Source organism: Toxorhynchites rutilus, chromosome 2 (genome assembly GCF_029784135.1).
Source record: "Toxorhynchites rutilus septentrionalis strain SRP chromosome 2, ASM2978413v1, whole genome shotgun sequence".
NCBI lineage: Eukaryota > Metazoa > Arthropoda > Insecta > Diptera > Culicidae > Toxorhynchites > Toxorhynchites rutilus.
Window position 1 is genome coordinate 202,412,308 of NC_073745.1, and position 126,944 is coordinate 202,539,251.

General features: G+C 37.7%; 1 protein-coding gene across 3 annotated transcripts; it reads left to right on the forward strand.

The window, feature by feature from the left end:
- Positions 1 to 5,174: 5,174 nt before the first annotated feature.
- On the forward strand, positions 5,175 to 121,601 carry LOC129769813 (tetraspanin-9). Of its 3 annotated transcripts, none has more exons than XM_055772291.1 (8): positions 5,175 to 5,382; positions 6,123 to 6,322; positions 34,063 to 34,084; positions 96,266 to 96,409; positions 96,558 to 96,656; positions 119,922 to 120,050; positions 120,486 to 120,848; positions 120,928 to 121,601. In XM_055772291.1, the coding sequence occupies exons 4-8, from the start codon at positions 96,344 to 96,346 to the stop codon at positions 121,078 to 121,080; spliced, it is 810 nt and encodes a 269-aa protein (XP_055628266.1). In that variant the 5' UTR covers positions 5,175 to 5,382; positions 6,123 to 6,322; positions 34,063 to 34,084; positions 96,266 to 96,343; the 3' UTR covers positions 121,081 to 121,601. The 3 variants fall into 3 exon arrangements, with proteins under 3 accessions (XP_055628266.1, XP_055628264.1, XP_055628265.1); XM_055772289.1 differs by having other exon boundaries at positions 6,149 to 6,322; XM_055772290.1 differs by having other exon boundaries at positions 6,220 to 6,322.
- The last annotated feature ends 5,343 nt before the right edge of the window (positions 121,602 to 126,944 follow it).

The window sequence follows — 126,944 nt, forward strand, 5'->3', positions numbered from 1 at the left end:
ATGGAAACGAACCCGCTATACAAAGCATATTGTTTATAGCGAACATTCGAGAAGGAACCCGACCAAAGAATCAATAGCAATTCAAATGACTATGGGACCAATCAGATAAAAAGAGCACGAAATGTTCAAAACAGAGTCAGTCGCAATAAAACCTTCGATCAGTATAGATCAAGCGTCTTGTCTATATTTCGATATTTTCTTCATTTCGCCACATCGGGTAGCCAGTCTACTCATCATCTACTTCGGAATTCTGCTCAGATACCTCTCTGGGCGGAGACAGTGATTTTTTTCACAATTATTAGAGTGTTTTTTGCGGTACAAAAAAAAATTATATACATTTTCCGGCATTTTTAAATTTTGAAAAAAAAATTACTTTGAGATCCAATTTTACCCTAATTTGTGTAAAAATTAGGGTAAAATCGGACAACACAACACACAATTTTTCCAGAATTTTTAAGAGGATTGCGCGAAAAAAATTTTTTTTTTGGCCTTTGGGCGTTTTTAATTTATTTTGAATTTAGAGACCCAGTACTGCTCTGATACTTATTTAATTTTTTTTGTTTTTTATATGTCTAAATTTAGTCGGTATATTTAGATTTTTTTTTCTCGGATCTTAAAATATATGAGATTATCTTTTGTGGTTTTCATCGATGTTGTATTGCATCAGAATGTTTACCTGAGCATCCTGAAGGAAAATATGAAGCGAAAATGATGGAATCGAGGATACAAGCTTTGCCAAGACAATGACTCAGAGCTGAAGACATATAAAGTTCACACATGGTTGCATTACAATTACTCAAAAGTTATTGATATTCCTCCACAATCTTTCGACATCAATCCCAGTAAAAAACAAAAGAAGTTATCTGTGTAGGAAATTTAGAAACCATTAAATTGCTAAAAATAACGATTTTAAAAACCACTTGACGAAAAAAATTATAAATATTCCTTCCGAATACACCAAAAAAATTCGTAGATAAGGCCAGAAACAGCTAAAGATAGTTGCAATGAACAAGGGATACCATACTAATGATGGAATTCGGAAATTGGCCAACGCCTTCGTTTGAGCCAGTGTATGTTGAAAAAATTGTTAGGTGGTCTTTGGTGAGATTAAAATTAATGTGAAAACCAAATCTAAAAAAAGTTTTTTTAAGATCGAAAAAATCGATTATCTCGATTTTCGCGAGTACAAAAGATCGATCCAAAAAAATCGGAACCGGAATAGAGCATCTAATGTTTTTTGTGCTCCCGTGGCCGAGTGGTAAGCGGGTTCGATTCCCGTTCTGGCCAGGGGATTTTTCGTCAAAGAAATTACTTCCGACTTGCACTGTGATTACGCGTATTCTAGAGCTTCCCACTCTAGAATACATTCAAGGCGTGTTATCCGGCATAGAAATCTCCACTAGGTACTACTAACAAAAATGACGCCCGTAGTACCTACGTTGAGAAGGCAAAAAGTTTCCACTGGGAACGTTGGTGCCATCCAAGAAGAAGTAGATCTACTGTTTTTAAAAATGTAAATGATTGAATTGCGAATATCAGCTTCCAGAAAGATACTAGTTTCTAGGTGTTTCGGTGGTTTACGGCCACAATCTTGGTGTTGGTGGCGAATTCCTTGATGTCGACCTATTAAGTCTGTTGGGCGGACGGCGTAGTTGCTGAAAAAAGGCCGAATTCGCACGACACATGTAATTTTTTGTACGATCCTTTTACTTGATCGCATGGTGCACGTCATTTCCATCCAGTGCATATACTAGTCCGTAACATGCAGAACTTCGACCGTAAGCTTGTGTATCTCTCTCTTGTTTATAACTAGATCTCCTAGAAGTCTCTCGGCTCTGGGTGAACAGTACCAGAGCCAAGGGGAACTTCTACAAAATCAGGTCTGTTGTTGTTCTGTTCAGATGGCGTTGTGGAATGCTGGACTTTTTACTTACAGTAAGTCTCGTCCCGTGGTCCCCATGGTCTAGTGACAAGTGTTGCCACTTGCCAAGAAGGGTACTTCGGGTTCCTGTTTGAGTCAGAAATTCTATCGTCATAGATCGTTTTTCTGGCTTCCACTGGTTCAGGGGAACTGGTGGGATGTGGGTGTGGTGGGATGAGCAATGGACAGTACAAATTCCTCCATCAATACATCTGGAGGTCACCAAATCAAACAGAATCTCAGAGAGACCATGTTCTGATAGACGGCCGGCATTTTTCGGACATAACTGACGCTAACATTGATTCGGACCACTAACTAGTGATGGTTAAGATGCACCCAAAACTCTCCGTTGTGAACAACATTCGGTACTGTGTAACATCTATTACCGAGGAATCACCCAACGCGCACTGAGAAGTCGAATCGTTGCTGTTGGTGTGTCGAAAGGGGCGATGCTTGTTGCTGTACGACTGGATGTGGGTAACTTGCATGTGTACGTGCATCAAGTATATGCATACAAGGTGGGATATTAAAGGGTGTGTCACATCAAATTGCATCACGGAAAAAACGCTGTAGAAATTTAACTTTTAGGAATTATATCTTCAGCTTTCGCTTATAATCAGATAAGAGTGTATATATCACGTTGGCCATGCTTCACTGTCAATTTTTCGTAAATTTGGAAAAATGTCGTCTAACGAAAAAGAGCGTCGTGAATTAATCTTGTGCACTCATTTCGAGAATCCGGAGTTGTCACATCGGGACATCGGTAAGATGCTGGGAATCGTCCAATCCACGGTCAGCAGAGTACTAAAACGATACTTCGAGAACCTAACCATCGACCGGAAGGTGAAGAACGGCAAAAATGGATGCTCCGTCAGTGAAAAAGATCACAAGCGCGTAGTTAAGCAGTTTAGACGTGATCCGAGAAGTTCGGTCCGGGATGTCGCCAATAAACTGAATTTGTCAAGTTCATTCGTCCAGCGGACCAAGCAGCGGGAGGGCCTGCGTACATACAAGGTTCAGAAGGCTCCTAACCGCGACGAAAGGCAAAACATGGTGGGCAAATTCAGCGTTCCGGAGGAGATTCGCAAGCAGAAACTATCCAAGTTTGCCAAAAAGTACATGGTGTTGCAAGCGATCTGCTCTTGCGGAAAGCGGAGCGCCCCCTTCGTGATGACCGGCACGGTAAACGGGCAGGTTTACCTTAAGGAGTGCCTACAGAAGCGCTTACTACCACTATTGAAGCAGCACGAGGGCCCGACCATCTTCTGGCCGGATCTCGCTTCGTGCCACTATTCAAAGGACGTGTTGGAGTGGTACGAAGCCAATGGGGTCACCTTCGTGCCAAAGGAAATAAACCCGCCCAACGCGCCGGAGCTTCGCCCAATAGAGAAATATTGGGCGATTATGAAGCAGGCCCTCCGGAAGAACCCAAAAGTTGTCAAATCGGAGGCGGACTTCAAGAGAAAATGGATTTCTGTTCAAAAAAATTTACAACCTGACGTTGTACAGAACCTTATGGACGGGGTAAAGAGGAAGGTGCGAGCATACGGGCTTGGGCTCGAAGTATGAATAAAAAGAAAATGTCAAAAGTTGTTTAATAGTTTTTATTTTACTGTCTATAATTTTCAAAAGGATCGGTCTACTGGGCGAATTTCTACATCGTTTTTTCCTTGATGCAATTTGATGTGACACACCCTTTACTATGAGGCATAACAGGCGATATTGGCAAGGTTATTATTATAGCTTACGGTGCCACACAGGTACAGATGCCCGCGACAGTACAATCTCACGCGACTGAAACAAGGTGATGTCGCCGAAGGTGGTGGAGCACTTCGATTAATACCAGAATGGCGTACTGACAGACGACCAAGATAACGATGGAAGCAATGTATCACCCCCAACGATAGGTGAAGTTAAGAATGCCATCAAACAGCATAAGAACAACAAATCAACTGGAAAAGATGGCATCGGAGCAGAACTTATCAAGATTAAAATTGGCTAATTGCCTGCATTGACTGATTTTTGTTTTCCAAAATATATATTTTTGTTAAGGCTCAAATGGTGTTAGCCTGACAGGACCGAGAGTTCAATATTTTGACAATATTTCTCATTAGCTATGTTAGTAATATGTAACCGATTAATCGCGGTTGACTCGAGGTTAGTATTACAATTTATTGTCATATGAGACGAGCGGCGTTTAACTTGAGTGGTACGATTTTCAATAGATCCAGTCAATTCATCTGCTTCGCTGACGACGTAGACATTATCGGCAGGACATTTGAGACGGTAGTTAAACATAACTCCAGACTTAAACAAGAAGCAGAGAGAGTTGGACTGAAAATCAATGCGTCCAAAACCAAATACATGCTGGCTTTCGGTTCCGAGCACGACAGGACCCGATTGGGTAGTAGTGTAGTGATCGATGGCGATGAGTTCGAGGTAGTGGGCCCATTTTTTCACTTCGGCTCAATTGTAACGTCTGACAATGATACCAGCTGCGAGATCCGGAGTCATATTATCAATGGGAGTCGTATCTACTATGGTCTCCACAAACACTTGAGGTCAAACAGACTTAGCAATCGTGCGAAATGTTCCCTGTACAAAACCCTCATAACACCGGTTGTCCTCTACGGGCACGAAACATGGACAATATTCGAAGAGGACCTGCAAGCACTGGGAGTCTTTGAACGACGTGTGTTAAGAACCACTTCGGCGGTGTGCAGGAGGACGGCGTATGGAGGCGAAGAATGAACTACGAGCTTACGCAATTCACCGGCGAACCCAGTATACAGAAAGTGATCAAAGCTGGAAGGATACGTTGGGCAGGACATGTTGCAAGAACGAGTAAACGTTACTCGAATTAATTGCCCTGATGAATGATTATGTCGATTGTAAAATGTATGAAGAGTGCAGTGAGTTTCTCGAACTAAAGCGAGGTTTTCGGACAAAATCTGCACAATGTGAAGGTATTGTTTGGGTCAGTCTAGTCGTGATTAAATGGTAAATCAAACTAAACAACAAACTAGCTACAGCTGTCAGAATGACACATATATAAAAAAAGTGTTGCCAACTCAAAGTTTTAAACATTTATACAAAAAAATTATTAGTATGAGCAGACGATCACATTTTGTGGATAACAATTTCGATTTTCGACTCCCCTAATAACTATGCTATCGTACTCCCAATGAATCGCAATGCATTCGCCGCTTCGGCACAGAGTTTATGCTCGCCCCACAGTCAGTCATTTGCGTGAGATCATCGGGTGAAGTTGTGTATAGTAAGTGGGATACGACCGGCTCTCTCGTTGTTTTCTGTTCACAGAACCGCGCGCGCGTTTTTGCCGTTCAGTTGGATCTTATTTCAGTAGCTTACACGTTGACCGGAGTTCCTCTCGACGCGCTAGAAGCTCCCATCCGGTGGTGTTATGTTTTAGTAGAAAAGTGTGTTTCATCAAGAAACAGGTTTGTGACTTTTCTCCTTTCGCTGGCAGTTTTTTTTTTGTTGGTTTTGTTTGTGGAATATATTTTTGTTTCACCTTTCTGCGAGTTGTGGCTGTTTTCGTAAAACTGCCGATGAAAGTGAGCAACTTATATGCTATAAGCTGCCGAAGGTTCTGATGTGGCCCATAGAAGAAACATGCGGCGAAATTCGCGGCGATCCGATGTGGTGTGTTGTATGTGTAGTTTCGTTGGGCTCGTTAACTCAATCAATTCCAGCCGATGAAACGAATGCAATAATTGGAGTGTACGATTGTGAATTTCCTTTCACGCAAAATAGAAGGAAATTAAATGAACGAAGTTAAGTAAACAATAAGGAATTAAAACAGCAGCAGTGTGAGCCTGATATACAACGAACACGGTGATGATGAGAGATTCAAATGGCAGTGTGAATCGAACGTGTGTTTAGGGGAAACGAATACAAAGTGATCATTATTGAATCATAGAATCGCTTGTGTTTTGCATGATTTCATTCATTTCATCGAACGTGTAAGCGATCGTGACGAGGTCGTGTAAAGGCCAGATGTAGCTAAAATGTGTTGATTGATTAACAGTTTTTGTATAAATCAATGACTCTCAGTTTAGAGTATATTATAATTTGAACCATTTTCTTTTCATTTCATTGAATACAAATTGTGTCACGTATTTATCATCGGAGGTGTTCTCCTTCCTCCTAATAAATATCTTATTATTGTTCTACACAGAAGGGAACATATTGTAAATTTTTCAGGAGTATAGAACGTGGATTACATTAGAAGTATTTTGATTCGTCATTTGTTGTTGACAACATTCTCTTCATAGCCAACAGCGGAAGCAACGAGTTATCGCCATCAATCCTGATTAGAGAAACGTAACGTGAATTCGTGTACTGCTTGCTGCTCTGATCTAACAATAATCGAATTCGGTGAGTTATTTACTCATTTTTAATATAATAAATTGTTGCATCATATCTTCTTTCAACATTGTTTTCAATTATTTTTGTAATGAATTCATTAACAAATGGCTGGACAAAGCTTAGTATCTAAGAGTTGGGCTCCGAAAAAATGAGGCATCTGTGAATTGAGCAATACTTATGTTATTTGTTTAGAAAATCCTAAAATCAATACGAATAATGATTGTTGAATCTTTGGTTGCATCGTCACTCATGGTTGATGATTGAATATTCTGCAACGATTCCTGTTTCGTAATTTTCCATATAGAAGATCGTTTTCTAGGAACTTAGGTACTACCGGGAGATTAACGTACATCTGGTTATACTGAAGAGTATGGGGTTCTCCGACTAAACGAAGCCATTCCATATTAATTTACTTTCTGATGATGTTGTGTAGATATACCTGTTGGTCATGAACATGTTCCAACCAGAAAATCTCGAATCTTGGTTCAGCAGACGGGATTGAACTGGTAGAAAGAAGCCGTGGAGAAGTAGTTTACAGTTACGTTTGGAATATAAAGAGAGATTCGAGAAGTTCAGATGAGAAAAACCCTGTACTTTTTCGTAGTCAGTAGTTGAAGATAGTTAAAGCTGTATAGTAATCATAAAGCTGAAGGGTAGCCATAGAGTAATTTGGAATGATAAACCAAATAATATAGAGAGGTTGTTATGAAAACAATAAAAACAGATTTCGAACGAAGATGTATGGATTTAAGAAATCGATGAATCAACGAAATGGCATCGGAATGACGAGTAGCCAGAAAGAGTAGATATATTGGGTGGGACGATTCCGTAGCAGGAATGGAACCAAGACCCGCTGGGCTGTAGGTCTGTTCCACACGACGGAACCATCCAAATAATTGTTATACTAATGCACGAGAATATTACACATGATTATAAAATGAAGTTGGATCTTAAAAGTATACACTGCGTTTTACATCTGTAGAACAACATACGTAAGAAGTCGGTTGAAATGGAGTATATAGTGTAGGATATAATAACTATCTTCATCTAAAAGACTGGCCATTTGAACTTTATTGCTGTGTGAAACAATAAAAAAATTAAAATTCCAGTGTTTCAAAACTATAGAACCAGATGGAAAAACTCTCACTCCTTTACAAAATTAACGTCAATCTCACATGAATCACAATAATTTTCTAATTCGTAGGCCATCTTAAGTTCTCAATCAGATCAAATAACCCATTCGGGGTGGTTTTGACTGAGCTGCGCCATGTTGTAGTGTGTATCACGTTCCATACAGAGGATACTGTTTGTTTAAGCTCTTCAAATCACGCATACTGCTTGTAAGCTGCGTCTACTATTCGTACGATCACTCCTCAAAAGTTCTTGATAGGGTTTTGATCTGGAAAACAAGCTGACCAGTCCAGAATCTTATACTCTTATTTATCAAACCATGCCTTGTCTTTCCGGATGTTATGTTTGAGTTGTTTTGATGGAAAGCTGTTTGAACCAGGCAGTTTTGACAATATTTTCCTCAAACCATCAAACTGCAAAACGCAGTGTACACGGAAAATGATTTCTGAGGGTAAAACGGAGAGCGTAAACAACGTAAATCTTTAAGGGAGAACCCTATCTGGAAGGTAAAAAATTAATGAATTTTCGTAATTTTTTGTTGTTAGAAACAAAGTGAAGTGTTCGGGTATTTTGGTTATTGCCTAAGGTATATTTGAATATGTATTTTCCATTTTTTGAGTGCACAAATAATGATTATTACGCTGTTGACATCTGGATAAGTAGATGCTGCCTGAAAATCGGTACCTTGCTGGTGGTATCGGTTCTGAAACAAAGGGTGTCGAACGAATTCCAATCATTATTTAGAAACTTTAGGACAATACCTAAAGCGTAACATAGGGGTTTTTGAAGATTCGATTCGGCTATTTTTGATAGTTATTTTTCACGTAAAATCGCTGTTTAGTAGCTCAAAAAATCGTGAAAATTAAACATAAAAAAGGCTACGTAACGCTTTAGATAATTCAATTTTACATGCTGGTTAAAAATTTCGATCAAATCGATCGAGTAGATCCTGAGATATCTATACCATCAGTTGAAAAAGCATGGTTTCGGGAAAAAAACACGTTAAAAATTCGTACAGCAATACAATAATACTATATACTCATACTTTTTACTGTAACTTTCCAACGAAATCAAATAACGAAAAATCCTTTTAGGACAACATTTCTGAGGGCATAAGCTTCTCAAAAATGCAAAAAGATAAAATTCGATTGTTTCGATCTTCCAGACCGGAGTCCCCCCTTAAACACTTCACGACGGGTGCCGTGTATATACGTCAATCACTTGGTGCATCATAGCGGATGATGCCGTCTAAGGCTTATCGTTTGCATTTTTTTTTGTCTTTATTAGAGAGATTTTCATCCTTAGGCTGGATCATCTCGTTTGCATTAAAAAAATGGACTTTTTTCGGATGGTGATAAAAAAAAACTAAGACAGATAATTGAGTTTGATGAATTTCCCAAGAAAGGTAATTATATTAACATACTAATTCTACGCAGTTAACCGGAACATTCTCCATGGCGGACGAATACATGCATGTAGGCATGTTTTTGAATTCTTTCTTGGTTTTATTTATCAATTGCTTTTCAGCTTTCGCGACAAAATTGTTGCAGTAGATCTTACGCTTCATGTTTGCCCAGAAATTCTCGATGGAACGCATTTGAGGTACGTTGGGCGGGTTCGCCGACTTGGGTACCACATCGATATTCGGCCGCTCCATCTCCTCTAACGATCGCTTCAAGTAGTGGGCCGACGCCAGATCCGGCCAGAACACCGCGTCTTCGCCCTTATGGTATTTCTTGATGAACGACGCAACTTCCGGCAGGTACTTCGTACTATAACAGCAGCACCTTTTGGGGGAGCTTGGTGTGTGAAGTAAACTTCACTTAGCAGCTCACTTCCTTCGTGAGGAAAGTAAAATATGAAGTGCCCTGCCAGTCGTTGCAATCCAGGGTGAGATAGGTCTCGTCGTCCATCATTACCGCCACGTCGCGATTCGCCAGGAAAATCGACTTGACCATCTTATTCAGCCGCTGCCTCATTGCCTGCAGCTCCGATACCAGTGGACGGGACTTCCGCTTCCTGACAAGTATGTCCATGTTCGCCAGGAACTTTTTCACTATTTGGCCGGTCACACCGACCTCCCGGCCAAGTACACGCAGCGATGTAGCCACTTTTCCCTCGATCTTCCTCTTCAACATCCTTTGGAGATTATTGTCGCTCAGGGTCGTCGGCCGTCCGGAACCGGGCTTTCTTTCGATGCTCTGATTGTTGTCCAATAGTGCCAAGATGTTGTAGATGCCGGAACGGGCGTATCCGGCGTCCACAAAGTGCCGCACGATGTCCGTTTTCGACGCTGCGGGGTTCATTGAACGCGCACACTTCTGAACGGAGTAGCTTCACTGTTTTCGCCATCACGGTTAGAGTTCGACTGATATAGCTGTCATTTTTTTTCTGCTGACTCATGGGTTACTATGATTGATGCTGCATGGGTAGTTTCGTTAGTGTGTGTGAAGGTAAACCCATGAAAAATCGGTAATTTTTGTCCATTTTTTTAAATGCAAACGTTACTAGATTTACACCGTTGAAGAAACGCTTGCATTTAAAAATGAACAATTTTCGGATGGCGATAAAAAAAACTACAAAAGATAATTCTCATAAACTGCGTGAGGCAAATTTCTAATAAAACATTATTTTATTGACCATGTTTCAAACATATTTCGACGTCCTGTCGTGTGACTTTCCAGCGGTTGGCCGAAACTTTCGCCATCGCTGTCGAAAACATATTTGTTGGCATGTTTTCTTTAGCTTTATTTATTAGTTCCTCCTCCGTTTTTGCCACGCCATTGTTGGAGTAGACCCTCCGCTTCTAGTTTGCTCACATAGTCTCGATGGGACGCAACTGGGAGACGTCCGGATGGTTGGCGGACATCGTAACATTATTTATCTTCAAGCGGTTCATCTCCACTAGCGACTTCTTCGCATAATGGGCGAAGGCCAGGTCCGGCTAAAATACCACATCCTCGCCCGGATGATATTTCTGGATGAAGTAGGCAACTTCCGGCAGGCTTTTTTGCTATAAATCTCTCCAATCTCTCCATATTTGACATCCCATTTTCGTTGATGATTAGTCACGGAAGCACTTTCTTTGGAAACCTGACGTGGGAGATGTACTCCACATTGGAATTTACCTTTTTGGTGGGAGACGTAAAGTACCTGGTTCCCTGTCAGTCGTTGCCATCCTGCGTTAGACACGTTTCGTCCTCCATAACAACCTCGACGTTCCGCTTCGCCGTAAAAATCATTCTCCATCACTTTCAGTCCAGCCCAACGCCCGGAGCGATGTAGCCACGTTTCCCTCCGTCTTTTGCTTTAGCTTTAGCTGCAGTTTACGATCGCATAGTAACGTCGGACGACCGAAACCAGGCTTCCGTTCAATGCCCCAATTCTTTTCCAGAAGTGTAAGGATATTATAGATAACGGAACGGGCATGTCCGGCGGATTCAAAGTACTAGACGATTCCCACTTTCTTCGCAACGGAATGGAACTCGCAGTACGCACAAACCATGGAGCGCAATTGCTTTACTGTTTCCTTCATAACTTCCACAGTTCAACTAATAGCACTGTCAAACTTTGTTTGAAAACTCATGGGTTACTATGATTGACGATGCACAAGTGGTCTCATGACCAGGTGTTAAGGTGAACGCATGAAAAATTTTAAAAAATGACCTTTTTTATGTTATTTGAGGGATGGTCTGACGATATTCCGTCACCGCAACATATCTAGTGTACAAATCTGAAGGGGTACTATGAGAAACACTTTTATGTTATTAATGCCTTAAGTTGAACAGAAATTCATTTAATTTAGGGGAAAAATCATAAACACAAATGTTTTGAAAAAGAGCTTTAATAAAAAAAATGAAATCAGTCGCTTCTTCGGATGCCTTTCGCTGCAAATTTCAAAGGACGCTATCCAGAACTGTACAGGTGAACATCTCAAGATTCCTGACAGCTGGTTAAACGACGAAGATCCTTTTTTTTCTAGAAATTTTTGAATGCTTTTGCAGTGATTTGTTGTCTCAATAAAATTGTTGAATAATTTCAACGAACGTTTCTTAGTTTATATCAGATAGGGTTTTCCAGTCGTTAAAAATGGTACTACCAAACGCTAGAGTTAGGTTGTTCCATGAATGAAATCAAGTTGATCTGCACGAAGTCCAGATATCATTAGATGGTGTTTACGGTAGGTAACGCAAAAGCTATCTACGTTTGGAAGTTTGGGAGAAGTCTGGTCAAAAACTCACAACAGAATGCCTTATAAAATCTCTCTTAAAAGTCCATCGTTGAAATGACGCCAAAAACCTCTTCATCAACTTTAATGAAGCTTTTGAAATGGTGCTACAAAGAAATATTATAGAGTTCGCGGATTCCCGATTTCAGTCCTTGGACGCATTCGATTTCTTCTTTTCATGTCTCCAGCAGGATTTTTTATTTCTAAAATCCCATGTTTTCATCACAAACAAGACTATAGACTGCATCCTTGGTGTTTGCCATAGATTGGCAACTCTTCTGGTCACGAATATCATACTAACACTCTTTCAACTTCTCTGATGGTTACAAGTATGTGTACGGCATCATTATTGACTGTTTAAAGTTTTCATCACCAAAACAATTAAAAATTCTTGTTCAGTACCTTCCTTGTGAAAATTCGCAGGTCCAGGTTAATCCCAGAAACCGACCACGAACTGTACAGTCTACAAAAGTTCAGGCTTATTCGAGGTCAGTATTGAAAAATCATCCTCGTCAAGCTCAAATTCATAGATTTTCGGGATAGGTTGCAACGAAAACCAATATTTTCCAAACGAAAATTAAAATGATAGACACAGACAACCAGTGAATATGAGCAAATTAACTTTTGTTGTTCAATATGTTTTGAAGTTTGTGTTTCCACCCAGTGTCATTTTCATCTTGATTATTCAAGATGATAGAAATGAATTTCATTTTAGCCAAATGAATATCTGCTGTTGTTTACCTTTAACCTGAGGCAGCAGTTGGTTTTCATTTATGCCGTTGTTACCTCGTTGTCTCGCCAAACAAAATCCTGCGCGATTTCTTGCAAAGTTCGTTTCATCGAACTCTGGCGATTTTGTTCTCTAAATGGTCCAGCCTGACTAGTTTTTGAATTTTTGAATTTTGACTCAAAATCAATGCCAGAACGAATATCGTTTCGAATGTGATGTATATCAAATTGTTGCTTTTGATATTCAAAGTATGAAGTTATGAATCCCACTCAATGCCACATTAATTTATTACAGCAAATATGTTCATGCATCAGCGATATGAACAAAATGAACTCGTTTGTTATTGTCATCAACATAATGAGGGCAGTGTGTTTCAAGCTGAAAAACAGTCATTTATACTGAAATAAAATCATATTCGTTACTCGTGAAAGTTTGTTGATATTCTAAGACACTGATTGAGGATAATTTGGAAAGCAAATATTGATTGAAACATAAACACTGTCATGAGGAATTTTCTCAAGCTGTTGCTCTTGTTATTTGTGTTAAAATTTCATTAATCATCAAAAATAAGAAAAAAATGGAGTAATATTAAAAAATACTGGACTCTTTGTTTTTCAAAAGCTTAAGTAAAGAAGAAATAATCAATTTCTATAATCACCACATGCATTGGTCCATATAGTCATAACAGTCCAATCAGAGTGTCACAATCCGAAATGAACATTTCGTAACATCTATTAATCTATCGTCACCATACATACATGCGGATTGCCCCGAAGTGCGCCCCAACTCAACCTCAGACTCGTTCGATCTCGCGTGTAGCTCATGTACACCACCAGTGGAAAGACCACTTAACCGACAAATTAAACTAATCGGCTAAAAACACTTGCCACTCACTTTCGCAGCTTGCAAAGCGGAAACCAACGCAGCGTTAAATTGGGCAACAATTACAGTTGGCTTAACTTCGCGTTTGTTGGCGGGTTTGTTGTTCGACCGCGTTCTCATGTTTCCACGTCACAATACGCAATCAAGCTTTCTCCACCGAAAGAACCCGCAACAAAGGTATGTTTTTGTTTTCGTGGAAGAGTTATACGTCTTTTGTGGCTCTGTCTCTCAGTATTTAACAACGACAATTTTCTGCGTGGCTCAGCGCAAGGAAAAAACAACTTCTAACATAATAACATAATCAAACAAACAACAACATATGCAGTGCTTATAATAATGCAATTTGGGTGCAAATTCGTCTCAAGATAAAAAAGAGCCACCATAAGTTTCGTTGTTTTTTATACAGGAAGTAATTTAATTGTCGATCTATCAATCAAACTGCTTAAGATGTTGAAGAACTAGTGAAATTACATCATCTTCAAAAGCTTTTTTCACACTGTCTTTGCGGAATCATGTCAGTTCAAAGTGAACATGAATAATAATTTGTGGATTTATAGGACAAATTACGTCGAATGAATTACTCAAGATATGAGATAGCGCCCGCATTGAATGTGGAAGCAAAAGCAGCAACAAACTATTAAAAATCATAACAAAAAAGAAACACCAAACGAAAATGAAATTGTTTTTGGATCGTTCGGAATTCGAGCACTTAACTTATACTTTTTTTTTTATTAATTTGTTTCCTTTTGCTGTCATTATAACAATTTTTTCAAACTAATTTTTATTCGATTGATTGCAATATATTTGAGTACAATTATTGTAAAATATATTTAGATGTGTTTTTCGAAACTAGATTGGGCTTGTGTTAAGTACCCGATCAAAATATTGGTTGCTCCTTTCAATTTTCGTTGTTATGAGTTTTGCACCTTTTTGTCACGTTAGTGCCCCGCTTCAAAAAGAATTCAAAGGCCATAGTAATGTTTTCATGACAAAATGGATTTAGGCTTTTTTTTTCTATACCATTAATTGAAATCATGAATGTATTAGAAACTAATGTGCTTTGTTCAATTTTTGATTTATATTGGGAGTAGTTTTTTTTTCGTGTCGGTCATAGTGATGGGACGAACTGACAGCACATTTATAGAACAATGCCACGCCAAATCAGCCGGCCCGACTAACCCGACTCTTCCCGTTTTTTTCAACTTTGAACTGATTATGGAAACTACCCTGAATCACAATTTTCATTGTCATATGATCAATTTAAATTAGAGCTGCTTTTCGAAAAGGGCGTATTCAAAATCATTGATTTTCTTTCAAAAAAATCGCAACTCTCAGGCCAGCTGTCTGATTTGAATATAATGTTTGACAAAGTTTTTGGAAAATCAATAAACTATTTAGGAAAAATAACATTTTAAATGCACTGCCAAAAAATCTTTCCCTAAGATTTAATTCAACATTAAAAACTTTTGTATCTCAAAACACCATCCTTTAATGTATTTTTGTATTGACGTAGGATTACGTTTGCCTGGAACATATTGTGAGGTACAAATTGATAAACGAAAATCGATCGCATCGTGAAAAATGTTCTATTTCAAACGCTTATTGCTCAGTCATTTCATGATGGATTGGTGAGATTTTTGCATCAAACGATTCCATGTAACTAACTATCAAACATTTGAAAAATCTCAAACCCTATCCGAAGGGAAACACCCAGTTCTGATTGATCGAATTTGATTACACAAGTGAGGGCTCATGTAATTACAATTATTGCTCAGTCATTTCTTGATGGATTTATGAGATTTTCGCCTTAAGGTACTCCATAACAGTTCATTACAGTGAATAAAATCATATATTATATGAAAATGAGATAAATAATTTTGGTTTGCCTTTTTCATGATTTACAGTAGTTTTACAGGATTTTTTCACGGATTCAAATGTTTTAAAGGTTTACAAAGTCCACCTCCTATTGGTGTCAATGCGCCCCTTATTTGAGCTTTTTGGTACGTATTCAGATTTTTTTCTGGATTATAACACTTTCAAATATTGTAAACATCATGCCTGCACACTCTTTGTATCAGATTTATATATCTAAATCATGTAATTAATGAATCTCGATTACCCCAATTGTGATGATGGTTTGTTCGTTGCGCTGATATTGGTTTGTCCACATGATTAGTATAGCAACCGCTTGGCGCGCTGCAGTTTGTTTATGTTGCCCTTCGCGCGGAGCAGAAATAAAATTTCTCTGTGTTGAGTGTTCACCTTTAGAATGCCTGAGAAATGGCAATATTTTGAAGAAAGTCCAAATAATGAATGGATCTATATGATGACAGTAAACTCAAGCAATAGGGAATGCAATATCTACTTGAAAAAATGAATTTCTTCATTCAAAAATAGTGATTTCTAAAACCGGACAAATCATGATGATTTTTTGGAAAATTTGTCTTTGAAGAAAATCGTTAATAAACATAAAAAATAAAAAAAATTGAACGCCTTATGGTGTTATTAGCAACTAGACTTGGGGCTTTTCAAAAAACCCAAACTCGTCTTGATTGCATGTGATTTTCATGAAGAAAAATCGATTTGCATTTGCTGGTTGCGTGAAAATACCCAAAACAGGACAAACGAACATCATTTACCTTATGAGTTCAATGTATGATTTTCTGTTGATGTGCGTCGCATATGGCACGCGTTTCTGAAAACCGAGAATTCACGCTTAACTTTTCAATATGACCTATCTGTTTTGATCCATTCTCTTTACTGACTTTCTCTTTCAATCACCACGGCCTGGCATACAGATTTTGCGCCAGTTTTACCACATACCACAGTTTGATAAACGAGGATCCCTTCTACACTCCTGATCATCGAACAGATTAGGGACTGCTTTTCCCGCTGAGTTATTAGCGATAGAGAATGTCGATGAAGAGAATCGATCAAAACAGATAGGTCCTATTAAAAAGTTAAGCGTGAATTCAGATTCAGTTGTGGTCACCCCTTTCGACCGCTCCGGAATAACGAGAGCGTGTCTGACTGACTAACTTGTTGAATTATAGAGGAGAGCATTTGTGGCACATTCTCTGTCCTTCGTTCACCGACAAGCCAAATATGTGCCTCACGAGCGAGTGGGAGGCGCTTTTTTCGCACATACTAACTGATATAAAAGGAAAAGTAGCATTCGAGGATTTTTCACCAGGGGCGAACGAACTGAAAAGTTTAAACCCTCTTAAAGCCAAAGAAGAAGAAGAAGAAGAAGAGGATTTCTCATTTCTCGTTTGGTGGTCATCAGAGCAACATCGTTGTCGGCGAGTGTCAAGCGGGAATGGATTGTCTTTCTTAAGACAGGTAGTTTTCGTCCCACAACGACCCTTCTCGGGGCTAGAGACCAATGAACTGCAAAAGTTTAAAGTCTCTAAAAACCAAACACGGATGGGAGGTCTCATTTACGAAGAGACCAGAGGAGTGCTGAAGGTATTCCTGGATAACGTTATCCGTGACGCTGTCAACTACAGTAGATATTATACCTAACCTAACACCTAACGTAACCGGCACGGCAAGTTTCATGTAAGACAAATAGTGTGTGTGTTTTAAATGTGTATGCGTATATATTTGCTCGAATGTAACCACTGAGCGTCTCGAATGGAATGTTTGCCTGCCAATGGGTAGTTGTCTAAATTCTGGTGGATCAACAGCAACCGTAGCAAAAAAACATCACATCACGTAGCAGAGTCCGCACAACACGAGAAATTAAGTCCAGTCCTTTTCAGGACTATCAACATTGTTTTGAAACGGAAGAGTTTAATTTATTTGTTTCCCTTTATTATAAAAATTATATAAAACTATGATCAAAAATACTGTTTACTTTTACATTTTCTTTGACCAGGTGCTACTAACAGAGAACCGTCGTATCACGGCTATTTCTATAATTTTCGTTAATTATGGATAAATCGTTGGAGCATTTTACAATAATCGATTTATTCGAGTAATCGATTTATTCGATCATTCACCTCTAGATGACGTATGCAAATATTGTGCTATCAAAATTATGTATGTTATTGTGAATACATAGTGTGGTCATCAACAGATTCTATGTCACATATATTTAGGGTAAATGATCTTGGTTTGTCCAATTTGGGATGTTTTTACGGAACAAGTAAATGCAAAACGATTTTTCTTCATGAAAATCACATATAATCGATACGAGTTTGGGTTTGTCTCTAGTTGCTAATACTACCATAAGGCTTTGAAATTATTCAAATTTTTATGTTTTTTAACGATTTTCCTCAAAGAGTAATTATGATCATGGTTTGACCACCTTTGATCATGGTTTGTCCGGCTTTAGAAATCACCATTTTTGAATGAAAACAATCGAATTCTCAAGTAGGTGTTGCATTTAGCATTCCTTGTGTTTACTGTCTTCATATTGATCCATTTATAATTTAGACTTTCTTCAGAATATTACATTTTCTTGGGCATTTTTAAAAGTGTTCACTTCAAGACACTCAACATAGAGAAACTTTATTTCTGCTATACCGTTCTGAATCATATTTCGGACGCTTAAGGCATATGATGCAGAAAAGAGATCTCAACTTTATGCACAGGTATTATTAGGTTGATATTTTTAATAAATTAGTTCAATATGCTTTTATACTTTCTACTTTGGTACCCATTTGATTGAAAACATAAAAAAATCATCGAATAAAATGCTTTTCAAATCAAGCGAATAAGAATTAAACTTCGGACACCATTTATAAAAAAAATCAAATTTCGGACAGATTGGATTCAAATTTCGGACACTTTATTGTGTAATTATTTGAACGAAAATTGATTATATCACAGTAACCTGATAACGATGATGAGAACTGTTTCATCAGTCACGAGACTAATTTAAATATTGATGAAGGGGTAAATTCTACATGCTCACGCTAAGCAAACGTCAAACACAAACGATAATGAGTGAATTTTGGGTTTTGGATGGATTTTTTCCTACTATGTAATAATTCAAATGTAATTCTCAAATGAAGTGATAATGAAACCAAGGGATTACTCTAAAGAAGTAATTGTGACATTAATTTTATAGTTATATCATCAGTGCATCAAGTATTTCAAGATATTAGAAGCGTCCGAAATATGATGTTGTCCGAAATATGATTCAGAACGGTACGCGAGGGACACAATAAACAAACTGCAGCGCTCCAAGCGGTTGCCATAGAAATCATTTGGACAAAACAACATCATTGAATTGGACAACTCATGATCAGAATTGAGTTCATTAAAATGTGTTAATTTAATGGTTTAGCTATGTAAACCTGATACAAATGGTCTGCAAGAATGATGTTTACAATATTTGTAAGTGTTATAATCCAGAAATGGTCTGAATACGTGCCAAATAATCATCTGTTGGTTGATTAAAAGTTAGCTCAAGTGAGGGGCGCATTGACACCAATAGAATGTGGATCTTATAATCCTTTAAAACATGTGAATCTGTAAAAATATACTACATAACTACTGTAAATCATGAAGAAGACAATATTATTTATATGTTTTGAAATATTTGAATACCTAATTTGACACAGGTGCGCTGAATTAGAGCATTCAAAACAATGGACAAACCATGATCACATTTTCGACTGGACAAACCAAAATCATTTACCTTATTTTTCGAGCACATTACAGTACCTTAAACTGAGGCTTATTCAACGAGATCAGTGAACGGCGCGGAGAAGTTTCGCGATTCGGAATATCAGTTTTTATATTTTACAATTACTCAATAGTAAAATGAAACACTTTTTATAACGTTTTATCCTAATATAATCAATTTAATATAATTAAAATCATGTTCGTGAAATATTTGAATATGTACACTGCTGCTGAACAGTACGACTGTGGATCCGACATTTTACTAGCATCATTCTCATTATAAGGAATTGAAATCAATTTTATATTTATCCCATCTGTTTATTTTATTAGACTCATTTAGCAATTTAGCTGCAACAGAGCCAAATTTATTCGTGTACATTTTTATGTTAAGATAACTTTTGTTGTATATTACACTGTAACCATTTTTTGGCGTAAGAGTAATCCTATCCACCGATAAACATTTGTTTTATCTATTACACAGTAGCCATTTTTGGCGTAAGAACATTCCTATTCTATCGATACACATATGTCGTCTTTTTCGGTGTAAGAATATTCCTATTGTTCGAACGTTCACAGTTGGACTATTCACAGCGGAACTGTTGATATCAGGCTTCCTTTATTCCTAATTGAAATCAAATGAAAAATGTTATTTTGTATAGCTTTCATCATTAGTAGGGTAACACGGGATGATTTGGCCATATGGGGTGATTTGGACCACTCCTTTATCTCAAAAATTACGGCTCAACTTGGATTTTTTATAATTTCATTTCCTTCTATTGTTGAACCGTATGTACCTAAAGTAGAAAAACTTTGGTAAAACTGCACAAGTAGAGGGAAACGGTAGCATAAACACAGCAAGTTTTCCGATAGTGGTTTTAAGGTTTTTCCGCTAATTAAACAAACTTTTCGTGTATTGTGCAGTAAAGTTCTGTTCGTCTACAGAAGAGGAACAATTTGATGTAGCGAAACTGTAAGTTTGATAACAATAAATGAAATTAATTGCATTTCAATTTTTGCGTGTTGTGTGGGGTGACATGGACACGTTTCTGTGGGGTGAATTTGTCCTACAGGTTAGAGACTTTTCTTTGGTCTAATTGATTCCAGATGCCGCTGAATTACAAAAAGAGGATGGACAGACAACGTTGGAAGAAGGAGAAGCTTGAAAGAGCAACGCAGGCCATCGAGAACGGATGTTCTTTGACCAAGCATCAAAAGTGTTTGAAAATGCTCGACCAACAGTGAAAAGATTCATGCAGAATTCGAGATGGTGTCAATCTAACTTTTCTGGTCTGGAATCTGGCGAAGACGCCTGGTATCGATCCCAAAACTTTGTTACTGATTGTAACATGATCCCAAAAATACTTTACATAAACATAAGTATGTTTTTTTCGATGAAACACACACTGGACCAAATCACCCCACAGGCGGTCCAAATCACCCCGCATCAAATTTTAATGTCCAAAAGTCATCTCTTTTATTCATAGATCGAAATCCTCGCTCGGATGCACGATAAATATTCAGTCAATCAATCTAGTTTTCGATGAACCGTGTATTATTGATATTTTCGTCTCTTCCATTTCACCGAAAATTCTTTTTCAGAGAGAAAGTTGTGATGTGGAAAATCTCTATTTCGGAAGTTCATCGAGAATGCTTTTTCGTCTCTCATTTGGTACTGAAAATATGGAGCGAAAAATCATAGCTAACTTTACCAACGTTAGTATGTTAGGACAGCGTCCAAACGATCTACATTTGGACAGCGTATGAATTGTACAAATATTAATCCATCTCATGTTCACTTCACGACGAAACCCAATATTGCCGCATATTTTCATGCAGGGAGCCGATCTGGCGTAGTGGTAACATCCATACCTCTCACGCAGAGATCACGAGTTCAATTCTCACTCCCGACATTCTTCCAAAAATGGAAGTAAAAGTGACGAACCAGCCGAAATGTGTTGAAAGTCACTACAATAGAGAAAAAAAAATATTCATATAATGATTAAACATTATTTATTGAGGGAAAACAAGTGTAGCTCAGTATACAATGCGACATTTTTGATTTAGACCGTTTAGGTTTGGAAATATTAGGCAATTTGCTGAGGTGGTCCCAATTCCCCCCTTTTCCCCTACCAAGTTTCAAACAAATCGGAGAGGGTCGGGTCCGTTTTTTGGTCAATTTGGCGTGGAATTGCTCTAGAGCTATCTCGAGTACACCAGAAATAGCTCAAACTAATAGTTGAAGAGGTCCAGGGCACCTACGGAAGAACTGGTAAAACATGCTCTAAATAAATGAAACATTGTGATAAATTCATCAAAATCGCTCCAATGTTTCATAATACAACACTACACAACATCGTGTATGAGACAATCAATTTCAGACCCCAAACTTTCTGAAAAGGCAAACCAGTTCCTTGCTGTAACTCGATACCATCCTGTGTCGACCTGCCAATGCACAGCCTGGGGAATATATATCGAATGCACGGACTGTTGAGAGAATTTTATGCAACGTTGCAAAACTGGATTGAGCAGTGTTACGAACAAAAATGTCCACCAAATATCGGTCAACTCGGCGGGACATCAATTACGGTTTAAATGTTTCTTTGTGTGTAAATTCGGTGCCACTGAGTTTGAACAAGTACGTTTCACAACACTGCTTGCATACATGCAACAACTGTAGGGGGTCATTTGATATGTCCGAAGTCAATTTCCGCACTCTGAATGATGCTGGCGTGTGTTGTTTAGACATTTAGCTTGATTGAGGATGACCTTCTCTGGGAACAAAAAAACACTCGCGGGTGGAAATTATTTCTTAATGGCGATATGAGGTGCTGGATCCAAAAATGTCTCGGTATCTAACTTCCCTAGTAAGTGCAGGTGTTTCATCAATGCCGTGCATAGGGATAAAACGTGATCGTGCTCCGACTTGCATCGGAAGGCGCGCTGCAGTTTCGATAGGTTTCAATTTGCACAATCATCTTTCACAGTCAAGTGGAACTAAACTGTACACAACGAGGGACACCGGTTTGCCACGGTTCGGTCAAAACAACTTTGTGTCCCCTCTGTCTGTGTTTTCTCTCGATTCGAGCAAATTCGCAAATAGCTCACTCATCGAAACGAAATGGTCTGCGCGAGAATGGATTCATCGCTTATAACTAAGTTTGCTACAAGTCGACAAGTTGAAACGGTTCATAAGTTAGAATGATGATGCTTTTTTAATTCACTATCAATTTTACTCTCCATTAGGCATCATATACATAAGCTCAGGGGTCATGTTATTCCCAGTTAAGGTGAAGTTGTATATTAATGGAATAGATATAGTTCAATAGACTCAAACTCGAACGATGTTTCGCAATACCAATATTGGTCATTACGCCATGAAATGTTGCACAGTGTTCGCTACACCAACGACGGATAAATCTCAAATCAGAATTCAATCAAATAATTTTCAACACTCACTCTTTGCGTTATGTGAAGGAAAGTGGATGACGAGATTTCGGCAAGTAGCACGTATGGTCCGAAAGGTTTCTGACAAAACCTGTTCAACGAGACTCGATGAGGTAATCAAAATGGGGAAAAAAGCATCCAAACTTGAATGTTAACCGATATGTTTTTCGCACAAAAAAAGACTTGGAGCTCTGAAGAAACTAAAAGGGGGCAGTAAGTTGATTGGACAGTTCGAAAAGACATACATACGTATAGTCTCAATGATGTAGCATATTTTGTCGATGCTGAAAAAAGGTTGCAGTTGCGAAAGTAGCATAACTGTTTCATCATAACATTGCATAGTGACCATAGCGTTGTAAGGATGGAGCAAAGTCCACATTTTGACGCGTTTTGAAACAGGATTACATTCTCTGCAATGTTACTCAATTGTGGCAATGTATCATAATCAACAGGAATTGACCTGACTGACCTGCGTGGGTTATTTTGAAGCGAAAAATGAATGTTGATGCTGTGCGGCGAATCTGTCTTCGATAAGGTTACACATTGTGCAGGAATAATTTTATAAAACTCCTGCTCGTATGAATAACTTTAATGTGAAAGAATGAACCTCCCATTCAATTCCATTCTATTCGATAGTTCACAGAAAGAAGTCCTCTTGGTTCCAATATACGTTGTACCATATCTGAAGCACGTGCTTCAAACGCGATGTGATACACAATCGGACGAAAAACGTGTTAGAATGCAAAACAGACACTTACGATACTTCGTGAGTTAGTTTTTGCATTCTTAGGTTAATAATTAGATAGTTCCGTACATTGAATGCAGATAATAAAACGGGCTCCTTCCGGATAAAAACAATAATTAAGTAAGCCAAAACCGATTTCGCTGAACATTGTGTGTTTTAGTTGTGAAGTTGTGAAATATACTGAGTTGTTTTTGCCTGAGTGTTATTGCCTCACAATTTTGGATAACTTTCAAGCTAATGGAAGACCCATTTGTTTATTTTATTTCAGCTCATTAGCATTTTAGCTGTAACAGAGCCGTATTTTTATCGTGTTCATGTTACATGTTCTATCGTAGGGGAAGTGGGGGCATAGTGGTCACCCTAAGGAATATGCCTATTTTCACTGTCCACATACCGCTTCAATTCCCGTTTTTCGAAGAATATTATTGTTCAACTTATTGTTGTTCAAGATAACAAACGGCTTTTGCTATAAAAATTCAGAATAGTACATTTTTCATCATTGGGAAAAAAAAGTTGAAAATCGAACTTTTTTTTTGCTTGGTGGTAACGTGGTCACTCGCCCATATCAAGCTAAATGGGATAGATTAGTGCGTTTTTTCGTTCAAATGTGTTCAAACCATATACATGTATGTCTTTTCTCATACATCATCAAATCATCAAAGTAATTTCTATGCTAATTTATCGCTGAGATTTAAAAAAAGTATTTGTTCACCTCTTCTAGAATGTGTGAACAGTCGTCAAAACTTATGATTTGTCCAACATTTCAGATTGAATAAACTAAATTTCACAAGAAATTCCTTAGATACCATGCGCACAGAACTACGGCCGAATGGCTATCGAGAGAGCAGTTTCTGTTTTTTTTTTTAATATTTTGACATACTTCAGCTCTACTGAAGTACAGGGTGACTCAAAAGTCATTAAATTATTCAAGCATAAAGTGACTATCAATACGACATCTATAGTCAATAGTTTCACTAGCAAACAAGCATGGGGTAGCAAACGAGCAGGTGACCACTTTGCCCCCATTACCACTATCTATAAATTGTACATTACACAGTAGCCATTTCCAGGCGAAAGAGTATTCTTTTTATACCATTGCATATTGCATATATATTGTTCAGTTGGACTACCGGCCAGTGGAAACAGTTGATATGAACATTCTTGTGTTATTTAACCCTTTCCCGTACAACATCGAATCTCACTCGTGGAGTACTTGCATAACATAGGGCGCTCAGCAGAGTAGTGAAATAATTTGATGTGTGACGTATTTAACACTTTGACGGCCATGAGTGTCGTACTGCACTCAAAATTTATTCCGCTGGGGCCATGAGTAAGGCGAAATCTTCCAAAGTTTCAATCATGTGCGCTACAGCACACGTTTTACGTTAAAACTAATGTATTTTTCGTTTTCTTCTGACCTCAATACATAGTAGGACACTTCGACCTCATAGTTTGGCATCACTGCTTTTATTATTCCACCAATTACAATTGATCACTGCCCGAAATGCTTCGAAAAGTTTTATGTCTGGATTGTTTTAATAGAAGACAATTTACAAGTTTGAAATAATGTTATAAAAAATGTTATTTCGAAAAAATAAATTGTTTCATAATGATTTTTATCGATATTTTACTCGTTTACCTTATGTTGGGGCCGTGTGTGCAGTACTACACACGGGTAGTTAGGGGAAGTGGGAGCATAGTGGTCACCCTAAGGTAAAGTGACCAGATGGTCAAAGGTCTAACGCGGGACACTAACCACAAGGAAACCGCTCAGTTATTGAAGGGGTTCAATTTGGACGTCACCTACGAGAATCCAACATATTTTTCGGCTTCGCGTACTTAACATATAAGTGAAACGTTGTTGGAGATATCTGTAATGAATTTTTCGCACTTGACCTGGAAATTAAACTTTATCTGTAATATTTCTTTCGACTTATCAACACTTATTTGTGATTGTATACATTGTATGCTAAGTATATAATTGTACCGAATGGGATATGATTATTTTGGAAGTGCCTCAAAATTTCGTTCCTCTGGGTTATTTATTTATTTATTTATTTTATTTTGGATTTTATGATGATCCCAATTTCTTAAAAATAGTAAAATTAAACAATTCAATTTTTATTGCTGGATCATGCGATAGATAAGATATTAGACCAAGATATGTTCATATCAAATTTGAAATAAATCAGTTCAGCAGAATTTGAGATATTGTAAACGCCTGCTTATAAAAAAAATGTTTCGAGAAAAAGATGTTGAAAGTTTCGAATCAAAGTCCTTTTAGATTGCCACGAATATGGCTACAACTCAATAAATAAATGGAATTCTTCCATTTATGACATACTTCCAAGGGCACATTCTTGAATGTCTAAACTTTAGAAAACATGAAGAAAACACATTTTGACATTTTTTCAAAATCTCTTGACTAAAATACTCCCTTAAGATAATCATCATGATCAAATTATGCAACTCGAACTTCAAAATAATCAATACATTGCTGATAAAATTTACTTACAGTGGCCTTGAATCCATTTCACCAACCATTTTCTCAACAACTCGCAAAAAGCAGGACGTCAGACTATACAAAGTACTTAAAAAATTACATCGAAAGATGTAGTATTTTGGCTAGTTGAGTCTTGGCAGAAAATTTTATAAACCACAATCCGGAAATCTTCCTGACATTTATCCACCTTGTTCTGTGAATAAACAACGAAGTTGTTGGCAAAAAGTTATTACTTGCTCTTTAACGAAACTTAAACAAGTGATCTTCAATTTCAGATACTTCATGATGTTTATGATCAATTTAGCAGGAACATTCGTTGCAATCAGTACCGTTTTTATAAGATCACAAAAAACATGACTCAGAGAAAGAACGAACTACAGCTAGCAATTAAGTTTATTTATCAGAAGGTTTTACAAACGTGGGACATTTCGTGGGACAGTTTGCTAAAACGCAGCACTGTTCCGCGGAAAGCGGGACGTCTGGTCAGTTTACCCTAAGGTAAAGTGACCAGATGGCCAGAGGTCCAACGCGTGACACAAACAAATGTTATGTATATACGTTATGCGAACAGAAGCCGCAGTTTAGCGAGCCTCATTTATTCGTGAAATTCTTAACATGTGTCGTTACAATTAACCCTTTGCGGTCGTATTAAATTTGAGCATGGGTGTCGTACTGGTCGGGATTATTTTTCCTTGAAAAAGCAGTGATATATGCAATATTATGAAAAATAAACATTTTTTTGTGAACTATATATATGTATTAACTTAACAATGTGTTTTAATGCGATGTTTTTATATAAAAAAATATATTTTATAATACGCCTTCGTGTGGAATCTTTCGAAACAATCTCCGAGAGTAAATCATATAAAGTATAATCAATACATAATTTTATTTTTATTATCCGTTGAATATGAGACACTTTTGCTGTTGATGCAATAAATGTGTAATTAATGCCAGCAATGTTTATCCGAAAATATCAGCACTTTTCACTTTTAACAAACAAAGATTTTTTACATGAGATTATTCAGATGACATAAGACACTTATCCAAACAATTATCCTGCTCTTTAAAAACAACTACTTCAAAAAAATTTGAACCAGTAGATACTCAAATAATGATTTCTGCGTACCCGAAATGATAAGAACTTTTCACTTTAGGTAAACAAAGATTTTGTCGCTTGGGACACTCATGCGATAATTCAAATAACATGAGACATTTATGCAAACATTAGTTTCGATACTTATGAACAATCTTTTCCATCACACCAAAGTGTTACAATGACTAAGTTCTGCTGTTATGACTGTTGTCCCACATTTCTATTCATTCAACGCACTGCGCGTTGTCTTGTGTGGGTAACTAATTTGTTATCTATTACTCATAGGACACCGTATTGATTCGTGAACAGGTTCACTGATACTTGGTTGAGTAAAATATAATATAAGATTAGAATAGTTTCGTGCTGTGGTGGCTGACAGCAGACAAACGACCAGAACGGTAAAAAAGGTATGGTGGCTGAGAGCAGACAAACGACCACAAAGAGTTAAACCTGATCTGTATTATTTATTTCAACGCATCGATATTTAGCTGGGATTTTTCGGTGGTCCAGATTTTATTTATGCCTGAAAAAACTCGCTCAGTCAGAGCATTTAAGCCTGGTAAGAACGATTCGAGTTCTGCCATTTTCTTTAAATTACCGAATGGAATGCTTGAAAATCCCAATCCATTTTTCTACGATTTTAGTGTTATCGTATACATTAAAGAAATCGACTACTATCGGATGGCGATGGAAAAAAGCTACAAAATATAATTCAATGGAACAAATTTTCCTTAAATCGTACGTTTATTAGACCTTAAAAAAATGATTCAACGCTGTTGATTAGCAGAAGCAGAACCGTCAAGCAAATTGATTATTTTTCTCATACTGCCAGCTCCACCTCACAGCAAGGGAGTCGGACATCCTGAGACACTTCGTGTCCATCGGATATAGCCGATCTAGTATTTACTGTCCTTGCATCCTGTCCCGTCCCTCCTTCAGCCGGGAGATCGAAGCAACCGTTCAAACGGTGAAGAAGAATCCGGCCAAAATGAACATTTTTATGCGAAAGCTTCAGACAAGATCGGCCGTGTCTAAACAGCAGGCAATCACCCAGAAGGATTAACTGGAGGTACTGGTGAAAAACTTCTTTCCGGTGAAGTGCTATGTTGTGCTAATAATGAAAGACGAGACGTACTTGATGATAGAAATCAACGAATGACAGAGGACCGGGTGCTTTAGGTTCCCCAGCAAGGAGGTAAGCAACGACGTCAAACATATATTCCACACCAAATTCTCGAAGAAGGTCAATCTCTGGCGGACGAGAATGAAATGTCCAATTCGCTCTTCTTTCGATTCTTACAGTGAACGGAGAGGTATACAGTACTAAGTGGCTGCCAGAAGTAGCCGCCTTCATCAAGAACCATCACGTAAAGTTGATGTGGTCTTTAGAACAAATTTGGCAGAAGATCACTGCAGGATGAATTGGCTGGAGATAAAGCTTGCAACGTAGACCGCCAACCTTCCCAACATTTCTCAGCTGCGACCAATAAGAAAAATTGGGCGAACCTCAAACGGAAAATTTCCTCCAATAATTTCATGGCCAAAACAGAGACACAGCTGACCGCCAAAGCCAAGGAAAGATTAAAGAACATGCCGACATCAATCTATTCATCGGCCATGGATTACGCCGTAAGATCGTCTGACACTTCATTTATGATATTTCATCAAACAACCCTGCTTCTTCCTGTATACTAGTTCTTCCGGCTTATTTAACACGTAGAGCCCCGACCGAGCTGGGGGACCGAAAATGAACTTTTCGTCTGACGCACGTCCGTCCCTGTGGATCAATAGGAGACTTTTCACACTCTTTAAACAAAAAGTCCAGCTCAACTTGTTAATCTTCGGATGCATCGGAAGTGCTCTTGAACAGTCTGTCAATAAAAAGTATTTTTGAGGTTCATCGATTTAAGAAAATCATCAAATTGTAATAATGAAATATATTGATATCGCGGGACATTTTCGCTTCTTTTGCCAAATGCGGGACGTTTCGCCGGACGTAATCTAGCGCGGGACACTTTGTTGAAATGCGGACGTCTGGTCAGTTTACCCTAAGGAATATGCCCATTTCCAGCGTCGTTCAACTCATTGTTGTTCAAGATAGCATTCGGCTTTTACTATAAAAATTCAAAATAGTACATTTTTCATCATTAGAAAAAAAGGTGAAAAATCGAACTTTTTTTTTGCCTGGCGGTAAAGTGGTCACTCGCACATATCACACAATGGGATAGATTTATGCGTTTTTTTCGTCCAAATTTGTTCAAATCATATTTGATATAGTAGGTAAATGTATGAAATAAGCTTGGCCTAGAGTCTCAATTTAATTTTTCTCATGCATACAAAAATGTAGTAATAAACACATAACGTTCCGCATAATGAGGCTTGATTTAGTTGGAGTGGCATATTTATCCAGGGTCAAAGGATCTTCTTCAAGAGCAGAATGTGATGAGGCATGTCAGCTTGAGTGAACAGAACATTGTAAGTTGTTATTCAACTTTGCCCCCAAACATGAACATAATGTCTATGCTAATTAATCGCTGAGATTGAACAAAATATCTTTTCACCTCTCCTATAATATGTGAACAGTCGTCCAAACTGATGATTTTTCCAACATATCAAATTGAATATACTAAATTTCACGAGAAAATCCTTAGATACTGTAGAGTACAGAGATGAAATAATAGTAAAAATAATAATAATAATAGAGAAGCATGAGAAACATGCCACGAAAACTATAGACCAATCAGATGAAAGGAAAATATTAGCCAGTGTATAAAAACGCGAGCCATTCCGCGCAGCCGGCATTCTGACAACGGTCGTGATACGAGCAACATCTGGAAGGAATATCAGCAGCAGTAGCAGCAGCGAACAACGGAGCTAACCCGAGCACCCGATAATCCAGCTAGGTGTCGCATCGGTCTGCTTCAATAGCAGCAGCGGTAGCAGCGGACATCGAAGTTCATCCGGACAACCAACAATCGAGCTTTGCCTCGCATCGGTCTACTTCGGTAGCAGCAGCAGTAACATCGCGAGCTGAACATTGTCGGCACTCTCCCTCCGCTGATAGCGTGAGGACGCGCTTCCATCGAGCCGGGAGAGTGTCGCAGTGTGGAAGAGAATCAACGCCGCATTACGTTATTGGTACCCACGCATTAGCTAGCTACAGAAAGGGTTTTAAATAGTTTTCCTCGCTGTTTTCCTCGCAAAGAAACTTCTGGACTGAGACTTCATATTCTACGGCCGAAAGGTTATCGAGAGACTAATTTCTGTTTTTATTTGTATTTTGACCAAGATCGGTTACCATAGGTTATCACCTCCAGAATTCTACAGTTCTTTCGTCTACTATTCACAAATTTCCAAAAAGATTTCGGATTTTCCTTTTTTTAATTATCTAATTTCTCCAAACTCCTCACAAATTCGAACCGCTATTTCTGGATGATGCCAGTAAAACAAAAATTCACGTAATACAACAAAACCGATTGTTTATTTCAGGAAAATAGACTTATATCTAAAACAAGGAAAGCTTACTTCGATGTTAATTACGTTGTCTGTAAAATTCACGAACTTTCTTGGGAACATTTGCCATTAGGTTCCGTACAGTGTCTTCAGATATGCTGGCGGCGGCGCTTTTCCATCTCCTCTTGAAATCATTAATGCCATTCGCTTTCTTCTTAGTTTCGAATAGTTTTCGCTTAAGCCCAGTACTTTTCCATTTGACCTCATGTGCATTATACCATTCCAGGATGAATTTCGCACAGTGACAAGAGGTCAAATCTGGCCAAAACAACACTGGAGAGTCGTGGCTTCTTATGAATGGTAGCAACCGCTTCTGGAGACATTCCTTCTCGTAGGCACCTTTGTTGATAGTGCCGGTAGATTCGAAAGATTTGGATTTTCGGCCACAACTGCATATGGCCTACCAAACCAAGTACTTTTTGGGGGATTTAGACTTCTTCTTGGTTGCAAAAACTGGGTGTAGCATCTCAGCATGGCGTTTTGCAGTGAAATTTTACTTATCATCACGATTGGGCACCTTTTTCACTTTGTACGCCTTCAGTCCATGCCTCAGCTTCACTTTTTGTACATATGATTTTGATTTTCCAACCCTTCGAGCCAAATTTCTAACTGAAAGGTTGGGATGTTTCTCAATAATGGTAACCACCTTTCGGTCAATCTGTCGGGAGCTTACTTTTCGATTTGTTCCGCTTCCAACCTTCCGATCCACAGTTAAGCGCTGGTCAAACGATTTGTACACGCTAAACACGGTACTCTTCGGCAGTTTTAGCTTTTTGGCGAAATCGCGTACCGACAGTGTTGGATTTTGCTGCCGTTTGCTCAATATGCGTTTGCATACTTTCACTTGATTCGACGCCATTCTTTCAAACTGAGAAAGAATGTAGACATGTTGGACATCGAAATATAGAGGAGCGTTTCAGCTGTCATATAAGTGAAATATTTCATTGATTAGTGAAATATTTCATAAACTACACTGAAAGAAAAGTGTCCTAAATTGAACGTGGACAGGCTTCATTTCATATACTTAAACGTAATTAAAGCTATATATACGATTGAATCAGTATTATTTAAAAAAAACAAAAACATATAATAGATGGAAGCTACATGCAGCACTCTCTGAAACAAAGTTCAATAAGTGACGCGTTTTTATTCGCCTGGTTGAATTTGTGTCAGTCGCAGACCTTGGTTTTGCAAATTGTAAATTGCTTGCCACTATAAAGACATCCATTCATAAAAATGTGTAGCACATAATGCCATGTATTCAGAGCGCATCTTCGATTGTCGTAGTTTATAAAAGTCGAACAAGCGATGGACAAACTTCGAGCACAAAAACCGTGTGAAGTCATAAAGAAATAAATCATAAAAAATCAAATGGCACCGTTTGTCGTTTCCAAAATCGGGTGAGCGCTCCAAGGCTGCCTAATTCACATGAACAGGAAAACGAAAAATTATTAGATTGAACGGAAATAATATAAACTGCGATGGTTCACCGAAGTGCTTTATTTATAAAACGGAAACAATTAGACGTTCACGAAGTTTTCGAAGCACCCACGTATCGAGAACAATTTTATATTGGAGTATCTCAATCTCATCATACTGATTGTTTGAAAGAATCACTTAAACGCCATAACACCAATGATTCTGATCACACCCTGGATATGGGCACTCACATTTCGGCTAATGTTAGAGCAATCCGAGTAATATGTTTCATTATTTTATGCCTGTGCTGCCGGACTGTTTGTAAACAAAATAGACTTCGAAATAAACGCTACATGCCGCCGACAACTGAAAAGCGTCTGCTCCAAGTACAATATCACACATTACTTGGTTTTCGTTTCTCAAATACCTCTGTGGCACCCTATGTTTACATTGTAGAAATGTTTACAAAGTCGATTACGCCTGGCATTAGGAGGAAAATCGAATAAGAAAATACAATAGAATGCATTCTTTTCAAAAGGGACAAAACGCTTTCGAAAGAAATACAACTTCACTGCAGGAACGAAAGCATAACTACGAAAGAACAACTGTTGCTACCATTTATATTTATGCATTAGCTTCATGCATTATTCACCCCTTTTTCCCCCTTCGGGATACGAGTAAATTTGGAGTATCGATTTCAAACCCAGAGGAGAGTTTCGCCTAGCAAAACAAATGCTGCAGCCAACAAGTGAAAGCTATTATGTTGTGCGGTGTGCGATTGTAATTTTATGTAGAACCCCACTCTATGGACGCACAGAACAACATAGAGGTAGCCTAATGATACTCATATCCGCTGCATAATTCAAAGACTAAAATATCATGCAATCTTCCCCTGCGGAGCAGCAGGTGAATGAAAATAAACATAAAAAAAAGGGGGAGAACAGGAAAACTGGCGGCTTAAAATCTTAGGTATTCCCTTCATGTGAGAATGGTTTGATAAAACAGCCACGATTACACCTTGGGGGAAAGTAAAGTGTATTTAACTGGTGCTATTATGCGAGACCTCAATGACCCCTCCGAGAACTGAAAACGAAACGATTGGATACGGGAGCTTGTTGCTATTTTATATAGGGTGCTTCAACAGAAGGGGTAAGATTTATTTTCTAATAAAATAATTAATTTTTCAGATGTCTTCCTTTTTTTATTTTGATGTAGAGCAAACACATGACGATTATGTATAAAACCCATGATTCTCAGAATGGCCTCCTGAAATTTTCAATCACTTTTACGCGCAAATGGGACCCAATTTCGGCGATGACTGCTTGAGTGATCGCTGTTGAAAATATTTGGGAATATGTGACGTAGGCGTTACGCCTGGACCCCACTCCTCTTGTTGAAACATCCTGTATTTCTAGCGAAAGAAATGTGAGGGAGTACAAACTTTTCGAATTCATATGACTTTCTACTCTGAAAGTGTGTTGTTTCGCTCCCTTAACAATCAATATATGATATGAGTTTGAATGGAGGAATTTTTTGTCAACAATTCATGGTCAACATGTACGTGAAAGTAGAGAGCGAACGACTGCGATTCCTATAACACAATCAACTGAAGCGGCGTGGAGAAGGATACATTCAATGTCTGTGTTGTTAATATTTGCTAATGAATGTCGGTAATTATCAGTATTTGTTTGGTGATATATTAGATATTCACCTGTGCTTCTGATCGTATCTTCAGGAAAACGCTTCATACATTTTCCATCTGCCATGCAAGGCGATAAAAGTTTCAGCTCACCGCATGGTCCATCAACAATGTTTGTGGCAACAATATCAAAAAGTCAGCCATATTCCGATTGGTTTGAAACTCGATTGGATTTCACTATTCGATCGTAGTCAACATTTGTATTCTGGTATCCGTTCGACTCAAATTCAATCGATCTATGTACATGTGGCCTCGCTTTTGCCATTGAACGGAATTCATTCAGCAACGTGTTGGACCGCTTACGTGTTGTAATGAAGTTCACGAAAGATTAAATACACGTGCTGCAATGTCACAACAATTGCGTTCTGTTCTGGCAATAACAAAGGCTGCGTCGGCGTTACTCATAATAGCGTCTCGCAAGTGAATGCGTCATTGTTCACGCCGTTTAAGTTGATTGTGTCGTAGGAATCGCAGTCGTTCGCTCTCTACTTACGTGTTGGTCATGAATTGTTGATACACAATCCCTCCCTTCAAACTCATATTATACATTAATTCTTAAGAGAGCGAAACAACTTACTTTCAGAGCTTACTATTTATGTTGAATTCTACAGTTCGGTGAGGTGCTGGTAAATACATTTGCAAGTCCATTATTTATTTCTTATGAATCTACTTTCATAACCATTGAATGCTTTAATGAATTTCGTTATTTTTATTCTTTCCAGGATGGTCGTAAGCGTATGATTGGTAAGTTTTTTATTGCTTTTTCATTCTTTGTCAAATTATGCTGTTATCAATGACTGTGATGCTTTTCATTTAATAACATATAGTTTGAATTGTTTTACGTGATGTTTAGTTTAACTTAGTTTACAAATAAATACAAAATGAGAACGAGAAGCCTAAGACAATATTAGTCAAAGGAATAATTGTTTCATTAAACATCATTTGAAATTATAAAATAGCAGCCTTTTGGTGTTTCCAAAATCTTATCTATCGCCAGAAGAGCTGATTTGTAGATTTTTATACAATACAGCATTTGAAAGGAATTGGTGTTCAAACTTGAATTTAAAATTGATGATTTTGATGTAAAAATCGAACTAACGATGTTGTTTTAAGCAGAAATCAAAGAACATTGTAGTCGAACGTCCAAGTCACAAAATAATTGTAAATCTACTCGATGACAACATAATGGTATGCGTACCCCACATGCTGTGTTTACCAAACTTTATTTTTGTGACTTCATAAAATTTTCGTAAAGTTCGAAGATACATATATAAAAATGACAACGTTCAATGTTCTCTAATGACTATCCTCAAAGTATTCGACGTGGGTCCTAAAGCATCCGGTGTTATTCAAGTGATTTTGAAATGTCCGCACTCGAATGCCAGATGTTGTTGAGAAGGTTAAACAGCTGATAAACGGAAATCATTGCGTCTTGAGGATGCATACATTACTTGCTGGACAATTTTATTTATTTATTTTTTTCGATGAGCCAAACATTCTTAGAGAAACTCCGCCGTCTTAACGCAGTATTAACGGAAGGCAACTAAAATTTTAACATTTTTTTAAGCCCCTATGCTCAACAACAAACGAGCTCAGAGAGAAATGAAAATGTGTATGTGTTAGCTCTCTCTCTACCCTCTTTCTACTTGTATTTTTGTTTTGTTTATGCTTGATCAGTTGTGGTCAAAATTAGAGATGGGCAAAACAGTTCACTTTGATGAACGGTTCATTCACTAACCGTTCATCTAAGTGAATCAGTTCTTTTGAGCCGTTCTTTCACTCTTTCGTTCAGTGGGATTAAGAACAACATAGAATGTTAGCTGGAACTCAACATCAATAGACAGCTATTCATTAATATCGTTGGATTGGATAGTGTACGTATGGGATTTGTATTTTTGAAATTTAGTGGGGAAAGATAAGGTGCTTCTTTTTTAAGAGTCGCAAAAGTTAAAAGTGAAAATATGTTTATCGGCCGACGAAAGTATATGTAATAATTTGATGCGAACAAAATATGTGCAATTCTTCATATTTTCTGTTTGGACAACACACAGGTTCCATGTAAGATCATATTTCATCCAGAGAAAAAGTTCAGCAGAGATTTTGACTAACACTCAATCATACAAACAATCACCATAACACGTACACGCAATGGGCCAAACAATGGATTGAAAGGAACGAAAAAACTTTTTTCTCAACTTGCCCTCACTATGAGATTTTATGTTTACTTAATTCACCCTGTTTACCCAGCTTCCCCCAGATTGTTTTCTGAGAATTAGCAAGTATATGAATATCATGCGGAATTGAAAGAATACATGAAATTGAAAATATATAGTTTTGCCTTTAAAGCTACGAAAATCTAATTTAATGTTTAACACAAAATTGAGTATGCATTAACAAAATAAACCCTGCGTTACATGCATTTTGGTCATAAATGACAATATTGTTTTCTTTTTCTTACAAGCGTTCTCGTTATATAAATCCATTCCGTCCAGCACAAATCAGTTCAGCTGCACTTGTCCGTTCGCAAATATTTCGCCCGCGAACACTTCGTTCTCAAACAGTTCGTTCCCCAACAGTTCACTCTCAATCAGTTCTTTCCCATACAGTTCACTCGCAAACAGTTCGTTCGGAACTAGTTCATTCACAAACAGTTCACTCTCAATTAGTTCGCTCTCAAACAGTTCACTCGCAAACCTTCCTTTCGGAATCAGTTCGTGGTGAGAACTACCGTTCTTTAAAAAAAAAACGACCGTTCGTTCACTCTTTTCGGCGAACTAGTTCTTTCGTACCGTTTGTGAACGGTTTGCCCATCTCTAGTCAAATCCTCCTAAACAAGATGCATTTCGCGAGCGCGTTGTACAGTTCTACGAACTGCACAGAAATCATTTTGAAAGTGAAAATGTTGCGACTTCGACTGTTTGTCATATCTGAAGATTCCCAACAACTACTTGAAAGCAAGGAAGAGGAAGACACTAATCTAAATTATGTACGCAAAGGGACTTCGTTCTCTCTTTCGTGCCTTCAATAACAAGCATTCTTTGACCCAAAGGGATGCCGCAAAAAAGTACAATTGTATTCACCAGTACATCTTCAAAACATAGAAAAGAGTCAGAATAATTTGCCGAAAGAAGACAAGAGTCCCGGAATACAACGAGAAACATATTTTGATGCTGGAACCCTAATACCAGTCTGCTGTCTACTCGAAAAACAAATTTTTGACAAAAATCGATTCTTTGGCACGTTCTCGTTTTTTCGCAATACGAGGTAAAACCAGAGATCGAAATGCTCACCGGTTTGAGACAAAAACACCCGTTTTCATCCATAGGGAAAAATATTTGAGAATATAGGAGGCGAGAAAATGTTATACGTTCACTTCGATTCTCGAGAGAACCGTAATGCCGATTTTTATTTTTCGGCGAGTTATGATTGCCGAAAAATGGTTTCGTTTTCAGTGATTTCTTGATGCCAATAATGGTTTTTCACTTCATCAATCCAGCTGAAAATATTGGATGGAAACGTACTGTAACATTGGGTTTTATGGTGAAGTGAACATGCGATGGGTTAATATTTATACATTTCAGACACCGTCCAAATGCAGGTCGATTAGACACTGTCTAAACAGGCTAACATTGGTAAAGTTATTTTTGATTTTTGCTCCATCTTTTCAAGCATTCTCGTTGAATTTCAAAGAGAGAGATTTTCTCACATCTCTTTCCCTCTGAAAAAGAATTTTCCGTGAAAGGAAAAGATGAAAAGTCGAAAACTAGATTGATTGACTGAATACTTATCTCGCTGCTGAGCAAGAATTTCGATCTCTGAGTAAAATGTACGGTTTAGGGTGTCAATGAAAATGATCATCTCGATTTTTCATACGCGACGTGCTGCGAAATGTTGATTTGCCCAAAATTGGAGTATTGAAAAAAATTTTTGATTCCAAATGTTTTCTGATTTCATGAAAAGTCAATTCAATTGTCAATTTTTGACAACAAATTTTCGGGTCTTTTTTGACTCAAACTTGGAGCTCAAACCATTGGTAATTTTCAATTAATCCACAACAAGATAGCTCTCACAGGAAACCGTCAAATCAATATCAACTATCCTAAATTGCTTAGATTATGCTCAAAAATTGGACTTATGAATTCAATACAGATATCGATACAGATTTTCTGGAAAAAAGACTAGGAAGAAAGATTTTTCCCGACGGAAAACACAGATTTTATTATGGCAACTCTGGTTCCGACATCAAGCTCGCCGAACAGATGTTCACTCATTATGACGTGGGAGTACGTCTACCAAGAATATATGGGGGGTAAAATAAAAATTTAAACACAGAACATGTGGGAAAAAAGGACAGCCATCTCATGCCAAACGTATATACCCGTATATTCCCGAAAAATCCTTTTTTTCGCATTTTTGCCAAAAATGATTTTTTTCAAAAATTTATAACTTTCGAACCACTGAACCTTTAGATTGTTCGACATATTAAATCAAAGCCAATTAGCTTTTTTGGAAAAATACTACAGTTGCAGAAAATTTGAATTATGTTTTCGTTATTATTGACTGTATTTGTTTTTTTATAGTTTCCATGGTCTCGGGACCGCTATATTTTTTTCTGGAAAGCTGAGAATTTTTCACATAACATATCTCGAAACCAGGGAGTTTTATTTTTATTTTTGAGTTATGATTTTTCAAAGTTTTCCACAACAAAAAATCATAACTTGTGATCTACTTGACCGATTCAGGTGATCGACATATCGAATCAAAGCCAATAAGCTAGTTTTGTTACACTGTTACACAGTCTTATTAATGCCCTAGACTAATGAAGGAGAGGTGTGATAACTGCTAACTGCTACTTGCCTAATTATTTTCTAGCTTTTAGTACATTATTATGTTTAATCACACTTAAACCGTTTAACTTAAAAAGTTTTTTTTTACTTATTTTATTTTCTAGTGTTTAGTACATTATCTGTTTCATTAGAATATTTCTCCACAATAAAACCATTGTACTGTATTGTATCAGTCAAAAAATTTCATTTGATACCGATATTGAGTGGATTGCAGAAAATACATAGTGTGTTCTCCAAGTCAAGTTCGTTCGTTTGATACACATATCTCAATCAACCTTTTTTGAGATGATATGGAATCAGCTATAGCGGCGGCCAAATTTGATTTTTCAAGATAAGCAGTTTTAAAATGACAGAAGAGATAAAGGTATTTTATAAATTCGTTCAGTTCCTTTTGGTCAAATTTGATTGCCATATTAATGAAGTTTTGAGAAAATATGTAGTCCGCCATTTTGTTTTTTTTTTTGAGATTTTGAGATCTTGGTGCAGCCATCTTGGATTTGCATTTTTCTTAAATAACCGTATTCTACTAGTCAAGCCCTTCCATTTGATTCCCATATTGATGGGGTTTTGGAAAACCCATATTGATGAGGTTTTGAGAAAATATGTGATCCGCCATTTTGTAGCGGCCGCCATCTTGGATTTTCAAAATCATGAAATATGCAGTTTTATAATGACTACAGAGATAAAGGTGTGTTCCAAATTTCAGATCAATCGGTCAACAGGAAGGGGGCTAAATTTCTATTAATGAGGGTCAGCGCTACAGACAAACATGTTACAAACATACAAACAGATTACAGGGCAAGCTAAATAAAACCGTTTAAAAATATAGCGTCCTTGGTCCCGAGTACACGCTTTTCAATCTGTTTCGCAATTTCCTGAGCTGATAGTCCCCGGCCCAGCTCCGCCTTCTTCACGATAGCTCTGACAATTCGACCAGTTGTCTTTGAAGGACGCCCCTATCGCCTATCTGGTGAGGTATATCCACGCTTTTTGTGCATCTGCACAATCTTAGTGACCGTATGTTTGTGAAACTGGACAATATCGGCAATATCACGGTAGCTTTTTCCAGTTTTGTAATGTTAAATAATCCACTTTCGGATGCTGGTCGAAATTTGTGCTGTTTTGCGCATTTTGCCACAAATAAATTCCAATTTTGAACACGAAACAGAAATTTTGAGCACAAAAACTTCAAAAGTACTAAATGAAAGATAGACACAATGTTTACGTTCGAGAAAGTTGCAGAATACACACTAAAACTCTGTAAAACACATTTAAATCGTAGTATCCGTCATTTTTAACACCGTATTTCCAATGGAAATGTGATAAATAAACGTAAATTGATCAATCATGGACGAACACTAGGGTGTCAATGAATGTATGGGAAAAAATAGACCCTAAAATTTCAGAAAGTTATCCCATACAAAATGTTCACCACCTCGAGAAAAAACACCTATGCCAAGTTTCAGCTCAATTGGATTTAAGGAAGAGTGGCGCAAAGCGGTCAAAGTTTGAGTTTATTTGAAAATCGAAAAATCACCCAAGGGGGAAATGAAGGGAAGGGGTTTTCAAAAATTAATTTTTTTATGTCAAATGTCTTAAAATCTCATGAAACGTCGAGATCTACTGTCAGCTCGAAAAATTTGTTTTTGTCAAAAATCGACACTCTGGGACTTTTTCCGAAATACGAGGCAAAACATATGGTTTTTGGTGCCAATAAAAATAGTTATCTCGATTTTTCATTCGGAAATTGCTACTCGATAATAGCATATGTTGTTTGCTCGATAATATACCTAATGCAAAGTATTAGCTCAACCGAATTTCATTTACTAGTGTCGCAAATGTTAAAATTTGAGTTTTTGAAACCAAAAAATCACCGGAAATCGGGGTTTTCAAATTGTTTTTGGTGCCAAATGTCTTAAAATTGCATGACACGTCGAGATTTACAGTTATCTGAAAAAATTTTTTTGACTTTTTTTTTAGATAACAGTAAATATCGACGTTTCGTGCAATTACAAGATATTTGACATCAAAAAGAAATTTTTGAAAACCCTGATTTCCGGTGATTTTTTGGTACCACTCTCCCTTAAGTCCGATTGAGCTGATATTCTGCATAGTGTGTTTTTTCAAGGTGATGAACATTTTTTATGGGGTAACTTTTTGAAATTCGAAATGACCATTTTCATTGGCACCCTAAGGAACACCCACTAAAATAACATGAAAAAGGAACGACAGTAATTTTGCTTCTCCCAAATTGAGGAAAGACATTCCAACATTTCTGTTTCTGCCGAATTTCTCAGCAACCGTTGAACGACTTTTTTTTTAGAATGGAATTTGAACAAAACAAAACAAACTAAGCGAGCTTTATATTTATATTTATATAAATATAAATTACAGCCAGGAATACTTAGAATGACACAAAATGTGAAACAAAAGTATAATGTTAAAAAGTATGATCAAAAACAGGATGGGGCAAATTAAAAATGCTGCGGTACTTACGTATTAACTCCACCGGAGTGTAATTTTCATTATGAATTGATTTTTTCGCAATAAAATTTATTCTGAGGCCAATGTGACGGGGGCAAAGTCTTCAACTAATGAGAAAGAGGAACCGAGGCGGTCCCAAGCCGCCGAGGTGACGCAATCCGAGTCGGACGCTGACCTGCCATCGGAAGTGGCGGCTTCTCGGAAGCAAACCTGTTTCCAACTATGTTGTTATCTTTGGGAGCGGGGACCGACACTAATATTGTGCAAATGCTCTTGATGCGGGCTGAATAGAAAACGAAGCAAGATCAATTCGGGGCTCTACGTGTTAACACTAAACCTACCGATGTTTCATGTGTACCTATTCCTACCACAGCGGGTCAAGTGACCCTTTATAAATAGTTAGTGAATAAATGGCTCGATTTATATAGTTTTGTTGAGAAACGTGGAACATCATATTTCTCCTGTATATTTTGACATTTTGGGATAACAATTATTAGCAAAATATTGAAATTACAATTTTTGACACGCAGAATAGCACTGCAGCTTGGAATGGTTACTGTTAGCTCGCTTGGATAATCAACAATACAATTAATTCTGATCATTTGCTTTCTATTATTATTAAAATAAGCAAAAGATTTAAAATAAATCTGATGAGGTTAGATTTGATGGCTGGCGATGGAATTATTCGCAATCAAGGTCATAAAAACACATAAAAATACTCCAGAGCTGAATAGGAAATGTATCTCCAACTGCAGTCCCAGTCAAACAATCAATTCGCAGTCCATTTTTCATCACCGGCTTAAACTACATGATTGGAAAATGGGCAATAATGATGATGCCGATGACGGCTCTGAATTAATGTGTGCTTATTATGAGCGTATTCTGTCTCTGGCGACTCTTTATTGGCTTCAGTGCGGCATCAGCCTCTCCAGTTCCAACGTGTCACTTGCGCAACAGGTTTTCTGTTCTCATGACACAGATTTTCTTCTCTCGCCCCGCCGTGAATCGAAGCCCATCAAATATAACAACGCGACGAACGAGTTGAATGAGATGTTCAGCATCAATGACAACTCTTCATCACATCGGTTGGCGTGGTTTCTGTTGCATTGCGGTATGTACCAACTGCTGATCGAAAGCAACAACTGTTTTGCCCCTAGCCTATATTCAGAGACTATTCATTTCGAGATGCGTGCAAATTTATTGATTGATTGTTTGGTGTAGGCCCGGGTATTACATAATTGAAACTCTGCAGGTACTACGAGTTGATTATCATCGTTTATACCCGATGACTCATGAGACGCAATAAAATAACTACAATCGTGATAGGCGGGAAAATTGAAGACGAAAAACTCTCCGGATAAACGTGGGAAACTTTACTGAATCGTATACCAGCAGCTACCAATATAATGTAAGCTGTATAAATTGTGTTTTGTTCGCACAAACTAACGATTTCATGTGAACAATTAACCGTGACCATATAATATGGCACGTGAATGTAAGAGGCTACCCTGGTTCGAGCCATCTTTGAGACTATACACAATCAGTTCCGAGTGGATGTGGGTTAAGCGAATCTCAAAGATGATGCTCAAAGTTTCAAATTAATAATGCAAAAATGAGCCCAAGCCGGAGCTGTTACATCATACCAATTAAACCACCTTGAATGGTGCATATGGAACCCACGTGCGCAATGTGTTTTCACTGTTATACACATGTTTCTTCCAGTAGCCTCCCCCCTCACTGTGTGAAGCTATTTGTTGCATTTCAGCGGTAATTCATTTTCGTACTTCTTCTCTGCCGCGTCTGTCCGTTTATGCAAATATTGTAATGGAAACAATTGTTCTGCCAATACCACTTTCACATATATGTGTATAGATAGATGGTGTGATATATGAAAACATCACCAACCGACCTTCGCCAGTGAGAATTCCTGGCCAAACCATACGCGGAGATAAATCGCCAAGTGGATAAACAAGTTCTCCGGCAAAGCGATGATCAGGTTTGCGTTGCGAAATTTAACGGCGACGTTTGAGAAAGGCCTTAAGACGGTAGCGTTCCGATAGATGGCTTGCAAATATGCTTGTGCATCATTTTTATGGGTGGTCTGGATCTATACATGCATCAATATCCATCAATCCATTTTAGTAACCTCGTTCACGCGTGTGGCAATGATTGACACCATTCTGGTTCAATTCCACGAAGTATGGCCCGATGGAGCTTGGTGTGCTCATTTTTGAAACGCTTGCCGAGAATGTAAACTTGTGTAGCTCATGTCTGTCGGCTTATGTCGATACCATACATGATACCAAATATTTATTTAAATTGAAACATTGTTCATAACTTATTTAGACATTCACGGTATTACTTTATTTTTCATGTTTGGTATAAACATTTTTTATTGTTTTTATCAGTTCATTAAACTCGCTTACTCGCATACATAGGCAGCCTTTAAAAAGGGCAATTTGAGAATTTTAAAATGATCGCTTAACCTGTAGAACTCACAAAACGATTTGTTTGCGACTGGTTCTATACGTTTTCTACGAAAATCATGAACGTAAATTATGTCAGAAAATGAATTCATGTACCAATAAGGGGCTGTCCACATACTACGTGGACGGAAAAACCACGATTTTAGACATCCCCCTTCGCGTCCGTGTACAACCGTGAACATTCCTTATACCCCTCACCCTGTTGTCCACGTGGATATTCCTGAAGTTTGTGAAAAAAAATCAAGAATTTTTTTTTTCGCTAAAATTTCATTTCAAATTTGTTTCTATTTTATATTCCATGTTTTTATTGATAAAAACGATAGCCTTATATATAGTGAAGATTTTTTTCGACATTGTCCGGGAGCTCATTATTTTCTTCCGAACTCCATTTACAATATTTCCATATCCATATCAAAATATCACTTGTGAATCTATTCTCGAGTATTTTTATTAAAACTGGCTGGGTGTTTGAGTTTTCAAAAAATCAAACAATGAAATGAAGCGCTTTGTTAGAAAGCAGTTATTGACATTTATTGAGGAAAAGTGAATATGTATACTATGTTGATACCATGGCGCTGTTCAAATTGTGAAAATATTGTAATTTACACCCGTACCTCGCTATACGGCCGCTCGTTATACGGCATTTCGCCGAACAAAGTTGGAACCGATCCGATAGAATTTGTATGCATTTGTATGAGAATAATTGATTCGTTATACGGCTTTTTTCTTAGCGACCAAGGAACGTATCTAGGCCGTAAAGCGAGGTATGAGTATATTGCTAGTTTTGGATCGTTCAGCACACCCTAATTACCGATAAAACGCATATACGTTAGACATTGTCCAATTTCGGATGCCGTTCATTCAACTGATCCGCAGACTCATAATAACATTAGTTTACTATATAGTAATTCTAAATTAAATCGACAAATGACAAAACATGAATATTTTTGATTCGAATGAAAGTGTGTATTCCGTTTGGGTTAGAGGAAATATGGGTTTTCCACAGCAATTGCGAATGTTTTGACTCAAGCGTAACTTTTGAAAAGGGCGTTTGAGTAAGAGAAATCTTTGATAATTTATATCTCAAAAACTATGAGTCGTACCGAAATAGTGTATTAGAAAGAGTTATAGAGTATTGATGGTTGAATATGAAAAAAATGCACATGACAAATATCATTCGAATTTATATGGATACAATCTGCATGCGTCTATCTATTGCATGAACCAATAAAAAAATATAATTTTCTCATTTCATTATTTTAAAAAAATCGGGAAACGTAGAAAACACGTTTAAAACCGCATTGTTCTCTTCAAACGGCTGCAATTTTTTCAATGTTTTTGACTTGTCCGAGGTTCATGCGATAGCGGCATCTTTACTGCTTCAAAATCCATTCGACTTTTCACGTAGAACTACGTCTTACACTAAGGGTGCCAAATCAGAAAACAGGTCACGTTTTTATGAAATAAAGTTAACGTTGATAACTATTTTTGATGCGAACAGATTTTAACGATTTACATACCAATCGAATTGGAAATTTGCTAAGATTTGTTTGATATGTGATACATTAGAATCCCATAGTCTGTATATGGTTTAAATTGATGAAAATTGGAAGCATTCCCATTTCCCCATACATTTGTTCTGTCCATTTGTGTGCTTTCCCGAACAGAGCTGTCAATAACGGGCATCTTATACAGACGCTAGAATAAAAATAGAGAAGGGAGAAAGCGAAAAGAGAATATTTGCGAAGTAAACTCTACCCTTAAGTAAGCTATCGCTAGCGTATTAGTATTGCATCTCATCTGAGAAAAAATCTCAGAATCTTTCTGTATCCGAAACAACAAAGGTCGCTTATTCTGCTCGTTTTGTGTTTCCCCTCGAGCTGTGAACGCTAGCGAATATTTTACTAGAAGTGCATCTGGCATTGCAATAAACACAACCATCTAGCCATGGCAAAGCAGGTGAAACAAGAGAAGAGTGCAAATGATTTTAGGTTTGCTTCTAGCCATCAATGTTTGGCTTTGTGTGTGTTGCTTGTTTCCGTTGCACGAAACTTAGTACTTGTTCATTCCTTGTATATGTGAAGAGCACACCTTCGATACTTTTAGTTGCCATTCGTATTTGATCTCGTGCGCATCGACTCTGTTCCTAGCTCCTAGCTTTGTTGCCGGTTCTGACCGAGAGCCGAGAAACGATTTTTCATGAACGGTCATTTTCGCGATGTTTCATTTTATCGCTGCAACTGTGTGCATCTGTTAGTAGCATCTGTTAGAAAAATTGTTACTTCTCGAAATGATTCTACAGAACCACGCAAGCTATTAAACCTTTTCAGGAGCTCCGGGACTTTTTACTAAAGAGCTATTTATTAAATTTCGACGTATTCGCAAATAATTGTTTCGATTTTTTGTTTCAGATAACCATCGTGTACCCCATGACACAACTTTTTTTAACCTCTCCCTTTATCAGCTTGTAGCTATTCTAATTATGAATTATTTTCTTCGTTTTTTTTTTGTTTTATTGTTATATATTGTTATATATTGTTATAGACAAACAAATAATGATATAATGAATAGAAAAACTTTTTTTATTATTTTTCGGAGCTCAAAAAAAAGTCCGAAATTCGTGCCTCTACACTAGAATACCCCCTTAAGGGATATTCCATTGCATCCATTCGATTATAGATGTACCGTTTTGTTACACAATATTCCAGCATCCTTCACGCAACTTTCCATCCTCTCAAAACTTTTGTTTTCTCGTTAAAAGAAAACTGGACAAGGCACTTTTTATGTTATACAGTGAGTTGATGATCTTACATGAATCTTAGCAGTTTATAATCTGAAGATGCAATATCTGGTGGTGTTTTAGAAGCGCCGTAGAAGCGTTCTGGATCGTTGGTTTTAATTTCTCAGCTGCGAGCAGTACTTGTTGGAATTCATCGATACTAGTTGCTTGGTAGAAGCTTAAGATACAGATTTTCTTCCAGGCCCAAAAGATCCGGACCATGACTTCCTTCAGGCAAAAACCTGCTTCGAGATTCTATTCAATTGCCAAGATTTTTTTTAACCCAACATTATTGTGAATGATGTGCCTCTCACAATTCGCTGTATGTATTTTCGTTGTGTTTATGAAACGAATCGCATATTGAGATACGTTCCTTCGAATTTTTGACGTAGAACTACGTCTTTCATTAAGGGTGTCAAATCAGGAAACAGGTCACGTTTTTATGAAATAAAGTTAACGTTAATAACTATTTTTGCCGCGTACGGATTTTGGCGATTTATATACTAAACGAATCGGAAATTCCGTAAGATTTGTTTAATATGCCATACAATAGAATCCCCTGGTTAGTAAATGGTTAAAATTCATGAAAACTTTAAGTGTTTCTATTTTCCCATACATTTGTTCTGTCCATTTGAGTGCTTTCCCGAACAGAGATATCAATAACGAGCAACTTATCGACGACCAACGGAGGTAAAATCGTAGGATTTAAAGTCTCCGTGAACAAAGGAAAAGAAGAAGAATGAAGGGGAATACTTGCCTAGAGTATAAACAGTGGATATCGCTGAGGCAAACTTTCATTCGGCATCGGACTGTTGAGTAATCCAGTTCACTTTGCTTTCGCTGCGCTTCGATCTAAGATTGGACCCCACCAGTGGTAATCCAACATGGAAATCGTCGTTTGATTTTTCTGTTCGTTTTTCGCGTTATTCGTATCGTGTGTTCTTCTTTCCGCGTCATAAATTGGACGCTTCGCGTAGTGTGCGGTGAGCAAGAAGAAGAGGAAGGCAGGCTCGAGCCCTGCAAAAAACGAACGCATTGCCAGGGGCAATAAAATTTCGAGGTAAGCGTCATCTAATGATGCACGCGGTGTTGGTGCAGTGAAAAGCGCTCGCACTGAACCGAACAACAGTGAAGTAGGCGATTTAGGCGCGTCGGTCGAAAATGTAAACGCCCAGGCAGCAACCAAAATCAAGCTCCCCCCGCTGGTGGTGAAGGCGGTCGCTCTTGACAAACTCATCAGCGAATTCCCATCGATGGGTGTTACAGCAGAGTACAAGCTGTGTGGCATAATTCAGTCTTTTTCCAAGCAGTTAACATTGTTTATTTTCCGTCTTCATAAGGGCTTCGTTGGTGCCTTTGAGAATGCATCAATGCATTAAACTGACGTTATGGCGAAGCAGACGTTAAGGTTGTGCACCTAAAAATTATTTGGGAATACCAAGCATCTTGAATGTCTTACTGGAATGTTATAATTTATTTGGGTTCGCGTGCCAGTCGCAAAACTGCCTTCAACTAGGATTGCATTTGCGCTAATATTGATCATAATGAAGCATTGCTACTGTTTTCGAGGTTGTTATTAACAAAAAGAGTTTATTTCTCTTGTTTAGTTATCAAGAAAGTAAATGTTCTGGAATTTTGTATGTGATTAGGTTTTGCTTGCCAGTAGCAAAACTTCCTCCACTAAGGGTGACAGCTGCGCTTCTCTCGAGCATGAGAAAGTAATGCAACTCTTTTCGAGGCCAGTAATATTAACAGAAGCCTTTCTTTTGAGAATAGCACAAAATGATGAGAAATGTTTATATTGCTAGTAGTTTCAAGCCACCAATGTATGGCTCTGTATGCATGCTATGGTGAACGCTTGTTTGGCGCTTGGTTTACGCTTAGTTTGTACGAACGATATCTAGAGGTGCGATTCCTTTGAGGCAATACTAAATAACATGTAGCATGATATTTGATACTTGCGAGTGTTGTCATTGTTGTTGTTTACATGCGGTGCCAAAGATATATTGATGTAGTTATGAGATACGGAATAATGGTGCTAGTGCAACATGTATATAATCGACTGTAGCCGAGGTAAAATTTTAATGCATTGACATGAAATAAATTGCGACATACGATTGTTTTTCGAGGGCAAGAATGAATCATCAATCAATTATCGTCAACTGATTCCACAATGAAAAAATCATTTCAGAGATTATTCTACTAACCAGTTGTTTCTAAAATTTCACAGCATTATAGAATAATATCCGAAGGTATAAACAAGCGACTTATATAAAATAACAGCGTAGTTCTACGTCAACAATGCGGTCGTATCTTGGACGCAACCTCCTAAAAAATTTTTCGGTAAAATAAACTCTTATTCCGGAATCTGGTCGGATTTGAAATTAGCACAATGTTGCATTCCTCTCTAAGGGGTGGCTGCCATACAAATGAAACACAAATTTCTGCATTACTCGAAAATTATTCAAGCAAATGAAACCAAAGGGCCTGGCCGGGTAAGGGAGTAAAAAGTGCCCCCAAACCAAATCACTAGCTGTATGGCAAATATTGTAAAGGATACTAAATAAGAAATTTTGGTGGTTTATTTGAACCCCTATTTGGTTTGACGTAGGATCTATTTTGAAAAACTTACTTTTTCGATTATTTCACGCCATCCTCAAAAGACCCGAGATAAAAATTTTCAAAAAATACAGAATGTGCATCTTACTACGGTGTATCAAGAAAAATTATCAAAAAAAAATTTCATCAAAAAGTTTAGTACTAAAAAAAATATTGAAATTTTGAATTTTTTTTTTTGGAATTTAGACATTCAGTACTACTCTAATTCATATTTAAATGTATTTCTACGGCTTTTCTAGATATGTGTGATTTTTTTCAGATTTTTTTCAGTGCTGCGCGGTATCAAAAAATATTTTTTTTATATTTCCAAAGAGTGGTTAGGTAAGGGAGTAAAAAGTGCCCCGAACCAAATCACTAGCTGTATGGTAAATATTGTAAAGGATATTAAATAAGAAATTTTGGCGGTTTATTTGAACCCCTATGTGGTTTGACGTAGGATCTATAGTGAAAAACGTAATTTTTCGTTTATTTCACGCCATCCTCAATAGCTCCGAGATAAAAATTTGAAAAAAATACTGAATGTGCATCTTACCACGGTGTATCAAGAAAAATTATCAAAAAAAATTTCATCAAAAATTTTAGTTCTTAAAAAATATTGAAATTCTGAAAAAATTTTTTTTGGGATTTTGAAATTCAGTACTACTCTTATTCATATTTAAATGTGCTCTTACCGCTTTTCTAGATTGATAAATATCTTCAAGCTCTGTTTTTTTTCAAATATCTAATAATAAAAATAAAATAATAAAAAAAATACAAAGTACAAAAAAATGTTATAGATTTTCTGGCATTTCGAAATTTTGAAAAAAAAAAATATAACTTTCAGACCACAAATCCGATTTGTTTTTTTATTTTAATCTTACAATTGAATACCACGAATACAATCAAACAATCGATTTCAAGAAAATGAAAATAATAATGCAGACGATGAAGAAACGATGTGTCACACAATGCTCTTAAAAATTCAGGAAAAATTACGTCACATGTAGAAAAAAGACACATACGAACGCATTTAAATAAAAATTTGAGCAGAAGTGGGTCTCAAAGTTATATTTTCTTTTCAAAATATCGAAATGCCAGAAAATCTTTAACATTTTTTTGTACTGTATATTTTTTTTTATTATTTTATTTTTATTATTAGATATTTGAAAAAAAGCAGCTTGAAGATATTTATCAATCTAGAAAAGCCGTAAGAGCACATTTAAATATGAATTAGAGTAGTACTGAATCTCTAAATCCCAAAAAAAAAATTCTAAATTTGAATATTTTTTTAGTACTAAAATTTTTGATGAAATTTTTTTTTGATAATTTTTCTTGAAACACCGTAGTAGGATGCACATTCAGTATTTTTTTCAAATTTTTATCTCGGATCTTTTGAGGATGGCGTGAAATAAACGAAAAAGTACGTTTTTCACTATAGATCCTACGTCAAACCACATAGGGGTTCAAGTAAACCGCCAAAATTTCCTATTTAATATCCTTTACAATATTTGCCATACAGCTAGTGATTTGGTTTGGGGGCACTTTTTACTCCCTTACCCGGCCAGGCCCTTTGGCATGTGAAGGTTTTACGGTGCAATAAATGTTTCTATGGTGGTTAGATACTCCACCCCTTCTCTAAGGGGGCGCTGCCATACAAATGAAACACAAATTTCTGCATTACTTGAGAATTAATTAAGCAAATGAAACCAAATTAGGCATATTGAGGTTTTAGGATGCAATAAATATTTCTATGGTGGTTAGACTCTCCACACCCTTTTCTATGGGGGGGGCTGGCATACAAATGAAACACATATTACAGGGTGCACACAAACACAAACTTCTGCATAACTCAAGAACTAATCAAGTATAATTTGGGATGCGAAGGTTTTTGGGTATGAGAAATGTTTAATGACTTTATTCCATGTAACGGAGAAACATGTTACTTGCATGTGGTTGAAAAATCTTGAACGAGAATAGTGTCTGAAAATAATTTGATATTGTAATGATGAGTTTTATTAGAAATACTAGTAATTTTATAGTAAAAGGTAAATTCAACGAGGTCGATTAGAAGATCAATCAATGAACAGTTCTGCGGTTGGACCCATGAACTTGCTTATAGTAGGAAAACGTGAATGTTTGAAGGTATTGATAACAAAAAACAAATTTTGGGTGGAACGAAGTTTGCCGGGTCAGCTAGCCACACATAAAATTCTAAAACGACATTTACATTCATGCTGACTAAATAAACGAAAAAAAAATCTGTCTCTCAAAATCAGTAACCTCGAAAGAGTTGCATTGCAGTTGAGGGCCAATGCACGCGGGAGCAGATACAAATGGGGCTTCAGCGAGGCGAAGATGTGCTATTTGTACATACGGGTTATGAATCACGTTGGCATGAAACAACCAAATATACACACACCTATCTCCGCTTTGCGCTCCTCTCGACAGTAGCCCTTTCTATTAATATTTCCGGCATCGATTAGCTTAGCTGTCGTCCTTGGTGGAGATAGTTTTGCTACTGTCCCATACAAAATTGCTGAACAATTATTTTCTCAGTGAGCCGATGATAGTCTAGTTTAATGATTTCCCACACAATTGTGTAGTTTAGTGGAATGAAGTCAGATGTTATGACTGCAATGGCAGAGACATCAGCGAGTAAGTAAAATTTGGTCGTGTCTACAGCTCAATCCGAAACGAAGACATTTGATGACGCAAAACAAGGAAGAATAAGCGATGTTCATTGCTTCGTATCCAGAACAATACTGAAAGTTTACCTTCCATTCCATTCTTTGTTTTAAAGAGGCTTCAAAATTTTCAGTTCATTCGCCTCTAAACGTTTGCCTCAGCGAGATCCAATATTTATGCTCTAGGCAGTGGCGTCGACTGGGGAGGTGCGGAGGGGGCGGACCGCCCCCGGGTACACGATTTTAGGGGTGGAAAAATACTTCTATATTAACGAATATTTCACCATTCGGCATACATCTTATATAGACAGCGAAGGGGAGGGGGTGCAACCAGACACTTCCGCCTCAAGTGCGGAAGCTCCACTCGACGCCACTGGCTCTGGGCAAATATTCCCCTTCGTTCTTCTTCTTCTTCTTCTTTGTTCACGGAGACTTTAAATCATTCCCCTTCATTACTCGCCGATAAGTTTGCTCGTTATTGACGGGATGGGTAGGGAAACTCACAAATGAGCAGAGTAAATATATGGGAAAATGGAAATGCTTCTAGTTTTCATCAATTTAAACCGTTTACACACCAGGGGATTGTAATATAAGGCACAGCCAACAAATCTTAGGGAATTTCCGATTCATTTGGTATGTAAATCGTCAAAATCCGTTCACGGCAAAATTAGTTATTAACGTTGACTTTATTCCATACAATCGTGAATCTAGTTTTCAGATTTGAAACCCTTAATGAAAGATGTAGTTCTACGTCAAAACAACCTGTGAGCACATTTATATTGTATGGTATTTTAATCGAGAAAAAAGTGTCTTCTCTCGAGTTGCGCAGCGTCTATTTCTCCGGGAAGTGAATGTACTGCAATCCGACGATCGGTCCTCTGCAACAGGGCAAAAAAGGGGTAAATCTAGACACTATGGCAAGTTTATGGTTATCTGTGGTACCTTTGCTTCACTTTCTTCACTACCATGTACGGGGTGCAAAACTTGCAGCCCGACTGTTAAACGTTTTATCTTGCTCAATGTCGGGGCAGCCTCTTTTAAGCTTGGGGATGAGGTGCGCCGCCGTGCTCAAAGAAACAAACCGATGACAACAACTACCAAGGCCTGACGATTGGTAAAGGCTTGCCGTTTTATATTACCGTCATCGCACAAATGTTGTTGTCTTCCTTCAGTACCTTTGTGCAGACTACAAATTTCTGGGAAAGCAAAGAAAGAGAAAGTTCGTTTGAAAATCACGGCAGCCTCCACCTGACGATAGATCCGAATCGGGGTTTTAATGCTGTTTTACTATCAAGACAAAACTAGCGATAATACAATAAACTTAGTTTCACAGATAAACTTAGCTAAAGTTTGTGCGATTAATATTGGATATATCGAAAATTACGTGACATTACTTAACTCGAATGCCTGAAGTCAAAAATTAGAGCTCTGAATTCAGATATTCATCGTCGTCTTTTGCGACTGTAAGTTATTTAGGCTATCAAGAATTGAAATGTGCGATCACATTATGTGGAAAATCCGCATGGTATTTAAATGGTATTGCCGACAGATATTGCTTCTGACCTCGTATTACCTTATACTAACCCACAATTGACGTGTAACATCATTCTACATGGTTCAAGAGTTAATTAGGTGAATAACTCTGGGGAGAGAAATCGCATCTCAACGTCAACATTCATTATTTTAGCTTGGCGGGGACGAGTGCCATTGATGTTTTCGGATCCCTCTTGAATCGGAAACACTTACTAAATGAAAGAACTGTCGGTAGCAATCTAAATTGCATTATGACCTTCCAACGGAATGTTGGCCAAATGGAACCGGTTTAATAACACCATGTTAGCATTGCATTTTAATTCAGCATCAAATATCAGAACCAAAGCTTTAATAATTTAGGGATGAACATATAGGCAACGTAGAAGATATTAAATCTGGTACTGTTTCACATTTTTCAATTCAATTTATCTACCTTTGAGAGGTGGTAACCAGCAATAAAAAAAATCTCAAACCATTGAAGACACCGCAATACAACCTTGACAGGTGCGATATGATTCAGCGTTCAAAGGAAGTTATCTTTTTCTTTGAATTATGAATAATCCTTTACGCACATAAACACAAAACTTTAAATCGAAACATATATTCAAGGAGGCATGAAGAGGCTTCCGCTTCACGTTCTAAGCTACGTTAAAAATTCATGAGCTGAAGTAAGTGGAGGTCCGACCGGTAACTAACCGTGACCAACACCACATTTTTAGTTCTTCTTCCGAAACGATAATTGGCTAGATTAATCGGTAGCACGCTCCATGACCACTGTCAGCGTGCGTGCGTTACTGTTCATTATTTTGGATAAACTTCGTAAACAATTCAAACCACTCAAGGCAGTGTGTGCCATTGGCAATTTTTTTGCCAATCGCAATGGAATGCTTTGAATATTTGAATCAATTGTTCATGTAGTTCTTCTAATTTCATTGGCCTTGTGTATATCTCTATACACTCCGTTACATAACAATAAAATTTCTAATTCTTTTTAAGTTTCTAGAGATATGGAAGAACTTGTGGTTCTATGTGTGGTTCTATAATTTTATAACAAAGTGCAGTTGTATTGGTATGAAATGCAATTGTCAGAACAAAGCATGATCATCTAATCGTAACTAATTTTTGCCTTCAGACGCAAGGTTATGCGTGCTGAAAATTACAGTTAATCGCAAAATTGAGCGTACACATGCTACTTGACGATACTCTCCACTTATTTAGTACAAAATATTTTTATTAGATTTGTTTTTTTGATGCATATTAATTCCTCACACATTTGACCAACTATACGCAAAATATAAACTCCGCGAAAACATTTTTGGCTTTTGACATTGTAATATTGAGCGTACACATTAAACATCTCCGAACAAAAAAAAAATCTTATGAGTTAAATCATTGCAAATTAGCGTACTTTTTTCGTCGATTTGTAATGTCAACACCCAACCGTTGCAGCTGTTGTCGGCAGAACCCACAGTAACTACAGTAACAATTTATTTATTTATTCACATTTACATCTATCAACAGGTTCAATTACAACCCAAATGATACAAAAATTATCTTAATCTATCTTGCACTATCGGTTACGGAGAAGGCGGCTTTTTATTGATTCTCTCGTTAAGTTGAAGTCTCGTAGCCATGACGTAGAGCGAAGCGTTTAAATTTGCGTACAGAAAACCATTAACAAATAAAAATACGAACGAACCATAAAAATCTACTGGGTAGAGGACCCTCAAATAAGCATTCCAAAATTGAGTACCGAAGTAGCCGGCACCATCGAAAGACTTGTCAGCACAAACACTGTCCGGAGATTTCAACTTCCGGTTTGCTGATGGTATTATTGAATGCTAAAAAAATATGGAGAACCCATACGATATGGGCTTACCAGCGGAAGTCGATTGTCGTATTCCGGTGCCATTTTAGAATCTAGGATGTTGACTTCCGGTTCGTTAAAAACGGATATAAAAGCCCGGGAATGGCATGAAATCCCACAATACGATCGTGAATGGTAATGTTGGCATATAACCATGGGTGCACGAAGAGGAATAAAAAAAGAATAATGTTTGATAGTGAGAGATAGGATTTAAGTGAGAGGGAGATAATGTTTGAGTGGAAAGAACCTAGCCTTATAGCGACGTGTGTGGAGTTATACAAAGAAAGTGCACATACAAATGTACACGCAAACATCAACGATCGAAGTCAAAGTCATCTTCAATACGCAAACATAAACGCCCTTGCACAGGTATGTGAGTTTATCAAAAGTTTCTGATAGCAAAATCAAATGCGTTCCCCCTGTAGTGAACGCCACTCGATGAACCAGAATTGTGCTAGCCATTGATGGCAAGCGCCAAAGTGAACGTGTTAAACAATCACGATATAAAGACTGGAGGTCGGTTTTGGACCACCCCGACTTTTAATAAAGACATACCATGTATTACAGGTAACAGGTAGATTCAAATTGTATAGCTTTTTTTTGATGAACATATCATAAACAATTAAAATTGCCTTGTTTCGCAATGTTTCACAAACTAAAAGAACATTGAACTCATTTTGCACACAGGTCGAATATATTTCTTCTCTGACTTTGGAGGAATGAAAACGTAAAATGGCACTAAAACGCTAGAATGAAGAGAATTCACCATATCATCAAATTGTCAGCGTTATGACACCATTGAAAATTCAGTAGGAAGCACGGTTGCGTTAGGACCACTTTCCCCTATAGGATGAACTTTTGGAAGGGGAAAGGGAGATCTCAGAGGAAAGTAAGAAGTATTCAGAGTAATAAAAAAACATAAAAAATAGTGTATCGCTTGCTACAATACGGTGAAAATCTTATTTAATACAACTTATTTATTGTGTGACGTGACAACGCTTCGTGGAGACTATTTATTCGCACAGAGTGCGTTGTCACGTCACAAAATGCATGTTCTTGCGAGTTTTTTGAAAAACTGAATAAACAGGAATCTTCGTTCATCTTTCATTGCCAAATCATAGAACAAAGTTTATTTGTATTGGGTTGAGGAAAAAAGAATCGTATATTGTCAATATATGGCAACACTTAAACATATTTTGCGTTGTACTTATCGCATCGGGTCATACTATACAGTGTTGTGATTGTCCTTTTCAGTCTCAAGTTATGGCGCGTCAAAGATGGAGTCCACCACGCAAGAAATTCGCCGTATTTAACGTTTTTACTACCTGCGAGGTAAAACTGCAACGAAGGCGGCCGAAAAAATTCGTGTAGTTTATGGACCCGATACTGTAACGATTCGCACAGCACAGCGTTGGTTTGATCGACTTCGTTCTAATGTAGAGGCTGTCGAAGATACACTCCGTACTGGTAGGCCAATCGTCGTGGAAACCGTCGACAAAATCGTTAAAATCACCCAAGTAGACCGGCATGTGAGCACTCGCTCGATTGGCCAGAAACTGGGTATAGACCATAAAACCGTTTGGAACCATTTGCAGAAGAATGGATTCCAAAAAAAGCTGGATGCATGGGTGCGACACGATTTGACGCAAAAAAATCTTTTAGACCGAATCAACGCCTGCGATGCACTGCTGAAACAGAACGAACCCGATCCATTTTTGAAGAAAATTGTGATTGGTGATGAAAAGTGGATCACGTACGACAACCTAAAGCGAAAAAAGTCGTGGTCGAAGCGCGGTGAGCCGGCCCAAACAATCGCCAAGCCCGGATTGACAGCCAGGAAGATTTTGCTGTGTGTTTGGTGGGGTTGGAAGGGAATCATCCACTATGAGCTGCTCAACTATGGCCAGACCCTCAACTCGGTTCTCTACTGTGACCAGCTTGACCGTTTGAAGCAGGCGATTGACCAGAAGCGGCCAGAAATGATCAATAGGAATGGTGTTGTTTTCCACCAGAACAACGCTCGGCCTCACACATCTTTGATGACCCGCCAGAAGGTACGGGAGCTCGGATGGGATGTCCTATTGCACTCACCGTTTAGTCTGGACCTGGCTCCAAGTGATTATCATCTCTTCCGGTCCATGCAAAACGCTCTTGGTGACACTAAGTTGGCCTCAAAAGAGGCTTGCGAAAACTGGCTGTCTGATTCTTTTGCAAATAAGGAGTGGAGGTTTTATAAGGGGGGGATAATGAAGTTGCCTTCTAAATGGCAACAAGTTTGCGAACAAAACGGCGTATATTTGACTTAAATTTGATAATTTGAAGTATGTTAAATAAAGCGTCAAATTTCGATCAGAAATACGACATTTTCCCCAACCCTATATGTATTGAAACGGAACTGAAAATACAACATTAATGTTCAAAAGTCGGAATCCGCAAAAACACAGGTGTTGTTACGTCACAAAAGTATTGGGCTGCGAATTCAACTGCAAAATATACTCCAACTGAAGATTCTGTAGGAAATTTTCTCAAATTCACTTTAAAATCGTTTACCATTTGGAAATCGTGTGATGTATACATGAAAACAAGAAAAAAAAACCTGTTTTTAGTGAGTCAAACCGTTGTCACGTCACACTGGAATGGGTCTATTCTTTGTACTCAAATGGTTTGTTTTTGTAAATTCACTTTCCAGTTTACATCACATTTTCATCTCATCGATGACCAACTTTATAAACATAATTCTCTCTATTCCGCGTGACGAATGGCGTAAATGGCTCAAGTCACAATGTTCCCGAAAACGAATGGCTTAACTGTGGCTTGTTAGTATGTTATATACTCACATCGACTCTCGAGAGCAACGCAATGCCGATTTTTATTTTTCGGCGGGTTATGATTAGCCGAAGAATGGTTTCGTTTTCAGTGACTTCTTGATGCCGATATAAATTTTTCACTTCTTTAGTACAGCTGAAAACATTGCATGAAAACATGTGGCTACATTGGGTTTCATCGTGAAGTGACCATCAGATGAGTTAATATTTGTACAATTCAGACGCTGTCCAAATGCAGGTCGATTAGACGCTGTCTAAACAGGCTAACGTTTTTTTTTATTTGGCAGACTTATCTCACTTCTTAACCAGGCGAACCTAGCCAGAATTTTCACCTGCCCCCGGGCTTCTGAATGCCAAAGGGGGACTAGGCTCTGCGGAATGCACGTATCTGCATGCTCGTGCTGTTTCAGTCCTGACCGAGAAATTGTTTTTTTTTTTGGTAGACTTATCTCACTTCTTAACTAGGCGAACCTAGCCAGAATTTTCACCTGCCCCCGAGCTTCTGAATGCCAAAGGGGGACTAGGCTCTGCGGAATGCACGTATCTGCATGCTCGTGCTGTTTTAGTCGGACAATCGCGCAGGTGCTAAGGATGACCGACTTTTGGATGCCGGCCAATTCCTTCTCGATGTTCAACACCTTTAGCGCTTCCAGAAGTGTCTTCGGGATAATTCCAGTTCCAGAGAGAACGACTTGAACAATTCTTGGGACCTCCCTTAGCCCCCACAGTTCGTTGAGCTCCACGGCCAATGGTCGGTACTTGCAGATTTTGCGACCGTAGGTCTCCTCCAGATTCTGGTTCAGTGGAATAGCGACATCGATGATGGTGACTTTGCGGTCGCTCTTGTCGTAAACCATTATATCTGGGCGGTTGTGGTGGATCGAGAGGTCGGTCCGAACAGTGCGATCCCAGTACAGCTTGAAATGGTCATTTTCCAGGACAGGTGCAGGCAGGTACCGGTAGTTTGGTACGTTGTCTTCCAGTAGAGCACATTGGAGCGCCAGTTGTCGATGAACAATACGGGCCACGTTGTTGTGGCGCTCGGTGTAGGCTGCGTTGGCCAAAACGGGACAGCCTCCCATGATGTGCTCTATGTTTTCACCTGGTTGATGACACATCCGGCAAATGTCATCAACGTCTTGATGCCAGACGTACCGCCTGCAGTTTCTCGTCGGCATTATCCTGTCCTGGATGGCTATCATGTCGGCTTCTACTACTGAAGAGAGCTCACCACGCGTTAGCCACAGATTAGATGCGGCCTTGTCGACGTGTGGCCGGTCCAGTTGATGGGGGTGGGCACCATGTACTGCCTTCTGCTTCCAAGCTGCAATCTTCTCCTCCACTGTCTGCAGATTGCAGTTTAGTTGGTACTCCGCTTGCGCCAAGTGCAGAGCGCTGTATCCTCTGTCAGCGGCGCAGACAGCCCGGTATAGCGCGTTTTGGTTGGCGCGTTCTGCGAAGTACTCGGGCAGTTGTCGTACCTGGGCAACACACAGTGCAGAAATGACCTTTTTTTCAATTAAACGGTTTTTATTTCAATTTTAAACTTCAGATACATTGTACAATTTGTTTACGTTTTACAATTTTTTTCTCCTTTTCTTTATACCTCTACCTAATTCTACATGTTACAGGATGCCGTTTTCCCGCGGCCGTCTCGGGGTTAAAATGTTAATCGTTAGTTGGGAAGGGATCTTAGTCTACACTAACCTAACTTAATCTAAACTATACCGATTACCCGCGGTATTCTCGGGATTAACCTACAGCACACTGACATTTCCTCGCTCACACAACCATACGCTCATCCAGTCATCCATTACAACACATTCACCCAGTCACCAAACTCTTTTTTATTAAATATTCCTAAATTCCCTTCTTTTATCGTATAACAGTTTCTGAAAATTTGCCACATTCCCTTCAGAAAAATTTCTGATGTTGTATTCGACAGCTACTGTTACTAACCACAAACAGGTTTTACTCTGGAAATTCTTAGAGTGTATATCTTTTGTTATTATTTCTCCAGGATCACTAATATTCAGTTTTAATCTGTTTTTAATTCTTAACGCAACCCATTCCCAAATACTTCTACTTCCGTTGCACATTTGCATTCGATGTTTAACCGAATCTATCAGACCACATGTGGCACATAAATTATTATCAATTCCTCTAATATTGTGTCTCTTTGGTTGGAACAATGTCATTGAACATTAAAAATAGAGCTTCTTTGGTATTCGAATCGACATATGATTTGTTCAAATTTCCCCACATCATCTCCCAAGGATTGTTTGGGAATTTTGTTTGAATATTTGGGACAGTATTTTTACTGCTACGAAGAAAGGAATATATCGATTTAGTTGATATTATCCCATCCTGCTCGGCCACTTCAAGAGAATTTGCAACCTATTCTAGTGCATTTCTTGTCACTGTTGGGTTCTTTTGAGCTAACATGAAATTATCTTTTCCTCTGTTTTGGTGCGAAAGAATGTTTCTTATAAATAGTGCCTTTGTTTTGCTTTCTACATCTACCAAGGACGTGCGTGTTTTGCTTTCTACATCTACCAAGGACGTTTTCGTGCTCCCGTGGCCGAGTGGTTAGCGTCAAAACCTAACATGCCGGGGGTTCGGGTTCGATTCCCGTTCTGGTCGGGGAAATTTTTCTTCAAAGAAATTTCCTCTGACTTGCACTGTGGTCACGCGTATTCTAGAGCTTGCCACTCAGAATACATTCAAGGCGTGTTATTTGGCATAGAAATCTCAACTAAGTACTAATGAAAATGACGCAAGTAATACTACGTTGAGACGGCGGAGTTCCTCTAGGAAAGTTAGTGATATAAGAAGAAGAAGAAGATCTACCAAGGACAGACCACCTCGAGCAACATCTAAATATAGTTGATTCATTTCTACCTTATATAACCCCAGACCTTTGAAGATGAATTTACGGCAAATTATTTTCATTTCCGCAATCTAACAGTTATTTGGAGGATAGATTTGCGACAAATACCACAATTTCGAAAGAATCAGATTATTCAATATCCAAGCTTTCTGAAAAATGTTTAAGTTTCGTTTCTGATGAATCACAATAAGATATTTTATTGTTTGAATAATCGAAGAGTGGTTATGATCGACAGTATCTTTGAAACTATCATATATGTCTATTCCTAGAATTTTCAAAGATAAGACCTCTTTGAGAACATGTGGACCTGAAAAACAGTTGTTTATTCTCATATATGCATATTTTCTTGTATTCAACTTAATTCTAGCATATATGCTAAAATAGTTGATCAGCTCCAGGACCTAATCGAATTCGTGGTTGTTTCGAATAACTATGTAAATATCGTCTGCATAGGCAATAACCTTGACAAAGCTATTGTCTATGAGCACTCCTTGCACGTTGTCATATAGTATTCGAATCAGGGCTTCAATATAAAGTACGAATAAAGCCATGCTAAGGGGACAACCCTGTCGTACGGATGAGCTAACTGGAATATTGCTGGTCAAAAACCCGTTAAATAAAATTTTTGACGAAGAATATTTGTAAAGATTACGAATACACGTCACAAAAACTTGAGGTAAACCAAATCTTGCGAGTACCAGCCACAAAAAATTATGATCAACTCGATCAAAAGCTTTATCTAAATCTAAGCTAACAAGAATCATTTTGAACCTTTTTGACTGTTTTGCTTTGATTGTCAGATTTCTAAGTATTTTGATGTTAGGAACACAATATTTCCCTGGTAAACAAGCTGCTTGGCCTGATCCGATTAATTTAGGCAACAAAGACTGAAGTCGGTTCATCAGAATTTTAGTGAAAAGCTTGTAATCGCAGTTCAACATATTAATTGGTCTTCTGTCAGATAACTCAAATGATTTTCCCTTTTTTGGTATTAAAGTAATAATACCTTCAACAAAACTAGGTGGAGGTAATGCACCCGACAGATACAAATTGAATAAATTGTGCAGGTCATATTTAATTTCTTCAAAAAACAAGGAATAAAATTCATACGTAAGTCCATCTGGACCTGGACTTTTTTTCCTGCTAGTCTGCTGTAGGACATGGGACAACTCATCTAACTCAATTGGTCTACACATCTCCAGATTTTCCTCCATGGTAATATGAGTGTTGATGAAACTCAAAACATTTTCTACTGCAGGATGAAAGGTATGATCATTTTTGAAAAGTTTTGAAAAATACTCCTCTAAAAATGGTTTGAGTTTACTGGGCTTTGATGTAATTTCTCCATCAACTGCAAGTTTCATTGTGTTTTTACCATAGTTATTAACAATATTCTTTGATATTTGAAAAAGACTAATTTTTTCATCATTCAATATTGAGTCACTTGATACTTTAAGTTTGAGATTGTTGGTACGATTCTGCTCAATATTCATTAACCTTACCCTGATAAATGAAAGTTCCCCTGAGACATCCCTCCCATTCTTTTGCTCTTCTTATATTTCCTTCAGACAGCCATACAGGAAACTTTTGGATGATTCTATCTGTCGGTTTATTTCAAAGGATTTTGCCGTAAAAAAGGATTTGACTTTTGGTTTGAAATGTTCATTCCACCACCTAGAAAAGTTTTCTAAATACACAGTTCTGTTTCTCAAATCGCGAATCACGGGTAAAAACTCATCGTAAATGGTCTCATCACATAGAATCGAGGTATTTATCTTCCAGTACCCTTTCCCAATAGGTGTCACTTCTGAATTGGAATCAACTTTATAATTTAATAATAATGCGTGATGGTCAGAAAAACTCGTAGCATTGGATTCTATAGTATCAACACAATTAAGAAAATCTTCTGGTGCATATATTCTGTCCAGTCTCGACATGGAATCACCTCTATAAAAGGTCACCTCGACATGGAATCACCTCTATAAAATAAAGCATCGCGTTCTTCACGATATTTCGAGCCAGAATGAGCATATATATTAATGAAGTTCAATCCTTCAATTGATACAGATAGTATTCTCCCACTAGGATGCATCAAAACATTAGAAAATTCCAAATTTTTTCGGATAAGAATTGCTGTTCCATTACATTCATCACTCGAATTGACAATGGAAAGATGGCTAGGCAGGAAAGCAAAGTTTTCAAATGCAGCTTCTTGCAAAAAAACATAATCAATGTCATTGTTCCAAACAAAGTCTTTCAATAAACCACGCTTAACGGTGGACGTAATTGCGTTGATATTAATGGTAGCTATTTTCCTTGAAAACATGTCTGTCTAATAAAATAGGAACAGCAAGAAAACGTACTATTTACTTTGTCTTCTTTGCTTCTTGCAGTTCACTATCTTCTCGACGGTGTGACCTTTCTGCTGACCGGCGGTCGCCAATTTTTTGTTGTCCTGCTTCTTCTCCGTTGTGCTACGGTCGTCGTCGCTGCCCGATTCTACCTTCGCTCGCTTCAGCTTCGTTTGTCGATCCGTTTCGGAAATATTCTCGTTCACGAGTTCGTTCGATTCATCGGAAATTGTATTGACTGCTTTCTCATTGATGTCGTTTACGGCTATCTGCGTTGCTGTGATGGGTGTATTACGGGTGGTTGACGGGGTGGCCGGGATGGCCAACGTAGACGCTTGAGATGGTAGTGGTGAGTTTGACCTTGACGATGCTTTGTTACTGTCGGTCATTGCACCGCTTCCATTCTTTTGACCTAGCGGAGTCATTGTAAGCGAAAGGGGTTCGCTGTTATCAATGATCGGTTTTCTTCGTGACACTCCAGTGGGTTGATATCCATCAGCTTTCTCACTGTTTTTCGAGATGGCCGCCAGTTTTGGACATTTCGATTTCACATAACCTTTTTCCCTGCTGAAAAAGCATTTGTTTTTCAGCCCGTCGTAGAATATACGGGCTCGAAAATGACCGATGTAAATATGCGCTGGGATTTCTTTCGACACCTCCATGTGGACTCCTCTGATTCCCGTGAAAATGTTAACCTTCATCTCATTGGGGAACTTTTCTCGCACGTGTTGTCGGATTGTCCCATATTGTCCCAGTACGTACTGGATCTCACGATCATCAATCTCCGGAGGAAGATTAAAGATTCGCACGTTCCTGAAGATCCGCGAAGCCTGGTCAATCGAAACTTGTGCCGTGGTTTTGTCCTCGTACTAGAACACGTAATGATCTTCCGTTTCCGCCATGAACTCCGTAAATGTATTTTCGTCTACAAATTTAATGTAGAACTGGCCACCATTCTCATCCTTGTAGATGCTGTGAATGCTCGCTGCCGAAATTCGAAGATTATCCATTGAAAATCTCAACACTTCCAAATACGAAGGTGTCTTGCTTCCCGGTCCTAAATTAAGTTTCACCGTGTTCTTTCGCACGCTATTTGACATTTTCACTCTTCCTTAGTAGAAAGATTCCACTTAAAAAAATTATCACTATCGCAAAAAACAATAGCCACCGAAGGCTATTGTTTAAAGTCGAGATCGCACTTTGTTGGACACACTCTATAAATACGCGAGCTCACGTCCGCGAATGTTGGTAAAGATAGCTTTGTTTTTTCGCTCCATATTTTCAGTACTGAATGAGAAACTAAATAGCATTCTCGTTGAACTTCAGAGCGAGAGATTTTCCCACATCTCTTTCTCTCTGAAAATGAGTTTTGGGTGCGAAATTTCAACATTCGTCTCTTCCTTCCATTTCAACATCGAAAACCAGATTGGTTGTCTGAATACTTATCTCGCAGCTGAGCGAGAATTTCGAGCTCTGCGTGAAATCATTGTCTGGCAACTACAGCTTCAAGCCAGTAGATCTAGTAATTTATTGGAGCCAAAGAACATAGTCTCCTTAAATAAGTTCAGTTACTGAACACAAAATTATTGGAACACAAATCGTTTGTTAACCAAGAATCTAATACCTCTGGAGAAATTTTGGAGAACTTCGGAATTTCCTACATTAAAAGATTGTAACAATAGACTCAAATGCTTTGGCTATTCAACAACGAGTATTCTACAATATATCCAATAACTCGAGAATACCTCAGCCGGATGGTGACATCAGTTTCAGCTAACGCAAAAAATGCTTTTCCGCTGTTTCACCCTTCAAGAAATGAACAAACAAAACCACCTTTTTCAAAAGCTTTAAAATGTTTGTAGTATAGAAGCAGACTCTCTCAGACTGAACGTCAGCGTGGGATTGTACAAAAAAAACAAGTCTAAACGATGTCAACGGGGATCGAACCAAGCCAGTCTAGAATGCAAGGCTGTTTTACACGATCACGGTATCCATATAGCTACTGGTGCTGTTGCATAAATGCGTGATAATATTACACCTCATTATAAAATGAAGTTGGAGAGCATGAACGTGTATTTATTATTTATATCCTTCTTGGTCTGGGTCGTGTATGTGACAAAGTATACTAAAAGCTTTAAGGGGAGTGTGGAAGGTCGAAAAAATCGTTTTTTTTTTGCTTTTTTGGGAGGCTCATGCCCTCAAAATGTTTTCCTAAAAGGGTTTTTCGATATTTAATTTCGTCGGAATGTTACTGCCAAAAGTATGAGATCACCTCAAAGAATATAGTATGGTTTTACGAATTTTCAAACGCGTTTTTCACGAAACCATGATTTTTGAGCTGATAGCATGTAAAAAAGAATTATTAAATCGCTACATGAGCTTCTAAACCGCCATTTCTCATGAAAAATAACTCATTTTTAACAAAAATGGTCGCCATTTTGGAATTTTCAAAACCCCTATGTAAGGCTTCAGGTTTCAAAATATATATTGGAATTCGTTCTGCAACACCCCGTTGCTTCAGAATCGATACCACCAGCAAGGTACCAGTTTTTAGACAGCATCTACGCATCCAGCTGTCAACGGCGTAATAATCATTATTCGTGCACTTAAAAAATGGGGAATACATCTTCAAATATACCCTAAACAATAACCAAAATACCCGAATACTTCACTTCACTCCTAACATCCGCAGAAAAATTATGAAAACCTTTTATTTTTCGACTTCCCAGACAGGGTCCCCCATTAATACTTGCTTATTTGCAATGTGTCTCTTGTTTCGCTCGCTCATATTGATCTTATATTGCTATAAAGCATATATATTATACAAATGCTATAGCAGTATTTGAGAGTAGCACATTTTCTGTTTTTTTAGGCTCATTTAATAAAATAAATCGGGATGCTAAAATATGTGCTAAAAATTAATTTTAAGTGTAGAACTGGCGCTACAAACAAGAATCGATTTTGATTAACTTCCGGACGTATGGCACAATTCGTTTTTATGGGATTGTTGTCAGCTTAGTTTTAGACAGATGTTAGTTGTAAAATTTCTAGAACACTGAATTTCTTATTTACGCGACTGATGCGTTTGCGCAAAAAAAATCGCGTTATTTCGAGCAAAACGCGTAAAACAATCGCGTAATTTACAAAAACCCCCCTAACAAAACAAAATTGTGTGAAGTTCACTTCAGCGCTTTCTCATTCATGTCTGTAGATTATACACGATGGAATGCAAAAAGCACACAACAACAAAAAAAATCGCATAATTTCGAGAGAATCGGGTAAAAAAGATTGCCCCATCATTGGCTCGCACTTGTCACAACCATACTCGCACACGCATTCACGTAAAATAAAATCACGCAAAAAAAAATCGCATAAAAAAAGAATCCAATGTAATGCTTTTTCAAGTAGTTGATTAAATTAAATCATTCCATGACCGTATAAGGCAAATGCCCCGGGAAGTGCCCTTGGAAGTTTTTTTGTGGCCTTCGTGCTTAGAAGCAAAACAAAATTAATTTTGATAAATATGAAATTTTTATTCCCTGTTCAAAAAGAAGATAACACTCATATAGAATAAGTAGATAACTTGGAGAAAGGCTTTTCGATTTTCCAAAAATCGATTCTCTGTTATCAATTTAATCAGTGAATCGATCACAATGCCGTTTAGAAAATCGATTCGTCAAGGTTTATCTTTTTATAAAGATCACCCAATCCCACCTGACACCATGCGATTATCAGCCGTTCCTATCAATGCACAATGGTCCAGGAGGTGCATTTAAGTGGAAAGTAGCATTTAGAGCTCGACAGTTATTCTCCAGACAAAAACGGTCTTTGAGAGAGTTGTACATATAATAGAGCGCTCATTTTCATGTATTCAAAAATAGGATGACCAAAATTGTCTATGAAATAAAAAATATTACTTTCTTATCTTTATAGATAGAGGTAAACATAGTTCGACAATGTTGTAGCCTCAGTTATTTGAGTCATATTTGTATAACAATGTTTTTTTCTATCTCTTGAAATAACCGATATAGTGCTTTTTTTCTAAGTTGCACCATGAAAAAACTGTTTTTTTACTCTAACTTTTATATTCCAAATTCTACATACAAACTGTTTTCGAAAGGCTCAACTCAACTTCACTCAAAGTTATTGATATTTCTTCCCAAAAAATACGTTACCGGCAAATGTTCCTCGTTCTTTCTGGGGCAAACATGAACAAAGTTTATTGTCGGCATAGCATAGTTCACTCTACATAATGTGTGATTTTCAAAACCATGTTATTTTCCTGTTTGAGTAAATTAAAATTGAAATTGAGAGTTTTTCAGTAAAAAATAATCAATAACTTTGAGTAGGGTTATGATGTTGACAAGTTCTGCATAGCAAAGTGTTGGTCTTGATAAGCTCTCGAAGGCAGTTTTGATGTGAAATTTGAAATATAAAACTTAGAGCAAAAACACCGCTTTTTCATGGTCACCCTAATGCAACTTAGGGAAAAAGCGCTAAATCGATTATATTAAAAGACAGAAAAAAGCATTGTTCTACAAAGTTGTTTAAAATAATTGGGGCTACAACATTGTCTAATTATTTTTATCTTTATCTATAAAGATAAGAAAATTAAATTTTTTATTTCATCGACAGTTTTGGTCACCCTATTTCTGAAAACGAAGACAGTTTTCAAAAATAGGGTGACCAAGGGTGACGAAGACAGTTTCTGTCCAAGAAATAAATGTCGTCGACAAAGTTGTGTTTTAATTAAGTTGCATTAGGGTAATCATGAAAAAAACGGTTTTTACTCTATCTTTCATTTTTAAAATTCTACATCAAAATTGCCTCGTACGACTTTTAGAGCTTATTAATACCAATATCGTATGAAAGCCGATGCCGTCTGCTGGGAATGGATTCACTGGAGAAGAGACGGAACATAATTAAAGCCACATTCGTCGGAAAACTTCTTCTTGGCGAGATCGATGCCCCATGGATTCTCGCTCGAATCAATATTAACGTTGTACCACGACCACTCAGACAGCGGAGTTTCCTTCGACTTCCACCACACCGAACAGATTATGCTCAGCACGAACCAGTTTCATCTATGTGTGTTCTTTTTAATTCTTTTTATTTTTTGTTTGATTTCAATGAGAGCTGTACAGTTTTCCGTGATCGAATTTTAAATGTAGTTTAAGTGTAGTATTCATGTGGACCTTGAAGTCCGATGGATGAATTGTAAAACAATAAACAATATTTTGCGATGCAGAATTTGCCAATATATTAATCCTGCTCAAAGTTATTGATGGGTTTTCACCCAAAAACTCATGATTTCAAATTTACTCAAATACAAAAAATTACATATCTTTCAAAATCACATATTACACCCAAACTAGCGTTGGCAGAAAACATGTCATCTTTGGCAGAAATGATGCCATTTAGTGTGCTGTTGAGTCAAATGCGCAAATAATGAGCTATTTTGAAAGCTTAAAAATGGTTTGTATGTATGCATGCAGACATCTCTTTCTGTTTTCTTTTCTCATTTTATTTTGGATTGTGCCAAAAAAAAGTCCATGCGACGTCAATGGGGCTGGCTGGAAGCTAAGAAATTTTTCAGCAAATACGTGATAATATTGAACCTGATTATAAAATGAAGTTAGGAAGTGTTTTCTAAGAGTAAAAAAGGAGCGCATGAAGGAGAACAATATCTATCTCGGTATGGGCCGTGTATGTGGCAAAGCATGCGGAAAGCTTATTTGTCTTTTGTTTCGCTCGCTCGTATTAAACTTGTATTGCTGTACCATGTATATTACACAAATGCTTTCCAGTATTTGTGAGTCTTGACATTTTCTGTTATGTTATGTCTCATTTAATGTCATAAATTAGGATGACAAAACATGAGCTAAAAATCAGTTTTGGGTGTATATAGAGTGAAATTGGTTTTCTTTCAAATTCCGTCAACAAACATTTTTTATGTTTGCCCCAGGAAGAATTTCAAACAATTGAAGAGAGCATATCTTTTGGGAAATAATATCAATGAGTGAAGTTGTGTCTTGACAAGTTCTGCATCGCGAAATGTTTGTATTAGTATGTTCTAGAAGTCTTTCGAAGACTGTTTGTATATGAAAGTATATGTAAAATATGAAAGTTTTTTTTCATGGTGACCCTAACGCAACTCAGAAAATAGGCGCTATATCGGTTAATTCAAGAGATAAAAAATTTTTGTCATACAAAGATGTCTCAAATAACTGAGGCTACAACATTGTCAAACTATGTGTACCTCTATCTATAAAGATAAGAAAGTGATATTTTTTATTTTGTAGACAATTTTGGTCACCATATTTTTGATAAAATGAAAATGAGCGCTCTATCATATGTAACAACTTTGTGGAGGACCGTTTTTTTCTAGAGAATAACTGTTGAACACTAAATGCTAATTTCCACATAAATGTATCTCCTGGACCATTGTGCAATGGTGAATTTCAAGGTGAAAAACTCACCTCAAGTAAATTATGTGAAATTCGACTGTTTTGTATCGTGATTTCTTTATTTCGAAATATGCTTTGCTAAGTATTGCAAATGTTGTAAAGTGGCAATGGTATTGATTTTCTGGAAATAATGGCCATGAAAAACTCAGCAACATATCCATTTATTATGACTTATTGGCAACTTGTTGCATCCAAACCATTTGCGAGTGCGCGTGTTTTTCTTTTGCAATAAAATAACTGTAGGGTAGGGCGGGGCTAGTTGGTCATTTTTGAATAAATTTGGTTATAACTTTGTAGTACGAAGTTTTGCGTTAGAATGTTATGTACCACAATGAAGCTTATCTTTTACCCTTTCAATGAAAAATAACCAGTGAATCAATTATTTGACATTTTTCTTTTATTTAACGTATTTATATTTCAGAATAAATTGTCCAACTAACCCCACACACGGGGTAAATTGGTCAATAATAGGCATGTTATTTTTGAGCAAATAATGAGCGTTTTTTCCATTAGAAGTTTCCTTCATTATAAATAAATTAAATAAATCAAAACAAAAACAGTTAACTAATGTCATGTAGCAAGTAAAAACACAAATTAATGAAAATTTCAAATTCTCATCGTTGAAAATTAGTCAGACAATCTATTCTAGCGATTCCCTCTTTCTTTCACTTTGTGGCAAACCAGAGATGCCAGGTTTGAAGACATGTCTTTATTTTGAAGACATTTGATTTTGTGAAGACATTTTATTGACATTATGAAATATGTGATATTATTTACATGAAATTCTAACTATTGGCCGAAAATATCGTCAAAAAGTAGGGCTTTAGTCTCAGCGAACGTAGTAGTCCGAATACATATTGTCTCTAGAAGACATTAGTTCATTTGCGCTTGTGAAATTGAATGTCTATTATTTTGGCCCTACTATACAATAGATTAACCTAGATCTTTCAAACGACCACTTCACAAATCGAAGGTTTTCCGATTACATACCTTTTCTACAATTAGTTTCATGAGTATGGTTTCAGTTACAACCAAAATTTCAAAGCTGAAATTAACAAATAGAGTTATCACAGTTCCGTCTTTGTGTGAAGAACTTTCCTTCGATATTATGGTGAAGACATTTTCTCGTACCATGTCAAGACTTTTGAAAACAAAATCACCTGGCATCCCTGCGACGCACAACCGCTTGCATTCTTGCTTGCATTTGTTTTGATGACATTTGTACCGTTCGCCCCAAAATATATGTAAATAGCCTCCAGGTATGCTACATTACTCAATGCGTTTTTGTGAGATCTGATATCCAATGTAAGCGTTTATTATATTTAACGAAAATTTTACAGCAAAAAATATAAATATGACAATTATATTGCAAGTGGTTTGTGTGGTGGTTGTCTCGTTTCAAATACACTGGGTTTAACAGTAAAACATATGCTTTCTATATTTGTTTAGAGCTTCCGTAATGAAACACGGCATACCTGAAAATTTTATATGCGTTGCTCTCAAACGAGCAATTTGTGTGACCAACTAGCCCCTCTATATATGAAAAGGAAATTCATGAAATTTCAACAAAAATAATTTTGAAAGTGATTTCCATTAACACTTAAAGCTAATACGTACAATAAAGCTTTGATTTACGTTTGAGCCGATTTTTTTCATGGTTATTAACCAGTTTTAGTACACATTTTATAATACGCAAACCGTGAATGATTTTTGGCGAAATCGGAACCATGTCCGTATTTTTTAACCTACTTAATGAAAAGTTTTTCCGATTTGATTATTTTTTTATATCAGCAATTCGCCATTTTTCATCCATAGATCGCTAATTTTTTGGACGCTCAGATTCCAAGATATCGTCACTGACCAACTTACCCGTATGACCAACTAGCCCCGCCCTACCCTATTAAACAAACGACCAATTACATTTATTTTTATAGCATACAACATCATGTCTGTCGACTCAAGCACATTCGCATATCTTTTACCACTACTGATTCTTGATTTTCTTATCTAATAAATGCTGTATGTGATGTTGTAAGAGGCACTGCACGATCGTGTCCAGACTACACCTTTCTCTTCCAGGACCTGATCGATTCGAACTGGTCTAACACCAGCAGCTTGGGTTCACAACTCAAACGATACTCACGGCTGAGATAGGCACTGAACGAAGGAAGTGCCGACAACAAAATACGCTCCGAGACTTGAATTACAATGGTTCGGTATCAATTTCAGGCATAATTTTCTCCGCCTTCATGCATATTCATTCCGTTTGTCAATTACGAAATTTGCTCTCGCGACGATCGACCCTTGTATTTCTTATTACGCTGGTTAGTTTTGTTTGTTGTGTTTTTGTTTTCGTCGCCGTATTTTGCAGCTGTCTGCTGACTCTATCGACGGGTTGCCGTTTGCTTCCTGCCTCGGAGGAAATCGATTTGTGTCTTGAATAAAACGAACGACCAATGCTTCCGGCTTGGCGAAAGTGAGTGGTTTGGCATACATGCGCTAACGTCTCGGTGTGCTTCAAATGCACACCTTGGTTGACGAATGTGTGATTTCCGTGGTGGGATGGTATTATTTAGAACAAAAGCCCAATGCGATCAAACGACGAACAGTTCGTTGAATCTCGAACCATCCTTATATCTTCTTATATCTTCTGGATATCTATCTTATATCTTCTGGATAGAGTAATACAAACTGGTTTCAATCTCCAAATGTCGAGTTTGGTTTATGCTCTATCGAATTACAGTTTAATAAAAATGATAATGGTAATTAAACAAATTTGTGAAATTTCTAAGATCGTTTGAAATTGCTGTGTGCATTGCATCTAAAAGTGAACATCCGAATAGTTCGCACAGCCGCAGTCATTCGCATAAGCAAATCGTATAAACACAACTTGCATAACATACACTGAGTGCTAATTGCAACAAGCATCCATACAGTTGCGCTAAAAATCTGCAACTTTACCATCTCCTCCGGCACTTATTGGCGTGGTAACATAACATTTCAAATATTCCATCATAAAGCATCACCAAGACAGCATCCACATCATTACGCTAGCAATTTTCCTTCCATTTTTTCAATTAGTCCCTCGTCATTATGCAAAAAAAAAACTATTTGTTTGATGTTCGCCAAGAGAGTGATTGATTAAGCATTTTAGTACCCATCAAATTCGACGTCGCCGAGGCTCGGAGAAAAATCTTTAGCCAAGTTTAAGCACACGTTCGTGAATGCATCTCCGAGGGACCCACGACACGACCCACCGCGAATAGTCGCAGCCGCAGATTTTAGAAAGTCGCTTCGGTCGGTGGCTTCGAGTAAATAGAGCTCAATTGTAACGTGAGTTGTAATTTAAAACGTGAACCTCGGAGGTATCTTCCCGGTGAGGTTGCCACCTAGACCTCGTTGGGCACGTCTCGGCGTGATACGTGAAAGTAGTTATGTGGGCACGTATGCTAATTGTTTAAATCAATACCTTCGGTGGACGGTGAGGTGAGGCGGGGTTGAAGTACAAGTGCGAACAGGTGCTGACTTTCTATTGCCAGACCCTTGTCACTAGCACTTCTGAGGGTGACCTTCTTCTCGAATTAAGTGTAAGGCTTTTGAAAAGTATGTTTTGAAGAAAAAAAAGAACCCGAACCTTGAAAATGAGCATCGAACTCGTATTAACACGGTTCAATTTTGGAACTGATTTTATTGAAATGATTATATCTCGTCTAGTCTCAACGAAGCTTGACTTTTCCGCAATCATTGAACAGGTATTTAATTCTTGTTTCATTAAATAATAAATAGATAAAATGAATATCATGCTAAGGAAAAATACAAGCGATAGAAATATATAGCTTTGAACAGTCCCTCGAGAGTCCGAAGGATTTTAGTCATCGAATGCTTCAAAACACTTTATGGTGCCCGATTAGTCAGGTGGAATAAACGGCTTAAATGGTTGCTAAGGCGCAATATGAGCTATAATTTTTGTGTCTTTGAAACTACGAGAATTTGCTCCGTAGACTTGAAATATTTCTATTTGTCGGAGAAAATCTATTATAATCTGTTAGCAAAATGTCCAACTCAATTTTCTGGCACATGCTTTCAGAAAAAAATCTGACTATTACTGGCATGGCATAGCCTATGAAATGTGAGATAAAAACATGATACTTCTAATACGCAATCATTGCATATCTCTAAAGCACATGGTTCAAATACTTTGTCACCCATCGCACGTGAGAATGTAAATATACTGCTAAGCGCTTGGCCGATACAATTCCTCTGTTTCGATAAACACGCAACACCCTCCGCCAATGGCATGATATCTCTATTTTTGCTTTCGACTGCCTTCAAACTCACCTGCAAAGCTCTAGCAGGGAATGTGGATGCAGCTAATCAACTCATTCACAGCGCCTAGGGATAAAGGGTGTGTCACATCAAATTGCATCACGGAAAAAACGCTGTAGAAATTCGCCCAGTAGACCGATCCTTTTGAAAATTTAAGACAGTAAAATAAAAACTATTAAACAACTTTTGGCATTTTCTTTTTATTCATACTTCGAGCCCAAGCCCGTATGCTCGCACCTTCCTCCGTCCATAAGGTTCTGTACAACGTCAGGTTGTAGTTTTTTTTGAACAGAAATTCATTTTCTCTTGAAGTCCGCCACCGATTTGACAACTTTTGGGTTCTTTCGGAGGGCCTGCTTCATTTTTGGGTACAAGAAATGTTTCTATGATGGTATGACGCCCCTCCCTCCTCTGAAATCGAGAGGGGGCCCTTAACAATAATACATAAATTTCAACCAAACATTTTCGGAAAACTCTGAAGGAAAATGGGAAAATCGGAAAATTCAATCACCATATGTTCTACAATTAAATAGTGACAAGCGTTGTTAGTCCATTTGATTTTTGCGCTAACGAAATTGATCTTTGTTCGAAAGTGGAAATGGATTACAATGTGACGAAACGCACTCCTATATCTTCTTCTATCTATATAAACAACAATGGATCGCCGAATTTGTTGATAAGAGCAAAACTCGAGAAAGGAATTATCCGATTTAGGACTGTCTTTATTCTATCTAATTTTCTGTATCAAATATTTATTCCATGTAACGGAGAAACATGTTATTTGCATGTGGTTGAAAAATCTTGTCTGAAGAATTGAAGTCTGAAAATAATCTGATATTATAATGACGAGTTTTGGTAGAAGTACTAGGAATTTTATAGTAAGATGTAATTTTAAAGGGTAGATTAGAGGATCAATCAATGGAAAGCTCTGCGGTTGGACCCATGAAAGTGCGCTTAGAAAGAAAACTAGTTTATTATGAAAAAAGACAATAAATTTAAAATATTTTTTCAAATATCCCGAGAATGGCTACATTTAGAAGGAAATTGATAATGAGCTTTTTTATTTTAAATCAAATCAGGATTCGTAATTTGTGGCTAAAAATGATTGTTGACATACAAAAATTCGAAGTTTCGAAAATTCATAGAAATTAGATGTTTCAAAAATAGTTTTACAATCTTGGACTTATTTTTTAAATTTTCTACATGACTTCTTTTTTATATGAAAAAAAAAATAAAAAAAACGTATCTTAGATATTGCAAATTGAAGTTTTTTTTGTATTTTTTTTTCTCAGTGTATACTTTTTCAATCTATAATATAATGTATGTTTTGTCACTCTATAACTCTTTCTAAGACACTATTTCGGTACGACTCATAGTTTTTGAGATATGAATTATCAAAGATTTCTCTTACTAAAATCGATACACCCTTTTCAAAAGTTACACTTGAGTCAAAAAATTCCCAATTGCTGAGGAAAACCAATATTTCCTTCAACCCAAACGGAATACAAACTTTCAGTCGAATCAAAAATACGTGTTTAAATGTAAAGATCAGATTGGTACGTTTCGATTATACATAGGCTGACCGAATAGTTCAAGAAAAAAAAACGGGACACGTAAACATAAAAAAAAAATATTTATTATTATATAATTTTTTAAGAATTAGAATATTCTTTAGTGATAATAAATCCAATCAACCAAGCATTCTTAGATGTACCCGCTTAGCTTCATATAACCAAGTAATATTTAGATGCTGAAGTGACTTTGCGAAGAAGATTACGATTTTCGCAAGTTTCATCATAATCACAACTCAAAAACGAAAAAAAACTGGCATAGCTAATATCAAGATATGTTATGTAAAAAATCCTTAGCTTTCAAGAAAAAATATTTAAAAAAAATGGCACCCTCCAGTCCAAGCCATGAAAACAATAAAAACGACTTCAATCAATAATTAGGAAAATAAAATACATTTTTTTCGCAAGTTCAATATCTTTTAATAGCTCAGGCTAGTTCATTGGCTTCAATATATCGATCATTAGTGGTTCAAAAGTTTTTTAAAAAAGTCATTTTTAGGAAAATGTGAAAAAATGGATTTTTGGACCAAAAACTAAATATGTAAAAGAAAATTAAAATAATAAATAATAAATAAAAAATTAATAACAGAAAAAAAAAATAAAAAATACGGGTCTAATGTTCTGCGATAAAGAACAAAATTACCACTTTTGACGAAAATCTGAAAACCACTATATCGGTTTGGCATGGAATGGCTGAGGTGCCAGATAAAAATTCAGCGGCATCTGGAATTATTTAGACCAAAGAAAAATATCAAACCTGTAGGACCAATTCACCCCACAGAAACGTGTCCATGTCACCCCACACAACACGCAAAAATTAAAATGCAATTAATTTCATTTATTGTTATCAAACTTACAGTTTCGCTACATCAAATTGTTCCTCTTCTGTAGGCGAACAGAACTTTACTGCACAATACACGAAAAGTTTGTTTAATAAGCGGGAAAACCCTTAAAACCACGATCGGAAAACTCACATTTTTTGACGATCAAAGTGCTTGTTGTGTTCATGCTACCGTTTCCCTCTACTTGTGAAGTTTTACCAAAGTTTTTTTTACTTTAGGTACATACGGTTCAACAATAGAAAGAAATGACATTATAAAAAATCCAAGTTGAGCCGCAATTTTTGAGATAAAGGGGTGGTCCAAATCACCCCATATGACCAAATCACCCCGTGTTACCCTACCATTGCGTGCGTGTGTAGAGCTTGAACTGCAAATGCAGCGTTCGACCATACGGACGCAGCCAAGAAACAAGATCGTTAATAACTTATTGGGTAAAGATAAACCATTAATGATTTCTAATACTCATTCTCGCTCCAATTAGCAAGCAGTCGGCATATCGGTTTTGCTCAATACAAAGTTCAAGAGCAAAATCATCAGAAAAAACAAAAAAATCGTTTTGAACTGAATTGAACTTAGATGCTGAAATGGTTTAAAATCTGTGTACTGTAAGCTTTGGAGAGTGTAAATATAGTAAATTGGGTACCCTTGGATTGACAACCACCCATTACCGAAACTTCTGCTTATTTGCAACCTCACTCAGGTGAAAGCGATCCGCTTAATTACTTATGAAAAACGCGTAAAGAGGAATTGTTTTAAGCATTTCTTTGCAAAGCCTTTTGCCACTGATATGATCAAGTTCGTTTGATTGCTGAGTTAATATGATTTTGTAGAGATGGAATTTGAAATAAAAGTGTTCTTAAACTCCTATGCCGCCGTCCAATTGTGCCCATAAAGTTGTACTTCCTATGGCAGTTTCAAGGATTAACCACGTTCGAAACGCTTCAAGCCTACACCCAAACTAGCGTTGTCTGAAAGCTTTTCATTTTCGGTAGAAACCATGCGATTTCGTGCCTTGAAGCGTCAAATGAGCAAATAATATCATCTCTTCCCCAACGCTTTAAAATGTTTATATGTATGGAAGCAGGCATCTCTTTCTTTTTTCTTTTTTCATCTTTTTTTGGAATGCATCCAAAAAAAAGTCCAAACTACATCAACGGGGATCGAACCAAGGCCGGCTGAAATGCGAGGCTGTTTTACATGACTACGCTATCCACATAACTAATGATGCTGTTGAGAAAACGCGTGACAATATTGCACCTGATTAAAAAATGAAGTTGGAAAGTGTTTTCTAAGAGTAAAATTGCAGAGTATGAAGGAGAGCAATATTTATCTCGGTCTGGCCCGTGTATGTGACAAAGTATGCGAAAAGCTTATCTGTCTTTTGTTTCGCTCGCTCGTATCAATCTTATATTGCTGTACCATATATATTATACAAAAGCTTGACAGTATTTGAGAGTTATGACATTTTCTGTTATGTTTTCGCTCATTTAATGTAATAAATCGGGATGACAAAACATTAGCTAAAAATCAATTTTGAGTGTAGCGGATCGATTCTGAGCGGGGAATATCAAAACGTCGGCTGAAGCCTTTTTGTTTTTCAATCACTGACCGATTGTGTTTTCATAAAATGCGCAGCTGACGAAGCCCAATGATTACCTGACCAAACAATTATACACTGCGTTTCTTAACTATAAAACCACTCTATTTTTATAAGTTTCCAGAGATATGTAAGTAATCGGTTGAATTGTAATATATAGTAGTATATAGTATATAGAATACAATAACTTTCTGCATTTATAGGACTAGTCATTTGAACTTAATTGTGTTCAGTCACGAAACATTCACATAACTAAAATTCTAGTGTTTCATAACTATAGAACTAGATGGAAAAACTCTCACTCCTTTACAAAATTAACGTCAATTTCACATGAATTACAATAAGTTTCTAATCCATAGGTCATCTTTAGTTCTCAATCAGTTCAAATAACCCATTCGGGGTGGTTTCGACCAAGCTGCACCGTGTTGTAGCGTGTATCTCGTTCTACGCAGAGGATATTGTTCGTTTTGAGCTCTTCAAATCACTCATACTGCTTGTAAGCTACATCTACTATTTATACGATCACTCTTCATAAGTTCTTGACAGAATTTTTATTTGATGAACAATCTAACCAGTCCAGAATCAGAAGCCCCTATTCAATAAACCATGCCATGACCTTCTGGATTTTATGAATCGATGCCAAACTACCCAATTAATACATTGTTTTTGATGAAAAAACAGCAGCAAATGAGTCTGAAGTACTTCGTTGCACTTTTGACTGTTCATTCGTGTTGATGTTAAGCTATCTAAACCATCAAACCAAACCATCTAAGCCTTTTTGAGGAAATTCTCCCCATCACAAACCAAGACGATGTTAAGACGAACACAAAAGACGGAACAATTCAAAATGGTCGAAGAACCCTCCATACATATAGTTGAATTATGGTGATGAAGCTAACCCGAGTATTTAAATTTACATTGTCCAGCAGAAATTAAAAAAAAAACTCTTACTAAGAAATCGTGTGTCAAAATAATGCATGTAAATCAATAGTTTTTCTCATTTCAGCTTCGTTTGCTTTATTCTGCTACGTTATACTCAGCTAAATTCCCATTGTTAATTGGCTTCTCCTATAACAAACAGATCGTTTCAGTGGGTCGCACGACAAATAACTATCCCCATTGGGGCGCTCATGATTCCATTGAATAGATTAGACTCACCCCCTTTGTTCTGGCTGACCCCACAAATACAAACAGACATTCGCTGCAGTTCTGCAAGGTATAGCCTAGTTCTGATGAGATATCGTGTTACTACTACTCTTGCTTCAACTACATCAGCACTTAGTTTTAATGCATGTCCCGCAAGAGAACACCCTCCCCCAGTCCCATATCCATTGGGATACCTTCGCAGCGGTCCAAAGGTTCATTCAGATTAAATTGAAACTGAAAGTGCAACGAAAACAAAAATAACAACCATTAGACACACATGTGGAGGACAAACCTCGGCGCTCAATCAGTTGAAAGTGAAATTCTCCGCCCGGAGTGCTGCCATTCGTCATGCTATGGCTATCTCTCCGGACCCCAACTCCTCTTTCAACTTGGTCACTTCCAGTGCGGAATTGCATGTTAGCTTAACCCAATTTAGAAAGTTGTTTCGAAGGGCCGCTTTTCGCGCCAGCTGCCGTAGAAGAAGTGTCCAATGAACTCGAAACTCCGCCGAGGTTATAGACGAAGAGCAATGCAGCGATGCACCAGTAGATATTGGGGAAGTTAGGCTTGACTAAAAGAATATGTGAGTATCTTTTCACACTCCGCTGCAAACTGCTCCGCCTCAAACTACTGCTAAAGGCTCGAGTGTATGCTACTAGATAATTTCCGCAATCATAAATTTTAATAACCTCTCGATGCTATTTGCTCGTAAATGGTCATTGAGTGGCATCTGAAGAGCATCTATTGCATAACCGATCCGGAAGATGTATACCGTCAATGAAGGGCAAATCGCAAGTATTTCCTATATGGGGCGTATGCATGAGGGGAGAAAACAAGTTTTGTATTAGAAGAAGTTTGAGACCATGATTACATTGATAGTTGTTCTGTTGAATTCAGATGGTAATATGGATAATTGAGGAATGACAATGATATGAACACAAAGGTAGATCTAAAATTTAGGGGATCGTTCATCTGTTGATTTCAATGATAATCATGTGTAAAAAAACATTCAATCTACAGCTCTTATGCGCTCCAAGACTTAACAAAAAATTATTCTCGCTATGCAATTTTATATTTGAACTAATCTGAGAAATGCGCACTCAATAGAAAATACTTACGAATGAGCAACGAGATTCAATTCTTTCTGCACGATTTCCGTGGAGACTCAGCAGAAACCCAAATGAAATTTCAATGATCTAAGCTGTCTTTCTGATCTTCAGTTTGCAACTTTCGATTTACCATTCTCGGATTTTCATTAATTTCCCACAGTTTTTGATTCCCATCATCTTCCAGACGAGCATCGACGCTTATGGTGCTTCACCACCAATCGCCTGAGCTCATCATTTTCCGTCTTTACCATTGGCCTCTAGCCGTCAGCTCCGCTGAAAACCCCGGTTACAACTCCTCCGATGCAATGCTCCCGTACCTTCTCGTTCGTGATATACGCCAGATCACTACGGTCAATTGGATGTATTTCAAGAGTGTCAAGAGTGTTTCGAACGTTGATTGATCCGAGAGAAATATCGACCAACGTTTCCAAAAATAATCAGCTATTGAAAACTGTGGCCACATGGAACTGTCACCAGTGCCTCTGCTTAATTTTGAGGCCTGATAAACGACCCTGAATTTATCATTTCTTCATCATGGTCAAAATAGTTTGGTATTAGCGTTTCTTCTGCATTAGGTACCAGGCTAGTATATATCAATGATCAAGAATTGATAAGATCTACCGCATCTGCCAGTGCAGTCAGGAGTACTTTTTCAATCATTTCGTCGTCTATCATCCAACACCTTCAATGCCGTCTTAACGGAGCGTACCATTCGCTCCTACTCTCCATCTATGTGCGGTGCGAGAGGCGAACAAAAATTCTATCGGGTTCTTGAGTTGGTGAACAAATCTTCAAAATCGAGCTTAATCTACTTTATGATTTCTTCGCTGGTGCCATGGAAATTTAGCTCATTGTTCAAGAATTTCCTGTGTGAACCATGGACCACCGTATGACCACGACTTCAACGTCGTAGATCTCTTCGCCGAAGCTTCTTCTTCTTCTTCTTCTTCTTCAATGGCACTAACGTTCCTAGAGGAACTTCGCCGTCTCAACGTAGTATTACTTGCGTCATTTTTATTAGATTTCTATGCCAAATAACACGCCTTGAATGCATTCTGAGTGGCAAGCTCTAGAATACGCGTGAACACAGTGCAAGTCGGAGGAAATTTCTTTGACGAAAAATTCCCCCGACCAGAACGGGAATCGAACCCGAACACCCAGCATGTTAGTTATGACGCTAACCACTCGGCCAAGGAAGCACACTTCGCCGAAGCTAGGGAAGATAAATAAGAAATATAGCTCGATCAGCTGGAACGTACCTTGTGCGGTTCTCCTTTCCATTCGGAGCAAGTTCTTTGCATCAAAAATAGACTCAAACTGCACAGGTTGCAGTAATTCCTCAGCTGTCGTTAGTTTTCAATTAGTTTCACTTAGCAGCGAACACCCAACTTAGTTAGTTAGCAGCGAACACCCAACAGTTACCTGAGGCGTCATGTTTAGATGACATCATTTTTAGACACCACAACCTCAGTTTGTAGTAGTTTGTGTACAGTATGTAGATATCCCGTAAGCTCAAATCTCAACTCCACGTTTAATAAACCCTGTCGTCCTTCTCCAAGGAATGATGCGATATCCTGTAGGAATATCAAATCATTACGATAATTTTGGAGCAAAACTGATAGCAAATGATTCTGATGTATTATATTTTGATGTGCTCCTCGCGGTTTATTTGCGTTGAGGGCTCAGATAGATTAATGAATGCTTGATTAATTTCTAGAGATTAGCCATAATGCACGCTCAGTAAACAGAATAAATGAAAAGTAGTTTTTCGTCAGGGCCCGTACTCTAGTGCTCTTATTTGCAATGTGGAAAAACCTCATGTTTGGCTACGTAACCTCACCAACTACATCCTTAAACTGCATGAACCATTAGGATATTCGCTCGTGAATATCCTAATGGTGTGAAGATCTTACCCAGCCTAGTTACCGATTTTTTTCAAGAACAAGAACAAGAACAAGAACAAGAACAAGAACAAGAACAAGAACAAGAACAAGAACAAGAACAAGAACAAGAACAAGAACAAGAACAAGAACAAGAACAAGAACAAGAACAAGAACAAGAACAAGAACAAGAACAAGAACAAGAACAAGAACAAGAACAAGAACAAGAACAAGAACAAGAACAAGAACAAGAACAAGAACAAGAACAAGAACAAGAACAAGAACAAGAACAAGAACAAGAACAAGAACAAGAACAAGAACAAGAACAAGAACAAGAACAAGAACAAGAACAAGAACAAGAACAAGAACAAGAACAAGAACAAGAACAAGAACAAGAACAAGAACAAGAACAAGAACAAGAACAAGAACAAGAACAAGAACAAGAACAAGAACAAGAACAAGAACAAGAACAAGAACAAGAACAAGAACAAGAACAAGAACAAGAACAAGAACAAGAACAAGAACAAGAACAAGAACAAGAACAAGAACAAGAACAAGAACAAGAACAAGAACAAGAACAAGAACAAGAACAAGAACAAGAACAAGAACAAGAACAAGAACAAGAACAAGAACAAGAACAAGAACAAGAACAAGAACAAGAACAAGAACAAGAACAAGAACAAGAACAAGAACAAGAACAAGAACAAGAACAAGAACAAGAACAAGAACAAGAACAAGAACAAGAACAAGAACAAGAACAAGAACAAGAACAAGAACAAGAACAAGAACAAGAACAAGAACAAGAACAAGAACAAGAACAAGAACAAGAACAAGAACAAGAACAAGAACAAGAACAAGAACAAGAACAAGAACAAGAACAAGAACAAGAACAAGAACAAGAACAAGAACAAGAACAAGAACAAGAACAAGAACAAGAACAAGAACAAGAACAAGAACAAGAACAAGAACAAGAACAAGAACAAGAACAAGAACAAGAACAAGAACAAGAACAAGAACAAGAACAAGAACAAGAACAAGAACAAGAACAAGAACAAGAACAAGAACAAGAACAAGAACAAGAACAAGAACAAGAACAAGAACAAGAACAAGAACAAGAACAAGAACAAGAACAAGAACAAGAACAAGAACAAGAACAAGAACAAGAACAAGAACAAGAACAAGAACAAGAACAAGAACAAGAACAAGAACAAGAACAAGAACAAGAACAAGAACAAGAACAAGAACAAGAACAAGAACAAGAACAAGAACAAGAACAAGAACAAGAACAAGAACAAGAACAAGAACAAGAACAAGAACAAGAACAAGAACAAGAACAAGAACAAGAACAAGAACAAGAACAAGAACAAGAACAAGAACAAGAACAAGAACAAGAACAAGAACAAGAACAAGAACAAGAACAAGAACAAGAACAAGAACAAGAACAAGAACAAGAACAAGAACAAGAACAAGAACAAGAACAAGAACAAGAACAAGAACAAGAACAAGAACAAGAACAAGAACAAGAACAAGAACAAGAACAAGAACAAGAACAAGAACAAGAACAAGAACAAGAACAAGAACAAGAACAAGAACAAGAACAAGAACAAGAACAAGAACAAGAACAAGAACAAGAACAAGAACAAGAACAAGAACAAGAACAAGAACAAGAACAAGAACAAGAACAAGAACAAGAACAAGAACAAGAACAAGAACAAGAACAAGAACAAGAACAAGAACAAGAACAAGAACAAGAACAAGAACAAGAACAAGAACAAGAACAAGAACAAGAACAAGAACAAGAACAAGAACAAGAACAAGAACAAGAACAAGAACAAGAACAAGAACAAGAACAAGAACAAGAACAAGAACAAGAACAAGAACAAGAACAAGAACAAGAACAAGAACAAGAACAAGAACAAGAACAAGAACAAGAACAAGAACAAGAACAAGAACAAGAACAAGAACAAGAACAAGAACAAGAACAAGAACAAGAACAAGAACAAGAACAAGAACAAGAACAAGAACAAGAACAAGAACAAGAACAAGAACAAGAACAAGAACAAGAACAAGAACAAGAACAAGAACAAGAACAAGAACAAGAACAAGAACAAGAACAAGAACAAGAACAAGAACAAGAACAAGAACAAGAACAAGAACAAGAACAAGAACAAGAACAAGAACAAGAACAAGAACAAGAACAAGAACAAGAACAAGAACAAGAACAAGAACAAGAACAAGAACAAGAACAAGAACAAGAACAAGAACAAGAACAAGAACAAGAACAAGAACAAGAACAAGAACAAGAACAAGAACAAGAACAAGAACAAGAACAAGAACAAGAACAAGAACAAGAACAAGAACAAGAACAAGAACAAGAACAAGAACAAGAACAAGAACAAGAACAAGAACAAGAACAAGAACAAGAACAAGAACAAGAACAAGAACAAGAACAAGAACAAGAACAAGAACAAGAACAAGAACAAGAACAAGAACAAGAACAAGAACAAGAACAAGAACAAGAACAAGAACAAGAACAAGAACAAGAACAAGAACAAGAACAAGAACAAGAACAAGAACAAGAACAAGAACAAGAACAAGAACAAGAACAAGAACAAGAACAAGAACAAGAACAAGAACAAGAACAAGAACAAGAACAAGAACAAGAACAAGAACAAGAACAAGAACAAGAACAAGAACAAGAACAAGAACAAGAACAAGAACAAGAACAAGAACAAGAACAAGAACAAGAACAAGAACAAGAACAAGAACAAGAACAAGAACAAGAACAAGAACAAGAACAAGAACAAGAACAAGAACAAGAACAAGAACAAGAACAAGAACAAGAACAAGAACAAGAACAAGAACAAGAACAAGAACAAGAACAAGAACAAGAACAAGAACAAGAACAAGAACAAGAACAAGAACAAGAACAAGAACAAGAACAAGAACAAGAACAAGAACAAGAACAAGAACAAGAACAAGAACAAGAACAAGAACAAGAACAAGAACAAGAACAAGAACAAGAACAAGAACAAGAACAAGAACAAGAACAAGAACAAGAACAAGAACAAGAACAAGAACAAGAACAAGAACAAGAACAAGAACAAGAACAAGAACAAGAACAAGAACAAGAACAAGAACAAGAACAAGAACAAGAACAAGAACAAGAACAAGAACAAGAACAAGAACAAGAACAAGAACAAGAACAAGAACAAGAACAAGAACAAGAACAAGAACAAGAACAAGAACAAGAACAAGAACAAGAACAAGAACAAGAACAAGAACAAGAACAAGAACAAGAACAAGAACAAGAACAAGAACAAGAACAAGAACAAGAACAAGAACAAGAACAAGAACAAGAACAAGAACAAGAACAAGAACAAGAACAAGAACAAGAACAAGAACAAGAACAAGAACAAGAACAAGAACAAGAACAAGAACAAGAACAAGAACAAGAACAAGAACAAGAACAAGAACAAGAACAAGAACAAGAACAAGAACAAGAACAAGAACAAGAACAAGAACAAGAACAAGAACAAGAACAAGAACAAGAACAAGAACAAGAACAAGAACAAGAACAAGAACAAGAACAAGAACAAGAACAAGAACAAGAACAAGAACAAGAACAAGAACAAGAACAAGAACAAGAACAAGAACAAGAACAACTTGCAAATTGCAAATTGGAACAAAATAAACAAGAACCACTTCTGATTCATTCCATGTTCCCATCTTCGTGGATTTTATCACTTGATTCAGGACCCGATCTAGCTTCGCTGACTCCTCAAATTTCTGTGCATCAATAGCTGCTGAAAATCGTCAGTGGCGTTTTTTTGACTCCTTTGTGGTATTTTACAACAAATGTAAACATTCTGTAGATGGAGAACTCATCGATCGATCTTTAGGCATGACCTAGATGTCAGATTAGAAATCGCCTCGAGAGGTTCGTGGTTATTCCGAGTTCAAATGTTCGTCCTAGAAGATACGGTTAGAATCGTTTAAGTGCCCAACCTAGTGCTAGTGCCTCCTTCTCGGTTTAGCAGTAAGTATGGCTGCTAAAACATGATCAAACGATCAATGTAGACTTCTACAGATAACAATTGATCTGTTGAAAGCGAGCTATTAAAAGATCTAAATCAGCTATACTCAACCTGCAAGCGGCGGGCTCTTCTTGGGCCAACCTGGTGATACTTTATTTCTAATAAATTTGTTTGTTTAACAATAACGAAAACTCTGAACTTCATTGCCTATTTTTTGACATAGGACTGAGTCTTTCAGTAATTGTGCCAAATAAGAAAACAGCACGTTTTTTATGAAATAGAAATAGTAAATCCAGCGTTCGTTCTACGGGCAATGTTCGGATTTCCGCCCAATAAATGTACCTTCTGTCACTGATAAGATTATGCAGAAGGTCATAAATAAACAATTAGTGGATCATCTCGAATACCATAAGCTGATTTCATCGAAGCAATACGGTTTTCGACCTAAATCGAGTACACAAACGGTTTTATTCGACGTTGTATCCAAAATACAGAGACACTGTGATGAAAAACAAAAAGTTGCTGCAATTTTCCTCGATTTGAGTAAGGCATTTGATACCTGTGACAGAAATATTTTGATACGACGACTTAGTGAGTTGGGTGTGAAAGGTCGGTCTATGCTATGGTTTCGGAGCTTCCTAGAACGACGATCTCAATTTGTGCAAGATAAAAATGTGAGAAGTACGATGCGAAATGTGGACTATGGCGTGGTTCAAGGTAGCACTCTAGGGCCAACCTTGTTTAATTGTTATGTGAACAATTTGAAGGACCTACCCCTCCGAGGTGCTCTGTTTATGTATGCGGATGATATTGTGCTAATTTATGTTGGCGAATCATGCGAACTTCTTCAAAGTGCGATTAATGAAGATCTTTGCAGTCTAAGAGTGTGGATGAATCGACACAAGTTCACTGTGAATATCTCTAAAACAAAATACATGCTATTCAATATTCCAAAAGAAGTTAATCTGAATATTTTCTACGACGGTAATATTATTGATCGAACGGATGTTTTCAAGTACTTAGGGGTATGGCTTGATAGTGAACTAAAGTGGTCTGAGCATACCCGTAGACTAGGTGCTAAATTGGCACAGGTAGCTGGCGTGTTCAAAAGAATCTGCGATTTGCTTCCAACCAGAACGAAACGAAACCTGCACTTTTCACTGTTCCATTGTCATTTAGTCTATGGGATACTGATCTGGGGTACAGCCAATAAATCAGCAATGAAATCTCTTCAAGTGATTCAAAACAAAGCTATTAAAAATCTCTCCGGGTATTCTTGGAGAACGTCAACGGAGTTCATTCATACAAAACACCAATTGTTATTGGTAGAAAATGTCTACAAAGTCAGCGCGTGTACCCATATACACCAGATAGTACTAGAAGCGGTCCACACAAACACTCATCTAGAAAGGGTCTCCGATCAGCACCAGCACCACACCAGAAGCGGGACAAACTTAAGTATCAGCAGAAGCAATGCAAGAAGATTCGGCCAGAATTCGGTTTTGAAAAAATCTATTACATTGTATAACAACCTTAGCGACAATTTGAAACCCCGTAATGTATGTTCGTTCAAAAAACAGTTAAAAACAAGTCTGTTGTCAGAGCAGTTTCCGAATGTTTGAGTATTATTTTTGTTTTTGTCAATTTCGATCACAATTGTACGGTTTTGTTAAAATGTATATGTACCTTTGATTAATGTTTTGAATTTAAAAATGCCAAAATATTGTTAGTTAAGCTAGCCAGTCTTTAAGAGCCGAAGGCTCATAGACAAGTATTGTCGAATAAATAAATAAATAAAATAGATGTGGATAGGAAAAATATTGCAATTTGAGCTCCACCTGTTTTGAATATTTTGAGTGTAAACAACCTATTTGTGAATTTACTGCATCCAAATAACTGAGAGTTGGCTTTTGTAATTCAAACCAACGCACATACTATCATGCCGGGGGTTCGGGTTTGATTCCGGAGGACTTTTCGTCAATGAAAATTCTTCCGACCTGCATTTGTACACGCGTATTCTAGAACTTTCCACCCAGAATACATACAAGGAGTGTTCTTAGTCATAAGAAATCTCATCTAAGTACTAATAACAACGACGCTAGTTAATATCTACATTGAGACAGCAAAAGTTCCTTTCTCAATGCTAAGCGTCACAAATCATTATGGTTTGGTAGCTTGACGAAATATTAAGGTTTTATCAAGGCCATAGTTTCGATAAGCGTTTCTAATCGCTTTGAAATATTTTCCACGAGTTCAATAAAGAAGTCACGACAAATCGATTTGAAGGTCAGCTTCCTAGCTGCATCCAATCATTTTTCGGCTTCTTCCGCATCGATACAAAATATCTTCAGGCTTCTTCAGAAAGCCTTCAAAATATTTCACATGAATGTCAGCATCAGAAAATCGTTGCACGTAACTCTCCAAACATAAGTTACCCAACATGATCATCAATAACATTTTTGTCTTATTATAATGTTCGAAAAATTGAGAACATTCTTATTGAAAAGTGTAATTGACGTTATTGATGAGCGGCAGAACAAAGTTTAGAAACAGCATAATCGGTCCAGTCATGAGATCGTTTTAATGAGTCAATATACGATTGGCGGATTGATTATGGTCATACTTAACTTGGAACGCAAAGAATAGTTTTAGCTCTTCAAATCGCTCAAGATTTCGCTTAATAACTGCCTCCATCGGAAGCCATCTCGTTGCGTTGCGTTTAAAAATGAATTTAAAAAAAAAATCTGTAAATTCTGTATCTTTGCTGAAAATCTGTAATTCTGTGTGATGTTTGTGTATGTGTGATGTTTGTTACTTACTGGCCCGAAGAATTCTTCTATGGCTCAAAACAGCTCTTAGAAGCAAATTTTTGAAATCACAATAATCTATAAATCTTGGTGAAATCACAAAGTGCATTCTAAAATAATATTCGAATTAATCAGAAACGAATTGAGTTTTATATATCTTTTTTTGCTGGAAGAAGGCTTGTGTGAATTTAGGAGCGTGTTCGGATTTGTTGATGTAATGATGATGATGTTATATAATTCAATAGAGGCTTTCTTAGACTCTCAGACCTTCTCAGTCATTTGCCTCTGGACTTTAAAAAGGCCAATTTGGAAAGCTAAGCTAAACACTCGGCCTTGAGAAAGGCCATTAGGAAAGCCACGCTGCCGCTGCCATCTTGATGTGTAGCAGGATGTCAGGATGTCAGATGGTGACTTTCTCCGATCGATCAATTATTTCTTGTGAATTCCGGGTTGGAAGAGGCGTCAAACTGCTACGCCTTCCAAACCGGAGGTATTATTAAGCTGTGAGAGCTACGTTCTTCGGTGGAAAACTGAAGGTGAAAATTTGTTCCGCGGCGGTTGCTGTCGCCACCGCCACCCCACCGATTCGGTTCGAATTTCATAGTCCTATGTTAACAATACGGTCGTATCTTTGACACCTCCCTTTTTTATTTATTTATTTTTTGCGGGCCGCGACACCATACCATGTTGCTGTTCGAGTTAAGAACTATTTGAAAAATAGCGGATTGGTTCACGCACCTACCAGCCCCAGACCTTACCCCTTCCGAGTACCATTTGTAATGATCGATGCAGAACGCTTTGAATTTAATACGTTCTACTTTAAAACAGGATATCACAAATTGGCAGGACTTATTTTTGGCTTTAAAACATGTAAATTTCAGAATTAAAATTGAGAAATTGCCGATTAAGTTACATACCCAATAGTATCATTGTAAATAAATCAAATTCAAGGCCCTCGCCGAAAAGGTTCTTTCTGGAGATGTTGCTCGATTACTCTGTAATACCACATGGGTCGAAAAGTCCCGGGATTTTTAATGAAAACATTGGTTTTTTTTTGGCAAAGCTGTATTTATTCATCAACATAGTTTCCTTCGATGGCAATACACTTGGTATAGCGAGTTTCGATTCCCTTTCTGTAGTACGAAACGTCTAAATCTTCCAAATATGCCTCAGTGCCACTCTGCAGACTTCCTATTGTACTCAGGAGTGTGGTAATGAATCCATGTTTCATCAATTGCCATACAACATCGAAAGAAGTCCACTCGATTACGCTTCAACAACGCCAAACCGGCTGTTGAATCATCAACGCGCCGATGTTTTTGGTCGACGGTCAGCAAACGCGGCACTCATCGTGCGGATAGCTTTTTCATGTCCAAAATTGTGTGGCATGCCCAGTTCTGGCAACATAGGTATCGTCAGTTTAAGTCGATTAAGTGGGTTGAGCACTCGGCACATTTTCCGCCATCATATCAGCAGGCAGTCACCGCTCGGGTTCGGGAGGTCTCCGATTATCCCGCGGACGCTCATGGGCACACATTTCGGTAATCCGGTCAGGAGCCAGGATTAAACGGGATAATCGGAAACCGCCTTGAATCGAAATATTTTGAGAAAATATTAAATTAAAGTTTGTATGTGTGCACAAGGGTAGTAGAATCTTTTGGGGGACAACTCGAAATTACATGAAGACATGAATGGTCAGCCCAGGACTACCCCGTTAGCGGAAGACTACAAGTAGCAGAACTATCCTACCATGGGAGGCATGAATATTATCAGTAATGAATGATACGCTTTAAAAAAAAGTATAATTAAACAGTATGGTTGGCAGAAATTCTAATACTCCAACTGCAGGTTGACTTGAATGATACTAAAATTGAAACTTGTTGCCAGAAACAACGATTTATTTTTCAATCAATGCATTGAGCTGCATTGAGCTTGTTTGGTTGCAATACGGTAACAAAACCAAGTGATTTTATTTTAAATTATGTTTCTATGTTTAGCAGGCGATATTTAAAAAAAAGTACTGATGCACATGCACAAGGAAAACGATCAAATTATTAACACCGATATGTTCCACTTTTTTTTTTAATATAGCAGGGTAAAAATAGATCTTTTCTTTTATTATAAGGGGCGAACACGAAATTATTGCGACACCGAAAATGTCATGCAAATTTTCTTATAATGTTTAGAATCAAACTAAAATTATATATTTACTTCAAAAATCAAAAGAAAAGTTAATCGATGGAGCCTTGAGTGTAAAATTGAACGCATTTTCGCTTGATGCCCTCCATCAAAGTCTTTACAGTGTCATCCGGTACCAGTTTCTCAGTTTTTTTCCATTTTCTTAACATGTCCTTCTCGTCTTTGACTGTCTTCTTGCTCTTCCGAAGTTCCCGCTTCATTATTGCCCAGTACTGCTCCACCAGGCGCAGCTCCGGACAGTTTGACGGGTTCATGTCCTTTGGAACAAAATGGACAGAATTGGCCTCTTACCACTCCAGGACACTTTTAGAATAGTGGCATGATGCAAAATCTGGCCAAAATAGCGGAGCTTCGTCGTGCTGCTGCAAGAACGGCAAAAGGCGCTTCTCGAGGCACTCAGATTTGTAGATCTCGCTTTTTTTTGTCCCCTTTGTCACGAAAGGCTCACTCCTCAGTCCGCAAGAGCAGATGGCCTGCCAAACGAGATATTTGGAGGCGAACTTCGACATTTTCTTCTTCTTAAATTTGTCGTCCACATCGAACTTGCTCTTGCCAGTGAAAAATTCCAACCCCGGAATTTGCTAAAAATCGGCTTTTATATAGGTTTCGTCGTCCATCACACAGCAGCCATATTTTGTCAGCATCTTCTCGTAGAGATTCCGTGCCCGAGTTTTAGCCGTCGATTGTTGCCGCTCATCGCGGTTTGGGAAGTTCTGTACCTTGTATGTATGTAGTCCAGCTCTCTTCTTTGCATTCTAGACGTAGCTCGGCGACATGCCGACCTTTTTAGCCAAATTACGGCTTGAGACGTTGGGATTTGCTTTAATCATCCGCTTCACCTTTCACTCCGTCTTTTTGTTCTCCGGTCCCGGTTTTCTTCCAGCTCCTTTGCCATGGTCCAACGTCAACCGCTCCTGGAACCGCTTCAACACTCTGGAGACGGTTGAATGGTGAATGTTCAACATTTTTCCTAACTGCCGGTGCGACAGGTCAGGGAATTCCAGGTGTCCATTTTCGTTGAATCGTAAAACACGACTTCGAGTTTGACAGCATGTAGACAATACACATCAATGAGAAAGTGAGCAAAATTTGGTTGCTTTTTACCCAATGGTAAAAAAGTTATACCCTGTTAAATGTGTCGCAATAATTTCGCGTTCACCCTTTAAGTATGGATCGGGTCGACCATATGATGAAAGGATAGAATAAAAGTGGATATGCACGGATCGGGACAACCGTATGAGTACAACACGGTTCTTTTATGAACCGCAATTCTTTTTTGAACCATGGTTCTCAAATGAACGGCTCTTAAATGAACTGCGATTCAAAAAAGAACCGTGTTTCTTTAAAGAGCCGGTTTATTGGTAAAGAACCGTGGATCGTAAGCTCGTTCTGACCAACCGTGGCCTGCGGCAGTGCGGTAGAAATATATGTTTCCCATACTGCTTTTTAAGCGGTTTTATTTACCTTTTTGTATGCTTGTAAATTTTGGCGGATTACATATTTTCTCGAAACCTCATAAATATGGGTGTATAATGAAAGTACTTGACTAGTAGGACACAGTTATTATGTAAAATGGAAATTCAAGATGGCGGCCGTCAACATGGGCATCCAATGAAAGGACTTCACCAGCAAGACACAGTTATTTATGTAAAATGGATAGCCAAGATGACGGCCGTTACAAAATGGCAGACTACATTTCTTCTGAAAACCCCGTCATATGGGTATCAGATGAAAGGGCTTGACTAGTAGAATACAGTTATTTATGACAAATCCAACTCTAAGATGACCAATTACTTTTTTCATGCAACTCCCGCATATGGTTATCGAATGAAATGATTTGACATTTTCAGTTTCTCATGAAAACATTCCATTCGAAACATTTTAAAAATGTTTGGAATATAAAACGGGGAGAAAACTGTGTCTTTATCGAAAACTGATATAAGTATTTTTTCTCTATTATAGTGATTTTCAACACATTTTGGCTGGTTCGTCACTTTTACTTCCATTTTTGGAAGAATGTCGGGAGTGGAAATTGAACCCGTGACCAGGGCCCAAAATCTTCGAAGGTGAAAAATGAGGACCGACTCTACTCTCAGTAGCTTCGCTTCGACTAGAACTGATTCGGCAGCCACCGGCAACAAAATGTGACTTGACTAGAAAATGAATTGACTAGCGTTGACTAGCGAGGATGACTGGTGAACTAGTCCAGTCAGTGGTTATTTTAACAGACTCGACTGATGAATACAAATCTGCCTCTTCATTCAACTGACTTCAATCCACACTTCCATTTCCCCCTGACACTAATTCATATCCGCGTAGGCAATATTATTTTTACGTCAATATAAAGAGGGACGAAAACATGATTTCTGATGCAAAAAAGAAGTTACCCCATCAATGGACGGTTTATTGTCTATCCATCGTGAACTCAAACCAACGAACTTAGACATTTATCAAGTATGCTTGAAAGATCCTCGCGTTAGTATTAGTAAATAGCGAGCAAAATAACGCACACACATACAGCACGCTATTTTCTATGTGTGAATAATTTTCGTGTACGATACGAAATAAACTAGCTCACCTGTAGCGTATGTCAAACCACGTTGAACTCGAACATCGATACATGCACACATACATGGGAAAGAGAAAGAGAGGAACAAATTCGTTTTGGGGGAAGTCACTTCAAAATGCAATGAGGACAATTTTACTGGGAAGAATGAAATGATATAGTCGAGTCGGTAGAGGGAGAGAGCGACTAAACGCCCGACTGACTGTTTAGTCGTTTTGGCGGAGAAATTGCGTGAACAAGCCAAAAGTCATTACTAACTGAATACGGGTATAGTCAATCAGATAGTCAGCTGACTATCCTCAGTTGACTATGACTTTGCATAGCCCTGCTCGTGACCTTTAGCATGATAGGTGGTATAGGAGAAGTGTAATACGCACCCCCTAAGAGAGAATAGATTTATCTTGACTGTGCTCTTAAGATTTAAGGTAACAACTACGTCAGTACGTAGATTAATTAACCTTCAGTCATCTGTAATCGTTCTGTATTTTAGATACTGAATAACAAAAGTACTACGAATTTAATTTTGTAAGGCGCCCAAATTCTAAATTTCCAATCATACAGTGTTAAATGAACCAGCAGAAATATAATATGCCCATGAGTTGTTTCCCTCAGAGATTATAAAGCTCAGAGAAACAGCTAGTATCCCACAGTTATCGCCTCTGAATCGGTTTCAAGCAACAAAAACCTTATAAAAATGACGTGATAAATTACATCGAAAATCGCTTCCAAAAAAAATGTTTTTTCTTATTTTTTTAAATAATGTTACAAATGTAAATCTTGCGTGGTAGGATTTCTAAAACTGGACAAACCATGATCAGTTTTTGGTCAAACCATAATCATAATTCCTCTTTAAGGAAAATCGTTAAAAAACATAAAAATTTGAATAATTTCAACACCTTATGGTAGTATTAGCAACTAGAGACTTGGGGCTTTTCAACAAACCCAAACTCGTATCGATTATGTGTGATTTTCATGAAGAAAAATCGATTTGCATTTACTAGTTGCGTAAAAACACCCCAAATCGGACAAACCAAGATCATTTACCCTACACATTTACACACCTACGAAACTACCACAAATCGTTGGTGATAAAGCGTGATCATCTGTGAAAGATGTAGTAGACTTTCATCAGATAACATTGAAAAGATAATGTTTATAAATTTTAAAAAGTAGTAAAGAAGATTATTGTGATGGAAATATATCAGAGAAAACCTTCAGTAAAGTAATATTTTTACTATTCTCTGCACTGATTATTGTTTTAAACCTTATTTTTTACGTCTTACATTCTTTACGTATCCGAATAATTCAGTTCTTGAAGAGAGCCGTCGAGCCGCTCAAATGAGCTATCTGTTGAAAAATACCGGAACTTTTCAGTCCATGTAGTATGATTGACAAATAAGCGAACGAGTTAGATTCGGATTTTGAATCGTGAATGATTGCTCAACTAAACTCTCTGAAAAATATTTCTCTGGATTGACGCAAGAGTATGCTGTCCTAGTCCACAATCCGCTTATCGTTGAATGTTGCCTATTTTTCTCATGGAATACGGGATGAATATTTAGACATGAAAAAAAGTTCCTCGGTTTGTGATTTATTAATGAAAACGGTTTGATCCAGTTTAGGTGTCCCATGTATGAGTATTACAAAAAAGCAAGCACTAAAAAGGCTTTTTTCGAATCCAGAAATTTTATCCATAATCATAATGCTCAAATTACAATCTATTTTTATATTTCTTATGTTGATTAGAAAAAAGCTTCTAGATATTGGGGCTGTAGTTCCAACTGGCCACTTTGACACCCTTCTAATAGATGAGACATATTTCATTTTCCATCTACCTCTTCTTTATGCTGATCTCCCAGATTGCCAAAAATACATAAAGCACCGGCATGGATTTTTCGGTGCATAAATAACTATTTTTATTTCTTAGAAATGAATAAAAAATAAGTGATCTAAAGGCGCGTCCACATTACGCCGAATGATGCCGATCGGCCTGTACCAGGCGGTATATTCGGTTCGTTATGTAATGTAGACGCCCCATCGGGTGCACGAAGCCGAAGCCCCATCGGATGCACGAAGCCGTCACGATCATACGAAGCACAATGTCGTCAACGCTAATTTACTTCGTTTTGTTTTGGTTCGACTTTCTCGAACCGGACCCACTTGTTTCGGGTAAGGTTCGGTTTAATTCGAGTCGGTTTTCGGCACGCCGGCAAGCCCGGGCGATATGTCCACATTTAGTCGGCTTTACCGGGCGGCCAAGGCCGATTGGCATAATGTGAACGCGTCTTAATAAATTTCTAAGCATTTGAAACTGAATTGACCTTCCAGTGCACACACCCATTAAACTGAATCCCACCGCACAGATGCGTATAAAGCACCGATGTAAAAACGACATATGTTGTTTACACGCCCTAGTTATACTTAAGCAATAATCATACCAACAAATTATGATGATGATTAAATGTTATGAGTCATATGGTGCTTATATCATCACAAAAGAAATCAAATTATAAAGATAAGGGTGATGAGAAATTGCACAGGCTTGTAGAATTCCGAGGAACGGTCGTATAAACGGTTGTTCAAATTTAAGTAACATTTCACAAGCAACAACTTAACTCTATGCCGGTGAGCTTTCAAATGCACATAATTTGACGGTAAAGCCGCTAGATAAGGGAGCAAAACAAAAAAAAAACTTAAGTGAGTGCCATTTAAATAAACTAATTGGAGGGTGGCAGAAGGTTAACATATTCTATTGACGAATTAAATTTGAATCTTGGGGCGTGCTTATCAAGCTCACCACATTCTAATTGGTTGAAGTTGTTCAGATTCACTTAAAATATTCATTAAAATTTAACTATGTATTACATGCCATTTATTGACTAGATTTGGACCACATTTTCAATTTATCTAAACAAGATGTTTTTATTCAAAAACAATTCATGTAGCATCCATCACATGGATGAACAAGAAACTGAACTAATGACTCATCAATTCTAATCACAGCCTGTTCTCATTTTTTCTTCTTCATTTGCAGATCACAGTGCAACGCAATTGTTACCACCATAAATAGCATCATCGACGAACATTGAAACGAGGACCGCCTTCCCGCGAGATGGGATGCGACTGTGAATCATGCATAGCGAAATCGCTACTGTCAGTGTTCAACTTTGTGTTCTTCGTAAGTCAAACCAATCAATGCGCTTTGTTTTTGCCAAGTACATGCCGCTTAAGTTAACCTCAAAAAGGCTGGCAAAAAAACAAACCCTTCTCCGTCCTTCGCCCACAAAGCTTTCACGAATGTTTATTTTATGTTATCTACTCCCTAGGTGCTCGGCTCGATCGTTCTAGGCGTAGGAGTATGGCTTGCGGTAGACAAATCATCGTTCATAGCGCTATTGAAAATGGTTGAGAACGATCAGCTGGAGGTAAGTACCCGCGCGCGATGCATTGCGCACGCTTCATATATATTTTCGTCAATTTGTGAAACTTTGTTGATGTTGATTACTGTACACAAATTAATTACGCCGTAATTCGCGTACGACAATTAACAGCAATGATTCAAAATTCAGCCCGCCATGAGATTCATCAATATTCGATGCACTGATATATACACTCCGAAAACATTTTTTTTCAAATTCCAAACACGCGCGTAATGGTGTTGATTTATTACAAGGTCGAACCATATTTGTTTCGTTTTGCACCCATGTCGGTATGTTTCAATTGCTGCAGTAACTGCGCAGGAGATTTGTTGCACCCATTGAAGAAGTTTCGTATATGTTGAGATGCTAACGCCTTCAACAAGTATGATCGATGAATTGCATTCAAATTAGTCTCAAGTGGTGCGCGATTGATTGTTTAGTTTTAACGGTTATGGTGGAACGGGTAATTAAATATTTTGACGCAAAGTAGGAGTTACTAATCAACACGCAATTTTTTTAGCTTGGATCATTTATTTGTTCCATTTAGTTGTTCCGATACATGGAATTGCTGTATCATTTACAGTAGGGATTCTCAAACTTTTTTGGGCAAGGGACCCATTTTCCAGAATGAAGTGATACCTCCGACCCCTATAACCAAATTTCTTTAAAAATTCTATCTCTAATTCTTTTCTTATTCATACAAAATACTTACCAATTGATAAAAAAAATCAGTGAATATCGAGTATAATAAATAAACATTATGAAATGAAAGAATGAAAAAAATAGTATAATGGATGAATATGGAGGCTTTTTGTAGTATCCATTAGAATAACCAGGCCTCAGCATAGTCATATTCAATTGAGAATAGTCAGCGGACGATGGAGAAATTCCCCTTCGTATTCAATTGGAAATGATTTTTAGCTTTTTCACGCAGTTTCTCCGTCAACATGACTCAATAATCAGTCGGGCGTTTAGTCGCCATCTCCCTCTACAACTCGACTATCTCATTTCATTCTTCCCAGTCAAATGGACTTCAATGCATTTCGACGTGTGTGCCCTCAAAATGAATTCGTTTCCCCTCTCTCTCTCTCATATATCCCGTATACATGTATAGATCTTCGAGTTCAACGTGGTTGGACATATACTACAGGCGAGCTAGATTTGTTTGAACCGTACACGAAAATAACACAAACACATATAAAATAGCGTGCAGTGTTGTGTTCAGAAACGCTGACAAGTTTGTGAATTTTGTGATATAAACCCGTTTTTCTGCATGTTTTTTTCACAAAATTGAACTCGGAGACAAAGTGAACTAAAATTTTACTTAATTTTCCTACCAAACTGCACGCTATTAACTTATACTAACGCGAGGGCCTTTATAGCATACCTGATAACTATCTAAGTTCGTTGGTTTGAGTTCACGGTGGGTAGACAATAAATCGTCCATCAATGGTGTAACTACTTTTTTGCATTAAAAATCAAGTTTTCGTTTCACTTTATATGGACGTAAAATAAGATTACGTACGCGGGCAAAGAGATTCGTGTCAGGGGGAAGTAGAAGTATGGATCAAAGTCAGTTGAGTGGAGAGGCAAATTTGTATTCATTAGTCACGTCAATTAGATTAATCATTGACTAGAATAGTTCATCAGTCATTCTCGCTCTTACACGCTCGTCAATTCACTTCTAGTCAATTCAATGCATGTTGACGGCGAATGCTGAAGTAGTAATAGTCGAAGCGAAGCGACTGAGAGGAGAGTCGATAATCATTTTTAATCTTCGAAGATTTTGGGCTCTGAGAATAATCCTAATCTATTCTATTACTAATCTTTTTCTATCCAAGCCTCTCCCTCCCTTCCGAAATGCAGTGTGTGGTGCATAACACCAATAAAAACAGCAGCAAAACACGAAACGCACAAATATTTGGTTGGGGAAAAAAAAGGCGTATTACTGATCGAAATTTGACGCTTTGGACCTGATTCTCGAATACACTTCACGATGGAAACGAAATAAACGGCACGCCATTGAAATACGTTTTACGAGTTAGTGAAGCGAAGATAATGATGAGTTTTCAGGCAGAATGAGCACTTTTCAAATAAAAAATCATTAATGAATATTAACTTCTTCGTATCAAACTGGTATTCAATGTGAGTGGAAAACTTTTGTTTTCTTCATGTGATATAATAATCTCATACAAAAATTTCATCTGAAGATAATTTGATATTATAATGATAAATTTAGTGGGAAACTAATCTCGTATCCAGATGTCGACACTGTACCTTTGTCATCGTGAATACGTTTCATTCCGTTTCCACCGTGAAGTGTATTCGTAGTGTATTCGAGAATCAGGCCCTTTATTTAACATACTTAAAATTATCCAATTTAAGTCAAATAAGTGCCGTTTTGTTCGTAAACATGTTGCCTTTTAGAAGGCAACTTCATTATCCCCCCTTATAAAACCCACTCTCCTTATTTTCAAAAAAAAAATCAGCCAGCCAGTTTTCGCAAGCCTCTTTTGAGGTCAACTTAGTACCACCAAGAGTGTTTTGCATGGACCGGAAGAGTAATAATCACTTGGAGCCAGGTCCGGACTATACGGTGGGCGCAATAGTACATAACATCCGAGCTCCCGTAGCTTCTGGTGGATCATCAAAGATGTCTGAGGCCGAGCGTTGTCCTGGTGGAAACCAACACCATTCCTATTGATCATTTATGGCCACTTCTGGTCAATCGCCTGCTTCAAACGATCAAGCTGCTCACAGTAGAGAACCGAGTTGAGGCTCTGGCCATAGTTGAGCAGCTCATAGTGGATGACTCCCTTCCAATCCCACCAAACACACAGCAAAACCTTCCTGGCCGTCAATCCGGGCTTGGCGATGGTTTGGGCCGGCTCACCGCGCTTCGACCACGACTTTTTTCGCTTTAGGTTGTCGTACGTGATCCACTTTTCATCACCAGTCACCATCTTCTTCAAAGATGGGACGAGTTCGTTCCGTTTCAGCAGTGCATCGCAGGCGTTGAATCGGTCTAAAAGATTTTTTTGCGTCAACTCGTGTGGCACCCATACATCCAGCTTTTTTTTAGAATCCAATCTTCTGCAAATGGTTCCAAACGGTTTTATGGTCTATACCCAGTTCCTGGCCAATCGAGCGAGTGCTCACATGCCGGTCTACTTGGATGATTTCAATGATTTTATCGGCTTCCACGACGATTAGCCTACCAGTACGGGGTGTATCTTCGACAGCCACTACACCAGAACACGAAATCGACCAAACCAACGCTGTGCTGTGCGAATCGTTACAGTATCGGGTCCATAAACTACACGAATTTTTTCGGCCGCCTTCGTTGCAGTTTTACCTCGCAGGTAGTAAAAACGTTGAATACGGCGAATTTCTTGCTTGGTGGATTCCATCTTTGACGCGCTATAACTTGAGACTGAAAAGGACAATCACAACACTGTCAAAACGCACAGATTGTCGTCTTTAAATAGCCGTATAGTATGACCCGATGCGATAAGTACAACACAAGATATGTTTAAGTTATGCCATATATTGACAATATACGACATTTCTTTTTCCCCAACCCAATATGTGCATATTGAAGGTCACTACGGATATTATAGCATTCCAATTTAACCGTGTAAATATGAAGCACGCAAATAAATCCAGTTTGTTTTGGATTGTATTCCGAAGCGTTTTATTCCAAGTGTTTCTTTCCTAACAAACCAAATCCAACGGTATTCCATAAGACCGAAGTGCCACATTATACCGATTGTCTAAGCTATCAAAATCTAGGCCTGCTTCAGCCGAAGGTTCCGCCGAACTGGTGTGATCCACCAGAGTGTATTATTACAGGGAAACTACGTTGTATCGAACTGTACGTTATATCGAAGCATAATAAAGAACTCAGAAACATAGCTCATATTACTTTATTGTGATGCTGATTGGGTAGAGTTAGTAAATAATAATGAAAAAATATTACTAGAAAATGATGTCAACCTTTCTCATGATGTTTCCCCTCATTCTGTTGATTGAGGGTAAATAAATAAAATGAAATTTCGTTCTATGACTAAAATTTTGTAGCTTTTAAAGTTTTTAAAATATACTCTGGAAGAGCGTGAACTCAAAGAGTGAATTGAGCACGATATTGGAGATCGGGCGGATTTGCTGATCGACGAAGAAGACTCTCCTCAGCAAAAACAACCAAAAGAGAAAGAAATTGAAAAACTTTACAGGATTCCCGCCTCCTGTAAAGTTTTTCAATTTCTTTTTCTTTTTTGTAAGTCTCTGATTGTTTCTCGTATTTGCGACAGCCAAATTGAATACGTACAGGGACATGAAACTCCAAAAACGGATACACTTCAGTCGTCAGCTGAAAGAGTTGAAATATGAAGGTGGCATCTGCAGCAGCATTTCTTCTTCTTCTTCTTTTTGGCTTTAAGAGGGTTTAAACTTTTCAGTTCATTCGCCTCTAGGCAGCAGCATTTCCTCCGGTACGAATTACTAGCACGACAGTTGCGGACGATTGGCGCCGTCATGGAGTAGACGATGTGTGTGAATTATTGCTGAGTGTGGGGGACGAGTATTCAACTGTGGTGACCACGTTGGAAACACTTCCAGCGGAGAATTTGACGCTGGAGTTTTCTGAATGCCGATTATTGGACGAGGAAATTGAAAGGTAGGGAATTCCGGTTCCTCTGTAAAAACGGCATCAACGGCGTTTGGCGACAGTGCGAGGTTCGGTTCGAAGAATACGAACTAGAAAATAAAGTGTTTTACGTGGCAACAGAAAAAAATTGGGTGAAGATGGTGAAGGTCTCATCTACGGTCTCGAATTGACGTGCCTGGCCAAAAATGAACTCCTAGAAAGCCGTCTCCAGAATTGCGAGCTCCTTGCTAAAACCAACGGAGGTAAGGAGACGCACCTGACTGTCTTAGTGAGATAAATCTTGCAACAGGTGACACATTCCAACCTCACAGCGATAACTAGATAGCTTTGGTTTGTGACTAACGACTGGAGGTTGTCGGCGGTCCGAGTGGATAATACCATCAGGAACAACTTCGAACTTGTCTCAGGAAAATATCACAACTACGAAATTCGATACTCGATACACGGACGGTTCCAAAGCGATGCAAGGAGTCGGTTTCGGATTAGGTTCTCACAATAACTCTCTAACTTCCAGCTAAAAACTGATCAACATCTGCCAGGCTTTCTCGGATGAAACTGTCAGAATCTTTGAAGCTACCTGTATCCCGTCAAGCAAACCGATCCTGATAGTTACCGACTCGGCCATTGCCATGCGGGGCTGTACCGAGACACCCATGGATGCAAGCTATCAGGAGGTATCTGCTGCCGCATACGGTCCTCATGTAAGTCCCCGGACAAAGTGGCATAGCTGGCAATGAAACGGCCGACAGTTTTCCGGGATCAATCACCTCAGGCAGCTTTTAACGCTTTTAAAGTATCGCTGGACGTCCTCCGATTATGGATCACCAACACCTCCAGAATATTTCGAAACTCTCTTGATGTAACATTTTGTACAATTATACAATTGTTAATTGTTAGTATGTATCTGAAGAGTTATTTACCTTTCAAATGAATTACTGTTAGTAATAAGTGTATTGTAAGCATCAGGTTGCACCATTTTCCAAAACTAAACACAAAAATTAACTTTTAATTACATTAACGCTTCGTTACGAGCAGATAAACTTCCATAAACGTCTTTCCCTTCTTATTGAGTCACAATGAACGCATTCGCTGTCAAACACGAGACGTTCATCACTGGGTCATGCGGATAGAATCAAATTGGTTGTCAAATAGAATCCAATAGAAATGTCAAAAGAGATCCAATAATCAGGAGAGGAAAGAAGAGTTACTTTACTTATAATAATCCACTACATAGAGAAAGTATTGTTATTAAAGGTGAAAATAATCGAATTAATATAAAATAAACGAACTACATTTTTTCATCAATTAATACTAGCGTTTCAAACCATAGGGGTTTAACTGACTTTTTGGCAGATACTGGAATTTCTTCTAATATACTTCTAAACATCTTCTTCTTCTTCTTGAATGGCGTTAACGTTCCTTGTGGAACTTTTGCTGCTCAACGTATGCATTAACTAGCGTCATTTATGAATACTTAGTTAAGATTTCCTAAGCCAAATAACACGCCTTGAATATATTCCGTGGGGCAAGCTCTTGAATACGCGTGACCGCAGTGCAAGTCGAAGGAAATTTCTTTGACGATTAATCCTCCGGCCAGAACGGGAATCGAACCCGAACACCAGGCATGATAACGTGAGACGCTAACCACTCGGCCACTGGTGCACCGATACTTCTAAACATATACAAACTTAATTATAATTCGCCAAATGTTAGGTGTTAATTATTCTGAACGATAGAATTGTATTATTTGAACTTTTTTTTTTCATTAAAACAACTAAAAAAATTGAAATTACACAAATTACAGCAACAACTTCGGAACATTTACTGTGTCAATGCAGTGTATTAATTCAGCGAAGACTGCGGATTCTTGGTAAAGGTGTTCTTACACCTAACGAGTTATGGTCTGATGAACCAAAAAAGGTAAGTTACTCCATAAAGGAAGTCATACCTTCTTGGGGGAGATGCAAATTCATAGTGCCACTATCAATCATTCCCTGAGTGATGGAACGAACTGACAGCGCATATATAGTAACCTGGAGTGCACCACAATAGATCAAACTAATGGTCACAGTGGTTCAATGCTCCTACAAAAGAAGAATTACAACATTTATTTCAATCCTAGCTCGGTCAAAAAGGTGAATAAATAAAGCCTGAGTCACGAAAACGTTTGCTCTTTTTATAGGAGAAACATCTGACAGCATGCGGAAAAAGACAGCAAGGGGAAAAAAGGTGCAAGAAATTTATTTTCTAAGCAAGATACACTTGAAACATAAATTTCATCGACTCCGCATGCCCCAGGTTCATCAGTGTTCATCAGTTATTTTCGTTCTTAACGTTCGTCAATGCATTTATAGTTGAAGCAAATGGTTTGTTTTTATTGGCGTGGCGAATGAATATAAATCTGCCCCTTCATTTATTTTGACTACAACTCCACCTCGACATGTGCTTCGTTGCTCGCGTATATAATCTTATTTTGACGTCCACATAAAGTGAAACGAAAACTTGATTTCTGGTGCAAAAAAATAGTTACACCATTAATAAATTGTTTCATTGTTTACATACCGTGTACTCTTCTTCTTCTTCTTCTTCTTCTTAAATGGCACTAACGTTCCTAGAGAAACTTCGCCGTCTCAACGTAGTATTACTTAAGCCATTTTTAATAGTACTTAGTTGAGATTTCTATGCTAAATAACACGCCTTGAATGCATTCTGACTGGAAAGCTCTAGGATACGCGTGTACCAGTGTAGGTCGGAATAATTTTTCTTGACGAAAAAGCTCCCGGCTAGAACGGGAATGGAACCCGAACCCCCAGCATGATAATATGTGAGGCTAACCACTCGACCACGAGAGCACTCATCCACAATTCGTAAATGAGAGAGAAACGAATTCAGTCTGATAGGGGGTCATTTCAATATGCCGCGAAGTTCATTTTACGGTGAAAAATTAAATGAACGCGGACGAAGTTAAAGCAAATAGCAACGAATGCGACCGAATAATTTTTTATTTATGTTGACAGAGAAACTGCTGGAAGAAGCAGAAACATTTTCAATTTAATTCTAAGGTTGATGGTTTCATAGTCTCTTGGGGATTTTCAGTTAAACGTGACTTTGCCGAGACCGGGTAAACATGCCTCGCTTCACTGTTTAGCCCTTTTTGGCTGAGACGGAAAGGCGCCCAAAAGGCGGAAAGTTTAAAAAAAGGAAAAAAACATTGTGGATGATTTCAACTGGCACTAATTCACCCGTTATTTTACAGCATTGTTCTATATTCTTATTTACCAAATAATATTATGTTGAATATTCTTCCGATAACGGCCTTTCAGAACTGAAACATTTATTAGCATTTATAAAATTCTGTGTTTATCAAATTTGTTCTATACAGACAATAAACACACCGTGAAAGAAAAAAATTCGCAAACATGTTATTTAAACTGATGCCGAAAAGTGATATCCAGTCAGAATGTACTCCCACCATAATGACTGCATCGAACGTTCCGGATAATCACTCCAACCCCAGGTTGGCAAACTAGTTCAAACATTAATGAAAACCTAACCAAGGCAGAAACTCATTTTTATCGATCCCACCAGGCTGGACTGTGGGTTCAGCCAGCTGACCTGTACGTAAGGGGAACAAACCACAAAATGGCCTATTTCAACACGAAACGTAAAAATTAAAAATGAATTCTTTGAGGCCGAGATCGCTATTAAATTTGTTCGGAGCAGACTGTGTTCTACAGAATATAATATCACTTACTATACTGTAGCTCCTGGTATCAAGTGTCATAAATGATCAACCAAAAGCGACGAATTGGGTGGCGCCAGACTGTGTATGTTACACTTTGTTCCGTGCACTTGTACCGTCTGGACGTCTCAAATTCGATGAACCTTCGACATTTGAACGGCTGATGAAATTAAAATTTCATCACCCACAAGCAAGAGTTAACGAACAAAATATTTCCTTTTCGGGAATAATGTTAATGTAATGTAGATTTAATTTATTATTGTAGCTCGCTTATTGGTACATTTATTGAATGGAAGTTGGTTCAAATCGGTCATTTTGGAACAAGGGTGGGTAGATGAGGATTCAAGTTCATTGAACACTTCCTCAATAGATACTTCCAAATGAATGAATTAACTTTGTTTTCTTTGAAGACTGTTTCAAAAACTAAATTTTAAATGAGATCGTGATTCTTGGGATACGGTGATGCCGTCTTCGTGTCATAACAAATTGTCATATTTATCCTAGCCATACTATAAATTCCACACTTCTCTTGTATTCGAGAGAAGTCTGGTGACCAGAGTTGCCAACTATAATTTTCAGAAATCAGAAAAAATTAAAATAAAAACCAGAATGAAATCGTGATAGCTTATATTGAATTGTATAAAACAAAACCATCGTTTCTATAGGTAGACCTACATATATTGGGTCCCAATCGTTTGACTCAATAGGTTTGCAATTTCAAACATACATATCGGACAACACAGAACACAACTTCATTATAAAGATAAGGGTTGGGGCTTCAAGTATCAGTGCATATTGAATCCTCAAAGTCAGATCAACATTTTTCCCATCACTCCAAAAATGGAAAAATTCATTTCAAAAAAACCGTTTTTTGCGAGGAATTCTCTTTCATTACTGCAAACAAAAGAAGACAGCAGCTGAGACACATCGGATTTTTGTGGAAAGTTACGGCAATCATACTCTGTCGAAACCAACAGAGCTTGTTTTGATCGATTCAAAAGTGGTAATTTTGAGATGAGCAGCGCCCGGTGCACCAAAAAAATTCAAAGATGAAGAATTGGAGAAGTTACTCGATGAAGATTCCTGCCAGACACAAGAAGAACTTGCAGAAATGTTGGGAGTAACACAACAAGCAATTTCACATCGTTGAAAGCAACTCGGAATGATTCAAAAACAAGACAACTGGGCCCCATATGAGTTGAAGCCGAGAGACATTGACATTGCGACATTGCGAACAACTGCTTCAGCGACAGAAAAGTTTTCCTGCACCGAATCGTGACTGGTGATGAAAATTGGATACGGTACGATAATCCTAAGCGTAAAAAAGCTTGGGTTAGGCCCGGCCAGCCATCAACATCAACCGCAAAACCGAATATTCATGGTTCCAAGTTTATGCTGTGTATCTGGTGGGATCAACTCGGAGTCATTTATTATGAGCTACTCAAACCAAATGAAACTATCACAGGAGAGAGTTACCGGCAACAATTGATGCGTTTAAGCCGAGCCCTGAAGGACAAGAGGTCGCAATACGCCGATAGACACGATAAGGCGATTCTGCTACATGACAACGCTCGGTCCATGTTGTAATTGTTGTCAAAAGCTACCTGCAGAACATCAAATGGGAAATCTTACCCCATCCGCCGTATTCACCAGACATCGCTCCCTCCGATTACCATTTTTTCCGGTCGATGACTGGAAAAAAATGGCTGAGCAGCGATTTTCTCCTATGATGATACCAAGAAATGTGCCGATGACTTGATTGCCTCAAAAAACCAGTCCTTCTTTCAGCGAGGACTCCGTATAAAACGTTGAACTTTTCAAAAAACGGAAGCCATAACTTTTACAAGAAATGATGGATTGACGGATATATTTTTTCAGTAAACATTGCCAGAATATTGGAGTGACTAAACGCAATCCGCGCCTATGTTTACATTTCCTCGTTCTTGAAAACAAAACAATCATTTTTGCGCGCAGACTCAATCTGTCCGAAAACTGATTCTTCAAAAATGTCGCCAGAATTGCACGTCAGGTAATTAAATAGGGAGAATCGAGTGTAGTGAATCTTTTCCGAGCTGAAAAATCTTTTTCCGTATAGCTCTGAGCATTTCAACTCATACAATGTTTTTTTCTATTTTTTAAATTTTGCTGCGGGTCCCGGACGTTATTTGTCGCTGACTGATTGATGACAAATTCAAAAAAAATAAGAACTATTCATATTTCATTCCTCAGTATGTTATACGTAAATTATGAATACACAGACATGAGGCAAGCAAAGTTTGTTAATTTGGAACTAGGGGTCGTTAAAATATTACGTAACGCTTTTTTTACTCTTTTAGACTCTCTTGTCTACAAAACACGTAACCAATGCTTATTTGCATACAAATGTTCATATTTATTTGGATTTATTTCTAAACAAGTTTCCAAAAAGCTTTCCCTCTTTCCTCCCTGAGTGCGTTTCGTAATATTTGAATATTTGAATGATTTGAATGAATTTTGTGTGTATCAGACTACTCCCCCACATCTCACGTGTACCGAAAACCCTTTTTAACCTATTTTTATGTGATACCTTCAATTTAGTGTTTCATAAATCAGTTATAGATTGTTCGAGAAGCACAACCGCGCATTAAACTTTTGATAGATCGCGTTTCAACTTACCCCGCTTTACGGGACAAATTGAAACAATGCATATGAAAACTAAACATTTTGAAAATTGAAATTTTTCGAAACATCCAGTGTGATTCTCTATGTTTTATTGAAAATCATTTGTCATATCTTGTATATGCTGCAAACAGGTTTCAATTCAGTGATTTAGTTTTTAAGATAACTTTCAGGTTGAACTTCGAAAAAATCGTTTCAACTTGCCCCGGTATACTTTATTTATTATTTTATTATTTTGTTCTACAATCTTTTACCATCTTTCACACGGCTTTAAAATTCTATTCTTCCAGAACAGATTTGTTTTTAAACGGTTTTATTTAGCTTGGCCTGTCTGTATGCCGAATTTCCGGATTTCCATTGTCCATTGTTAGGTTGTTTCGTCATATACCCCACGATTTTATTTCAGTACAGGGAAACTTCGATATAACGTACCCTCGTTATAACGTACCCTCGATATAACGTCACTCGATATAACGTACATTTTACCTCGATATAACGTACACATTTAGGGAGACTTCAACTCTCACGGAACTGCCTGGGGGGAACAGTATGACGACAATCGTTCATTGTTGATATATGACCTTTGTAACAGCTTCAATATGACCGTTTTGAACACTGGGGAAACAACACGTGTACCTAAACCTCCTGCTAACCCAAGTGCTCTTGACCTCTCGCTTTGCTCGAATTCACTATCGTTAGATTGCAGGTGGAATGTAATCCAGAACCCCAACGGTAGTGTTCACTTGCCAATCAAAATTTCCATCACCATTGGGTCGAATTCTTCTGAATCTATAAACATGGCATATGACCTCACAAGACACATTGACTGGAAAAAATATGCGGACACGATTGCTCTAGCCATCAATTCCAGAGATGGTTTACCTCCATTGGAGGAGTATAACTTCCTTTCTCGTTTGATCTATGACAGCGCGGTTCGCGCTCAAACGAAACCCATCCCAGGTTCCACTATTCGTCAAAGGCCTCCCAATCTATGGTGGGATAGCATATGTTCCAAGCTTTATGTAGAAAAATCGAATGCATTTAAAGCTTTTCGGAAACGTGGAACCCCTGAAAATTTTCAAACGTATTTAGCCCTTGAAGATCAATTTAAAAACTTAATCAAAGGGAAAAAACGTGCTTATTGGCGAAATTTCGTGGGAGGTTTGTCACGAGAAACGTCAATGAAAAAATTATGGAAAGTGGCTCGAAACATGAGAAATCGCTCTTCAACGAATGAAAGCGAAGAATATTCACATCGATGGATTTTTACTTTTGCACGAAAGGTTTGTCCCGATTCCGCTCCTGTGCAAAAAATTATTCGAGATATACCACAAGATAGGTGCGATCTTGATTCTGAGTTTTCGATGGTAGAATTCTCTCTTGCTCTCCTTTCATGTAACAATTCTGCTCCGGGATCGGATCGAATTAAGTTCAACTTGCTGAAAAACCTCCCTGATGTGGCGAAACATCGCTTGTTGAATTTATTCAATCGGTTTCTGGAGAATAATATTGTTCCAGATGATTGGAGACAAGTAAAAGTTATAGCTATTCAAAAACCCGGAAGACCCGTGTCCGACTTCAATTCGTACCGCCCAATAGCAATGCTGTCTTGTATACGGAAATTGTTGGAGAAAATGATCTTGTTTCGCCTTGATCGATGGGTTGAAACGAATGGCCTACTCTCAGATACACAATATGGGTTCTGCAGGGACAAGGGGACAAATGATTGTCTTGCGTTGCTTTCTTCAGAAATTCAAATGGCTTACGCCGAAAAAAAACAAATGGCTTCAGTATTCTTGGACATAAAGGGGGCCTTTGATTCTGTTTCAATAGAGGTTTTGTCAGACAAATTACACTCTCGGGGTCTGCCGCCTCTATTGAATAATATGTTATATAACTTGCTTTGTGAGAAACATTTGAACTTTTCTCACGGAGAGTCGGTTCTCTTACATGGGCCTCCCCCAGGGCTCATGTTTAAGCCCGCTTTTGTACAACTTCTATGTAAGCGACATCGACAATTGCCTTACACAAAATTGCAGCCTAATAGAACTTGCAGAAGACGGAGTGGTGTCTGTCGTAGGATCAAACGAATCCGACCTGCAAGAACTCTTACAAGATACTTTGAACAATTTTTCAACCTGGGCCATTGGGCTAGGGATCGAATTCTCCACGGAGAAAACAGAGATGGTGGTTTTTTCTAGGAAGCATAGACCAGCAAAACCAAAGCCTCAACTTTTGGGTAAACCGATCACTCATGCTATGTCATTCAAGTATCTTGGGGTCTGGTTCGACTCCAAATGTACTTGGGGGCCCATATTAGGTATCTGAGTAAAAAATGCCAACAAAGAATAAACTTTCTCCGTACAATTACCGGCACCTGGTGGGGAGCCCATCCCGAAGATCTTATAATGTTGTATCGAACAACTATTCTCTCAGTGATGGAGTATGGCAGTTTCTGTTTTCAATCAGCTGCCAAAACACACCTCATTAAACTCGAGCGAATTCAGTATCTTTGTCTCCGTATTGCGTTGGGATGTATGCCCTCAACGCATACCATGAGTCTCGAGGTTTTGGCAGGCGTACTCCCACTAAAAGATCGCTTCAATTTATTATCTCTTCGGTTCCTCATTCGGTGTAAGGTTATGAATCCATTGGTGATCGGAAATTTTGAGCAATTGATCGAGCTAAATTTTCATTCTGGATTCATGAGTTCATATCATGAATTCTCGCTTAACTTTTGAAAAGGTCCTATGTAACAAAAGTAAACAAATCGAGTTAATGGATGCACGCTCTTAGTTTTCAATCATTGAATGCATTACAAAAACAATCGTTCATGTATCTATCTTCTTCATCTTTTTATCGCCGATACAAAAAATATCCAATGTGCAGATTCGTATTTTAAGCACTCGGCTGTTACTTCGGACGCCACTTTCCTCCGACGCTCGGAACGTCCGAAGTAACAAAGCAGTCAAAACAACACAAAGTCGTACTTCGGTCGTTTTGGGTTTTTGTTTCTTACAGGCGTTGTTAGCGATTTCAGTGCAATTCAACGAGTGATAACAACAATAATATGTCTTTAGAACGAAATGCTGATATTTGAATTGCTGTTTAGTAGTTAGTTTCAGATTCGCATCGTGCAACGTAATATGTCCAATGTGCAAACGCGGCAGTCAAAACGTCCAATGTAACATTTTTCGTTCCTAGGCTTCAAATTTGAGCTCAAATCACTGAACAACAGTTACGATTGGTTTTTCAGAGTTATTCTTGACTGCTAGTGGTGAAAGTTGCGATAGAGATCGATACCTTTCAATACAATTCGCAGATTAATGTTCGGGTCTTCAACTTCGTTTTTCTCGAGTTGACGAAAATGTTACATTGGACCTTTTCAAAAGTTACGCGAGAATTCACCTCTATGCAGGTTGTTCCTTCTTCGTATATTCCCAACCGTGTTTGTTTTCCTGACTACATCAATTCCTCTGTACATTTCGATCTGTTCATGAAGGAGAAAATCCATGAAAATCCAGATTATCTTAGATTGGGGTTCGTTCCTACGATCTTCAACGCAAAGTATGGGCGCATCAATTGTGATAATATGTACTTTACTGATGGGTCCTCTATGAATGAGTCCACAGGATTTGGAGTGTTCAACGTATTTTTTAGCACCTCACTCAGTCTTCAGAATCCTTGCTCGGTATATATTGCTGAATTGGCAGCGATATACTGGGCGCTGGACAGCGTTGCCTCACGACCTGTTGAACACTATTACATTGTAACGGATAGTCTTAGCTCTCTCGAAGCTATCCGTTCAGTGAGGCCGGAAAAGCACTCGCCGTACTTCCTTGAGAGAATACGAGAAATTTTGAGTGCTTTATCCAGACGCTGTTATGTCATTACCTTTGTCTGGGTCCCTTCACATTGCTCAATTCCGGGTAATGAGAGGGCTGACTCATTGGCAAAGGTAGGTGCAATTGAAAGCGATATTTATCAGCGTCAAATCGCCTTCAATGAATTTTATTCTTTAGTCCGCAAAAATACCATCGCTAACTGGCAACGCAAATGGAATGAAGATGAATTGGGCCGGTGGTTTCACTCGATTATCCCTAAGGTTAGCCTCAAACCGTGGTTAAAAAGTCTGGACTTGAGTCGGGACTTTATTCGCACCTTCTCCCGACTCATGTCCAATCACTGTTCGTTAGACGCGCTGCTTTTTCGTTTTAATCTTGCCGACAGCAATCTCTGCGGTTGTGGCCATGGTTACCACGACATCGAACACGTTGTTTGGTCGTGCGAGTTGTATCTTGTCGCCAGATCGAATTTAGAAAACTCCCTTCGGACCGGAGAAAAGCAGTCCAATGTGCCGGTGAGAGATGTGTTGGCTCGGATAGACCCTGATTATATGTCCCATATATATGTTTTCCTTAAAGCTATAGATCTTCGTGTGTGATTGTCCCTACATCCTTACACCCTCCTTTCGTTCCTTTGCGGGTAATTCGTCCCCTTGCTATAAATAGTAGAATAAGTTGAAATGTAAATACACTATATATATACGAATAGATTTAAGAAATGAGTGTTCATCAACATTGTTACAATTTCCTTATATCCCATCCTCCTCCTAAAAATATGTCACCCTCCTAAACTCGAGTACACCGCGAGTAATCGGTTTTCCACCTTACTAACCATAGATGTAAGAAAATTGTTTATATATGTAGTTTTAAAATTATATTTAAGAATTCGGCTCCTTTAAACTTACGTAACTGAGCCTGTAAAAATAAACGAATTAAAAAAAAAACGAACACATTTCCAAAGTGTAAAGGAAAATTTTTTTCAATATTTTTTTTCTGATAAAACAACGAATTACCTGTATTGTGATGCTAAATCAAGTTTTGTACCTTCAATCAATCCCGAAATACAGCTATTTTGTGATTCCGGATTCTAAGTGAATCAGGCTATAATCAACAGTACGAAGGGAAACATCATGAGATAGGCTGGCTTCGTCTTCTGATTGAAGTTATTCAATAACTTTACTAAAACAGCAACACAATAATGTATTATAGACTACGTTTGTGAGTACTTTATTATGCTTCGATATAACGTACAATTCGATACAACGTACAATTTTGAGCAGAAGAGAAAATTTCGCAGGGATCTTTTACATTAGAATTAATCTTTACTCATCAAATGAGGAAAGCATATCAGCAGTGAATGAATTGTAGGTTTTTTTTAAATTTTGGTGTTATTTTATTCGATTATGGTTATGTTCACTATAGTTGCATCATTAAAGTTGATTCCACATTGAATCTGATGAACGAATGTTATAGAAAATCTTATTATATTGACTTTGAATTCAAAAAGCTCCCCTTGAGTAATATTGCACTTTGAAATGTACTGCATTATCAATGACTATGGGGGTCTCCGTGACCACATTGGTTGCGCGTTCGCTTAGTAAGCGATCGATCGTGAGTTCAAAACTCAGAACCCTCATTGACCATCTTTGTATTGTTACATAATAACTACGTCCACGCAACAATCATCAGCGATGAAGATCGATCCACGGTCGAAATAAGATGGATTCATCCATACAACTTTTCTGCTCTACAAGACAACATCGGGCTGCTGTTCTATAAATAACTCAACAATAATCAATCAACTGTCTCCGCTGTCCGGTCTAACTGGATAATGGAACTTTTACGCCTAAATGACTACTGTGTAAATGTACCATATGCAATGGTATAGCAGGAGATACTCTTACGCCGAAAAAAGGCAACTGTGTAGGTAAACCGCGGGTAATACGGACAGTGGGGGTAATATGGACAGGTGGTTGATTTGTATAGTTACACTTTGAATTTCAGATTTATGTTAATGAGAGCACCTTCTACATGTTATTCTATAATATTCAAGCCACCCTATGGCAATGAATACTAATCACAGGGAAACAAAAACCGAAAATCATACATTATTCCGCGTGTGGATGTAATTTTAGCTGCTTCGATATTAAGCATTTTGAGTGGTTTAATATCAAAATTCAATTCGCTGATGGTTATATTTCGGTTTGTTAGTTAACATATTAAGTATGTACGGAAAAGTAAATTAATTTTTGAGTGGAAAATTTTTATTTTTGAAATAATTGTACTGGTGGGGTAAAACGGACAGTTGCCAGTGGGGGTGATGGACTGTGAAAAGTTTGTTTAATCTATTTCTAAGGAATGCTCTGGGTCTATAAATGGAAATCAAATCGCCAAATGTAGACTGTTTAGAAGCTAACTAGAACCAAAAGCAAAATAGTTGAGGGTCTGTCCGTTTATACTGCTGAAAAGCACGATATCACTTCTAGGTGAATTAATTCGATTTTTTCATCATTTAACGGACATTCGTGATGAGTTCAGAAAAGTTGAGAAAATGTTGTACTTTTCGGTCTGTTTTAATTTCAATAAAAAAAAACACTGAAAAACATTTTTTTGTAAAATATTTGGCCAATTAGATAGAAAAACAGAATATTGAATTGCAAGAAACTGCATCAAAGTTTTGGGAGACATGAGATTCCAAAGATATAATTGAAGTTCTCCTTAACATGTCCGTTTTACCCCCACCTCCCCTTATGTGACAATTATAGATATCATAAACATGTGACATGTACACGATTAAAATTCGGCTCTGTTACAACTAAAATGCTAATGAGCCTAAAATAAATAAATGGAACAAAAAAATCAATGACTATGCGGATACTCGTACACCGCGTTTCCCAACTATAGATCGACTCATTATTTCTGTGTTTCCAGAGATATGTAAGAAGTCAGTTGAATTGAAGTATATAGTGTAGAATACAATAACTATTTTCATTTAAAAGACTGGCCATTTGAACTTTATTGTTGTGTTCAGGCACGAAACATTCAAAAAACTAAAATTCCAGTGTTTCATAACTATAGAACCAGATGGAAAAACTCTCACTCCTTTACAAAATTAACATCAATTTCACATGATTTACAATAAGTTTCTAATTCGTAGGTCATCTTTAGTTCTCAATCAGTTCAAATAACCCAATCGGGGTGGTTTTGACCAAGTTGCGCCATATTGTAGTGCGTATCTCGTTCTACGCAGAGAATACTGCTCGTTTAAGTTCTTCAAATCACTCACATTGCTTGTAAACAGCATCCACTATTCGTACGATCACTCCTCATAAGTTCTTAATAGGATTTTGATCTGGTAAACAAGCTGACCAGTCCAGAATCTGAAGCCCTTGATCATCAAACCATACCAATGCTTTCCGGATTTTTTGAAATTTATGAAATGTAAACATCATCCAAGTTCTTGCTGTTCTTCAAACTTCCTCTCGTTAGTATTTCTTACATTCTTCAAACTTTCTGATTTCATGGAATTATCTAGCATTATTTTGAAAAGTCTCGAAAAATTTGTGCGTAGTTTTCACTCTGGAAACGCTTGTTCAGTCGATTTGTAACGATCATACATATTGTTGAAAATGTTTGGTACAGCTTTGTAGCAGGAGAATTGAATTTAATGTAAGCATTATACATGTGCGGACCGGAGAGTCATTGTAGTTTTCATTTGCAGGAAAGTTTTTACAGGAATCTCAGTATATTCTTTAGGAATAATGTTCATCCTGATAAAGTAAAAAGTTAAAAATCAGGGCAAATCAGGACCATTTCTCAAAAACCAGGCGAAATTGAGTTTTTGTCAGGATATCCGGGAACGTGCCAAAAAGTCTGGGAAATCTACAAAAATCAGGAAGTTTGGCATCTCTGCTGGTGAATGGTTGAATGAACTTTTCTAATAAAGTATGTTCAAGGAGGTTTCAACCGGTTCTGCAACATTATTTTTCGTTCTGAGGTAGTGTATACTTATGAGACAATAGGTCGTATGAATAAAAAAAGTATTAACTTATTCTGCCCGTTTCCAAGTAAAGTAAACTTTCCTAGTATTTACTTTAATCCGTATGAATAAAAGTTTACTTTAATAATTTAATTTTAACGCATGTTCGAATTCGAACATAGTTTTTACTTTGTCAAACATCTGACAACTGATTGTTTAGGTTTTTTTGGACAAAGCGTGTATTCGCGATGACAAAGGAATAGTGTCGGCGTCTGGTGGCGACTTTCAATTAGGGATCATGATTTGGGTCCCTATCTCGTTAGTGTAATACCTATCAGATTAGAAGACACTCAGCCAGTTTTTAAATGTTAAAATTTGAATGAAAATTTTCATCATGTTATTTAGTCACTTAAAAACACTTTTTTCCGACTTTTATTCAACCCTTTGTCTATACATTCCCAACATTACTGAAACTTTTCATTATAATATAAAGCTGTCTTCAGAAACAATTTTCGTACAAGATTTTTTCACCACCTGCGAACAAAAGTGTTTTTTTATTTAAACAGAATGCTAATTTGGTACGGAAGTGTTATTTTTCATTCATAATTTAAATTTTATAAACGTGTTCATTCCGCTTGAAAATAAATCAATTTTTTACGCTCCCCTAAACTAGTAAACGAAGCTCAATGCCATCAATGCGGATTGTTAACTTGTTTAACTTCAAGCGCAAGATAGCAGCATTAAACATAAATCGGATATAACATCAAAACGAATGAATGTATTTTCAGATCCAAAGTATGCCCATGAGCACACTTGATAATTACGAAGTATATACTTGATAAATGCTGTTTTATTCATACGAAATCAGCTTATCATCGATTTTCGAAAAGTAAATACTTAGTTGTTAATTTTATTCATACCAAACGTAGTAAAAACTTAATCTCACTGCTCGACTGCTCGAATGAAGTAAAGTAAAGGTGAATTTTGTTTTTATTCATATGGCCTAATGGATTTTTCGAATGTTTATAGAACCTTTCTGACATAGGACTACGTCTTTCATTTCTATACTGGGATGTAAATTCAATGTTTTGAAAAGGCTTCGTGCACAAATTACGTAACGTGATAAGGGGGGAGGGGGGGAGAGGGGTCGAGGTTGCGTTACTTTCTGTATATTAGAGATAGGAAATTGCGTTACGTAGGGGGGAGCGGGTCCAAAATCCGGATTTTTAGCGTTACGTAATTTGTGCATGACGCCAAACGAGAGCGTTACGTCGGAACAACAAGATTTTGAGCGATAATACCTCTTTGCCGACTGAACTAAATTATTAATTATTGACCCAAAACTGGTTTCAATAGCTTAAACATTGCTTTTGAAACAGACTATTGAAATCACACAAATCTGTATACAAGCTAGCGCCCGCTCGGAAATTCATTTACATAGTTGGGATTGGAAAGTGACGGGAAGATGGATCGCTCGCTTAACACGTTACCGCCGGCGCTGTACTTCATGTTCCTCGCCATCTGGCGGCTGCGCTTAATGCTTTTCGCTCTATCGAACGGAACCTATTCCAGGCAGTGTTTGCCGATTAAACGTTTTTCTGAATAATTTACTTTTTGTTCAAACTGAGCTGACCCCAAAGGCCCTTCTCAGGGCTAGAGCCGAATGAACTGCAAACATTTAAAGTCTCTCTAATTGAAGAAGAAGAAGAGGAAGAAAACTATTTAGTTATGATTGTGAAGTGACATGAAAATGGTCTCGCTAGCTCGCCAAGGACTATACTCTTCTTCCAATCCCATTTCTTTTCTGCCGCCGGTCTGAGCGGAGTCGCATTTTTTTTTGTAACTCATTTTACCCAATGCTTGAGATATTCCTTCGAAACTTCGTGTAGTATTTATATGTAATTCGTGTAATGGGGAAATAAACTGTTATTCATATCATATCAATATTTGAAGGCCTTTTCTTCTAGAGCATCTAGAGAATACGGTCTTATTTGGGTAGAACTTGAAAAATCTCGTATTTATTGCTACAAGTTCAAAAAACCGCTGATAGAAGATTGTCGCAAAACTGGACGACAATGTGATTAATTGAGGTGCATGTGGACACGGTTTCTGGTGATACATCACTGCATTGAATCTAACCTCAATCCTCCGTTATCTTCTAACGCGAATTTTAACATTTCTTTAGACTTGCGTTTGACCAACTTCGTTGCTATCTTTTTTGCAATTTTTAATGTAGAATAAAAAAAATCAATAGATCGATGCACAGTGCCTAACCTTACCGTCGGTTTGACGCCTTGACGTGGCTTTTTCAGCTCCCATTCGTTAACATTTGAATAGGGACGAGTGCAAATTAGAACGAATTGGAGAAACAAAACACGCAAAACTGTCAAACTGGCGTTTCGGTGCACTGATTTGTGCCGTGATCTATGCAACAGAATAATTTTTGATTATGTTCCACAATATTCTACCAATACTGAAATGAGCACATTCATAACCAAACAGAACTGCTCAAGTATCATTTTGGTATTGAAAAGCTGCTTCTCCCCATTTGTTTGATCTTTTTGGTATTTTATTTCTTATATCAGACTTTTCCGAACCAAATATTGGTATCAAGATCAAAATAAGGTATGCTTAAATATTAGGTTCATTATTTTTGGGTGATATTCAAAACTATTTTAATATGTTGCGGATTGTCCGATTTGGGTCAAATATGCACCGTTTTGTTGCAAAATTGGTTGCCATTCTAAAGGTAGCTTCATAATGTCTCTATTATAGAGGTCTTGATCGATATTACGCGAGATATCGATCACTAAATCCAGCTATCGAGAAAATAATGGATAACTTTTTCCCCAACCTAATATTGAAACCTACTCGAGAAAGTATTTTTGAAAAAAAAAATACATAGCATGGATACCTGCAAAATAAACACCATGATGCAAATGCATTTTATGCAAACCATGCATTATCTCTTTTTATTACGAACTATGTGTCAAATAGGAGAGCTTAGATCACGCGTATTATTAATGCTATTTGGAACTAAAAATCTTTTGAGTGACAATGATAAACTAATATTCCATTGATGTAAACGGAAGCAATATTGTTTGGGTTTTATAGCTTTATATTCAATGGTGTGATGGATCAGAATGTTTACTTGAACATCCTGAAGGAAAATATGAAGCAAAGTGTCAACAAAATGTGATGGAATCGAGGATTCAAGTTTTGCAAAGACAATGACCCAGAGCGCAATACATATAAATTTCGTACATGGTTACATTACTATTGCTCAAAAGTTATTGATATTCCTCCACAATCTTCTGACATCAATCCCTGTTAAGAAAAAAAACTGAGGGAGTTATCTATGCAGGAGATTTAGAAACCATTAAATTTCTAAAAATAACGATTTTAAAAACCACTTGATGAAAAAATTGATAAATATTCCTTCCGAATACACCAAAAACCTCGTAGATATGGCTAAAGACAACTAAAGATAGTTGCAATGAACAAGGGATACCATACTAATGATGGGTTCCGGAAATTGGCCAACTCCTTCGAAATAGAGTAGAGATTTCAACCAGCGTATGATTATGAGGTTGAGTCAATTTTCATACATTAACACATACATTCGTCATTTTTAGAGAAATAAAAACCATTATTCTGAAAACAGATAGCAAACCTTTTAACTCTCACTAGACACTATGACTTTATGTAAATAGAATGTTCCGAAAGCTTGTTTTCGATTTTCAAAAGAACGGAAAACAGATCTGCATGGTAGAGTACGATTACGGGTTTGAGTTACTGTATAAAAACCTGGATATAACTGGATAATATTTAAAAAAAAACTGGAGGATTTTATGGTTTAACTGGTTATGGTTTAACGAGGAAAAAATTGGAAGAATCCAGTTTAAACTGGAACATTGGCAATGCTGAATGCCGCTATCGACGGATGATTCCGATTGTCGGGGGTAGGAGAGGAGGTATTATTTGCGCTGGGTATTTCCGAGGAGGAATCGATTCCTCCTTTGAGCGTTCATGATTCTTTTCCGGCTAAACGAAGTGGTATGATAATCAGTTTATTCGAAAGATGAAATGTCTAAGAGCCATATGCTTGTTACTTAGTGATTGCTAAGCCAACGGTAATCCTACGAAGTCCTTGCGGTTATATCACAGATATAACCCCCTTCTAGTATTATGGATTGACATTAGACATAGACATTTAAGAAAAAAGGATATATTTTCCTCATTCTTGAATATGCTTCTGTGAATTGTTTTTCATCATCAATTCAATTTATATCGGAATGACATCAAAAATATTACTATTCGTTTAGTAGATTTACCCGTTTTTCAATTTTCATTCATTTTTATATTCTTCTTTCTTTTTCAGCACTTCTCACAGCCCGCGGTTATAGAGCAGTTGGCGTACTTCCTGATAGCTATTGGTGCTGTTATGTTTTTCCTAAGTTTTCTCGGATACTGCGGAGCACTGCGAGAAAGTCAATGCCTTCTGACCACCGTAAGCAATTCTTTGTACCTAACTGTAGTTACCAATTTAGCAATTATCAGATGGTAGAATTAATGACTAAATTTTTCGCTAAACGGTGATAGATACAGATTTTGCAGAACACCATTATTTCAATCGTTCTTGAGTTTGGTCAATAAATTACTTACAAATAGTTGTTTAGCAAGTTAGAACGAATAGATAAAAAAAATCAGCAATGAAACAAAAATTAAATATTCAAGTACTTAAGCTCGAAACAAATTTTCGTAAATCTCCATTCAACGATTCAGAAAGCCCAACGCAAAACAAAGAGCTTGAAACCTACCGAACTGGAACAGTTTTAAGCAACATCATACCGACGAAAAATGCTGCTTGTTATGCAATCAACAACAGCAATGTATAAGCAACTAGCCCCACAGCAATTTATATTCCTGTCGTTTTCCCCCACAGTATGGACTCTTTCTGCTGGTGATACTGATTCTAGAAGTCACGGCATGTGGTTTGGCGGCAGCCTACAAAGATCGTGCCAAGACGGAGACCAAAAACTACTTGCAAGCGACGATTTCCAAATACTACTCGAGCAACGATCGAAACCAATCCGACGCAGTCACACTAATGTGGAACTATCTGATGTCCGAAATGCACTGCTGCGGAGTTGACGACTATCGGGACTTTAACCTGTCCGATAAGTGGAATGAGAGCAAAGGCAATCGAGTCATTCCCGAAACATGCTGTAAGCAAACCGCACTTTTTGAACCCACAGACAAAAACTGTTCCAGCTCGCCATCGGATAGTAATAGTTATTATAAACAGGTATGCTACATTCTATCGTCATCTCTTTTTTTTTAATTTTTTAATTTACTTAAAAAATTACTTTTGTCAATTTTTGCAGGGTTGTTACAACGCACTCATTGACTGGATCATGTACAACCGGAATCTAGTGATCGTGGTGGCCATTGGAGTAGGACTAGTGCAGCTTTTGGCGATATTCCTCTCGTTTTGTTTAAGCAAATCGATCGAAAAATACCGAGGAATGCGGTTGTAGGCTCAAACGACCGGTTGATGGCAGAAAAAAGGGAGAAACAATTCGACCGCGAGACTATAGACCAGAGTCTCACGTACAACCGAAAATTCAAGAATCTCGAATTCGCCACCAGCAAACTGGAGCTGATAAGAGTAATGTTCAAAAATGATTTTATAAGCTTCTTATACGATAATGGATCGGTCGAGATGATCGGTTGTGGAAAGTGCACTTATTTTAGGAAACTAGGAATAAAAGACATTAATCGAAACATCAAAACAATCATACACTAGAGGAGAGTTTTCAAGACTCCACGACGGCTTTGATTCAGACCGAAAAAAAAATTGTTCGTCGATGTCGTACAAAACAGTCTGTAAATTATGACAAATCAGATTTTTACATCACACTTTAGTGGATAACTTATTTTAAGTTGTGAAACATGGAATCGAATATCTGTTTTTTAATTGATTTTATATTAACGATAGCCAATTGTTTTTGTTTGACTGTTGAGAGAATAAATTCGATAAAGTGATATAAACAAATAACTATATTGATTACCAATCAGTCAAATGAGATCCTTTCCGACTGCCATGCCACGTGCCAGCTGTACCATCAAGTTTGTCGTTCTTAGTTAGTTTGTACAGCTCATGAATTCAATATCATCTCTGACCGCCATCAAGACAAACTGTCCACTAAATACTGTTGCCGGCTCTCTACGTTACTGCAGCCATAAAACATAGGGGAAAGGGGGGCAGTTTCAGACAAGGCTTTTAAAAAATAAATGGTGCAATTTTCAACCAAATTAAAAATATAAGTAAGTTTGTAGCCCTTCCACCAACAGCTGTCGTATAGTTTAACAGCTCCTGGTCGTTTATTATATACGAAAACCACACAGTGCCCTTTTTCATACACGTTTCGAAACGTTTGAGCTTGAAGTTGTAAGTATGTCCCCAATTCCTTTGTGAACGATTTAGAAATTTAAGTACACCACTTCAGTTAGTAACTAACATGAAATGAAAAAAATTATAGGAGGTTATGTCTAAGATACGACTGCATTGTTGACGTAGAACTACGCTATTATTCTATATAAATCGCTTATTTATACCTTCGGATATTATTCTATAATGCTGTGAAATTTTAGAAACAACTGCTTAGTAGAATAATCTATGAAATGGTTTTTTCATTGTAGAATTTGTTGACAATAATTGATTGATGATTCATTCTTGCCCTCGCAAAACAATACACTATCTGATCGTAAGTCGCAATTTATTTCATGTCAATGCAATGAAAATTTACCTCGAACGCTTTTCTTTTTTTTGCCTTTTTCGCAATTGACATAGACTCTGCTAGAGTCGATTATATACATGTTGCACCAGCACCATTATTCCACATCTCATAACTACATCAATATATCTTTGGCACCGCATGGAAACAACAACAATGACAACACTTGCAAGTATCAAATATCATGCTACATGTTGTTTAGTATTTCCTTAAAGGAATCGCACCTCTAGGCATCGTTCGTACAACGCAAACCAAGCGCCAAACAAGCGTTCGCCATAGCATGCACACAGAGCCATACATTGGTGGCTTGAAACTACTAGGAATATAAAACACTTCTCATCATTTTGCGCTATTCTCAAATAAAAAAGCTTCTGTTAATATTACTGGCCTCGAAAAAAAAGTTGTATTTCTTTCTCATGCTCGAGAGAAGCGCAGCTATCACCCTTAGTGGAGGAAGTTTTGCTACTGGCAAGCGAAACCACATACAAAATTCCAGAACGACATTTATTTTCTCGGTGACTAAACAAGCGAAATGAACTCTTTTTGTTAATAACAACCTAGAAAACAGTAGCAATGCTTCATAGCGCTGATGCAATCCTAGCTGAAGGCAGTTTGGCAACTGGCACGCGAACCCAAATAACTTATAACATTTCAGTAAGACATTCAAGATGCTTGGTATTCGCCAAATATTTTTTTACGCACAACCTTAACGCCTGCTTCGCCATAACGTCAGTTTAATGCATTGATGCATTCTCAAAGGCACCAACGAAGCCCTTATGATGACGGGAAACAAACAATGTTAACTGCTTGGAAAAAAGACTGAATTATGCCACACAGCTTGTATTCTTCCGTAACACCCATCAATGCGAATTCGCTGATGAGTTTGTCAAGAGCGACCGCCTTCACCACCAGCGGGGGGAGCTTGATTTTGGTTGCTGCCTGGGTAACGGCGTTTACATTTTCGACCGACGCGCCGAAATCGCCTACATCGCTGTAGTGCGATGCGGTGTCACACTCGCGAAGGCTCGGTTCAGTGCGAGCGCTTTTCACTGCACCAACATCGCGTACATCATTGGATGACGCTTGCATCAAAATATTATTGCCCCTGGCAATGCGTTCGTTTTTTGCAGGGCTCGAGCCTGCCTTCCTCTTCTTCTTGCTCATCATACACTACGCGAAGCGTCCAATTTATGACGCGGAAAGTAAAAACACTATACGAATAACGCGAAAAACGAACAGAAAAACCAAACGACAATATCCAAGTTGGATTACCACTGGTGGGGTCCAATCTTAGATCGAAGCGCAGCGAAAGCAAAGTGAACTGAATTGCTCAACAGTCCGACGCCGAATGAAAGTTTACCTTCTTTCTTTCTTTCTTTGTTTTTAAGAGGCTTTAAACTTTGCAGTTCATTCGCCTCTAAGTTTACCTCAGCTAGATCCACTGTTTATACTCTAGGCAACTATTCCCCTTCATTCTTCTACTTTTCCTTTTGACTTTGAATCCTACGATTTCCCCTCCGTTGGTCGTCGATAAGTTGCTCGTTATTGACAGGTCTGTTCGGGAAAGCACACAAATGGACAGAACAAATGTATGGGAAAATGGTAACGCCTCAAGTTTTCATGAATTTTAACCATTTACAAACCAGGGGATTCTAATGTATAGCATATTAAACAAATCTTACGGAATTTCCGATTCGTTTAGTATGTGAATCGCCAAAATCCGTTCGCGGCAAAAATAGTTATTAACGTTAACTTTATTTCATAAAAACGTGACCTGTTTTCTGATTTGGCACCCGTAATGAAAGACGTAGTCGTAGACGTAGACGTAGACGTACGTCAAAACGTGCATTCAACGGGGAATCAAAGGTCTATTTATTAACACTCCTATACTCGCGCATAAGACCGTGAGACCGAAAAATCAATAATTCGTTCATTTTTCAGACAATATCAATACTACGACTTTGTGATTTTCTCTTGCTTCGTTATTTGTCGTTCGTCATCGTTTAGCGTATCGCATGTGTTGGCACAAAGGGGACGTGTGCCACTTTTTTAACACTTTCGGTCTGACACCCCGACGCGAGTATAGGAGTAACTTTTTTGGACAAGTGCCTTTCTCATATTCTAGAATATTGTTCAATGAAATGTTAGTGGCGTGGAATTTTTATTGAATATAATGCATAAGATCATTACCGGATTATTCTTATTTGATTTTAGTCCTTTTTGTCACCGGGTTGAACAGGTGCATATATTATTCGTTGTTATATTCATACGTGCGAAAGTAAAATACAAACGTTTGACTTTCATATAGTTGTTCACTAAATACAATGTTCACACATATACACACTTGAAATAATTGCATTTGGGGAAGAACTGCAAACTGGAAACTATAAACTAATCGGTGGATTATGGTTATTTTTTACAGTTACATTTTCGGGGATATTTTTTATAATATACTAGCTGACCCGGCAAACTTCGTCCTGCCCACAATTTGTTTTTTGTTATCAATACCTTCATACATTCACGTTTTCTTAGTAAGCACAAGTTCATGAGTCCAATCGCAGAACTGTTCATTGATTGATCTTCTAATCGACCCCGTTAATTTACCTTTTACTATAAAATTCCTAGTACTTCTACCAAAACTCATCATTATAATATCAGATTATTTTCAGACACAATTCTCGTTCAAGATTTTTCAACCACTTGCAAATAACATGTTTCTCCGTTACATGAAATAAATGTTTTCTACAGAAAATATGATAGAATAAAGATCACATGCCAAATTTGGCTCCATTGGCTTGATTAGTTTTCGAGTTATGCAGAAATTTGTTTTTGATTTGTAAGACAGCCAACCCTAAGAGAGTGGGAGGAGTATCTAACCACCATAGAATCATTTACTACACCCTAAAACCGCCACATGCCAAATTTGGTTTCGTTTGCTTGATTAATTCTCGAGTAATGCAGAAATTCATGTTTCATTTGTATGACTCATGTATGTTCAGTTTGCTGGATTAGTTCTTGAATTATGCAGAAATTTGTATGGCAGTGACCCCCTCCCCCCGTCAGAGAGAGGTGAGGAGTATCTATTCCCCATAGAAACGTTTCGTATCCCTTAAAACATTTGCATGAAACATTTATTGCACTCTTATACCTCAATATGCCCAAATTGGTTTGATTTGCTTCAATGATTCTCGAGTAATGCAGAAATTTGTTTTTCATTTGTATGGCTTCATTTGGTTTCATCTGCTTGAATAAGTAAGTAATTCAGAAATTCAAAAATTTGTGTTTCATTTGTATGGCAGCCCCCCTTAGAGAAGGGAGTGGAGAGCCTAACCACCATAGAATCATTTATTGCACCCTAAAACCTCCATATGCCAAATTTAGTTTCATTTGCTTGATTAATTCCCGAGTAAAAATTGGTGTTTAATTGGTGTTTAATGTGTATGGCTCAAACTATCACGAAAACCTTCCCCGGCCCAAAAACCCCTACATACCAATTTTCATGCTGATCGGTTCAGTAGTTTCCGAGTCCATAAGAATCAGACAGACAAACAAACAGACAGAAATCCATATAGAAGATGAGATGAACAATATCGACGAGAAAACAAGTTGCAGGAAGCTCCTAGAAATCCTTTTATATTGGGTTGGGGAAAAAGAAATGTCGTATATTGTCAGTGTTGCACAGTACAGTGTTGGTTTGATCGATATCGTTCTGGTGTAGTGGCTGTCGAAGATACACCCCGTACTGTTAGGCCAATGGAAACCGATAAAATCGTTGAAATCATCCAAGTAGACCGGCATGTGAGCACTCGCTCGATTGGCCAGGAACTGGGTATAGACCATAAAACCGTTTGGAACCATTTGCAGAAGATTGGATTCCAAAAAAATCTGGATGTATGGGTGCCACACGAGTTGACGCAAAAAAAATCTTTTAGACCGAATCAACGCCTGCGATGCACTGCTGAAACGGAACGAACTCGACCCATTCTTGAAGAAGATGGTGACTGGTGATGGAAAGTGGATCACGTACGACAACCTAAAGCAAAAAAAGTCGTGGTCGAAGCGCGGTGAGGAAGGTTTTGCTGTGTGTTTGGTGGGATTGGAAGGGAATCATGCACTATGAGCTGCTCAACTATGGCCAGACCCTCAACTCGGTTCTCTACTGTGAGCAGCTTGACCGTTTGAAGCAGGCGATTGACCAGTAGCGGCCAGATATGATCAATAGGAATGGTGTTGTTTTCCACCAGGACGAAGCTCGGTCTCACACATCTTTGATGACCCGGCAGAAGCTACGGGAGCTCGAATGGGATGTCCTATTGCACCCACCGTATAGTCCGGACCTGGCTCCAAGTGATTATCATCTCTTCCGGTCCATGCAAAACACTCTTGGTGATACTAAGTTGGCCTCAAAAGAGGCTTGCGAAAACTGGCTGTCTGAGTTTTTAGCAAATAAGGTGGGGGGTTTTATAAGGGGGGGATAATGAAGTTGCCTTCTAAATGGTAACAAGTTTACGAACAAAACGGCGCATATTTGACTTTAAATGGATAATTTTGAGTATGTTAAATGAAGCGTCAAATTTCGATCAGAAATACGACATTTATTTTTC

What these genes read in the sequence shown, in the direction of transcription:
- LOC129769813 (XM_055772291.1), top strand. Translation starts at nt 96,344, where the DNA reads ATGGGATGCGACTGTGAATCATGCATAGCGAAATCGCTACTGTCAGTG. An exon ending in TGTTCAACTTTGTGTTCTTC is followed by an intron (nt 96,410 to 96,557) that starts GTAAGTCAAACC and finishes TCTACTCCCTAG; the next exon opens with GTGCTCGGCTCGATCGTTCT. An exon ending in GTCAATGCCTTCTGACCACC is followed by an intron (nt 120,051 to 120,485) that starts GTAAGCAATTCT and finishes TTTCCCCCACAG; the next exon opens with TATGGACTCTTTCTGCTGGT.